The sequence below is a fragment of the Argiope bruennichi genome, chromosome 6, assembly GCF_947563725.1.
Source record: "Argiope bruennichi chromosome 6, qqArgBrue1.1, whole genome shotgun sequence".
In the NCBI taxonomy this organism is placed as follows: Eukaryota; Metazoa; Arthropoda; class Arachnida; order Araneae; family Araneidae; genus Argiope; species Argiope bruennichi.
This window is the reverse complement of record NC_079156.1, coordinates 98,621,719-98,765,897: the sequence shown is the minus strand read 5'-3', so window position 1 is coordinate 98,765,897 and position 144,179 is coordinate 98,621,719. Positions and strand designations below refer to the sequence as shown.

General features: G+C 28.7%; 1 protein-coding gene across 1 annotated transcript; it reads left to right on the top strand.

Annotated features, from left to right (window-relative positions):
- Window positions 1-48,119: 48,119 nt before the first annotated feature.
- On the top strand, window positions 48,120-126,232 carry LOC129972233 (T-box transcription factor TBX3-like). Its single transcript, XM_056086279.1, has 6 exons — window positions 48,120-48,524; window positions 96,601-96,868; window positions 105,139-105,285; window positions 110,910-110,986; window positions 119,564-119,736; window positions 125,118-126,232. Exons 1-6 carry the CDS (start codon window positions 48,187-48,189, stop codon window positions 125,780-125,782), a joined length of 1,668 nt encoding a protein of 555 aa, XP_055942254.1. The 5' UTR covers window positions 48,120-48,186; the 3' UTR covers window positions 125,783-126,232.
- The last annotated feature ends 17,947 nt before the right edge of the window (window positions 126,233-144,179 follow it).

Genomic DNA, 144,179 nt, shown 5'->3' with positions numbered 1-144,179 from the left:
TCTCCCGGTAAAAGGATTCAGATTCTAAAACTTGAAATAATTCATTTTTAATTTAACACAATTTTGTTCGTTATTTTCTCACTCGGGTTAGAAGACAGGAAGTATTTAAAAGTTCTTTTTCATTTATATGTTCATCCAGGGATTGAAATAATTTCTCAAGATTGAGAAAGAATTAAGGAGGCTATATTAATCAAAGGTATCAACATTGCAACAAATTGAAATTCATATTTTTTCTGCAAAGCGAAATAGTTTGGAAAATAAAAATTAAGTTAAATCACTTTTAATCAGATCAGTTCATTTTTTTTAACACCTGAATTGTGACACAGAGGTGCACAGACAATTGTGGTGGTTTTTGTTTACGCGTTTAAACAGTTATTTTCCGGTGTTGAGAAAAGTTACGTAAAAAGTTAGGGCCTTGCAGAATTATTACGTGATATTGCAGATAGAATAAAATTATTGAAAGCAGATATGCAAGAAAAGGAAGGGGGGGAGGGTATTGAAAAACCTTAGATATATTGAGATAAATCCGTTTTCGCAAAACAATATGAAAAATAATTCTGATGGAATTAAGTCTATCTAAAAAAAATATTATTACTGTCCTTTTATTGTGCAGCATTTAGGTTTTAAATAACAAAGAAACGCATGTTTAGATTCAGTTCACAAAAATAAATGGAAATTTGTTCTTCATTATTTTACTGAGTTCAATTGTGCATTAATTTTTAAAACTGATAATATAGCTATCTAAAAAAATATTTAATACCGGAAGAAAGTGAACACTTTCAAAGCAAAATGTCTTATTTAAGCTTGTTAAAATTCCCACCACCACCAAAAAAAAATCATATAAATACATTTATCCATTGAACTTGGCAGCTGCATGACAAGTAAGTACAAGATAGGGCAAAAATTCACAGCAAAATCTGTTTTCTCCTAGTTTTTTTCGGCAACAAAAAAAATCAAACATTAATTTAAAGTTATTTTTATAAGCAAAAAAAAAAAAAAAAAATCATTAATTCACATGTTAAAAATTTGCTTTTTTTAAATTAAAATTCGCACAACAAATTTGAAACAATTTTTTCTCTCTCTTTTCCACTATAAAACGCATATTTGGTTTCTTTCAACATTTAGTCATAAAATTAAAGAAATGGACTTCTTTTGCATTTAATTTTTGTGGGAATTCGTATTTAAAATTTAGCCTGAAGCATATTTTAAAAATCCTGAATAAGGACACAAAATTATTTCTAGGAAAAAAAAGAAGTCTTGCTACGTTTTTTAAAATTTTTAAATGACTTGCGTCTGCAATGTCTTTAATCGATACTTCAGAATGTGTTTGAGCCAGCGTGGTTTTTTTAAAAGGTTAACGTCAATCCACGTGCGATGAAAAAAGAGAGAGAGAGTGAGAGAGAGAGAGAAAATAATCATAAATATTTCATTAGATATGAGGAATTAATCAAGATAGTTCATTAATTCGATGTGGTTTCTGAGGGTATTTCATTCGGTTTCTTACTCACATTTTCACATTTTGACAGGTTCCAATATTTAGATACGACCGGTGAAAAAAAAAATTTTTTTTTCAGTGATATAGTTTCAAATTATTAAGATTAAAGCGAAAAAAATCATCTCAATATTTAATTCAAGTAAACAAAGTATTAAGTAAATTAACTGCAAAGTAAGTTTGAGCATGAATTTAAATGAATTCTTATGGCTGTATATATATTCTGGGAATAGGAGGGAGAGAATTAATTCAGTTTTGAAAAAACCACGCTTCATTCCATGTGGTTTTTCAGTTTTTAACTTCTTACTCACAAATTCAATTTTAACAAGTTTCAATGCTTAGATAAGATCAGAAAGAAAAAAAAATTCTTTTCATTCTGTACTTTATAGTTGAAGTCAAGGTAAAAAATCATCCTAATATTTAATTCAAATAAGTGAAATATAAAATAAATTAATTTCAATACGAAAATGAATGAAATCTTATTATATAGATTTTTTTTTTCATTCCAAAAAAGAGAAAATAAATCTTTTAGTTTTCTAAAAATCGCATTTTCATAGGAATGTTTATTTTCTTTTAGAGTTCATACGCTAAAACTAATTTGAGGATCTTTACTTTACGACAAAATTTTACAACTTTATACGACAAAATTTTTCTTCAAAAAGACATTTGAATAATTGGTTGCTTTCGTAAACAAAAATTTGCGTTTTTTTTTAATGAAAGATATTGAAATCAAAGTGAATTCAAAAATTTGTTAACTCATGTTACTCGGAAAGAAAAAAAAAATAAAAGTACAGTACAAATTTGCATGATTCAGGTACAATTAAAATTCCCTATGTCTGCGTAACCGAATTTTAAAACGTTACGACACACTTTTTGCAACGGTTAATTTAGGCTCTAGGCAGTCCACATTATGAAGCTCCCTTTTTCAACTAAGCTGGTTAGTTTACATTCTTATTGCAGCACATTTTTGACATATTGATGATTTATTTTAAATGATTTTTTTTTATTTTATTAGTTTTATAAATATACACTCGTTTTTGCTCATCTATTGTGGCTCCAGAATTTTCTGTATACACATTTATACACAATATTATTAAAATAAATGATTGATTATATAAATATTCTGATAACAAGTGAACGAAGCGGAAAAGGGGAACTTAGCAGCTATATTTGACAAAGTATTAATATTTTCCTACTATTTTATCATTCATAGAATCTGTATTTTCTTCACAAATTATTAACTCATTTATTTGAAAACTAGGAAAATGAACTTTTTAAATTAATCTGATTATTGCTTCTACGCAACCTGATGGCCCGAGGTAGCCTGATTGGAAATCCACCACTGATTTTTCGTAATCCGAAGCTTTAGCGAACCTTCATTTTGACTTATTGAATTCTGAACGAAAGGGAACTTAACAGCTATATTTGACAAAATATTAATATTTTCTTACTATTATATCATTTATAGAATCTGTATTTTCCTCACAAATTATTAACTAATTTATTTGGAAACTAGGAAAATGAACTTTTTAAATTAATCTGATTACTGCTTCTACGCAACCTAATGGTCCGAGGTTGTCTGATTGGAAATACACCACTGATTTTTCGAAATCCGAAATTTTAGCTGACCTTTATTTTGACTTATTGAATTTTTTCAGAAACAAACTGCACACAGTTTTTTCAGTAGAGGCTCCCTGGTCGGGAGCTTGCCTTTGAAATTTTGGAAACCGAAACCATAGGGACCCTTCATTTTTAGTGCATAGAATTTTTTCAGAAACAAATAACTCACAATTCTTTCGGTAGAGGTGTTATGGATTAAAAAGTAACTGTTGTGAAGAAAACAAATTTATTGCTAAATACATGTCTAGGGCCGCATCATATTTTTGCGAATTGTGGAGAGTTAAGTATATATTCAAGATATTTTAAAATTCACCAAAATTGAATGGCGACTAATAGTTTGGGAACTCCTGCTCTATGTCAAAACTTTCATTAAACCTTTATAGTTGAATTTTAGAAATTTAATGGAATTCCAATTTTAGTTCAAATAGAAAAGAATAGAGTAAAGTTTACTAGATTCATAAATTGGCTCTGTAGTAACGTAATAAACATTTTGAGAAGGGTTTCTTTTGTAATTTCTTACTCTAACTTTAATCAAAGTAATAAAATTATTTATCTTTTCCAAGAAAGGAATAGTCAATATAACATGTAAATTATTTACAAATTAAGTAATCAAACCATTGCTCAATTCAGTTAGAAAAGACGTCTGACTGATAAAAAAAATGTATTGATTTCCTAGAACTTTGAACAAATACAAATGTCAAAGTAATTTAATAATATCTGTGACAAGATTGCGTATGAAAAATAGTTGAATAACTGAAATGAAGACAAAAGGCGCCAAGCAGATCTTTAAAAAAGCATTTGAACATTTGATTCAAACAATACGAGAAATCTTTTATTTTCATTCTGATCCAAAAAAAAAAGTGAAATAGTAATGTAAATATGAGTAAAAAATGAAATAATAATGTAGAGATGATAAAAAAAATGAAATAGTAATGTAGAGATGAGAAAAAAAATGAAATAATAATGTAGAGACGAGAAAAAATTGAAATAATAATGTTGAGATAAGAAAAAAAATGAAATAGTAATGTAGATATGTAGTAACATCGAAGATTCATTTCACTGTTTTTCCCCCCTCTGTTTTAATATTTGTTTTCTTAAAACAATTTTTTTTTTTTTTTAATTTTACTATGACAACTTAATCATGAAAAAACGAGTATTATTTTAAAGTAAACAGGCCGTTAAAAAAGCTGGGCGATACTATAAAACAAATAAACCAAAACAACTTCCAAAACAGCCATAAACGAGTCACACGTGAACAATTGCCTACAACAGACACAACACTCTCTGAAAATGTCTTTCTCCTGCCTTCCCGGATATTGCCTACTCACCGAAATAAAAATCTCCCTCTGAGAAAGTAAAACCTCCAACAAAATAAAATGAAACGATAGCCACATGGCGATTCTCCCCCAAAAGGTAAGGAACAAAACCACTGTAATTTTCAGCCGTAATGAGTTGTGCCAGTTTTGAGAACGAGACCACACAAAAAGGGATTCCTATCTCATGGCACATCTCTCTCTCCGTGTTGAGTGCCTGAGTTACCCCAGTGATGGTGGTGAATTTGGGTGATAGCTGTGAGCGAGTAATCTGACATAAAAATTGAATAATTGGGATTTTTGAAGTAAACTTTGCCAATGAAAAGGAGTGGTATCGTGTTTTAATTAAAATAACTAGAAATTCAGAATATAAAGGATTTTCCTAAATTTTGAATATTGGGTACAAATTTATTCCTTTTTTTAAAAAACACTTTCTCTCAGTTATATTTTTCAAATTTTGTTTCTTCTAATTTTATCAGCCAAAATATTTAAAGTCAGATTTTTTTTTTTATGTGAACTTTGCCAATGAAGTGAAATGTAGTAGCATTTTGTCTAAAGTGGTTAGATATGTCGGTTTGTAAAGAACTGTTCCGAATTTTGAGTTAATTTCCAAATTTCTCCAGGGTTTTTTTAATTATTAAAAACACCGGATTATACTAGAATTAATTTTTTATCCCTGATTTATGACAAATTTTTGAAAAAAAAATCCTAATTTTTTATTGAATGTTCAGATATGACCATGCTTTATTAGATAATCTGGATTGTCCTAAATTCTTATCAAAAAATTCTATCCAAATTTGATCAGATTATTTTTGTTAAAAATTCTGGATTATAGTGAAATCTGACTTCTTATCCCTGATTTATCCTAAATTTTAGGAAAATAATCCCAAAAAATTCAAAAAATTTTTAAATAAATGTTAAAAAATGTCCACATTTTTTTTAATAAAATAATCCAAATTGTCCTAAATTTTTATTAAATGTTTAAACTTTTTTTTTCTTGCAGTTTTTCCGAAGTTTTCTTAATCGATTAAGTTAACTAGTCATTCTGGATTATAATGAACTGACCTGAGTTTTGATTGCCTGTTCCAAATTTGTCCCTTTCTTTAAATTAAAATTCCCAGATTATCCAGAAATTGGTTGTTTGATTTGTGGTGAAATATAGCCAGCTAACAGCGACGGGACACAAGTAATTACTTTTGTCTTGTGGTCTTGTTATTTGGCTGCGAACCACTAGGTCTCAGGTTCTATCCTTCCCAATGCAACTTCCACAGATTTATCTGAACTTTTAACTTTTTTGTTTTATTGTTTAACTCGAATGTGTTTTATTTAATAACCCGAATATCTTATTAATTTATTATTAAATATCCAACCGTCCTAAGCTAGATTTGTCACAAATTTTCTTTAGGTGACCTGGATTATTCTATATTTTTGTTTAATCTCCGGATTAGCTCTTATTTATTGTCTAAATTTGCTGTTACTGCCGTATTTAGCTTTCAACTATGATATTTAGATCTGAGATTTTTTCTTTAAATTAACGTTATAGTCTCAATTATGGATCATCTTCTTTCATTTTTGCCTTTCATTCTTTATGAGATGCATAATCCTTTTATATAGCGTTGACTGTACATATTGATAAAACGTTTCAACTTAATATTATAATAATTTGCAAATATTAATTTTAATAATACAGTTATTTATATTTAATTTTCACAAAGCAGACAGTACCGGTGACCAGACGTTAAATTTCTCGATAGAAATTGTAGTTCTGTGTCAATTATGTATGTTCTATTCAAATTCAATCCGTCGAAGAAAAAAGAGCCCAAAAGACATTTTCAGTTTACTTTACCATAATAAGCTCAAAACTCTCATGCGTGGAAATCTGAAAATGAAAATTGGAAAACTCATGGTGTTTCACAACATTGTTCAACATTCATGGCTTTATGTAAGGGAGAGGCGGTAACATCTTTATTAGAAAGTATGCTAGATTTTTTTTTTTGAGGGGGGGGGGGAACTGAAGCTCATTTTATTTTATCTCATTTATTTTTTGATGATTTTTTTCTAATATTTCACAGTATGTACAGTTCTATAGGTAGAATTTATCTAAAATCATTAAATCCGAAGACAAAACTATATTTTACAGATCATTTATTTATACTGATATTATTTATACTGATTCCAATATTATTAGAAAGTATGCAAAAAATTTGCTGGTTTTATTTTTATTATTTTATCTATATCAATTATTTTTGAATTATTTTTTTTCTATTATTTCACAGTATATACTATAGGTAGAATTCATCAAAAATCATTGAATCCGAAAACAAAAATTGATTTGATAGATCATCCATTCCGCAACATTATCGATACTGACTTCACTATTATTAGAAAATATGCTAGAAATTTTACGGAAACCACTCCAGCTACTTTTACATAATCTCATTTATTTGTTCGATGATTTTTTTTCTATTATTTCACAGTTTATACAGTTCTATAGGTAGAATTTTTCTAAAATCCGAAAACAAACAATTTATTTGACAAATCATTCATTTCGCAACATTATCGATACTGACTCCACTATTATTAGAAAGTATGATAGAAATTTTACGGAGATCACTTCAGCTACTTTTACAAAAACTCATTTATTTGTTCGATGATTTTTTTTTCTATTATTTCACAGTTTATACAGTTCTATAGGTAGAATTTTTCTAAAATCATTGAATTCGGAGACAAAAATGTATTTGATAGATTATCCATTCCGCAACATTATCGATACTGGCTTCACTATTATTAGCAAGTATGCTAGAAATTTTGCTGTTTTTATATAATCTCGGTTATTTTTGGATGGTTTTTTTCTATTATTTCACAGTATATACTATAGATAGAATTCCTCAAAAATCAGTGAATCTGAAAACAAAAATTCATTTGATAGATCATCCATTCCGCAACATTATCGATACTGATTCATTATTATTAATACTAGAACAACAAGGTGCAGACACGTTCTATTCATTTTTATTTTTAACCGCAAAATTCTCCGCCACAGCGTTCTAATTCAATCAGCGATTATAGTCTGGGTAAAATGCCTCATCGCCTCCAGTATTGCAAACAGGAACTAGTTAAGGGGGCAGGGAGGGTTACTGGCAAATGGAAAAGAAGGAGTTAACCTTCGCCATCAGGTGTCAAAACGTCAATCAAATCGAGTTTAAAATACAGATATAAATAAAAGATAACGTCTCCGAGCTCGATATAGCTATTAATCTATCGACGAGTTGTCTGGCCTTTCATTGCTGCTCTGCTGTTTGCTGTCAATCAGCATTTATGTCTAGGTAAATAAGGCAGATATAATTGTCTTCAGACCTGGACAGCATTTGGCTGGGTCAATCAAAAAGCCTCTGCTGTTTGCGGTCATGTGTAAAGCAACATTGAAAGACGGGGCCTTTATCTGTTGGGTAAAAAGATGGTGAATGCATAGCTTTAATGTGTGTTTCCAACACTTCAACACTTAGTAAAAAGTGGCGATGAAAAGAGAGAAAATTTGCATCTTTCTTTGCTGTCATCTATCTGTTTATTGTCATTGGCTGCTTCGCTGCACTTTATTATTAACCGCAATTTTGTTTGGATTTGGTGAATGGATATTTTTTGTCGCTTATTAAAAAATAAATATCTGAAAGCCTTTTGTAACGGTGGTATAATTATATATTCAATTGTTTATTTAAGATTTTTTCAGAAATATTACAATAGCGGTGATAGTTCATTAGCATTTTTTATGTGGCAATTGCGCGTGGATTTAATTACATACATCTTGCGTTTGTTAAAGAACGTGACATTAAAACACGTGTTATGGAATGTAAAAACATAACACAGATGACATAAAATAATGTGTCGTTAGATGTTAAAAGAAGTATGGAGTTTTTTTTTTAATTATTATTATGTGTTTGGGATAATATTAAGACAAATAATCAAATGATGATTTAAATAATTGAACTAATGTAGATTTTTTTATCACATATGTAATATATTTTTCCGTTTTAATAAAAATTTAAAATTTTTTTCTTCGATATTCATTGTACTTAATTTTATTTTTATATTTTTTTCGGCGTTTCATGGCTATAGGATTTAGATTTGATATATTTTCGGCAAGGAATTTTTTTTACTGCATCAATAAAATAATATATTGTTTTTATTCTTAAATTAATTTTAATTTTTTGTTGTTTGTTTTATACAATTTTTCATCCCCCCTCTTCTAATATGTTGCATAATTCATCATTATAGCAACTATGCAATCTTATCATCAATTTTCACTAAAATTCTTAATCAAAATGTCTCTTATTGGAAATCAAAATTAACCTAAAATGAATCGATTAACTGATAACTGAGTTCTGAAAATAGCAGCTCTCAAAAATATAATATTGCGCAAATTTCAGATATTTAGCTCACCAAGAAGTAAATGAAAAAAAATCAATAATAAAATTCTATTATTACAAACATGAAATGAATCAAGCTAAATAAAAGCATTAACAATGGATCATTTGTTCAATATATACATTGATAAATTTCATCAAGGATCTTAATTAACTCCATCCTTTTAATTATTTTTGCTTATCAAAATTATTTTCACCAGGAGCATATGTTATCGAAATAATGTTAACCCTTTCAGTCTTATTCAGTGATTTCAGCGCTCTGAAATTGAGTCCACTGATGCGTTTATTTTTTACTATTTCAGATTTGAATTGTAGCTCTTGTAGAGTTGCATCTAAATAACAGTTCTCTTCGTTTTAAGAACTTATTTGCAAACATTGCTCTTAAATAGATTTTTTTAAAAAAATCGGCATTCAAAAGATTAATAATGTTACCAAAATAATATTTGTTGATAAATTTGAGATAGAAACTCAAGTTTAAGAACATAAGAGTTTAAAAAAAACAGGAAGGACGTCGCATAAAATAAATAAATAAAGATCATAATTGAAAACATTGTCACTGTATAAAAAACATAAATTCCAACTAATATCAATCTGGGACTTGAATTATTAATGACAAAATATATCCAATGAGTACTAAGAATAAAATGGGAGTTTAAAATATTACTGTTGATAAAGTAAAGTATGAATTAAGTAACGTATTTTTTTACAATCAAAACCAGACGCACACCTTTTAAATATATACGCTTTACCCAGGTTATTTTGTAAACAGAATAACTAGAGTAATTTTTTTTTTTCGATTTTAATGAGAATGGACTATATTGTTAGAAATATAAAAATCTCGGATGAATTCATAAATGGGCCAAAGGGGGTGGAAATGCTGGAGAATTGAAATTTTCCTTTTGCTATAACTTTCTTAATATTGAGGATAGAAAAATAAATCCAATTGGACAAATTAACACCTCAATAAGACGAACAACTTTTGCATTTAAAGTTTTTCAATAATTGCAATATCTTAGAAGATAGGGCACTAAAAATTGATTTTTAAGCCCTAATTTTGTATTTTTCCCATGAGGTTTTCTCTAAGGATTGAAAGTAATTTGAAAATAGTAACGTAGATGTAAAGGAATCTATCTTTATCTTCCAGCTTGTCGGGAGGATTTTTTTTTGATTTAATAATAAATGACAATAACTTATAATAACTGATAATTTTTGAATAATAATAATATCGATTTATTTCAGATTAAGTAAGGTTTTTTTAACGAATGATACAGAGTTGAAAACGATTCATTTTTGATATGTTCCCGAGCTGAATCGAGAATTAAAACGTTTCCTGTTATTGAATTTTAATTCGTATTAGAATTATAAATCGAAAGAAAAAAAGTTAAAGCCCTTCAATAAATAAATGCTGCAATTTCTTGTATTCAAATACATTGGAAACAAAACAACTGACAATTTGAAAATTTCTTTTTTATTTTTTTAAATTCGAATAGTTTTTCGTACTCGTGCAGAAATAATAATTAAAAAAACAAAATAGAAAATCCATATTCCGAAGAGTAACGATATGATACCTCTTCGCGGAATGTTATCTCCCTTTCCCCCTTTTTCCTCCACCACTGCTGACAACGCGTAAATGGCATTAAAAAAAGTTACATTTCCGCTTTAGTGCGTTCTTAGAGACAAGAATTAATTCACCTTAACAAACAAATAGTTATCGGACAGAATCCATCCTGATTACAGTTTTTACATCATCTCGCATGTCAGGACCTTTTCACGTTTGGCATGAAGGATAAGACTGAAGTGAGGGGCCAATTATAGGGAGTTCCCCCCTCCCAAAAGGAAGAGATGCCCGGGCAGAGTAATGGCAGGGTGCGAAGAGGAAACTGCAATAAAAAAAACTGGCCTTCCGCGAGACTGACAGGTAGCAATTAGATTCCTCAATTGGTGTCTACAATGTGGAATGATTTCTGACAGGAAATTTTTGCACCTAGCTGCTTATTAGAATGTAGGTTTTAGGGTATGATATCTCGCGTTCCCGGTCATTAAAATTTTTAGTGTCGTACAGGCGAGTATTCTGTATCGATTAATCTTTTCAAGTAATATATCAGTCATGTAACTCGATGGTGGAGGGCATATTGAGTAATATATCCATTTTTTTTCTCGTTTGTATCTTTTAGCCTCTGCTTGGCATGCATATTATATGCCATTGTATAACAACCTCGTATTATAAAGACTATTGTTTTATATAGATATGCAGAGTATTGTATCACTCCATGTTTCCATATCGCAGTCCTGCAACGCGATGATAAAAGGTGAATTGTTTTGACTAGATATGCATAGCATTGTATCATTCCATGTTTCCATATAGCAGTCATGCAATGCGATGGTGGAAGGTGAATTGCTTTATCTAGATATGCATAGTATCGTATCATTCCATGTTTCCATATAGCACTCATGCAACGCGATGGTGGAAGGTGAATTTCTTTATCTAGATATGTATAGCATTATATCATTCCATGTTTCCATATCGCAGTCATGCAACGCGATGATAGAAGGTGAATTGTTTTAACTAGATATGCATATCATTGTATCATTCCATGTCTCCATATAGCAGTCATGCAATGCGATGGTGGAAGGTGAATTGCTTTATCTAGATATGTATAGTATTCTATCACTCCATATTTCCATATAGCAATCATGCAACACGATGGTGGAAGGTTGATTAAATAATACGACTTTTGTTTGTTACTTTCAATTTTTATTTGGCATGCGAGCTATACGACATCATATCATTAAACCGTATTATAAAGACCATTGTTTTATCTAGTTCTATATAATATGTATCATTTCACGCCTCAATGTCTCAGTCATAGAACGCGATGGTGTAAGGCAAATTGAATAATAGTTATTCCCTCCCCCCTCTTTTTTTGTTTATTTCTTCCTATTCGTATTAGGCATTTATGCTATGTGTCATCATATAACAAATCCGTGTAATAAAGATCATTGTTTTATCCAGATCATGTATCATTCCACGTCTCAATATATTTGTCATGTAATACGAATATTCGAAGACATATTCCGTGAAAGTAAAGAGGTTTTAGCTATTAGCGTTGTTAGTAAAACAAAACTGCTGTTGTCTGTTTCTTTCAATCTACATGAATCTATATGACTTTACAATAAATGTCTCTGTCAGTCCACTTGATATTACAATAAATTCACGTTATAAAAACTATTGTTTAATGTAAATCGATATAATATTTATATTGTTAAGCCACAATATATTAGTTATATAATGCGGTGGTGTAAAGTATATTCAGCATTATATCTTTTTTTTATTCTTTGTTTTTGATTTCGTTTGATTCTTTGAGTCCGTATTTGATATATATACAATATAGCATATAACCTTATAACGACCATTCTTTTATGTAGGTTTGTATTGTAGGTATTGTACATTTTCAATCAGTTCAAGATATGGTAGAAGACATTTTGGATATACGACTTTTGTTTATGTTTGGCATGTATGCTATGTGATATCGTATAACAAATTCACGTTATAAAGATCATTGTTTTATCTAGATTTTATGAGGAAAATGCATTTTAGAGTGAAGATGCTCTCATCTTAGTATGATATAGCCTTCTGACGAAAAGAATGGCGATTGAAACGTCAGAGGTCCATTCCCAAATAGCCGCCTTGTACTGGCGAAATAAAATGTCATTTGAAATCAGTTTTACCAAGCTGTCTAGAATCATTTCATGTCAAATGCATTATGTCGATTTCATTTTTGATCAATTCCCTATCTCACAGGTGAAAAAGTATATAAAATTCGCTTCTAAACGTATAAAGTAGCATTAAAATGTATTAAATACATCCATGTAACTTTTCAAAAAATGGACTTAGAAACAAAATTTAAAAGATTTTATAAAGAAAATTGTTCAAAAATTAAGAATAACAAATAAATAGGCTTATATTTTTTACTAAAAAAATCGACTTAGTCACCTACTAAAAATCATTGTGGTTATGAACATAAGTATATAAGTAAAAGTAAGTAAGCCCATATTTTCTTTTAAGCAACTAGGTCGAATTTTATCAACTTTTGCACTCCTATTATTAATGACAAGAGAATGAATACAGCTAGTTAAAGCACAAGAATTAAAGAAATATTAAATTAATTAAGTATTATAGAAAATTGTGTTTTTTTCCCGAAGTAATTTCGGTGCAAATCATTCCACAAAAAAATGTAATAATACCATCTTAAATTTGAAATTTTACCTTTTCAATGATTTTAGTTTGATTTCCTTTCAATTTTTATTAATTTTCGAAAATTTAAAGAATAATGGAATTAATACAAATGGTTTTGAAACAATGAACTTTAGAGATATTCCGTTGCTAGGCAACAGTAATACTTCGAATTATTTTACATTTATTTATTGATATTTTTGAAAAATATTTTTGAAATATTTTTATGTGTTTAAATAGAAGTTTACTGATTAAGAATAAAATTGTAGGTGGGAAATATTAATAATTTTAATAATTATTAATATTTTATAATAATTTTAATAAATTAAGTTTTTTATATTCAAAATAAGTTTATGGATATGTGCAGGGATCGATACTGATGTTAAATATATTCTTACTATTTTGCATACGACGCATAATTAAAATTCTGATGATAAATATCGAAATATAAGTCATAAAAGCTTTAGAGAAGTTTTTATGACAGAAAGATCTTCATCAGTAAAAATTATGAAAGTTTCAACCCGAAGACACTAAGTTTTCGGTTTATATTTTAATAAGGGCAATTAATTCTTAATTAATGTAATTCGTTTTATTTGAAACTATGCGCCTTCAGTGACCAGCTGGTTCGCCATGATTAATGAATGTTAAAATTTTCAATCAGCTGGTTTCCTTAACAAAATATTTTTAAACTTCAAATTTTAAGAGACAAATACTCCTACTGCATTAGAAAACCCTATCCTATGCCTCTTTTAAAGTTATAAGCGATATATAATTGGATTGCAAGCGCAGGGTCGAACATGCGAATCGGAAGCCCTAACCACTACACCATCTCTGATACACCTAGACACGTCCTGTATATGTCAATATTTAGTTATAAAAAAATGTTTTTTTTTCCCCTTTTGTGTAAAATTGTTTTGTTTCAAGAAAGACACCTATATAGGTAAAAAGAAACAAAACCCTATCTAAATATAAAATTTGGTCCAAATCGATAGAGTCGTTTCCGAGATACACAACATAATTTTATATATATACAAGAATTGCTCGTTTAAAGTTGTCCTTAATTTTCTACTCATATTGAATATTTCTGTCCATTATATCCAAACTGAAAAGAGCTGTAGTATTTAAAAAGGAATTAAATTTAAAAAAAAACAACCGTTGCTTAATTTTGAAGCTAAATCTTAATGTAAGAATAACGAAATTTCAAACTACCTACTCAGTGTGAAAAGATAAATTGAATCTTCAGGCCTTAATCCTCAACTATGGAAAAAAAATCCGTGAGGAAACTTTAATAGTAACAATAGTAACTTACTACTTAGTATAGTACTTACTTAGTAACAATAACTTAGTAACAATAATGAAAACAATTGGAGTTTCACTTCAGCAACGAACTATATTGTTATAAAATGTGCTTAAATTGATTTTTTTTTTAAATTGACTAGAGCAAATAAAATAATAAATTTAAATAACTGGAGCAAAAATCAAGGGTAAAAAATTCACATTATCGAAAAGATAATTTTTTGAATTTTAAGATGATGTAATAATTATTTTTGTTCTGTAGTATCTATTTGAAGTTATTCCGGAAGATGTCAAAATTTCGTATTTTTTAATATATTTATAAAAACAATTTAATAATAATTAATATTAATAATAATTCTAAAAAATGATTAAAAACTAGGATTTAAAAATTAATTAAAAAGAATTTAAAAATTGATTAAAACTAGAACAAAAATCAACGGTAAAAAATTAAGATTATCGAAAATATAATTTTTGAAATGTTACGATGATGTAATAAGTACTTTTGCAATGTAATACCTTTTCGAAGTTATTGCGAAAAAATGGCCAAATTTGGTATAATTTTTAATATACTTGTAAAAATGATTTAATAATTATTTATATTAATAACAATTATAAAAAATCACTCCCAGTAGCACATTGCGACAATTCAAAATATAGAAATATCCAGTTTGGTAGCTGTATGTCAAATGATCTGCCCTATAGAACGCCAGCACACAGACAAAGAAACAGACACACACGGACTTTCTTTTTCGTTATTAGTAGAAATTATCGATCTTACATGCCTTTCGACTGCAAAACAAGATCTGGCCCTATTTAGAAATTCCAAAGCTAACTTATCATTCCAGATTGCAATGATTTATAATTTAGCATTAAAGTTAAAGATAGCCTACGATGTGCTGAATAGCTTTGAAGGATAAAAAAAAGGGGGAAAATGTGCAAGGAAAAGTTCTTACTTATTATATAGCTACTGCCTAAGACGTGTGTAAATTGTAAACGAAGTATGTAATCTTCTAAATTACACAGGTGTACAAAACACCTTCTGATCAAATAACAACTTGTGCGATGCTTGTCATTAATTCAAAAACTAGGTTCATTTATAATCTTTTATATTTATCAGTTTTCAAAACCAAATTGACTTTTCACAATATAAACTGTTATGTGCCTTTAAACGGTAATCTACATATGTAAATTCGAAGGGAAATAAAAATATTATTAGCTTTCATAGTTAGCGTTGGCAGCATTTCATTTGCTTCGTAATTATATAATCTGACGCAGTTATCACCATAATAAGATACCAATAAATTTAGATACTTATCTTCTAACAATCGTTTTACATTAGAAAGGTATCATATATTATAAAAAGTTCATCTAAAATCAGTCATTTCAAAAAAATTAGGGTTAATTAGTCCTTCTTATCATTTATTATTGTCGAAAAATTTTATCATGGAAATATTTGAATTATATTTATGTAAAAACATTACTGTATTATAAGCATTTTCTGAAATCCGTTGATAAATATTCATTCTCATAAGGTTCCGTGCACGAGTTGGATTTAAATTGACTCGGCTTCGCATTGGCCATACTCGTCTCACACATAAACATCTTCTGTCTGGTGAGTGATGCCCAGTCTCCATTGCATGCCATGTTAATTTGACTGTCATTCATATTTTATCTGAATGTCCAATTTTTAATCCCCATCGATTACGTTTATTTGGTACATCATCTTCAAACATTCGTGATTTGGTGAGAGAACATCCCCATCCAAATATTTTTACTTTCTTGAAAGAAATTGGTGTTTTCCATTTTATTTAACTAGAAATAATTTTATCTCCACATTTCTAGGTATTGCGAATTTTGCTTTAACTTTTTAGAACTTTACTGTATATTTTTTATTTTCAACCATATGTTTGGCGCAGGATAGCCAGATATGGCTCTTGTGCCACGAAATCTAAAATAACTAACTAACTAACTAACTCATAAGGCACCGTGAAAATGTTTTGCTAACGTAATTTGTATATCATTTTCCCCTTTAGTTTTATAAGTACTAATTTATAATCATGAAAAAATTCAGTCAAATTTCTTGATCATGATTTCGTCAAAAAAAAAGTTTCTGCATCAAATGGGGACAGACACTAAATTTCCTATGCACAATTTCATGTTCATGATTTCGTCAAAAAAATATTTCTGCATCAAATGGGGACAAACATTAAATTTCTTATGCACAATTTCATGTTCATGATTTCGTCAAAAAAAAAAAAAAAATGTTTCAGCATCAAATGGGGACAGACATTAAATTTCTTATGCATAATTTCAAGTTCATAATTTCGTCAAAAAAAAAAAAAAATGTTTGAGCATCAAATGGGGACAGACATTAAATTTCTTATGCACAATTTCATGTTAACGATTTCGTACAGACATTAAATATTTTCTTGTAAACAAATATCATTTTTCATACTGGAGTTTATATCTTAATACCATGAAACTATACACCAGTGAACGCATCAGGTAAAAGACTAAAAGAAAAGAAAATACCGATTTATAAACATCTCAATACGAATGTACTCGACATTTCCACATCAAAGGCTGTCCAAACACAGAATTGCTAACTCTCGGATTCTCTTTCGATGCGGATGCTTTCAAAAGCGTCCCTTGGTACATAGCTAATGCGTTTGGTTATTCTGCCACCATACTCGTCAATTCTAGCGATTTTTTTTTGTTCCTTTCATTTCTTTTTTCTTCATATATTTCTCTCATGATATTCTAGTTTTTGCTGTATAAGCATGGGTAAAGAACGCTGCCGAATCTTTATGATAAACTAGCGCAGTTTCAAAAATTGTTGTTCCTTGTTTACTTATTTACAAGCAATTGAGACATTCAAAAATAATCGAAACTGTGAGTGATTTTTAGAAAATTTCAGTCTATTATCGGTAATTTTTACTTTATTGCATTCGAAGAAATTATCTAATCTTTTAGACTTAGATTTTTTTTAAATTATTTTCTAGCTTGTAATTTTTTTTTTTACATGTCCAACATTTTAAATTCTTTCTACATTTTCAACATTTTAAATTTTTTCTACATTTTCAACATTTTAAATTCTTTCTACATTTTCAACATTTTAAATTCTTTCTTCTATATTTTAAATTTCTACATTTACAAAAGCGTCTTTTTAAATTTTTTTTCAATATTTATTATTCTTTTTACTCATAAGTCGTGCAAAAGGTCATGCTGACATTTTGAAAACAATTAATATTATCTATTATGATAAATATTTAAATGATAAAAATTCCCTAGGAACTTTTTAATGAAATTTTAACCTTCTAGCTGACGCGCGTTTGAGAAAGATGCGCTTGAGAAGAATTTTGTTTTATATCTTTTTAACATAAAGTGCTACGAAAGCATGACTTTGGCTATTCTTGCAACTCATTTTGACGAAGTGCTTGTCAACGTTTGTAATTTGAGACGTTAATAGGTTTCTGCGAGTACAGGATTTCTGCGTTAATAGGATTCTGCAAGTACAATCAATAGCTACTTTATTCATTCAAAAAATAAAGAAATGCTACTCAGAAGGAAATATCTACGAAAGCTGACAAACATCCTCATGAAACAATACGGTAAGCGAACAGAACCACATTTTTTATAAAACGAGTTAAAACTAAAACCGTTGAAAAGGAAAGATAACGAGATTTTGAAGATTAGATTTCATGTGTCAGCAATAAAAATCACAGTTGCGTCAGATTTACCGAATTAATACCCAATTTTAGTATTAACCTTTTAAAAATTTATATTTTATGAAATGTATCCAAGAAATTCATGTGACCTTTCAAGGTAGGCTAGAAGGCGTGTCTGTTGAAAGATTGGTTAAATAGGCATATTAAAGTTTCATGAACTTAAAAGTCCATGAGAATGCGGGTTAACAACTTAATTCCAGAATTACAAATTTAGTTTGTTTTGCATAGAAAATTTCCATCCGTTATTATTCAAAAATGAAAGTTATCGACGCTTTTAGTAAGTAAAACATGAAGAATTATTGTACGTGAAAACTTTAAAAAATTGCAAAACATCATCGATACAATGGATATACTACCTAATTATAAAAATTGCAGACTTACTCCATTACAAAAATTACTGATTATGATATATTGGAAAAGTTAATCTATGTCTGTGAAAGTTGAAAAATTCTAACACGTGATGATTACCCAATGATTGGCATGCAGGCATGTTACGTGGGTTTAAAATGAGTTGGGCACGGTTCAGTTTAATACAGATAATTTGGAAAATTAATGCAATCTATCAGTGACTAGTTAAATATTATATGGGTAATGAAGGTATGTGAAATATTTTGCTTGAATGCTGACACCAGGTGTTCGACCATCCAAAGATCATGCGTTTATTTATTTGTTTTTTTTCCGTGCAGTATCGCATTCCAGCTCTTATAGTCATGAATGATATTTGTTGCTTGTTTGCTTGAGTTTTTACTTATTTTTTTACAGAAGCATTCACGAAAGAATAATATCATCTTCATTCTTGATATCATGATCATATTCGTTCTGTATTAGCATTTTTAATGATTATTTTCATATCTAGTTATTTTACAGGCTTTTATAATTTCTTATTCGTTTTAATTTTTAATTAAATATGGTAAATAAGGGAATTTCTTATTAAGATATTGTAACTCTCTTCATTCAGTTCCTTTGTGACAAAATCTTTGATTAGTTCATTCTCCTCATGATCAAAGGACAATCGTTCCCTTTGCGACAAAGTCTTTACTTAATTATTTCTCCTCATGACCAAAGGACAACAGTCCCCTTTCAATAAAGTCTTTGTTTAATTAATTCTCCTCGTGAACAAAGGACAATCGTTTCCTTCTGACAAAGTCTTTGCTTAGTTAATATTCCTCATGTCCAAAGGAAAGCCGTTCCTTTGTAACAAAGTCTTTGCTTAGTTAATTCTCCTCATAACCAAAGGACAACCGCGAACAAAGGACAATCGTTTCCTTCTGACAAAGTCTTTGCTTAGTTAATATTCCTCATGTCCAAAGGACAGCCGTTCCTTTGTAACAAAGTCTTTGCTTAGTTAATTCTCCTCATGACCAAAGAATAACCTTTCTCTTCCGATGAAGTCTTTGCTTAATTAATTCTCCCGGTGAACAAAGGACAACCGCTCCCTTGTGACGAAGTCTTTGCTTAGTTGATTCTCCTCATGTCCAAAAAACAATCGTTCCCTTGTGACAAAATCATTGTTTTACTAACCGCTTAACTGGTTTGCCCGAGTGCCATATGTGTATCGAATTTTGATAGTTGTAAGCAAAAAAATCGCTCATAAAGCAAAAAAATCATTCATAACGCTTATAATTCAATATTAAAATTACTTCGAATTCATAGATAAATCAAGTATTCAATGGATTTCCATTTGAATCAAAACAAGAAAATATTCCCAAAATAGAAGATGCCATCTTATTAGATAGTAAAGAAAATAAAACAGTTATGAGGTTAAATGCTTGTGTACCTGGTAACGTAGGAATTAAAGAATCACAGAATAGTGACAACAATGTTTTTAACATACAGTTTTGTTGTTCACAATATTAATTACTTATTTTTAAGACTAAATTATCTTCAGATATATCTATTTCTTTTATAAGCATTTTGTTTCAGCTAATATAATCTTGTGGTCTGAGTCCAGAACAGAAGGCCATCAGGTTAAGATACCATTCCACAAAAGATCCATCTAAGGTCAAACGCCAGCCTGGAAAGGAGAGAGTGCCGATTCTGGTGGCACTCACATCATCTGACCTCGGTTCAAAATTATGGCCCGAAATAGCCCTCATATAGCTTTAAAAAAAAATCAAAGGGAATGAATGGTCTCCCTGAAACTTTTCCTGCATACTCCCTAATAAAGATATTACCCTGTTTTCTCACACAGAAAGTTTGAACAGGCTTCACTTTAGAAGAGGCTGTAAATGTCACAAGCGCTCAGGTTTTTTTTTTTTTTAAGAATATTGGTTTATGAGTGTTTTGTGCTACATAATATTGCGAAAAGTGTTAAAAACAGAAATACATTTTGGGCATCTTTTTCTTAAGCGAATTAAAACCGAAATTTAACACTGAAGTGCAATTTGAATATTAAGATTATATAAATTATTTCATTTATCTAAGTTATTGCATTTTTGAGTTATAATATATACATTGATGCATGTGAACAGACTGGCATGACCTCGTAGCCTGTAATCAACTCGTAGATAGATTTGATTCAAAACTTAATTTGTATCGACTCTTTTAAATACTGATCTCACCATCTATTTAGCTTTTTTCGTTTTATAATTGTTCGGATGAAGCGAGAGGACTATTTTTCTCGCGTAGGAATATCTGTATCTGTGTGATTACGCTTCTGCTTCGTTCCGGCGCCATTCCTCCAGCAAACTGTTTAACATGATGCTGTGTGCGTAATTATTAATACCTGTGTTCTTTTCTTTCGTTTTCTATGTCTAATAAATGTGCTGTCTTCAAGAACCATGCTGAAATTTATTGAAAAGTAACAACAGTAATGATAGTAGCCCTTACTCAGACAGCCTCTTAGACAGAAAAGCAAACTTCCGGGGAATAGATTTTGTGTAGAATTTACTGCAAATCTACAAATTTAGAGAAAAGATTACATACCAAATTTCATTTATTTGACACAAAATGAAGATTTTTGACAATCGTCTTCATAAATAGGCACAGTGAAGCACGGGCATTCCAAAAAATGTGCTTTTTCGAACTCGTATTGCTTTAAAATATGGAGATTCGTCAAATTCGTGATCGACTTTTTTAACAATTGCAGTACCTTCTGTTTGGGTACTTCATATATGAAAAAGTAAAAGCCATTAAGTAACATTATTTAAATCCCTTTGAAATGTTAATGTTGAAATTCATTTAATTGAGAACAATGCGTATGAAACACGGCGATTCATCAAAATTTCAAGATTTTGATAATTGAAATACCTTCTCTTTGTGTTCTTTATATGCGAAAAAGTACAAACCGCTAAATAACCTTATTTAAAGAGCATTGAAATGTTAGAATTTATTTAATTGAGCACAATGATGTACCCAGAAACATTTTCCATTTTGTCAACTTGAAAGGATTTTGATATAAACATTTAAAGGGTCTTGCGACTTTTATGTTAATGACTGCGCTTGTTTTAATCTGTTACTAAGCAAATTTTACGCATTCTATTCATTTGATTTAACAACCACATTTTATAAAATTTTGATCTAAATTAATAAAAAAAAAGTAAGGAACAATGTTTTCCAACGTCTGCCTCTTTCTTTACCTGTTGAATATCATTAAAAAAATGCTTTCCCTGAAATAAACACAAAGCTTACTTTGAATAAAATAATTAACCTCTCACCACCAAGCCATGCAACCTCAAATGACCGCCCGTGTGTCATTTGGCCAGAGAGACTGCTGGACAGGGGTACGTCTGAATTCTGTCATCACACTTCCAACCCACAATTAGCGTCAATCGATTTTCAATATAATAAGACGTAATGTGGTGTCAAACCTTAACGACTCGGGGCGTTCCTTGCCTGGAGGTTATTTGAAGGACGTTGATGGATCAAAAGGGAGGGGGAATAGAGGAGATGAGAATCGATGAATAGATACAATTGACAAGTACAACTTTTTGTTGTTGATGGGTTTTTTTTGCGATGTCTAATTTTGGTATATATCTCTACAGAATGATATTCATTCATTCATTTACTTCGCAAAGGAAAAAAAAAAAAATTCTCGGTGCTTTTTTTAAAGGTGCAATTTTTTTTTAGACATACTATTTTAATTTAATTCTTAACTTCAGCAATATTTCTACATATTTCTTAGTAAAAAAAAGATGAGAAACTTTTCCATCATCTTCCTTCTCGCCCCTTTTTCAGTAAAATCACAACTAACCATCCACCAACCGGCTCCGCATGCCAAAGTATGGAGGGTTTCCATACTTTTACTAAAAACAAACACTACCCGTATCGTTACAATTCCCTCCGAATGATGGATTTTATTTGCACCAAGCCTTATTAACAGCATAAATTAATTTTTAATTTTGTTTTAAATTTTTATAATTTGTATTTCACAATTTTAATATTAATCCTTTCATATGTCACTTTGAAATAATTATCTTCGCAGTTTTGAAATAATATAAAAGCTATTTCTAACAATGCATCAGCTCGTTTTTCAACGAAAAATATCAAGATTCTGTTGAATACTTAATACTCAGTTCATTATATATTTAAAAAAAGCCAACATGGCATGACGCAAGCGGATTTTTAAACCATTTTGTATTTGTTTTATATGATATCAGCATCATTACTTATATCTTCTTACAGCTCACATTTATTGTTTCAAGTGGGAAGTGGCGAGTTTCATTTGATTTGATCGTTTAACTTGTTGGAGCCAAATGGCAGTTATTTTTTGACGATTCTCCTTTATTAGAGTCAAATTTTGTTTGTCAATGATGATAAGAAATTTGAGTCATCATTTCATTTTCTGAAGTTCCAAACTACAATATCGTGAAAATTTTAATAAACATTGATTGATTTAACGGCCCCAGGTCCTTTTACTGACGAATTTTAGACAGAATCGGGACTCGATGTTTTAAAACCTCTTGTGATACAGGATAAGATGTTTTTAACCGAGTGACAGAATATACACATGCTTTTTAAATCTCATAATCTAATTTTGTTTTTAATTAGAGACTTTAAAATGCGCCTTTAATTTAATATAACCGCTCGTCTCCAGGGTGACTTTGCAAATTTTTCCTTATTTTGTTCATAAATAAAGAACAAAATAATTTAATGTAATAAATTAACGCGACCGAATTTCCTGAATTATATCGTAACAAAATTGAAATTTAGCACTTTGTTCCTTATTTGTTCTGACTTTTGAAAATGTCGTGGATTTTCCCGACTCGCCTTTTACTTAATTACAAATATTTTATAAGCAGGTTAACTAAATTAAAATTTTGAAATACTAAATTTCTAAAGAATTCACATTTTAAAATGTTAAATGCCTCGAAATTAGCTGCAAGAAAATTTAGTAAAAGTAATAGGAAAATAGATTTATGCTTCTTTATCTTTTCCAGTTCGTTTCTTTTCCCACTGTTGCCAATTTTCTCCCTTCCTTTTTTTTTCCTTCTTTTCTACCTTCCTTTTTTTTTTTTTTTTTTAATTGTTCTATAATGAACACTGTATTTAAATATGACTTTTTTAAATTTATTTATTTTTGCTTATAGTTTTATATATATATTTTTTATTATTTTGGATATTTTCTAAATATTTTTTTATATATATTTATATTCTTCTCTCCTATTCCCAGCTACAATCAATTTTGATTCCAGAGGCAGCCAAAATTGGGAAGAAAAAAACAAGTAGAAATTTGGTTACTTTAATTTTATTTCATTATCCATAGATATTGAAATAAAATTTAAAATACAATATTAATATTATTATTTATTGACCCTTAGCTATTAGACAGGGAAAAGAGCCAAAAATATGTGGTTGAAGATAAATATGTTTTTAAAAAATGGGGATTGTTTTGTAGAAACATTAATAGCCTATGAATTAAAAAAGAATAAAAAATAATGAAACATTTTTTCTTTATATAATATCGAACACCATCCCTTTTTTTAGCCTGGTTCTTTTCAACTTGCTGAATTTCTCACCCATTCTTTTATAAGACATCACAGCTAGGGACAGAAGGGGGGGGGATACATATATGAAATACATGTATGTATACACTCACCCTCAAATATGGCACGCCCACCTAATTGATAGTTCGTTGCGATTGGCCGAGTTCATATCAACGTGGAAGGGTGATTTGATAATATGGAGTTGTCTACAAAATTACACATCCCGTCATGAGAGCAGAAAAATTGCGTTTTTGTAATCGTACTTACGTTTTTTTTTTTTTTTTCACTTATAGATGATGTTAAAAAAATAGGGAGACGGCTATAATTATTATTTTCTCTGATACCATAGGAGTAAATGTTTTTGTCCGTCCTTGCGTTTTGCAGACAGAAGGAGTTCTGTTAACATTCTACTTTTTTCTTTTTCAATTTCTGCTGTTTTTGTATTGTCTTTGAAAACGGGTTATTAATATCTTGGAAACAATATTTTTTGTTTATTTTTTTATTGGAAATTTCTTAAAGATTTTTTTTTTTTTTTCAACACGGAATTAGGTATTAAAAATCATTTTGATTACCGTACTTGGAACACCATAATCAAAATGAAATTTGTGAAATTTGACAAATAACGTCAGTAAAATTTCGGCATCAACAAAAATAAATTTTTTTTTTCTGTTTATTTAGGTTGCTGGTTCCAAAGTTTTTAAACATGACGACCCACTTTTTATAAAACCGAATCTATAGCGACTTTCTTCATCCTCGGAGCACTGAATTTTTCCAGAGACGAACAGTAGATGTATTTTCGAAAGAGGTTTTACGGGCCTAGAAGAAAGCTTTACACACACACACACAAAAAAAACAAACATTTAATTTTCAAATAATGTTACAAAAAATACTCCTAATATATGGCTTGGTGAAAACATTCCCTCACCACATTCAAGATCTTTTGGCGTCCTATTGTTTGGGAACAATTGATTTAAATTCTCTCTTGATTATGTAAAGATATTTAATTCAATTCGGTGTTTCTAAAACAAGGTTTTGAAATTTACTGGTAAAATTCCGACGTCGCTTCATTTTTGACTTAAATGACATGTTTTTCTGAACTTCAAACTCGCATATTGCTAAACTGGTAGCTAAACAAGAATTCCAGATCTTAAACAAATGAAATAAGGAATGTAATTAACTTATTTTTTAAAACAGAAAATAAGAAATAGAAACATAAATTGTATACTTTGCCATTATATATACTAATTATTTCTTTAGGTTAATTCATTCACATTGGTTACGTTAATATGACCCTATTTTATGCATAAGAAAAGTTCGATATGGAACTTTTGTGAAATATTATAATTTTTGACATTTAAACCTTGCTGATCTTTTTTTTTAATATGAAAATGATGTAACCAAATGTAAAGTGTTAAATTAAAGTCTTATTATCTAGGTTTAATTTTAGAATGCTATATCAATCTATATCAAAATTCAGGACAGTTCGTGCTATTCGAGATCGTTCTGATCGTTTCATTGTTACGCTTCTGAATTGTTGGAAATAAAAAATGTCAAAAATGTAATCTGTTTAAATATATTTCATTGAAATTTAATTTATCAGTATTTTAAATTGAAGCAAACAAAAATTAATGCTTTTTTACCTTTTATTTCAAAAGCGGGGTAAATGTGAAAAACCTTTTTCAAAGTTTGAAAAATTTGCTGTGTTTAAAATGAACGAGAAAGCAATATTTCCAGCTTGATTTGATCTTATGTAAAATTTGATTAGGGATAAAATTTGATTGACTAAATCGATTATTTTAATGAAATATGGCCACCAAATTTAGAGGTTGCAAAATATTTAAATCTGTGACTGATATTGATATTAAAAAGAAAATAAAAAATGAAAAATATCTTACCCCTTTCCCAATATGTATTGCTTTATTTGTTTTTCTTTTTGTTCTGATTCATTTTTCTCACCCTTATCTGCGTTCACGTAAAAAAAAAAAAAACTGCCTGTTATAAATACTGCAATTTTGTTTGTTTGATTAGAGGCTTTTATATAATACATCAAGCTTCATTTCATACCTAACTTAATCCTTTATTCAACTTATTAAATTTTTATTCCTGAAATATTTATACTTCCTCTCAAAAGATGGCGCCGTCATATAAATCCCGCGCTTCGCAAATGCATCGATAAATAACCAACTCGTTTTTTCTCATCTCTTCCTTCCCAAGCGATGAGCTGACAAACCGAGATGCCAATTTTCCGTGTGGTCCCAATTGGCCCTGAGGGCCTGCAACAACCTGGTGATTATAAAGCCTACCAAATAACAGTGTATGCAGAGGCTAGCGAGGGGAGAATGGGATAGTGGACGCAAGGAAAAAAAACGACCCATGTAATTTGGATTCTCCTCGAACGCGTGGGCTGAACCCTAATGGACGGGTTTGCTAGGAATGCCACACGTTTTGGTTTTAGGCTCTTCGTCCCGGTTGCGGGTAAATCACACTTCTTTGCGTTAGTTGGGACTTTTTTTTTAACGCAAGCTGGGTGGGTGAAAGCATGAATGGGGTAGTGTACAGCTCATCAATCTCGTAGGTAACTAGATGTCTCTGTTTACGGATCTTGACGTTAGGAACAGAAGAAAGGTAAACGTCTGAAATGGTCTGGAGAATGACGGACTTGTGAATGACTACATATATGGGAGATACTAACTGGGATGTGAAAGCATTTCATTCGGTATATTATGAAAACCGGAATTCAGATAGATTTCTTCGTTTTCTAAGTTTTTATTAATTTTATCAATTTTTATATTAAATTCCCGCTATCACAAATCACTGATTTGATAAGCGATAAATTTCTATGAAATGGCTAAATATCTTTAAAATAAACTAATAGAACGCGTATCGTCTAACTTCGCACGCAGGCTTTTCCCTTTTACAACCTCAAAGAGCAGATTACTTTTAGTAATTTATATATTTTCTTGTAATTCTATGAATAATATATTCGTATCATTTCAGAATTTTCATGTAATTTTTTTTAAAGGAGAAAAGTCGGTTAACTTACTTTTAATTTCATTTCTAAGAACTTATTGGATCTTGTTTATTAGTAACGAATCCACCCAATAAAATAAAATCCTAATTTATGCTTTGTGATTCACTACTTAATTGTTTAACAGAACAATTATAATAAGGAACCGATTTTAACATTTTTTTAGAATAATATTTAGACGGCCAATTTTGCTTAAAATTTAAGCATAAAAGTAACTTTATAAAATTTTTATAAGCAAACAAACTTAAATATATATAATTATAGTTTCAATGTGCTATTTGAATTCCAATTCAAAACAAAATTTTAAGGTAAGTAATTTTTAACAGAAAATTGAGGAATTACGTCTCGTGAATCATTACTTGATTATTTAACAGACGAAATATGATAAGAAAACGATTTTAGCATTTTTTTAGGATATTATTTAGACGGTCAGTGTGGCTTAAAATTTAAGCATAAAAAAGAATTTTAAAATTTTTATAAGTAAAAAAACCTAATATATAGAATTAGAATCTTAAGATGTGCTGTTTAAAATTTAAATCTCAATCCGAAACAGAATTTGAAAATATGTAATTTTAGCCAGAAAATTCAGGAACTGATTTTTCATTTTTTTTTTTAAATATAGGTTTAGTTTGAAAATATTTCTCACTAAGAAGATTATTTATTAAATTTTCGTTTCCATAGTTAATTCCTTTTATAGATTAAGACGCATATAAAAGATGGTGATTCTCCATTTATAACAGATGATGATTTAAAAATTATTTATATATTTCTTAAACTATAATTGAAATGTAAACAATTATAATGGATAATAATGGAGTTAATTTATATTATTGAAATATAGGAAATATTCAATTTAACTTCTGAAGTTGAAAAATGAGCAATAATTCAATTTAAGCTATTATGGAATAACTCAGAGTGGCGCAATAATTCAATTCATTAAATATAATTGAGATTATTCATATTTGAGGGCAGAGAGATCTGATAATAAATCAAGAATAACTTAGAATTCCTTGTTATCTCATTCTTATGCAGTGGTGAATTTAAACATTTTTCGAACCGATGCAGTGCTGAATATATGAAGCCTTTTTTTTCATAAGCTGATCATATGTAGTTTTATATTTCAACTCATTTTTTAAAAACTTTATCAGCTTGTTAATGATTTAGTTTGGATTAATTATTTTTATTTTAATAACTTCGTAAAAATATATGTTTTTACTTATTTATTTATTATGACTCACGATTGTGTAGCATCATTGTTTGCACAAAATTTTGTTTAAACTAATACTTGTTGTTTATTAGCTATAATTGAAACAATTAAGTGCATTGTTAATTTTGTTTTAACTAATACTTGTTGTTTATAACAAACAATTATGTGCATCATTGTTTGCACATAATTTTTATTTAAACTAATGCTCTTTGTTTATAATCAGTTTAATAACTAAGCAGGCATAATAAAACCGATAGAATCCTGCCAATGATACTTTGCAAAGTGTTATCCTAATCTTTTATATTTCATGAATTTGTATTTTCAAAATATTGATTTATTTGGCAATTGAGCTAAAAAAAAATTCTTAATCAATCTGCATATGATTCAGAAAACTTAAGCAATTCTCCTAGTCGAAAATCCTCCTATGTAAGCAACTACACCCCCACTCTCTTTTTAAAACTTTAATTTTCCTCCTGAAAACCTGCAATCGAAATTTTTCTGTATTTTGAATTTGGACACTTCCCATTGTTGTAATTGTTATTGTAAAAAAGATAAAAAAAAAAAATAATAACAACAACAGCTGAAACAAAGAGACTAACAGCAGCAGGTGTAGTTGAGGTTCGTAGGGTTGATCAGTGTCACCAACCAAAAATGCAAGAGGGCTGAGGGTTAGAACCATCTGCGGGGATCTTGTGACAGCTAAATAAGATGGAGTCGTGTATGTTTTCGTTTGTTGCTGTTACATTGTTATTACACTGTTGCAGGCAACCAGCTGCAACATTCCGCAATCTTTTATTGTTCTTTTCTGACTGTAAACTATCTCTCTCAAAAGAATAACAAAGTTAATTGGAATAAATGATTATTCAAAGTCTGTTCAGAGTTATCGGCGTATAAAATTTCAAAGGAAATGACGATTACTAGATTAGAAGAAGGAAAAAATGTTTCTGAAAATGTTTGTAAAATGAAAATAGTTCTCCATCCACAAGAGGTCACTCGTTTGATAAGCTTCAATATCGCCGCAGCTATAAAAATAAAAAAATAAAATAAATGATATAGAATAATGGTATTTTCTTAAACTTTTATTTAACATAATTTGCATTTTGCTTACAAAGATAAGATTTTGTAACCATTTTTTATTTTTTTATGTTTTGGTGCGCTAGAAATTTGAAATTCTGTATCCTTCTGATAATACGCTTTTAAAAATATTTTTAGAACTTAATCATGAGTTTATCGGTTGCTAAAATTAAATTTTGATTTTGCATACTTGGTGCCATCTGGTAGTAAATTTGAAAAAAAAAAAAAATCATCATTCCATATCATTTATTCATATGAAGCATTATAAATTAAAGGTTAGAATTCAAATTTTTTAATGCATTAATGCAAGTACTTTTTTAAGCTGTTTTTATGAAATTTATTTATTAAAGAAATAAGGTATAAAAATTTCCTCTAAATTGCGTGACTTTTTTTATAAAATCGTTGGAGAATTCATTTTCATGAGCAAACATGACTACGTAATGTAACTAATTTAATTATGGGAGATATGACAACATGCAGCTAAATATTAACTGAAATGCATAGTTATATTGGTTTACAACTGCTTTATCGCATGAATTTAGTAATTATAATTGACCATCTTTTACATAAAAGCAAATCTAATTTTTAAAAAAAGAAAGAAAAAAAGTGAAGGGGGAAATATGTTCTGGAAATTGTATCAAAAGGAAATTTTAAATCTCCTCTTTAAAACCTCATATAAAGGTCAATAACCTAAGCAAATATGTATAACGATTATTATCGTCAAATGTATGTATAAAACAAAATGGCAAAATAGGAAACGTCTTTGCGTAAAAAAATCAATGAAGTGTAATTCAAATGTCATTCAAACTTCCAAACTTGCAAAAAATAGATTAAATTTAATTTCTTATTTACATATACTTTGTTTCCCTTAAATAAAAAACATATATATATTTTTTTTTGTATAGCTCATCTTCCACCTTATGTTTGTTGGCTAAAAGTTTTTATAATGACACTCTATCGTTATTTTTTTTTTAAATAACATTTGTATTTTTTTTCAGAAATTCCCAACTTTTAAATAAAGTCAAATCTCGCTTACCTTCTTTACTTGCCTAATTTTTACATACTTTGCTTTAAAATGTCCGGCATAGTATAAAATATCTAAATATTCAATAGAATACCAGCATTTCATAATTCCAATTTCATATAAAAATCAAAAATGTAACTTTTTGAATTAATTTGATAGTTGCGCAAGACTGACATTTTTTTTTTCTTTTGTAAAAAGCATTTTGTATTTTTTCAAAATGATTGTGCTTTCTACACATCCTTGCTAATATCTATAACAAAAAAAAAAAAAAAAAAAAAAAAAAACCATAGAATTATGTAACACGCTTTTAGCCTTCCAAACTTTTAATAAATCCCAGCCATAAGAGATTTCACAATTTCATAACAATATTAATAACATGAATTACTACAGATAAAACCTAAAAAGACAAAACTACTTTTTTTTTACCAGGCAATCATGCAAAACCAATTAAAAAAATATTGAATGAAAAACATTATGCATTTATTTCAAAATGCTTGCGTTTTAGCTATATCCTTGAACATGACAGTGATACAGTTGAAAAAAAAAACAAAAAACAAACAAAAAAAAATCTTTCATAAAATTACCCAACCACCCTTTTTGTCCTTCTCCCACGGTTAATATTTTAGACCACCACGAAAGTTTAAAAGCTGACGCTTCACAATTACCATTGTTTTATGACCTTAATCAACTTCGGCATCTTTCAACATGATTACCAACAACTAAATGAATATGTTCCCCTTTATTCTAATTGTTGCGGCTCTGTGTGTTTGATTAAGTACAAACGTAGAGCGGCAATCATTAACTGGTACCGAAAATTAGACATAATTTTCTTCAGAAATACCGAAAGTGGCGTTTACCAATTCGTGTTCTCCAAAAGTCTTGTGTCGCTATAAATTCGTCGAAGAACACTTAGAAGGATATTTAGGTCCCTCGTGTGGCAACCGCGACCGTCGAAGTGGCGCCCTCGTCCAATTTATTCTGTTACATATATTAGGCTCAAATCAAGGCTTAGGAAAAGTCGTCCAATTACAAGTTCTAATCAATTACGATTGGCAAAGGAAAACCTGTTGGGCAGGTCAGGGTTAAGCTGACTCGCAAGGATTGAGGTGTTAATGGGATTCCTGTTCTTTTAGTTTAAGTTTCTCTTTCTTCGGATGGGTAGTTCATGTGATTGTTAGGTTTGTGAATTTTCACTCAAGGGTTACATTTTCATTTGCCTTTTTTGTTCCAGATATAGTATCTCATTGATGTAAGATCATTTCTTTTCCGAATGAAATAACATAAGTCAGATTTATATTTTTCCAATTCCTTTTAACTGATTATAAAAAAATATTAATTCAAACTCTGCACGAATAATTATTACACATAATGTGAAAAGAGTATAATATTCTTCTATAGTATCTACTACAAACGAAAATTCCTCTCGGCAAGCTTGAAGGCAAAGGTAGATTCCTTTACATTTAAGTTACTATCTGGCAACATAAATTGTTGATGTTAGGAACACTCAAAATTAGGGCGAAAATCACTTTTCATGCCCGAAATTGTAAAATATTGCAGTTGTCGAAAAATTTTATATATAAAAGTTGTTCGTCTTAATAAAGAGCTAATTTGACTAATTGAATTTATTTTTCTACCTTCAATATTAAGAAAGTTACATCGAAATGAAAATTTTAAACCTCCACTATTCCTATCCTCTTTAAATTAGATTTACCATTTACGAACTCGACCGAGATTTTTACATTTGTAACAACATAGTCCATTCTAGTTAAAATCCTAACAAACTAACTCGAGTTATCTTTTTCACAAAATAACATGGGAAAAACGTTATATATATGTAAGCTTATTTTGGTTGAAGCAGAATGCAGGTTCGAAAACACTGAAGAGACAATTTACATTTTTAAATTAATTTTAATATCCATTCCGGGAAAGCATAATTATTTACAAGCAAAGACGTGGACAAGGCACGTCCGCCACAGCGCGGCACAAAAGCAGAAGTAAGGAAAGGGACGAAACAATGATCACTAGTCTTATCTGGCATGGGATTTCCGGCCACGTGTCGATTGAATATACGTGTTGATCTTTGACAAGGGCAACGGAGGTATCATTTTTACTTGATACGTCGAACTGATTGTGCAGTATTTTTTTACACAGCTTCAGTTGAATAATTAAACAGAAAGTGGAATTAGAGCAGGAAATAAGAGAATGAAATTACTATGGGCTAAATTAAGATAAAGCTTTAGAAATTAATTTGGTTTAAATTAGATATTAAAATATCATTACATATATATATCTATAAACTTTTGAACGAAGATTGGTTTGGATCTCTAGGGGCCATGATCGGTGAAGAACTGAAGAAATTTTCCTGGTCTTGTCATTAAAACAAACGGCAATTGTAGTCTTCCTATAGGAATACCTCTAAATGCTTTGGATATTCAAGTTGTAATGCGAAATTAAGGGTAATAATAATATTTTAGGCTTGATTTATACTTTTATTAGTCTCAATATTATCTTTAAATTTTTCTTATATGGCATAGCAAAAATGTATTGAAAATCTTGGTTCGAGATTCTCGTGTTTAAATGCAGTAGCTTAAAGAATGAAAAGTATTACTGCAAAATGCACATAAAATATTTTTGAAATTTTGAAAAAAATTGCTATTTGGATTATAATTGTATCATTAGAAAGCTTATTTTTTAAAAATTTGGTGCAGGAGTGATGTAAAAATGTTTTTTATGATTATACTTCGAACTTAATGAAGAAGAAATATTACTTAAATTAATGAAAGCTGTTTAATGTAATTCCGAAATTATATTAAGAAGTGCAAGTTTGAATTAATTATGGATTAGAATTAACTATCCCCCCCATCTAATATTAGAATATTGCTTAAAAGTCAGGTTTTATAAAATACCATAGTCAACTAATCATTAATACACATAATTCTCATTATCAATTTGTAAACACTTCTTATTTAAAAATTTAATTTAAAAGTAAAATAAAACAGTTTTAGAGAAGACAAACCGAATAAAAAATATAAAAATAAACCGAAATGTTTATTTGAGTTGGAAGAATCTGGAATGAAATGATTTCAATTGAAGCAAATACCCTTCCCAAATGCTATTCAAATTAACGGAAGCGGTTCAATCCAGTTTCGAATTTGCACTCAGAATGGCAAGTTAGGTTCTGGGCAGAGTCAAACTCGCCCTCCTTAATGGAAATTGCAATTGCCGTCGTTTGGGTAGGGAAGTTGCCTCTGAATTTGCATACCCGGATGAAGTTAAATGAGAGAACGGAAGGAAGAAAAAGGAAATTTCGGCCCTTTTCCGCTCCCACAAATTAGGGAATATTGGATTTAAATTTGACTGTAGGGAGACTCTGCGTTTTTTTTTTTTTTTTTCTTTTCTTTTGGTTTTTTTTTATGAGACGAGGGAAAGCAGGACTTTTCCTTTAAAAGTACGTTATAGTAAATATTTTTTTTTTTTTTTGTTGTTGTTGTTTTTGCTTAAAGCGGAGGAATTTTTCCGAAATCTGTCAATATTTGTACTTCCACTTGCGTTTTAACTAAACTGCAGGGAAACGGAATCAAGGGGGAAAAAAAGCCCAAACAAAATTAAATTATATGAATTATGTATTTTTTGAAAGATGAAAAAAAGAGAGAGAAAGAGAAAATATAATAGTAAATTATCTGAAATTTATGAGAAATTATTACTAAATACTTTTCGGGTAGTTAATGAGTTTTTAATTTCCTTCAAAAAATCATAAAACATAGGTTCGAGTTGGGTGAAAAAAATCAGCATCTTTTATAAAAATTTCGCAACTTTTTTAGATTATTAATATTTAAAACTACTTAGTTAAAAAAATAAGCAATTCTCAAATGGGTGAGTATATTATTTCTACTTAAAATTTTAAATTCTTTTATTTGTAATAAATTGATTAAGGTTAAAAAAATGGATCATTTTTTTCATTGTCCCACCTAAGTTATGTCGATTCCATACGTATATATGAATATAAACATTCTGAAATATATACAATGCGCTGCGGTGCAAAAGTTTGGATATTGATGTCTTTATGCTTTAAAATTTAAAATTGTGACAGTAGAGTAAAAAAAGCCTTTCAACTTTTTCAAAAGCTCTTTTTATAATGCTGTGATCAAAACACGGCTGTTTAATTAACTATAAAACTAAATTTCGGATAAAAATCAAATCCGCTTGTTGCAAAAGTTTAAACACGTATACGAGTTTCTGAGAATTTTTGTTAGCATATACAAATTTGAAATTTGGTGACGTTACCAAGTACTTAAGTTTTGCAAACGATAATACTCTGGACTATCGTTTACAGAAACGATCGTTATCTTTAATTATTGTTTAATTCTATTTATTATCGTTTATCGTTTAAAATGATAAATAATAAGTTGAAACGCCATGAGAGGAAGAAATTTAAGTGCATGAGATTATGAAATTTAGGCAGTTGAAAATTGAAGATATGTTCATTTCAGAAATTTCAGCTATTATTAACAAATAAAAGAATTATATTTATCAAGTTTTATCTAATGAACGCATATATAAAGTAAAGCATAATTCCAGAAGGCCGCAAACGATAAATATAAATAGGATAATCTTCAAATTCAAAGATTCACAAATAACTAACAAATAACTATTCTTGAAATTCAAAGATCGTCGGAACAAAGACACAATTTGGAAAAGGAACGATGCTTCATTTTTTTTATTGCAGTATGTAACTTATTATTGTCTTAATTTGATTTCAGAAATTTCAACTATTATTAACAAATAAAAGAATTATATTTATCAAGTTTTATCTAATGAATGCATATATAAAACAAAATATTGTTCCAGTAGGCCGCATATGATAAAATATCTTTGAATCACATATATATCTTCAAATTAAAATATATATATATATATATATATTTCTGGTAATCTATATCTATACTTATAATAAAGCTCAATGTGTGTGTGTGTGTGTGTGTGTGTTGGCGCTCTACAGGCCAGACCGTTTGACATACAGCTACCAAATTTGGTACATGTATACCTTGGAGGTTGGGAATGTGCACCTGGGGTTCCTTTTTTCGAATTTTTAATTAGAATTTTAATTATTAATTAAAAACTAACTTTCCCGCCAAAAAAATCTTTCATTTTCCCCATCGCCAAACGAGAAAGGCTTCAGTTTTTTTTCTCCCAACAGTAATGAGGCTAGGGTTAAAATTATTTCAATCGATTCTGTTTATTTTCTTAATGTTTGATGCATTTAAAATGAAACATTGTTAATTAATCCATGTTTCAGATTCATTCTGAAATACTTTTGAATTAAAATAAAACAGAATAAAGGAAATTAAAAATTTCCACTCCGCATAGCGTTACCCCAACTGGCGTAGAAAAAATCACGTATTTGCGTTACGTAACCGGCGAAGAAAATTCACGCATGCGCATTCTGTTCTGATTGTTGCCATGACAACCGTTATCAATGGATGATTTAAATTATTTTTGGGTTAGTTGCATGCTTTTGTAAGTAAATTGTATTTATGTTAGTTATATATTTTTTGTATATGCTTATAGTTTTAAGTACATCGTTTTTTAAGTAGTTTTTTTAAAACCTGTTTTCAACCGTTTATTTTAAACGATTCGTTTTATTTTCTTAGTGTTTGATGCATTTAAATTTAAACATTGTTAATGAATCGATCTGCTCATAATGAATCTAAGAAAATTTGTTGACCAACTCTTGAGATATTACATAAATTAAAAAAGATATTCTTTAGTGCGCATAAAATTTAAACGCTGAGTGACTCGATTTTCAGTAATCAGATTATAAAAAAAATGCTTTGTTTCAGTAAAAAATATTATTATATTAATTGAAGATTAATTCTTTCCACTTTAATTTAAAGCAAAAATTCTACGGGTGCTAACAGAAAATGAAAGAGATACATATTACGTTATGACTGAAGGCCTTTATAATATTATGAATGAATTATATGATAATCAAAATTTGAAGTTTTAAAATATTTTGATGAAGAAGCTATTAAAGTAGGAATTGCATAAAATATTTAATTATTAAAATTTTAACGAACATTAAGATTGGCGAACCGGCTGGTCGCCAAAGGCGACTAGTTTCTTATAAAAGTGATTTAACTGCTACATCAAATATGAATTATTTGCTTACATTTAACTCGATGAAAAACAATTATTCGCGTATTTGTCGTACCGTTTCTTTAAAAACAATGTATCTCAAAGACTATTTCGAAAGATTCGTTTCCCAGCACAATGCTAATAAAGTGGGAAAAAAATCTCAATTTTTCTTTCTTGATTAATCTTATTTATAACGCAATTTCGAAATTTCGTATAATTCGTATTTATAACGAAATAAATTCATCCCAACTTGGAAAGTAGAAAAAATATCCAATTAATAACTCTTTTCTCTGTTCACTATTCTTCCATCACGTAAAAATTTATATCTTGTAGTTTCTATACATTGTTTTTTTTTATTATTAATGAAATTTATTACCGGTTCATCTCATTCGGCCGAATTTATAGAAATTCTGAGCAATCTATAAGGCGTTTCAAAACACTAATCGCATTTTTGATGATTGATGAAAATGTTTGGTGAACAGAAATATAACCTTTGCAGCTTATTTATAGTCAGACTTTATATTGAGCCTAGTTTATCAAATACTGCTTCCATCAAGCACTTACAGTATAGAGATATATTTGCTTCTATAAGTGAAATAGTTCAAACGTTCATAATTCATTCGTATCAGAAATAATGTTTGCCTATGGAGATTAAATTGTTGTTTGCGACTGAGAATTAATCTAGATAACTGAACAATTAAAAATAAAAAAAATTAAGATCGTTTATAATAAGAATTATTTTAGTTCTGAGGAATAAGAATATAAAAAATACTTTTTATTGCATTCAAATAATTTATTCGGCAATTTTTCGTCCACTCATAATGGCGCCCAGAGCATTTGCCCTGTCTGGCCCATCGTTGTTATGCCATTCTAAGTCTGATGAAGGATAATTAGCAGAAACCCATTTTGTGAAATACTTCTCTAACAGAAAATGCAGAATCAGGTGAAAGAAATATTCTTGAATATTTCTGATGTTGGTTCATGAACGATAAATAGCAGAAATAAATTTTGTGATAAGTTCTCAACAGAAAATATTGTATCAGGCAAAATAATAATAATAATAATAATAATTTGTGATATTTGTGATATTTTTGATGCTGTCTGATGAGTGATAGCTAACAGAAAAATTTTGCAATACTACTCAATCAGAATATTTAAAATCAGGCAAAAGAAGTATTCTTGACTATTCTATATCATCTGATGAATGCTAACTGCCAGAATCAGTTCAATTTTTTCTCCTCTCAACCATGGGTTTTACTTTCATGGTGAATTTTTAAAATTACGGAGTGAATGTGAGCAACATTGTAATTCATTTAATATCCAAATTAGCATATTGACTTCCTATCTGAATTTTTTAACCTTAATAGTTTATATGGGTCCGCCGGTCATAGGTCAAGGTGTAACTGTAACGAAATAATTAACATATAATAATTTCGAATCCGCACCAGCTAAATGCAATTTTTGGTTGATTCCTTAGGAAGATTGTCTACTGCAACGGTTTTCATGACACGATTTTGTGAAAATTTCCACGAAATTTTTCCAATCAAGGACCTCAGATATAAGTTATAGCCATTCAGTTCAAAGAGGACGGAAATGATGCGATTCCAAATTTCGATTCCATAGTCTCATTCAATGATGGATTTCATTTTTATATTGGTTTCTTAAAATTAACAAATGAATGTGTTTAACATGGTAATGTACCTCATATACAAATCTATTTTTGGAAATTTCATGCTTTCGTAAAATAATCTGAGTTTGTATGTTAAACTGGATGTAGTTTTAGGTAGATTATTTTAGGCAGAAAACTGCATTTTGTAATGGCTCTCATGATATATCTTTCATCAATCCTTCAATGATCCTACGATCATGATTACTTACGAATTATTATTAAGAATTACGAATTATTACGAATATTTTATTTCACCACCTTTCCCTTTAGTCTCTCCGCTTAAAAAAAGAGCTTTACAGGGATTCTTAAAGGATCCTAAATGGATGTCAAATCCCGATGACTCCGGTTGTGCGAACGAATTTGGCAATTTTTGGAGATAAAACTGAAGGTTTTGTAAATGACCCAATCTCGGTTAGTAACCGAGATCCGAAAATCTTTCTAGAGAATTCCATATGAGTTATGTTATATATCCATACGAGTTATGTTGTTGTATATTCAGTAGCAGTTCGGATAGGTTCTTTATTTTAATCTGACATTTGTGTATGGTCAGTACTTTTCCTTCACTCATATACAACAATTTTTCTATAAATCTTTTGTACCAACTATAAACCATATTTATGATAAAGCTGCTCTTAGATGAAATTGCTATGACATGTACAATGCAATGCAATAATAGATTCAATCTGTGGATATTGCAGCATACAAAGCGATTCTTACTAAGGCATTTAGCCATTTTCTGGCAAAAAATAACAGCACCGCTTTCACCTGTATTATCCAAATTAAAAAAAAAAAAAAGAAAAAGATTTTGAACTTTTATTTATCTACAGACATACTGTATATGTGTCTATCCATTGTCGTTCATAGTGAATAAGTTTCTAATAAACTGCTTCTTTTTTAATGACCTTGTATATTTATTTGGTATGAGTCAAGACTGAATTCTAAAATTTCATTTTCATTTAATAAACAAGGGATGGTTTTTATAACTATTTATGCTTGTAAATTACTATTGTAATTTCTTTCATGATATATAAGTCATAGTCTGACTCTCTGTGTGCCCGAAGGCATACTGATAAACCTGAATGACCGGACCGCCACTACAAGTAATACTGGTGGGAACTATGGTAGAGTCCTAAAGGCTATCACCGGCTCCAGTACAACCCTTCCCTAAGGAAATACACCCCGTTATCGATGGGAGGAGGCAGACCCCACCTTTTCGTATATCCATAGTGGTGGCGAGGACCAATCATCATGCCGGAAGCTTCTTATCCTCAATTACGAGGTGCCCCCCTTGGGGATTCGTGTATATATAAGAATTTTCTACATGTCTCTTTTAGCAACTACAAACCCTTTTTATGATAAGGCATCTCTTTGATGAAATTACAATGGCATGTATGATGTGATGCAGCAATGGATTCAATTTTTGTATACTACAGTATACAAAATGATTCTTAATGAGGCATCCCCATTTTCTTGGGAAGAAATAACAGCGGCTTTATCAGTATTATCGGAATGCTTCAAAAAATTAACTTTTGTTTATTTGGAGACATATTATATAGGTCTCTATACATTGTTGTTAAACAGAAATAAGTATTTTCAATAAACTCCTTCTTTTTGAGTGATCCTGTATATTTAATTTACTATTAGTCAAATCTAAATTCAAACTTTTGTTTTCCTTTAATATACAAGGGATGGCTTTTATAGTTATTTATGCTTGTAAATTACTATTATAATTTCCTTCATGTTTTTTCGTGCCATTACAAGAATTTTCTACAAATCTCTTACACCAACTTTAAACCATATTTATGATAAAGCGGCTTTTTGTTGAAATCACAATGACATGTACAATACAATGCAAGAATGGATTCAATCTTTGTATACGAAACACTTTTTACTGAAGCATCGGCATTTTCGTAAAGCAATTAACAACGCAAATTTTATAGGCCTTATCTGAATGTAAAATAGTAAAGAAAGAAAGAAAAGAAAAGAAATAAATGAACGAATGAATAAATATAAATAAATGAATGAATATAAATAAATAAAAATAAATAAATAAAACAAATGAATGAATGAATAAAAATATATGTCATAAAAATGAATGATTATAAATAAATAAATAAATGTATATAAATAAATATCAATAAATGAATGAATATAAATAAATAAAAATAAATGAATGAATATAAATAAATAAAAATAAATGAATGAATATAAATAAATAAAAATAAATGAATGAATATAAATAAATAAAAGTAAATGAATGAATATAAACATCAAAAAATGAATGAATATAAATAAATAAAAATAAATGAATGAATATAAATAAATAAAAATAAATAAATGAATGAAAAATATAAAGTAAAATAATCTTTGAACTTCCATCTATCTAGAGACATATGTTGTATATCTCTATCCATTGTTGTTCATTAGATAAATATTTCTAACAAATTCCTTCTTTTTGAATGATCCTGTATATTTATTTACTATGAGTCAAGTATTAATTCTAAAATTTTATTTTTATTTAATAAACAAGAGATGGCTCTTATAGTATTTATGCTTAATTTATTATTTCTCATTGCCGTTAACGGAATGAAAAATAACCTTAAACAAATATTTATAAACCTACTACTTCATCACAAATGCAGATACAGGTTTCTTAAAACAGTTCTCTACAATGTCAGTACCAAAGCATTGCTCCCGCATACAAAATAGCTGCCATTATAAATTTAGCATTCTAATGTCAACACCGCATCCACTTAAAATGTGTATCAGGATCAAATGTTTCTACTGTGTTAATGTGACATTGTAAAGGAATACGACATGAATTATTTTAAACTGTTGAATATATGAATATGCATGTGTAAGTAATAAAATATTTAGCACCAAATAGTATTTAATTTAGCGTTCCACACCTTTTCTAAATATATAAAATCATCTAAAAATGGGTGATTTCTCAAAATAGTGCTTTTTTTAATTTCTTAAATTTATGAATATTTAAAGGACTTGCTTTTAAAAACAGTTGATTAATTATTAATTCAGCAACATTTTGATAATTTTGAAGATAAATTATTAAAGATAATTAATTAAAATGAATTGTTTTCCTAAGGTTCCGTCCCCATTAGTTTCCATATTTTAAAAATTTTATATGTGAGCTGAATGTTATTTAAATTTTAGAGAAAAATTAATAACATATTATGGTCACATTCTTTGCTTTTTTTTTTTAAGTATATTCGCGTTTTCTGTTTATCAGTATTCGTCTTTTAAATATGGCAGTGTATGAAATCCATTTACATGATGTCATAGTCATATGACAAACATAAGTGAATATGTCACCCAACTTCAAGCTGTTTATTTTCTTTCAGTCTGGTGTGATCTTGTGATAGCATCCTATCCCGCTTTTGTTATGTCTGGAGGTTAAGAACCTTGAGTTCAAGAACTCCGTGACACTCCCCTCAAATCGGTAAAGTCCTATCAATAAAGTGCAATAAAACTAGGGCGGATTTTTACTTTTCCGTATGAGAAGTATACAAAGAAAGTATTGAAATAATTAACAAAATATCCAACATAGAAGTTAAAAATGGTGTAGACCCGATCGTTGAAACTTTACATACAGAGTTTCAACTATAGCTTGAGAATCCTATTAAATTTTGGACGAAATTTGTTTAGTTTAGTGCTATAGCCAGTTAGAAAGCTATTTTGTTGCGAACCTCATAATTTTATAGCATTAACCAGATGACGAGGATGACATCTGAGACGACACTCCTCTCTCTCTTCTAACTTCCACTCCACGCAAAAGGGAATGCTTTTGGTCTCAACAAATTTAACACACATCAAACCTACTTGCATGGCAGTTCTTCAGTGGAATTGCGTTTTCACCAGCCACAAAGCTGAGACTTACATCACTAGATCAACGCTACTGATAAAATCTGTTCAATTCTTTTGAACACGATTATTCAAAGAACTAGAGGAGAGAAATTTAGCATACAAATTTATCATTAACAGTGGAGATCTGCTTCAAATTTTGGATCTAATCCATTAAAGTATGGGCCGTTTTCAGGTCCACATTATTATGGATTTATAATATTGCTTTCCTCGTGGTTTATAAATCTCGAGGTTTAGAAGGATCTCCTCGATGATAGTTTTACAGACACAATAACGGTTGTTGAATGGTTTTCAAATCAATGACCCTAGTCTTTGCAACAAAATTATTTGATGACGTGTATTCGATAATTTGACTATAGATTTTTCGTAGAAAATGAAGGATCTCGAACATTCCAGAATCATGGCAATAGCTTCATTAGTATTCTTAAAGCTAGAATCTTAATCTTAAGAGATGTTAATATTCAATAGTCGGAAACGTTTCACTAGGTCGGCGACCTGGCATAGGAGTAGCAATTCTTCCCCGTGATCTGGGCATCTAGGGTTCGAGTCCGGATATGGTTGTTCTTCTGTGTTCTATCTGTGAGGTGTTTGAATGTACCTCCCCTCTTGTAAAAAGGGGTTGTGCAAGCGAATGTGACGTATGAAATAGCTAAGTCGTACTCTTGGCCCTTGTTGGCGCTACTGAAAAAACAAGAGATGCTCATTCAGCTTAAATCGCTGACAGGTAACCGTCAGAGGGCTTGTAAAGTGCCATAAGTCACAACAACAGTATTCTTAGAAGGTGAGCAATAGATATGAAGATTAAATTGGAGAAGTGAATCTGAAATTTAAGTAAAAATAAGACGAGACTCTTACCTTCTACAAAGCTTGGAAAAAAATAAATAATAAAATAAAAATTCAAATTTCCAGTTTTTTATTTTTCTTGTATAAGTAGTATAGCAAAAGTTAAAATCGTTAAAAAATTTGAGCTCGAGATTTTGTCGTATCTCCATGTCTCTGAGTTCGAAAAATTCATTTTTGGAAAATGTCTGTCTGTCTATATGTATGTTTGTCGGTAACAAAAGATAATACAAATACGATCTGAGATAGACGGACGGAATTTGATATATGGTTTTTATTATCTCTACGAAAGCAAATTTTACATCAAATTTCTAGATTTCTATCGAATTTTGAGCAAAATCAGTGGGAACAAATTCAGGAGAGGTCTGTCTATCCTGCTGTTTGAATATAAGGTATTACAATAACTAAGAAATGACAAGAGCTAAACAGATAAATTTTTATACACATATTTAATATCAGTAGTGCAGACATCAATCAAATTTCGGAACAAATTCAACAAGGGATTGACCGTCTGTAGATCCGTATTTTCAGAAGCATGTAAACGCTATAACTCAAAAACACAATGTTTTAAATATATCAAATTCGATATGAGATTTTGTGATTAGTTTGAGTGATTAGTAAGAGTATCTTGTGCCAAATTTTGATTTTAATAAATTGGAGGGAAACGCGTTTAAAACACTAATTCGATTTTCAAATACTTTTAATTGCATACCAGGAATTAATCGCCAAAAACACTCGCCAAGAATCTCACAATAGATTTAATAAAAATACTAAATTCCAAAAAAGATTAATATTTCGTAACTATTGTACGCCAAAGCCATGCACGACGTTCTCTTGAATAACACTTTTTATTAGAGAGTATGAGAGAAAGTTTTGGGTAGACTACTTCCACTGGTTTGCTTTAATTCACAATGCTTTGAGTTTTGCACTACATAGGATACGGAACCAAATATTTTAATTCCACCGAATGCTTCATTTTAAATGAATATAATCTTTGAAATCTTATACGATAATATCATAAATATCATTCGCTCTGATATCCGTTACTCTAGTCTCTCATTTCTTCTATAGAGGGAGGACTAAAATATCTGTATATTGATTTTTGAGACCAGCGAGAGATTTTTAACCACTTATTTATAGATATAGAAGCTCTGAGATCATTTATTAATAACAACAAGTATTTTCCGATCTTTAATTTCTATTCTCCAGTTCAAGAAAGATTCAAAGACAGCGCATTGTTATAAGTAAGGAATTCATACTCGAGATTTTGACGAATCTTTCAGTTTTAAACCTCCTTGCAATCAAAAATCATATTTTTGCAATTATGTGTCCTTGTATGAACGCAATAACTCAACAACCGACTGAGACAGCTAGATGAATGAAATTTGGTAGTGGCCTTTGCATCTATTTCTCTTAATCTATTTTCAGTAAATCTACTCACCTGACTGTCCGAGTACTAGTGAACATGATATTTATAAAATATAAGGAGCTGAGGGATCAAATTTGGCACAACATTTAACATGTGAAGTGTAAATGCATGTCAAATTTTGAACGAAATCTTCCAAGGTTTACTCGCCTATCAATCTATATTTACGCATATTTGTAATCGCATTATGAAATTTGGAACAAACTATTAGTCTGTAAAGTGCTATTCTTTTTCAAATTTTGAACCAGATCCGTTAAAGTGTAACTGCTATTGGTCTGTGCTTTCACATGTATGTGAATCTGATAATTTAAAAAGAATGACTTAAATTAATAAAATTTGATATCCATTCTTGTTACTAAATACTACTAAGCACGAAAATCTGATGCATGGAGCACTGAAAATAAAAATCTGAGTATTTGTGGGATTCATCGCCTTGTCCATATTGTACAATTTTATACGAAAGAAGAGAGAAGTTAATTATCTATCTTAGAGACCATGTCAGAAATTTTTTGTGGTTGGCACTCCTTCTAGAACTTTCTTTTAACATTTAATTTTGGAAAGGTTATAGTACAGATTTAATGTGATGGCAATTCACAAAAGAGCAAGAACAAATATCAGAATAACAATATTACATGCCGTACTGGTCATGGAAGATACAATAGTAAATACAAAGCCATATCAAAAATTAATCTTGAGTGCTGAAAGTAAATATTCAAGAACTTCCATTCGTAATTATACATGCATTATGTGTTGGTATTTATGTAATTGTATTATTCTATAATTGTAAATTTACATTTTAATAATCCCATGTTTTTAATTGGCTGTGCCCTTTGCTTTTATATAATCAAGGTCAAAAAGAACCCTATAGGCGACCTCTTGCACTTGCAACCACATGTTCGTTATAAAGATAATAGTTCCTGCATACCTGATCAATCAAATTTTGTCTGAAGACTTCTGAATCACCCTATATCTAGGATGATACAAAAGGATGGTTGAGCAGATCTAAATGCCAATTGATTTGCAAGGTCACAAGTTAAATACACTTTGAATGCGAAATTGTTATGTTTTAACAGTATAGTGTCTGTATTAAGCCATATACTGAAGAATATATTCTACTATATGACTTAATTCTGTTAAAAATTATATGGCATCTGTATCTAAGAAAGTAAGGAACAAAACAGACAACGAGCGTACATGGTTATGTCTATGTGTAGCACAAACGAGGTTTGGTGTCCATCGAAAATTTCTATATCAATCAATCTTTTGTTTTCATATTAAAAGTAATGATTCCTTAGGTGCTATCATTTCTGATTGTACAGTGTTAAGAACTGTGTAGCGAAGGGATGAATGAAGAAAGAAAAAGTGGGTCCAATTTTCTCTTTCTTCTTAATACTATAAAATTAATAAAGAAACTGCTTTTTTTTTAAAAAATATATAATAAAATAATATTTAGCATGTTGAAATTACATGATTACATTTGTAACACTTTAATGAAATTAATTATCTTTAACAGTGTGACTGATCTTTTTTTAAAGCCTTCTGTATCAAATCACTGCAAAAACAATTACTCACAATATTCCAGTTTTACTTTAAATTAAATGAGAAAAACTGAAAAAAAAATTGTGCTTCACAAAATAGGAAAAACTTGTAATTACATAATTAAATTGCTGTATTATTTTTAATTAAATTGCTGTATTATTATTAGTACCAAAAAATATTTATGAAAGATAAAACTGATTTTTTTAAAAAAAATTTCAGCATAAAATTTAAAATTAATTAATTTTTTTAAATTCATAAATAACTCTTCACAGTAATGTAAGTTTATTCTGAATAAAATCCACTGAAAAAAAAAAAAAAAAAAAAAAAAAAAAACAGGGAAAAAAATTTAAAAGGAGAGCCTCTGAAATAAAAAAAACTTCAAAGTGATTAAAATATTCTGCAGGCTTGATTTGACTTTTTTTTTTCCTTCTTAATGCTAAAATATTTTTCTTTATTTTAGTAAGGTTAACGAGGCCGCAAATAATGCAATTTATTCCGCCGCTGTATACGAGACAACACTGTAAAATATTATAAAAAAAATACTTCATTACGTTTGTCTCTCTTTGTTTATGAGCATGAAAGCACGAAAACGTTTTAAGTAGATTGTTGAAATTTGGTACATAGACTTACAACAAAATTTGCAGATTTTTATCACATTTTGAACGAAATCCATCAGCTGATTTTATCTGTCAGATTTCTTGTGAATACGATCATTACAAAGTGTAAAGTGTCATTTGCATTAAATTTCATTTACAAATTTAGCATTTAAAATAAAGATGCGTTCCAAATTTTTAACCACATCCGGCAAGAGGCTCACCGTCTGTTCTATCTGTACTTTTTCATACATATAAAAGCAGTATCTCAAAAACAAATGGCTTATAAGTAAAAGAAATATGATATGTGATCTCATGATTATAGGCATAGATTTGTGTGAAATTTTGGTTCTGTCATTTTAAACCAGTTACATAAAAAAAAGAAAAAAAAATCACCTCCCCCCCCAAAAAAAAACACTAAATACATAAGTGTTTTTTTTTGGGGGGGGTATTGTCTTTGGTTTATTAACAGCATACCAGCAACTAATCGCCTCCCAAAATAAATAATCACAGACCGTTCCCAACAGATTCTTTCGTAACTCTCTCATGCACCTTTTGACATAATACAAAAGTATTAAACTTGTATTGATTTTCTTTATAATATTATATATTATACAACTATCATGTCTGGTACTCTGAAAATAAAAATCTGAACCTAGTGGCAATCAGGGCTTTGCCCAAGTTCCACCATTTTAAGCGGGAGTTGAGGGAGGAGAAGTGATAACGTTATTAATATAGGGTATGCGAGACAATTTCTGGAAGACGTACTCCTTCCTTTTATGTGAACTCGCGCGACAAAAGAATAAACAAATAAATTAGTCGAGTTTATGTAAGGACTTTTTAATTCAACATTTTTGATATCCATTAATTTATCATATTGACTTTCGGTTTATTACTTAAAAAATATTCTATTGATTAACCGCCTCCATTAAACCTATTCATAGTTTAGTTCTTAAATAATAATAATAATAATTAAGTCCTTTGAGCAAAAACCGAATTGATTTACATAAAATCAAAATAAAACCGTAATCCTTACACTGTTCGCCTTTTAAGAAAATCAACCCCATAAAACTACCGAGAGATATTATTTCAAGGTTTATAGCTCCCTTTTCTTTAATAACAAAATAAAAGACAAAAAAAAAAGCGGGTGAAAGCTTAAGAGAGGAGAAAAAAAGCAAAACAAAACGACTCCGAAACGCGCAACAATAAAACATAAGAATTCGCGTCCGTCTTCTTGAACGATACGCTTTCGTTTGTCCCCCCTCCTTTCCCGTCTCACTGCTTCATCGGCTTCCATCCCCCCCTTTCCAGTACCTTTCAAGTCTTTTATCATCACGATTCGCGCTTATGAGGGAGGGTAAGAGCACTGACACCCTATAGGTGGCGCTGTGGCTGGATCCCTAGTGCGAATCGTGTGCGAAAGCTGGTTGACCAATCAGAAGGCCCCGCGGTTCTCAGACGAGACCACCCCGTCCTCTTACCCTGGCCCAAAGGAAAAAAGTGATAAACATAGGTTTCGCGCGGTCGAAATAATAATAAAACAAATAAAATTTTAAAAGTTAAGAGGGGTTGGATTTTTTTTCTCCTGAATCTTTTTTTCAGTTCATTGGTTTGTTTACTTTTTGTTGTTCCATCCGACAGGTTCTGTCAGACGGACGTTAGGCCCTCACACATTTTGTGAGTGTTGCGTGCACACGTTGTGTGGTGTGTCGTTTGGGTTCGATATATTCACACGTGCAACCCGATGAGATTCGAACCTTCAGACTTGGGGATGGCATACCACCCCTTCTTGCTGCCGCCCCGGCCTAGTGATTTCAGCGTGAACTCTATTCTGACGCCGCCGCCCCATCACTACCTGCCGGCCGCAGCGTTCCATGCCTTGCCGCCTCCGCCTTTGTTTCCGAAGCCTCCTCTCACGCCCGAAGATGTCCTACCGCCCCATCTGCGCCCCACCATGAGGGGTCTGGAGCCCCCAGAGGATGATGGGGTGAAAGACGACCCTAAAGTGACTCTGGAATCCAAAGATCTGTGGGACCAATTTCACAAGTTGGGGACAGAGATGGTGATTACTAAATCTGGGAGGTAAGGTTTGTTTTGTTTACATCTTTTTTCTTCAATGCAGAATAAATCGATTTTTAATTTGGGTCAAACAATAGAGAGTAAGGGGGGGGGGGGTTGCAGATTTGTTGATATCTATTGAACCAGAATAAATATATGTTGAACTAAATTGAATGTCATGATTGATATGAAGCATAAATTCTCATAGAACAACTGACCAATATAATCGACAACAAACTTTTAAATATTGTGAAGGCTTAACCATGTACTTACCAGTAAATATTTATACATATTATATTGTAAGTGAGAAGTGATGAATGTCTTGGAGAATAATGCAATTGTTTCTAATGAAATTTATATATGAAATTTGCATGGCTTTGTAGTTAAAATTCTTATATATTTTTTCCTTCATTAGTATAAATTTTTGTTTTTCATTAGTGTCATTTCATTTTCATTTGTTTCACATTTTTGTTTTTCATTTCATTAGTATTTTGTTTCCATTATTTCTATTAAATCATAAATTACATTAAAAAAAGTTGACATAATTCTAAAGAAAATAAAATCAAGCGAATTATAGCAACAAATCTTAAATTTTGAATTCTGGTGTTATACTTCCAAATAATCCAGATGATAGGCAACCTGAGCTTGAAGATTTTTTTCTGCTGATTTTTGCTTAATTGATATTGATAGCTTGCGATGAACCTTTTTAATAGTTTATAATTTGAAATATGTTTGTATTTCTTCTTAAGATATTTTGACAAGCATTATTAACAGTCTGTTTATGAGCCTCTTATTATGTTGTTTATTGCATCGATTTTGTTGAAAAAAGTATGAGCTACATTTAATACAGCATTTTAAGCATTGAACGATGAATGATTGAGAAAGTAAATTTGGAAAATTACACATTCGATGCTTTTTTAACATTGATCGACATCCAAGAAACTGTTTGTAAACTTGATTTTCTCTTTTGCAAATCTGATTCTTAAATTATATCTAATGCAGATGTGCTTTAAATATATATTACACTAAGGAGAGTTTAGATGGTGCAAAATATTAAAAGGATATTCTATATTTGTCATTCATTAGAAACTACTTATTTAAAATATCTAAGTCATGATTATACAAATACTACCATTTTTGAATATTTGATTTCATTTACAAAAACAAATGTTTATTAAAATAGCTTTCAACTGAAAATTATTTCATCTGTAATGAAAATTAAGAAAAACACAAGTTTGTATATTAATATAATGTTGATATGCATAGCAGAGATACATAAAATTTCGTTTTGCAATTTTTCATTTGTTAATAGGATAGTTTTTATGGATCTAATACAGCTGTTTATTTACTGGTTTAAAGAGCATTTTACTTAGGTTTTGACACAGGAAATTCAAATATTATTACTAATGTAGGAGATACTTTACATGGCTTATTATAGACAAAAACAGGTTGAATTAACCTTAAATAATGAAAACATATGGCTTACCTTTTTATTTGTTCGAGTTTGTAGTGCAAGGTAGATGACAGATACTTATTAGTTCAATAAAAATTCCATGCATAACTATTTTGGAAAAAAAAAATCCCCTTCTGCCATAAATTGCAAATCTTCAGTGTTATCTAGTAAAAATGCATGGTTGTGTTTTATGATAAACTCATTTTGTCTATTCAAGAAAGTCTATAATTGATAAAATATCTTCCTTGAAATTGTTCATAACGTTTGTATTTATTATGAAATTACAATAAATACAAACAAAGTATAGGTTGGCATTTGTTACGAAATGTCATCTGAGTTCAAAGTGAATGAATATTGGGAAATTTCAGATTTCCAATATCATTCTTGCTGCCATTCCGTTTGTATTTGATTTAACAATATTTAAAAAAAATTCACGATTCGGGGCTTTCGTTCATTTTCTCCCTAAGTGATAAAGAATTTTGTTATTTAATTTAAGAAAGAGAGTAGAAATTACATAGATTTTTCTTGAAATTTAACTATTTACTGTTTGAAGATTTCGTAAAATATATTTCCTTTATATTCCCTTTTCTAGGAATTTTAGATTTAAATGTAGAAAATTCATATGGCTATTGAACGCACTTAATAAATGCATGTAATGTAATATAGCAAATCGATAGATAACTAATGTTGAATAAAGGGACTCATCATATAATGAATGAATCTGAACTATGTGAAATGGACAACTATACAAGGAATGAATTATGTATGCAATGAATGAACTGAATGTTAGTATTTGAACATTTATGTTAGTCGGATTTTAATATTTAAATAAATAAAACTATAATTGATTTGTTTGCTATAGTGAAATATAACGATCCATTTTACTACAAAACAAAAACAAATTTTGCACATTGATTTTTAGTAAACGAATCTCGTAATCACATATTCTGCTTATAATACATGTTGCTTATTTTATTTGCATTACAAGAAAAAAAAAGTATTAAACTAAAGAATTTTTAAAAATAAATAATATTTTTGCTTTGAATACTTTGAGAAAAATTTTAAAAAAGAAAAAAATGAGGAAGAAAGAAGTCAGAGCTGTTATATTAAAAAAAGGGTGGGGTGGGGATTCCTGAATCCTTGAATTAAATATAAATCAAGAATTATACTAAGAAGAATTTGAAATAAATCATTCTAAATGAAAAAAAAAAAGAACGTTTCATTTTATGATTCCTATGGCTGTTTTATGATTTTCCGAAGTGGCAAAAGATAAGGAAGAATTGCCAAGTAAAATTTTAAGGTTTTCTGTTTTCTTTAAACGGATATTTTGGAATACTCTTGGTCTCTTTTTTGAAAATTAAGAATGTGTTATTTCACTAAAATTATAACTAAATACTATTACGTATTAAAAATTCACAATTCATTTGATGATCGTTATAATTTTTTTATAATTGTCTCAGTGGTTCTGGCAGGGAAATACAAAAATAAATCAAGTTAAATTTTAGGTCCCTACCCCTATTTATATGTGTTGGGACAATCTTAGTCTCATTTTGTGAATTCGGAAAGTCCTAATTTTATTTCAAGCAAAACTTAAAATAAACTCGTAGATATAAATTACATATTTCATGCCAGTATATTAAGATAATAAAAACCACTATATACAAAATACATTCAGCATTATTACTGGAAACAGTATTCTAAAGCAATTTTAAAGATAGTTTCATATTCCATTGGGATTTAAAAGATCTACCATGAGAGTGGAACCGCCATCTAAATTAAAAACGATGAATTATGCTATAATGTGAATAGCAACATTGAAAGCTACAACAGGATTATGACATGTAAAGAGAAAAAGCCTTAATTCTTTTGATCAGTTTATAGGGACTAATTATATTGAATACATGCTTTACCTACATTTCTTACATTTCTTAGGGCATAAATTTAATGGATTTGTTTGTACATACAACAATATAACATTTGTAAGGAGTTTTCAAACTGAAAATGTATAGCTGATAAAAGTATTTATTTTATTGTCTTTCCCTATTTATAAGAATTTTTTATAATAAACTTCTTACAAAGTTTATAATAAAAAAATATTTCTTTATATTAAACCTTCTTGTGAACTTAGTTGTAAAGAATATTTCTTTACAACAAACATCCTGTAAAATAAAATTAAGAATCTATTGAAACATTTTTTCTAACATTAGCGTTTCATGATCTAAGCGCATCTATAAAGTATGAAAATAAAGTCTGTATAGTTTAACCACAGTAATAATATAATTAATCACAATAAAAACATCACTGTTTAATCCAAAATTTTCCGTTTCTTTTAAAAAATGATATTGCGCTAGTCAATACCATGCTTATACGATATTATTTTTACGCAGTTATTAAGTATCTAGACAGGAAAGTTAAAAATTAGAACTTGTAAGAATTATATTCAATTTTCTTTCATTGAATAAATGCACGTAACTACTTTTGAAGCAACTAATTGGAAGGTGCTTGTTCCTCGAAGTTTTTGAGAAAAAAACTTTGGAACATTTTAAGGTTAGATTTTTTTTTATGCTGCAGGAAAAGTGGATGACATTAGAATTTTTAACAAATGCGTATTGTGTTGACTCTTTTAGTTAATTTATTAAGGTTTTCAAGAAGACAAAAAACAATTCCAGTGATTGTATTTAAATTTTGATAATTTTGATGCTGCATCACTCAAAATTTTAATTGAACGTTACGAATTCTACTAATTTATTCTCTATTAAATGTGAAAAAAAATGTTTAAGTTGTTCCTTGTTTAACTTCTTCATGCTTGATGGTTTATTTCCTGAACCAGATATATCAAAAAATGCATGGCGATTCATTTTTAAACCACTTAATATAGTATTTATTTAAAACTTAAAAATGCGGAGCAATGCATTAAATACTTTGATATATGTGATTCGAAAAATAAACTATGTTAAAAAATATTTGAATTCGGAATTTTATGGAACATTTAATCTAAAAAAATACTAAACGGTAAAAAATTATTTTCTTTTCTGAAAGTCATAAAGTTTGTTTATTTATTTATTTAAATGATAATATAAAATAAGGAAAATATAAAATTTTGTAAGATAACATCAGTATTAAAATACATAAATAATTCTAGCTAACAGTAAGTTCATACATTTTTTGAAATAATTGAATTTATTTATTATTAAATTTATATCATTAATTATGTTTCATTTATAAGCAACTTCTTCCTATATTTTTACTTGGAGCCACAAAAGTTTTTGTTCCAATGTAGAATCTATTATAAAATATTGTTGAGAATTAATAACAGTTGCAAACGCTCCAAGTTCAAAAACTTTATTTTCAATGGAACTAATTAAGAGTTAATGAAGAGTATATAAATGTGCTTTTATATGTACTGTGATTGGATAAGCTCACGCTTTTTTGTAATCCCATAATTGAATTAAGAGATTATATTTAGAATTTATTTGATTTCGACATTTTATCGATGAAAGCGAATCATCAAAAGTGCATAGAATCTCTTATAAATTTCCAGATATGTAGGAATTGGAAATATTTTTATTCTTTTCCTTCACTAAAATTACACTTTCAAAAAGTTTAAAAAAAATCGTTCCAATTTTTTAAAATTTTTCTTTTATATTTAGTAAATATTTGCATTCTTTTTCATTCCAATTCTGGCTCCTAAAATTAATCTGTTACCAAGCTTTACCTAATATCTTAATTTTTTTTATGATCATGTACGATTCAAATAAAGCGCTTTGAAGCAAAAATTGTAAAATTACCAGTTTCTTTCTATATTTTTGACTGATATTTATGCATTATTTGAAGGGGTAATTATCACTCCTTATCTTTGTATTTTGCATAGCTTATAGAATGTAACAGTAAATTTTAGATAAAATGAAAATTAAAAGTTCTTTAAATTACATATACAATAATTATTTAGATGAATACTTTGGAAATGTCATTTTTTCTTTTTAAAAATGTATTTGTTAGGATTCTTTTTTACAAAATTCCTTACTGTTCAAGTTTCTGCATTGGAATGGTGTGCAGAGATTGATTATCCTCAAGAATTGGCATTACATCAAATTATTAATGCAGTGAAAGATTACTTTTATTAAAATTATCAATTCTGACTTTGATAAAAATAACCAAAATTTTGCCTATAAGTAATTTATTTATATTAATAATCCTTTTATATCTAGATTTAATTTTGATGAGTTTCTATCCTGGGAATTTCTGTTCTTAAATCTTAATAAATCCTGTTACAAAACTATTTTCTTGTGAAAATTTTTCTAAAGTATATCCACGCTTTTTCTCTGTGTAATCACAGTTTGTTAACTGACTTGCTTAGAATGTTGCAAGTGTATACTATCGTACTATCATTAATTCTTATAATATAATAAGGCATCATGAATTATCTCAATCTTATTCTTGTCATATAGCGATAGCTACTTATCTCGAATTTTAAACTTTTTGTGTGAAGTTTGGAGAAATATGTTTTTATTTCTTCTGTTTTAGAATATCTGTTCTATCTGCACTGTTCTTCTACGAAATAATAATAATAATAAACCGTACTTAAAAGAAATTACTTTCACTTACCCTCATTTTGTGTTATTTCTATTTCCTTTCTGCTCCTAAAAGATAGTTTGTAATATCATGTGAATAGGGAACAAATAAATGCATCAGTAATTCATTTAAAACAATTGTTCTTTTTAAAGGCTCGTGCCAGATTAATGTTAAGAAACTTTTGAAACTTATATTTTAACATGATAAAGTTCTTAAGCAAGCAAACTCTTTATAAAATGCTTCTTGAAAAATTCTTACTGGGTTGAAGCTCAATAAAATGGAACCACTAGAGAAAAATTTGGAATGTTTTTTTAAATAGTAGGTATTTATTAATTTTTTCGAAACTTTGTTATGTTTTTATTAAATGAAATTAATTGTTATTTTCATAATTCCTTCAATTAATTGGGAGTCTATTTTCCCATTAAATACATATTTATACTTGGAATTATAACTGTGTTGTAAATATTACCAAAAGAGCCTTATGGTAAAAATGAAGAAAAATTTGTAGGGAATATTTTTCTTTATGAAGACTTTGTTGCTTAAATGTTTCTATAATTTGTTCAAAATTAAAATTTCTGTTAATATTTCCTTTGCTTTTGTAACCATAAAAATAATTTTATTTTGTTAAATGCTGTTAAAAAGTTTCAGTTTCTAGTAACTATTAATCACGAATTTCTGTTACAAATAAAGAAGCGAACACGTGAAAAATTCGAGAACTAGATTGTACAAGAAGCTTTAAAAACTCTACTAATACCAGTTACGGTTCTAATTTTTTTTCCAGCTCTAGTAATTTTATTGTTAGTACTCAGAACTAGTACTAGTACCACAAAAAATATTGTTAGCGAGGAGAAATTAATATTACCGAGAACATTACAGACGTTACCCCGCAGTACAATTGTAATTTGCAATTAGTGTTTGATGCAATTTGCAATTAAAAACAGTACCAATGCAATTAATACTGCCGTAGTAACAGACAGTAATTATAGTTAATTCCTTTAAGTCAGTACTAAAACTTGCTACTAAGAAGTTATAATAAACTAAAAATTTTCTTCAAAATTAAAATTTTTGTTAATATAGCTTTACACTACCCTCCCACGCCCCCAAATAATAAAAAGTAAAAATTTTAACTAAATTGTGACTTTATTAAAAAAAAAAAAAAAAAAAAAAAGATGAAAGAAAGCGCATAATTTTTAAAAACTTAATTTTGTGAGAAATATATGAAGAATTCAAAAATAACTTATTAAGAATTACCTGCTATAAATTTTCTCCTTTTTAATAATTTTTTAATAATAATATTAAGATAAAGTAAATGCTTTACTTTTATAACTCGTAAAACATAATTTTTTAGGTGACATTTGTGTTTTCCTGCTCAGAGCAATTCTGGAACTCCATCCTTAAGCTTCACCCCGCATTGACAGACAAAATCCTTGCAACCGGTTTCATCTTAGTTAGTAACCAGAATACACATTAAAACTTTGTCACAGTTTGATTCAAAGCGCAAATGAATCAGAAATAAAGCATGGAAATTTATTTGTGACAGCTTTTCAGTATTAAATAACCCGTTTCACATTTCAAAAGTTGAAACCGTTCGTTTGATTAGCGGGCAACGAGAGAGGAAAGGAGATGTTAAACTGGGTGTGAAGAAACTTATTTATGACTTTTTCAAAATCAGATCTGCCATTTCACTCTGACCCTTACGTATGATTCTCACGTTCTCCGTAAAAGCCTTTTTATGATAATGAACTGAAACCTACAATTAAAGACGTTGAAAATTCACTTTCGCAAATAACGTACACGATTCGTCCATGCATACCTGAATGTATTTTTTGTTGTGTTTTTATTGAAACTAGACTAACTTTCACGTCTTGCTGTAGATATTTAATGGGGACAATTTTAAGTATAATATTTTTGCTCTCATTTGTTCTGTCATGATGAGAGCTATATCATTCTGGGGAAAGGAGAAAAAAAATCAGTAACTAAAAGCTTGCCACTATTTTCTCATTATTTTAATTTTATGGCGGAAAAATCTCTGCTGATTTTAAACAAAGGCTTTATCGAATTTTTAATGTGTCATTTTTTGGTAGTATTATGGTTGTTCAATCAATTGGAAGACTTGAATTTTTAAAAAAAAATATTTTAAAACTCTTTGTATGTTCAGTCTTTTTATTGTGTGGTATACTCATGAGTTGATTCGTTGTTCTATGTTGTATAGAAATTCAACTCTAGGCTATATGTCAAAATATTATATTGTTGAAAGATAATTTTTACTTTTGCGCTTTGTTATGTGGACACTGAGTTTTAGGAATTAAGTCAAAATTCTTGAACCATTTTATTTGGAAACCATGTTATCAAAATTTTATTATTCTTTTAAATACTTAATCTTATCAATGATCTGAATTTTATTTTTTAATTGCATTATATGGAAAAATATTTTAGAAATTCTATGTTGTAATAGCTGTTATTTTCCATTTAACTTAAAACGAAAATTTTTTAATTGGTTATATTGGTTTACTGATTAAGTAATAGAAGTAAATATAATCAGTACTTAGTGAATCAGGCAAACCAGATGATATTTGTCGAATGCTATTTTTGCCACGTATGATATAAAAATATCGTTTTATAAAATTTATTATAAATTTTGTTTTTGCATATAATGCAAGATCTTATTAATATTATTTCAATAATTAAAAGCTAGAAAAATAATCAATAATAAATTATTCATATAGAACTGGACAATACTTCACCAAAAAACCCCCATATAAACTGTTCTTTCAATTTTGGGAGCCTGCTGTTCCGTTTATAGTAAAACTTTATCAATCATTTAAAAAATAATAATTTTTTGGACCAGAGAGAGAAAGAAGGCATTTTCCAGATTTAAACTTGATAAATATATAAGTTATTTGAAATATGAGACCCTTTATAAGTAGTACATTTAATATACACGAAATTTGACTATTTCTTTGTTGGGGGGGGCAATAATGAAGCTGCAGCTTCTGCAGTTTATACGCAAATCCATCACTGAGAAAACGAGTTATTTAAAATTAATTTTGGATTTTGATTATTTTGTAATTTTAATTTATGACTTAAATGTATAAATAACATTGATGAAGACTTTTCTAAAATAAATTCCTATAATATTAAGAAGACATGTGTTTTTTAACTGTCCTTTTTGCTCTTAAAGAAGCTTATTCTCCCCTCAAAACCTCAATATCAATTGTTCTCTTTCCTTTACTTAAAATAAAAATATATATAATTGTAATCTCAAAAGTTATAAACTGCATTGTAAACATGAAATACAAATCTTTTACAGTAAATCGTGGTCAAATTAATGCAAAATAAATGAATATATAAATAGAAACTAAAAAGATCAAAATTAACAAAGTAGCCTCAGTTTGTGTGTTTGATGCAAATCTGTTACCAAAATACGAATGAATAAATGCATTTATGCAAACATAGCAGTCTTTATGCAAGATCAAGTCATAAACAACAACACTTAAGGCATGACATACAGAAACGAGAGTTCAAACTCTTTTACCAAATAACTGTTATTAAGATAAAATCTACTCGAAATTCTATTTTTAGAATGTTTGTATTTATTTATTGGTATCTTTTTTCAGTTTTTAGAAGATAAGCTTCAGTCACGTGAATGTACTAAAGTATCTATAATTTGCCGAAAATGTTGACAGATATTAAAATAATGTTAGATCGTATTTGGTAATGAATAAAAGCTTTTCCCATTTGCAAAATGCATTACTCAGTTATGCCATTACATACTGAGACAAAGTAAAGTTGGAATAGTATATCTGGCAGTTCCCTCTCATTTAGAATATCATATTATTTACATATTATTTTCATAGTAACTTTTTAATATATGTTTTAAGTATTTTCTTTTGCTTGCATATAAATATATGTAATTTAATGGTTCAATAGTCGCAATTATTTATATGAATCAACATGCAACTAAAATGATAATTTGCTCAAAAGCAAAGATTCCTGCATATTTTCTATATGCTAAAGTTTGTGTGCAAATAAATGTATGAAAATAAATAAAATAAAAACAATGCGATGCTTTCACTAATTCATTTGACCACTTTTGGGAACAATATTATTCTCGCTTTTTAATAACATTAGTTCTACATCTAATAATGTTCATTCATAATAATGCTTTTGCATTGATCGCTATTGATAATAAATGAGAAGGGGTGTGTGTCGGTACGCGAATTGGTGCTCTGCTGGGTAAACCATCTGACCTAGAGCTATCAAATTTACCATACATGTATTTTAGAGGATGAAAATTTGCTCCACAGAGCTATTTTCAAAACTTTTAATTTGAGCTTTAACTAGTTGATAGTTAAATGAGATGTTTGCGTTATTTTATGGTTATTTCTAAAAATATTTCTGTCAAAAATGATTTTTACATTGTTTTAAAACTCAAAATAATAATTATTTTTATTGATGACAGTTTAATTGTTGTAAAGTTTTGTAGTTTAGATTTAATTAATTTTTAAAGTTTTTTTTAAAGATATTTTACAACAATATTTTAATTATTGTGGCCGAAATCCAAAGGATTTTAATTGTTTCATCAAACATTTAATCTCATGAATTTTTCCATTGTTAAAAAATAGGGAAGATAAATTTCGTTTAGTATCTGTATTATTTACATCTCTATTATTAGTATGCCAAAAAAATTATTTTTAGGTAAGCCTTTAGATCAGTCCGCTTAGTTTTTAAACCATCCGTTTCCAAAATAGTTTCTTTTTTTCATGTGTAACTGATTTGATGCAGTTTAATAGAATGAAAACCTGTTTAGATTACGATGCACCAAAAATGGCGTAGTATAAAATTTTATTTTGAAATTCCTAAACTTTCTTTAAGATCCGCATTACCTCTTTTTTATTTTTATGTATATAAATTGCCTTAAAAATAAAAACAGATTAATTTGAATTAAATTTTATATACTTTTTTTAATCTCGCTATTGTTATGTTTACAGATATGCAGTTTTGTATTCTTATATTTTCTCGATGACAATGCATTACTTTATTATTTTCAAGACTTGAATATCAATTCATCAATAAATTTAATTTAATTTTTATTTAATAAAAGTTGCCTCCTAGATAGCAAATTTGGAAAAATGATATTTTCTTAATTCCAATACATTTGTAATAATGAATAACAAAGTCGTAAAAGCAGTATGTGATTGAAAAAGTCTACATTTTAGTAGTTAATTCTTTAATAGTATTATTAACATCAAAATTATTCAAAAATAATATTAATATTTTTATTCATGATTAAATAAATCGCGATAAGAACTTTTTTCTAATTTTTACTTTGTAAAGAATATGCTCACCGTCTTTTAATGTATAATTCCAGCTCTTTATTTTAAATCCTTCTAACATTATAAATTTTGTTTCAGTAAATTCGGACTGTTATTGTAGTTTGGGTCAAATGACCAGGGGTCCTGGATTAATGAGGATTGTTATGGCCATACTTCCATCTCTCAATATATAGAAATACTAATATTTAAATTTCAAAAACTGGTCATTCTAGTCTTAAACAGTTTTAAAAACTTAAGAAAAACCTGTTCTTTTCTGGAATTTTTTCTTTAAATTTATGAGAGCAAAGCATATCATTGTACCATACTCATTGCATATATATATATATATATATATATATATATATATATATATATATATATATATATATATATATATATATATATATATATTTCATTGGTAATTTGCAATACAATGTACGGATTTCGATCTGTGTTTTTCTTTTTTGTAATGAATAACTGTTTCTTATTCATATTTCCGTTGCAATCTGATTTGAATTTCAACCACCTGTATGGATTTTGATTTGTAAGTCTTGCTTTTCTTTAATGAATAAATGTCTATAATGTATCTGATATGGATTACAAGTTCAAATTTTGATTTTCCATATAATGAATAAACGTTATTGGACATACATCTTTATTAATCTGGTTTGAATTTATCCTGTATGGATTTCGATTCATTCTTACTTTTTTTTAAATGGGGATATTCGCTTAGTAATCTGTTTTGAATTCTATTCTGTATGAATCTCAATTTATTTCCCTTGTAATCTGTTTTGAATTGAATTCTAGATGGATTTCTATTTATTCCCTTTGTAATCTGTTTTGAATCATATTTTGTATGGATTTCGAATTATTCTCTTAGTAATCTGCTTTGAATTGTATTCTGTTTGAATTTCGCTTTATTCTCTTTGTAATCTGTTTTGAATTGTATTCTGTTTGGATTTCGATTTATTCTCTTTGTATTCTGTTTTGAAATCCTGTATGGATTTCGATTTGTAGTTCTTATTTTTTTTAGGTATAAATATTTGTAATCGAATATTCTGTAAATAATGGGCATTAAATTATATGCAGTTCAAATCTCTAATTATAGCTGCAGTTGTTTTTGAATGAACAAAAAGTCATTTATTATTTGCTACAATATGCTTTTATAAGTTTTTACTTATCTGCCAATCTTTGTAAAAGATACACGAGCAAAAATCTCGGGCATATAAAAGGTGAGTTAAAAACTTGATCTTCGAATCTAGTGAACTTTTCACAAACATGGTATGAATTTTAACTTGCTGATTACTTTAAAAGTTTTCCAAAATTAGAAAAATTTTAGTTTTCTAAAAAAAGTTAATCCCTTCACTATCCATATCAGTATGTTTCTAGAATACCCTCACATTTAAATTCCGCATCTTGTTTTAAGATCATATGAATCTTCCCTATCTAACTTTTTCATTCGCATATCACAGAATGATCTTGACGCGAAGCTTGATTTTAAAAACGATATTTTAAGTGAAGAAATTATGTAAAGCATGTTAAGAGTTATCAAGAATCACAGAGTTGTTGAAGTGCATATGAAGTAACGTATCAGTGAGATGTGTATGACTATATATAACAGAATGAATTACGAATTTTTTAAAATGACATTCTTTGAAAGAAAAAAAGTAGATATGCTATATCATATGGTATGGCAATAACAATTGCATTAACGGCTCAATTGCTTCTCTCTCCTTATTTATTAAAAAAAATACGTTAAAAAAAAATCGAAATTCAAAAAAAAAAAAAGAATACAAAAAATAGAGAATGAATAAATGAATTATTAAGAATATATTTTCTTTTTTCTTTTTCTCATTTACTTTTGCATGTTAAATTTTCCTTTAACGAAAAAAAAAAAAAAAAGATATGGTACGAAATTTAATTGTTTTAGAAAAAAAAACTGAAAATAAAAGTGCTTACTTAACAAACTCAAGTGTTTTTTTTAAATTATCTTCTTAAGGAAAATAATCATTTTTATAAAGATAAATAGAATTCTAGATACAAATTATATAGTAAATATCTATCAAAATTCTTGGATGCGAATTTTTGTCAGGAACACTATCTTTAAGTTCTCTCTCTCTCTCTCTTTTTTTTTTTTTGAAATTAAGTTTATTGCCAACAATAATCATGATGGCATTAATTTTTTTTAATACAGAACTTTTACCTAAAATCAGGTACTGCTGAGTGTTTTGATTTTTTTTTCTCTACAGTTTTTTTTTTTTTTTTTTAAGAATTGGTGCCTTAAGTTGATGTATGAATCAGAAAGCTAGAAAAAATGTAACTATAATGTAATTATTTATTTTATGTGTATTAAAATTTTTTTTATGTTTTAGAGTCTTTCAGATTAATCTATTATTGATGATTTTATTATATAAGAATTAATAAATGTACTATTGTAAATTAATAAAAAAATACTTTCTATTTATCCATGTTAAATTTTTAATTGATAAATATTTCATTACTTTTGATCTTGAAGATTAAACATGCTTCATCAACAGAATGAAAATATTATGAAGAACTTTTTTATTTTTATAACTTAATTAAATTTAAAATATCTAATAGTCCCGAAAATCAAAAATTTTCTCACAAAAATGCATTTTTATTTATTTATTATTATTATTTTTTATCATTCAAAAAGTATTTTCTTTGAATTCAGGGTTTAGTAAAGACTTTTATACCAAATTTAAGAATAAAATAAAATTCTTGCGAATATTTTTTTAAAGATTTGATGTACCTTTTCTTGGAATACAATTGCATACATCATTAAATATTTGTGCCTAAAAAAATGAATACCAGCATAAAATGTATCTCCATAATTATGCAATTTGTAATTTAAATTAAAGCATAAATTAATTGAATTATTACACTGATTTATTTTGTAGTGAGCAATAAGACACATGGGTTTTATCATTTTTATCTATTTTTTAGTAAATCATGAATTTATTCAGAATTTTTAAAATTTGTTATTACAGAATAATTTAGAATTTAAATTTTTAATGAACATTTCAATGAACTAAATGTCAAATTTTATAGTTCTGCATCCATAGTACCCAATGATACTTCCAAATAATTTTTTTATCGAACATGGTAGATACCTCATTTATGTGGTATCTACCATGTATATATTTTGCCGCAAACAATAAACTAAAATATAGAGTGTAGAGCATTCATCACATTTTTAATTTCTTAATTATTCAAAATATTATGAAGAGTCCTTTTTTAAGTTGTCAATGGATCAAACATTTCAACCTTTTAGTGAGTATTCAGGGCCGGATTTAGACATGTAAAGGTGCCCCCAATATTAGGGAACCCTCTTTCCTCTTCCTAACTCTGAAAACGGATTATTTTTTATTGATTTTTATTTCATATTCCATTAAGTTGTCAAAATTGAACGTATTATTTATATTTGTTATATTAATTATTGTAATGTATTATGCTAATTGTTTATCATATATAACAAGTTAAAAGACAATATTGTGACAAAGTGAGATAAAAAAAGTCGGAGTTAAAATTTAAAAATAGTTTTATCAAAAAATGGTAAAAATACCAAAATGAATTTTTAACACGATCTAGAGACATCAAATTTTATTTGTGAGTCAATTAATCAACATTCAAAATTTGCTCTGCGCTAATCTGGAAGCGACTTTGACAACATGAAAAAAAAATCCTGAGAATAATATTTTGAAATATAAATGATATGTGATTTTTTTTATTTGAATAAATTCGAGTAAATTGGCCTTTTAAATCAAATGAAAGCATGAAAGTAATTTTCTTCGAAAATATTGCCCTTCCAAAAAAAAAAAAAAAAAAAAAAAACCCAAGTCAAGTGGCTCTATCACTTTTCAGGACCTCTGAGCAATTGCTTACTTTGTTTATTTGATAATTTGACCCAGCATTCCAATCAATTAAAATTCAATTTTATTATCATTTCTGTTACATTTGCATTGTTTTTGCCGAACTTGATAGACAGTGCTGGAGATAATTTTTTTAACTCATAGATACCTAATGCAAGTAATTAATAACACAATAATTTACAATTTATTGCAATTGAATCTTTTAGTGGAAGGGACATCTTAGAAACTAGCTCTCCAATTCCAAACAGGGTTCTTTGTTCTGCAGCCATATTAGGCACCTCTCTCTAAAAGAGACTTGTTTAAAAACGAATAATCTTTGGCATCGAACCATTCCACGAAGACGCCAAATGCAATTGATGCTCCAACACCATGTATCAAAAGCATGTGGTATTCCAAATTATATCTCAGATTCACTCCAATGACATTTCAGTTATGAAAACATGACTAATTTCTTATTTATATGGAGAGCCCATGTGTTTGATTCGTGACAAATACAAACTAAAGTTCAAAAATATTTTGAAACTTAAGTCAAGAATATGAGAAGATTTCTGAAAGAGACATTTCAAAAACCGATATTCTTTGGCATTAAACGTTTAGATATTAAATCAAAATGACTACTTGAATGTAAACTTCTTACATTTAAGTCGCGAATGTAAGAAGAGTTTTGAAAGAGATGTTTAAAAAACCGATATTCTTTGGCATTAAACGTTTAGATATTAGATCAAAATGACAACTTGAATGTAAACTTCTTACATTTAAGTCGCGAATGTAAGAAGATTTTTGAAAGAGATGTTTAAAAAAACCGATATTCTAATGGCATCAAACACTTAGCCATTTCATTAGACGCCAAATGCAGTTGATGCGCCACCACCTTGAATCAAAAAGCATGGAATACTCCAATGACACAAATATCATTTCAGTTATGAAAAGATGGCTGGTTTCTTATTTATATAATGAGCCCAAGTGTTCAAATCGTGACAAATACAAACTAAGGTTCAAAAGTATTTTGAAATTTAAGTCACGAATATGAGAAGATCTCTAAAAGAGACATTCACAGGAAAAAAAACCTATCTGTCTTCAAATCATCTCCCAAACAGGGTGGTTAAACATCCAAAATATAGCTATCATTACACTCGGAGTTGCCCTAGATTTACAGTTTAGCCTTCTTCGGTTATCTCAATTATAGCCAAAAACACATATAACGGAAGAAAATGGTAACAATAAAAAAAGAAAAACTGAAAATCTAATTAAGGTTTGCATCCAACCCACCAAGCATACCATCTGCCATTTGGGAACACCAAGTTTTTGTTGCGAAATCGCGATTTAGTCTTCATTTTTTCCCCCTGTTTTTTTACTTGTTGAAACAAATGTAATGGCAAGCTACCTTCAAAGAAGGTACTTTAACCAACATTTCTCTTTGAATTGACGTTTAATTTTCAGCTGCTAGTTGTCTAGTTACAGAATGAATGCATTGTTAGCAAGTTTTCAAAGAAGCAATTACGAAGAAACAACTTTAAACTAGGAAAAATGCGATGATCGATCGTTTATCTATCTATTTGCATATCCGTATCTTTTGTATCTGTTTGTCATGTTGTTTTATTGAATGCTTCCTCATTGCAATAGATTGCATTATGATTCATTGATGTATTCAATTGATTTTTCGATATAGTCAATTTACAGACATTTCTTTCATACAATCTCCTTTCTTGTGTCAATTTAAGATAATATAGTCTCGTAATAAGATGGTGAAAACGTGACACTTTCGCTAATTCAGGTGCGATATTTCCTGTTTCCTATTAAATATGATGTCAGAAACATATCTTTGTATATTTGTCTATTTCGCACTTTCATTGAACGCTTCCTCGTAGTAATAATTTGTATTGATGATTCACTGGAATATTTTATTAATTTTCCGTACAATTGATAGATAAGCATTTCTTTCATTAATTCTTTTCTTTTTTTTGTTGTGTAGTAATTATAACAGAATACAGTCTAGCAACGACACGATAAATGCAAACGATATAAGTACGATATACATCAATATTAATTAATTATCAATCATTTGTATTGATGATTCACAGGAATATTTTATTAATTTTCCGTACAATTGATAGATAAGCATTTCTTTCATTAAATATTTTCTTTTGTTTGTTGTGTAGTACTTATAACCGAATACAGTCTAGCAACGACACGATAAATGCAAACGATATAAGTACGATATACATCTATATTAATTGATTATCAATAATTTTTATTGATGATTCACAGAAATATTTTATTAACTTCCCGTACAATTAATAGATAAGCATTTCTTTCATTAAATATTTTCTTTTGTTTGTTGTGTAGTAATTATAACAGAATACAGTCTAGCAACGACACGATAAATGCAAACAAATTATAACAGAATACAGTCTAGCAACGACACGATAAATGCAAACAATATAAGTACGATATACATCAATATTAATTAATTATCAATAATTTGTATTAATGATTCACAGGAATATTTTACTGATTTTTCCATATAGTTGATAGATAAACATTTCTTTCATGAAGCATTTTATTGGGTAGAAATTCTGAGATATTATATTTTCTGGTACTTAGATTACAAAAATGTCGTATTTTTATTAATTCAGGTGCTGTAATTCTTATATTTAAGCTTTTAGATATACGGCCATAGATATATCTTTTAGATACACACTACCATAAGTATATATTTCTTGCTCTTTCATTAACTTTTCCTTGTTATAATAATTAATATTGATGATTTCTAATTGTATTTCATTAATTATTAGAAATAAGTAATAAATTAGTATTTCTTTCATATAAAAACTTTTTTGTGCTTGTTTTGTAATAATTATATGTTATAGTATACCAACAAGATGATGTAAACACGATACAGATAAATATTAACTATTATAACAAGGAAGCATTAGTGAAAAGAGCAAAACACTAATATACAAAGGCTTATGTCACTATGTTTAATTAAAGTGCCACAGTTTTTATATTTAAACTATAGCATACTTTCATATCCATGCCTCTGTATATTTCAGTACACAAAGCATGCCGTAACATAATAATGTTCACTGAATGCTCCCTCTTTTTACACGCTTTTTATTTAAATGTGGAAAATAATATTGAAATATTGTGTCTTATTTTTCCCTCTCTTCCTCATTGTACAAGAATTTTAAAACTATGTACTTATATATACTCATTGGTAATATTAAATAACAAATATCAACTTAAATATCAAATAATCGATTAATTTAATTAAATTTTTACTTCATACTAATGGTGCCTACTCTGTGTATTTGGAAAAAAAATATTTTAAGATTATATAATATAAACAATAATGAGCATAAGTTAAGAGTCTAAAAAGCAGAAAATTGTAAAAAAAAAAAAAAATATTAATAAAAGTAATTTAAAGTACTGTTTTATTAAATTCATTTGTTATGGATGATATATAATTTCTTTCGCAAAACCTTATTTCTTATATGTTGTTGTTTTGGAATTATGAGGTAATATAAAATGGAGGAAATATATTTTCACTTATTCAAGTGTTGTAATTCTTATATTTATCAGATACTTGCTCATCTTTATATATTTTTGAGCCTTGCTCTTTTCCTATCTGCTTTATTATTGTAATAATCTACATTGTTGCTTTATGGGCTTGTTTTTAAATTTTAAACTGTAAAACTTAACTGTCAAAGATTAAATTGCATTTAATGTTTGCAAAGATTAAATTTCATTTAATATTTGATAATAAACAAATATTATGTTTCATAAAATAAAATAAAATTATATTAAATAATCTAAAAATCATATGACGATACAATACATGATTATTTCACTAACTATGTTTCAATATTTAATCTGTTTCGCAGATTAACTTTTGATAAGCTCATACATTTCAGCGACATCTGAATTAAGAAAATATTTTGTAGGATTCTCAAATAACTAACAGTTAGCTGAGAAGATTAATTTTTTGAGTCTAATGAAACTAAAAGAATTTTTTAAAAAAGAACATACAAATTAAAAAAGAAAACAAAATTCCAAGTTCTAGAAGCATAATAATGTTCTTGATTTGATTTTTCTATCTTTATTTTATTTTAAAAATATATTCTTAATTGTATGATTTTAAGTATTAAAATTTTACAATGCATAAAAACTTGTAATTAATATCAAAATGTATATTGAATATGCCGCAATATCGAGTATTTCATGCCGCCTATAAATTCACTAAAGCAATGAAAAGTAAGTATTGTAAATATACTGATATCGTTGAAAAGCCCCATAAAATATTAAATGATTTTTAACTAAAAAATTGAAAATTAAACTTTTGAAAGTTTTTTTTTTTTTGTTAGCACTTTCTATCTAAAAAGTAACTATGTTTTAAAGTTGCTAGTTTTAGGTCCAACCATCTACTTATAGAGCATTTTGAACGATTTATCCATTATACATTGTCACATGACATTGTTTATATAAATATTCGATTCCAACTTATAAATATTTCCAGGTTAAAAATATGTTATTAAATCTAACAATAAACGTATATTTTACGAATTTAAAAATATTTAACAAGCAATTTGGTTTTCAAAAACTTATTGGAGATCAAAAAAGGATTTTATTTTAAGTTATTTCATTTACGAATTCTTTTCATATACTTAGAGTTCATTAAACTCCAAGATCTTTATTTACAACTAAAAACTCCCAAACTTTTAGTGCCTTTTTTTCGGAAGTGTAAATCATAAAATTAAACTATGTTTAATTAAAAACACATTTGTTTTATTGTAAAGTAGTCATTTTAGCAGATGTTTCCCATAATAATCGTTAGAAGTGCATAATGCATTGCATTTAAAAGCGTTATAATACGCGATTGTTTAAAACTCATCCATAAACTTGAATAAAAGGTTAATAATTAATCAGATATAATTATTTATGAAGTAGCTTATTTTGAGGGTAGGAACTTTTTCTTAATTTACTTGGAAAAAAAAGTGATTTTTTTTTCAATTAATTTAACTGTGGTGAAAATATTTTTAATTGTAATATTCTTTTTATTTTATTTAAATATAACTTTTTATTCTGCATTTTATAAGAACGGTTTATTTTTTTCCTTTTACACTTCAAATAAATGTTTTTCTTTTTATGCATTATAATCATGTAAATAACTTTTTAATGTCTTACTGCAAATTGAATGTTTTTTTCATTCAAATATTTTCTATATCATAACGTCTTTTATAATTCAAAATACCAAGATTAAAAATTGTTCATCTGAATATTTATCAATTTAATTATACACGCAATACTTCAAAATCTATAAAATTATTTTAAAAATATTATTTCCTACTTATTTACTATATTTGATAGTTTAAACTATAAGATTAAATAAAAAAAAATAATGCATGAAAAACGCTTTGTGGGATTTTAAAATGTTTCGATTTTTCACCTTATATGGCAGAATGGATAGAATTCATCTTAATATGGCATGATTAATAAATGATATTATAATTAACAGTTTTATTATTGTTATAGAAATAAAAATAAGCATCACCTGGAAAGTGAAAAAGAAATTCAAAATACATCATCAAATGGATCAAAAGTTATTTTTTTTTATATTATGTTATTTAAGATAACGTAAACTTATTTGCCGAAGACTTAATGAAGTTTTCCATACATTTTCTAGTTTGAAAGAAAACATTGTTCAAAATCGGTTTTTGTTTCGTTGTAGGATGTGGAAGACTGTTTTATTGGATTTAATTACAATGCAATTTGAGATTTAAAGCATGTTTAACCATATGGGAAAATGTGGGATGATTTTTCATTTATCATCTATATCCTTTTATTTAAGCAATTGAAAAATACCGATCAAAGTCATTGAATTTTATGAGCTTTTACTTTGAACACTGCAGATATTCATAAAAGGGATCAAATTACAAGTATCGGAAACAGAGATTGGTCCGATTTATTTATTATGGGCGACCGTATTATCATAGATACAAATTAAATAATTAGGATATTAAACTATATTCTGTGAATAGAAAAATTTTGCGAGGAGAATTTTGTTCACAATAAATTTTGCTTTCTTGACGGATTTTTTTTTCAATTTATTAAGTTTTGATTAATTTTAGGGCTTCCGAAAATATCTTATAAATTTTATGTCAGATTGGTCAGTAAATTTACTTTTGTTTTAATTTTTTTTCACTGCCTGAAATCGTATAAACACCACATGCAGTTTTACAATTGTAATGAAATCAAACAAATAAATACCAAAATGTACATATAGATTTTAGAATGTATAGAAAGTTTTTATAGAACCAGAAAAAAAAAAAGAAAGAAAAAAAGGAAGGAAGTAAAATGTGGTTACTTTATAATATTTTTAAGTACGTGCTTTTAATTTATAATATATTAAAGTTATAACACATGCTTGTAAAATTTTACTAACATAAAATGAAAAATATATTAATAAATTAATCTGGCTTTATAAGCTTACTCTTAAAAAGACATTTTTAAAAACAAGAAATTTGAAGACTTTCAGTTGGAAAATACATCTAAAAAAATCTTTAAATTGATCAATTTTCAATTTCTTACCAGAATGCGAACCAAAGTTAATTTGAAGTATTATTATTTTAAGCCATTAAATTGTTATAATTTAAATCTGACATTGACCAAATTTTCAAATCCTATTATTTAATGCTACTTTTACTTCATCACAATAAAACCATTTAGCAATTTAGAGTACTAATTTCAAAAATAAAAAAAGAAACTTACAACAAAGACATTCGAAAAATAATGAATACAGTCAAAACTGCATTTATAAATCCTACAAATAATAACAACAAATAAAAACTACACTTTGTTAATTATTAGAACAAAATTTTGCGGAGAAAAAAATTATTAATGAAAATCATTGAAAATAATTAAATATTTTTCATATTTAGAATGTGAATCATTAAAGAATGCTATAATGACTGAAAACAATAATGAATATTTATATAAAACATTAATTTTTAAAGGGAACAAATTTTTGATCTTGCTGTGCTTTTGAGATTCTACTCAATTAATGAATTGTGGATTAATTATGAGTTAACTCGATTAAATTGGAGGCTGAGCTCTGATTATTTCATGATCCCATCATAAGAGACTGCTCTAGATACGAATATATGAATCTGTCCAAAATGCTTTATACTGTACACTACCGGTGTACGGCCTAATATGGCGGAAAGGCAGGTCGAATAACAAAAATGTCGGATAGGCCTGGGTTCTATGAACTCATTTTTTTGCCCACCAGTACCAGAAGACAAAGATTTTATATAAAAACTCACTGTTATAAAAGCGTATTTTTTCACTTATTGAGAATTCATGGTTTTTCTTACTTTTATTCCACTTCCAATAGCTTGTGCAGCACACCACTTGTCAATTTTTGCTCAATTATTTTTTCTATTCTCCCACGTATTTTTCCCAATTCTCAATTCTAAAGCTATATTTTTTGCTGTTAGGCTATAGTCTAATCGCTGTATAGCACGTAATTTCTTCTGAACAGTAACAACTTTTTTTTCGTTTATCACCTATTTTGAAATCTTCACTGTGGTACACTTAAGAAAGCATTGAGCATGCCCCAAGAACATTTTAGGGGTACTGTACGTACTGTTCAGTTACAATCACGAACAGCGGCAACAACTGAGGTCCGTTGTACATTGACGAAACAATGAACAAGGAGAAGAATGCTGCTTTATACCTAGCCCAACTTCTATTTTGTACACGATACATAAGAGGATCGTAGCAGATGCCTTGGCAATATTGTCAATGCACGCCTTGCCTTTCTCATTTAATTACGATAAAAGAAAACTAAACCGGATAGTACTGAAACCGGATAGTCACGAACCGGATACCAGAAAATGTACAGTACTGTATTCCGAATTCTTATGCGTCCGTCTTAAAAATACAAATTTGTATATTTCTTGTTTTTTTTTTTGTTTTTTTTTGAGGTGGCATTCATTTTTGGTTCGAACTGCCTGGATAAATTTATGTTGGTCATTAGCATAATCAGCTCAAAGCAAAGTTTTTTAAAATAACCCTACAGGTTATCTTAAATAAAAAAAAATTAAAAAAATCCATTACATTGCGATGAATTGCGCTCTTGCTTGAACATTGCATTTCTCAAGCATATTCCCCCCCCCCCTCTCCTCTTTTTTTATCGTCTGATCCATAACAGATCCGATACTGAAAGATCACTCGGCCATACCTCTGACCGTTAGTCATCAATTAAATAAATTAACTCAATCACTTAACGCGTTCGGATAAGAAATAGCAAAAGGAATAGCTTTTTGTTGACTGGTGGAGGATTTACAACTCTCTTTTCAATCATCACGATCGTAATAAAATGTTTATAGCTCTGATTACCAAACGGCACCATATCGTTGCGCGCGATGTAAAGGGAAAAAAGAGCTTAGCTCTTCAATCATCTTTTAATTTAAAGCAGATATTTTCATCCTGGCTTTTTTTTTTTTTTTCAATATAAAAAACACGCGAAGACTAAAAAATCCACTAATTTATGCATCCTTCGCTGTTCGGTTTTTTTTAACGATTATTTTATGCACATTATTGGTTACGATTATGAAGCAAATAGAATAAATTTTAAGGGGGGTTTTTTTCATTCCTTTTTTTTAAAAATTTCAGCACTTCTTTTCATTTTTTTCCATTGGGATATGAAGTTCTGAAACTTGAAAGTTAAGTCTGCATCATCAAAATTATCTTTCACCTGGTTTGGAAGTTTTGATATAAATGATTTCTTGTCATTAAATGCAACACATATAGAATAGATTCAATTCGAAATTTAAATCAAAATTTGAAATCACGGAAATGCAGCGGAGGTAGCGTTCAGGTAATTAGCATTTCTTTAAAAATCACTTTATTTTAAAATATGTATTTTTTTTTTTTTTTACTGAAAATAATCAGATTTCCTGAACTAAATTTAGATAAAGTAATTCTTTATATAGGTAATTCATTTTCATCAAATACAATAAATTTAGAATTGATTCAGCTGAAGAAGTAAATAAAATTTCGAAATTATGAGAAAGTATTTAAAGAAACGTTCAGACAATTGACATTTCTTTTTTGAAAAACTCAATTTGCAGATAAACATTTTTTTTTATTTAACTATAATAAAATCTTCATTTTAAGATTTAAAAAAAAATGGAATTCGTGTTCAAATAAAAAAAAATATTTAATATGGATGGTCAAAATTTGACTGTTAAAAATCTGAAAGAATCGGTAAACTTTCGTTTAAAGAAATTATTTATTTAAAAATTCTTTTGAATATTGAATGATATAATTGTGATAACTTATTATTTCTTATTTGTTAATTATTTATTTCCACATATTAAAAATATTTCTTAAAAATCATCTTAATCAGTGATCTTAAGATTAAATTTTCATATATTTCCACAACATTAATAAAATATTCAATGGCTGTCAGATTTTCTAAGTATTTCGAAAAAGGGTTAATACTGCTTAAAGTGATTATTTTTCCGATAATAATTTCTGATACTTTATTTCAAAGGAAAATAGATTTAAAAAGGCAAAAAAATTCTATTCTGTACAAATTTAATATTTTTTTCACAGATTTACTCGTTTTTTAAAAATACTTTTAAATATAAAATAAATAATAAATTTACTTTCGATATATATATATATATATATATATATATATATATATATATATATATATATATATATATATATATATATATATATATATATATGTATGTATAGAGAGAGAGAGAGAGTGAGAGAGACCTATGTATATATTCACGAATTAGATAGCCAAAGCAATAACTAAAGAAGAATATAATATTTTCATTCTTTATTCATGAGAGTGCTTTAAATAATCTCCCTAACCCACTAATTGTTAAAATAAAATTCGGTGGCACAATAGAAAAAAATATATGTTCGAAAAAGTACCTTTTTTTGCTGTCGGGATTTATTAAAAATTTGATGGATGTAAGCAGTTTGAAAGTAAAAATAACACACTAAATTTCCTCCATTTATTTATTTTATTGCATTACCGAATTTTTGAAATATGGTATTTTCACATAAACGGTACAATAACATTTTTTTTTTCGAATTCAATGAAATCTCATAAGTTGAAATTTATTGAAACCATGTTGCTGAGTTTCTTTAACGATTTCTGTACTTTTCACATTATTGCATATGAGAAATTAAAGGTACTGAATCAAATGTCAGAAAATAATGACAATTTCTTTTTTTATGTTTCAAACATTTCAAAGATCGAAATTTATCAAAATCTTGAAGTCAAATTCTTTTAACAATTGTGTTATTTTCTCTTTTGTAATTCGCATGTGTGAAAGATAAATAATAATATAAGTAAAATAAAGTTAAATAAATGTGAGAAAGGAAAGTCAAAAATCCATTTCTTTGGATTCAGGAAAATTCCCAAAAATTCCAAATTCATCAAAAATCTTGAGGTCAAATTTTTTAACGATTTTATTACTTTCTTTCTTAAAATATACGAGAACGTAAAGTAATAAATAAATAAATTGAGATTATATAAATGTGAGAAAGGAAAGTAAAAAATTCGCTTCTTTAAATTTAGAAAAAAATTAAAATTAAAAGGAAATCTACGATCTCAAATTTCAAGTTATCATGTGAGAACATTATTATTTTTAAGTCATTATTTATCTTAATTAATTTAAGTCATTAACCAGTTTAAACTGGTTTGAAACAACCACGAGACTTTTATCCCTATATATAAACATATATAAATTTTTAAAACTTTCATTTTCAATTTTTCTAGCTGGCAAACAGTTTTGGAGCTCGACCGATTTTGAGATGAAATAACAGCTATGATATCATAGCTCTATGTCAACCTTTTGAAAACGCATCTGCTGTCAAAGAAGAATACGTAATAATAAAGCCATACTGATAAAAACAGGTCAACCTTTTAAAAACGCATCTGATTTCAAAGAAGTATACAAAAATAATAATGCAATACTGGTAAAAGCAGGTAAAATATACGCGATTAAAAGATGATAGTGAAAATTGCCATTTTGTTTTATTTATTGCCTATACGATTTTGAGCTTCAATATTCATTGCCTACGCGATTTCGAGTTTCAAAACCTCCTAACCAAAATAACATCATGTTCTCAGATGATAAAAATACTAAATTTAATCAAGATTTTAATGTCGAAATTTTGATTGCAATACTTTGTTTTTATATACTTCTTACAAGAAAATGAAAATACTAGAATAAAATATCAAAAAAAAAAAAAAAAAAAAAAAAAAAAATGCCGAAATTTTTTTTTTTTTGATTAAAAAAAATCGAAATTTGTCAAAATCTTGATTTCGATATTTTATCGACAACAGTACTTTCTCTTTATGGACTTGGCATACGAGAAAGTAAAGACGCCTAAATCAAATGTCAGCAAATTAGCGATAAATTCAAAAAAGAGAAGCCGACACAAAGTTGCCACTGGTATAAAACGAATAAAAAGCAAAACAGGCCTTTTCAATCATCCACTTCATTAACGGCAAGTTTTCGATTTAAAATTCAATTTGTTCTCCTTTGATTCGGGCCGAATAACCTTTAATCAGCGGGAAGTGCAAAAAGGAGAGAGGAGGCACGAGTCGGCCGCCTCGTCGCCTCGATACCACAAGCATCCCGCGGGGTTTCCCGCTAAGGTCGCCGTACAGCTTCTTCAGACCTTCTTCTCGGGGATATTGCTCAACACGTGCTGAGCTCGTTCCGAGTGCATTTCCGTAAATAGTATGGCACATATCTGAATTTTTGATTTATTACGGCAATATATTATGTTTGTGGATAATAACTTTGCTGATATTTCAAAGAGGAAATTTTTAAAAAGTTTAAAATAAAGTACAGAGATCTGAACTTTAGTCTTGAATGCTTTGAATGGAAGAATGGATAGAATATTGAAAATAACAAAGTTAAATAATAAATAAAATTTGTCAGAAATTTTAATGTTCTGTCTCTTTCCCATTCAATTCCCAATTAAATATGTAAAAAAAAATTATCTTGTGAAAAAAAAATTATGGTTAATTATGATACTTATTGAACGGCTAATTAATTTTGTCCTATATTTATGATGCCAAACATAGATGCCAAAAAGGCTTTTGAGGCTTTTTAAGACAAGAAGGTCATTATTACCTCTTCAAAGTCCAAAAATTATTTAAAATTTTTTTAATTAAAAATTATTTAAATTTTTAGTGTTTTTCAGCTTGGTTATAATATGCAACTCCAAAATTGTATGTCCTCTTGATAAACTATTTACATTTCTGTAAGATTCTTGAGAATTAGGCAACTTTATATGCACTATCAAAATCTAAATTTTTAAAATGGCAATAAATATGAAATCCATTAATATATTATTTATGATTCCTTGCCTTGATAAAGTTATTAACCGTAATTAAAAAAAAACTTGAAAAATAGATAATAATTTATGCAGTTCAGAAATACAAGATAAATGGAATCTATAACTTTGTCTCTGATTTCTCGCCTTTTGTTGGTTGTAAGATGAACAATTCTTCAATTTTCAATATCTTTAAATAAATAAATAACTTTTTTTCTTAGAAAAATGATTGCTTTTTTTCTATAATTCATGCTATTATAGCAACTTCTTATTTGCTGTCGAAATATTGATTTCTTGCCTATAAGGTTATTTTCAAATGAAGCACCTGTTTTATTTTTCACTTTTGAACTATTATTTGATACAAGTTAAATATAATACTAATTAATGGCAATTATATTTTTCCTTGATAAAATATTTGCATAGATATAAAAGCCTTTAAAAACAGGTAACTTTTTATATAGGGACAACGCATATTTCACAATGTTAACTGGGAAGAAATCAATTATTTAACAATTGATGATTTCTCATTCTTAACAGTACTTTTTCTCTCTTCTAAAATAATTATCTCTCTCTAAAATCTTTGAAATATGGATACATTCTTTCTTTATTCTTGGGAATCAATTTATTAAAAATTGAAGAAACTAATCTGTCAAGAAATACTGGATTCTTTTTCTAATGTCACAATAATCTTTTTTTTTTTTTTTTTTTTTTTTGATGAAACATTTACGTTTCTTTATCTTTAGTATAAGGGTTAATAACCTTTTCTGTAATTCAAAATTAAAAGTATTTCAAAATGATAACCTGAATGAAATCAATCATTTAACAATCACTGATTCCTTTGCCATCAACAGTGCTTTCTTTTTTGATAAAATCATTAAATCTCTCTAAAGACCATGAGAAATTGATACAGATATTTCCCCCAAATATTGCCTTTCTTAAATTTTTAACCTAAAGACAGCTTTTTATGTAGTTCAAAATTAAAAGTATTTCAAAAAGTAAGCAACAAGTCATTTAACTATCACTGTTCTCTTTTCCATCATCAGTGCCTTCTTTCTTGATATAGTCATTAAATCTCTCTATAATCCTTGAGAAATGGATATAGATCTTCTCCCCATCTCTGCAATCAAATTATCAGAAACGGTAAGAAGTTTTCCTCTCTTCGCGTGTGGATTTTGACAAACTTCCCAAATTTATTGCTCAATTTGCAAGGGGCCCTCTTCCTACAAGAAACACCGAAAGCATTTACTGCTCTATCATTTTCTGCCAAGAAATTATCTGATTCATTATATTCACAATGTGAGCTGCAAGGGGAGGAGGAAGACCTTTAGATTTTTTCATGAATGAATGCAGTATATATTCAGCGAAGAAATTTCAGCAATTATAAACCTGCGTGGAAGTCGATTCTCTCCGAGTACAATGCGCTGATTAAAATCTTCCAACAACTGTGCGGTTTTTCATGATGTGCTTGATTTTGCCTTTCCTGTACTTAACGTCACAAAACGCATAGACGCCCATATCTCATTATAAGAATGAAAATTGTCTTTTGTGTAGGAGTGGGTCGTTTCTTTCTTTTTTTCCTTTCTTCTGGAGTATGATAGTCGAACTGTTCGTTTTAACTAAGAAACGAATGAAATTAAGAAATACATAAGGAATCAGGGAATGAAAGATATCAGTTTGTGGAAATTCAGTTTGAAAACATTATAATCACACCCAAAAGAGATGAAAAAATCACTTGAGGTTAATATTTGGAAGGATTCCGGTTGAAGTTCTATTATTCTGTTTAAGATATTGAATTAATCCATTGAGCCTAGATATTCTCAAATTTTGATTTGCTTAGCTTCCCAAATCTTAAATATTTTGACTTCGTTTCTTCTGGTTGATTTGTTGAAGATTTCAATTGAAATTCTGTTTATCTATGGTGAATATATGATATTCATTTCTATTAATCAATGGAATCTAGATATTCCCAAATTTTGATTTGCCTACTTCCCAAATTTTGAATAATTTGATTTCTTTATAGTTATTTAAGGTTAATTTGTAGAAGATTTCAATTGAAATTCTGTTTATCTATGGTGAATCTATGATACTGAGCTTTGTTAATCAATGAAGCCTAGATAATCCCAAATTTTGCCAATTTGAGCAATCTAATGCATTGGCTAGATATTGAGTTTTATTTTTAAATAAATGGCTTATTTTACTGAATATAGGGGAGATTTAATTTTTACGTCAGATAAAAAAATTAATTTTAAATTTCAGTTTTTTGTATTAAATTATTAAATGTCCTATATTAATTGCTATAGACTGATTTTTAAACTTTTTAACTGGGAAATATAATTTTATTTATAAGTAAACAATTCTTTTGGTGCAAAATAATTAATTAGAATTTATTTTTCTAAAAATTTGTATTTAAAAATAAAAAAATGAATTTCTGATCTTTTTTTTCATCTGATATTACTGTTTTCGCTAATAGAAACATTTTAACAAATGAGAAATTCGGTTTGTTGTGAGCCAAAATAAATAAACAAACATTTTTTTTTTTTGATTGATTTAACTTTCATATTGTGTAAATTTTATTTTCACATTCGAAATTTTTTCATTTGTTTATTTTTAAATTATTGATTATGTTTCTAATTATGTCAGTTATTCATTAACATATAAAATAAAAAAGGCCCTGACGTTAAATATGCAGTTAACGCTAAGTAAAATGCCGTTGTTGGCCAATTTTTTTTATAAAGAAATTTGCTGTTTCCAATAAAAATATGTGAACTTTGTTTTTTATCAATAATATTGAAAAGTATATGATTATTTTTTCCTGTTAAAATAACAAAAGAATGTTTTATTTCCTTCGAAAAATATCCTTAACATATCTTTTTCAAGAAAAATTACCGAAAAATATCGTTTCGCTATAATTAAAAGGTTAATTGATGAACTTAAATAAGTTTGATACTTAAGATGATTCAGGAGTTTCCAGATAAAAATTGCCCGCTGTTTCATTTAGTAGTTATTACTAGTTATTTAGAGTTATAATTTTTTAGAAGTTATAATTATTTAAATTCCTTTTGCAAATATTATATTTTTTTCCTTTAGCCTATATATTAAATTTATACAATTTTGTTATTAAATTTTTTCTGTAACTGATAATTATCTATTTTCATCGTAGACGCTCATTAGCTTAATATATAGGATCTTTTTAAAAAATATCTTTTATTTCATACAGCAAAAATTTTTCGAATTTACTTATAAGGTATTCTTGAAATAGAGGAGTATTTGGGCAATTCCAATGAATTTCACTAGTAAAACTAATCGTATGCATAAATTTAAAATTAGCAGCGATTCTTTCTTTGTCGTGTTGTATCTGATTTCAAATTAATTTTTTGAATATTTCAATACGAAAATTTGTATGGAATTTCTTCTGGCACTTATCTCCTTTATTTAATCATAATCTTAATACAATTTTTAAAGTGATGTGTCTTTTTCTGATGAATGGATTATCCTGAAGAATTCATAATTTAAAGTTTTCGAAACTATAATTATTTTATTAGCTTAATTATAATTCATATAATCTCAAAGATAAATGAGATCTTTTGCTTTTTCTTAAAGATCTTGACCTGAAATTAGTCAGATAAACCAATGATTCAAAGAGATTTTATTGAAAAGAAATGAGTGATTTCGTTCATGGATTTTAACTTTATTTTAAAAAAAAATCATTTGTCATATCTCAATGGCCATTGAAGTTCTTGACTTTCTCAGAACTTATTTATAAGAAAGTTGTAAATAAATAAGGAGAAGTTGGTATTCTGGTTTGCATCTTCCATTTAAATTTGATTTGATATTATTCAGTACATTCTTCCCCATAAACTACGATCCGTCTGGATCATGTTTTTTCCAATTGCACGTTATTTTTCATGGTACTGTACCTTCAATCTTTTTTCTCTCCTCATATGGAATAGGCAAGTAATAATCTGAAAGTTTCTTAGCTTTCAGCTGAAAAAAAAATCACGCGATTAAATATTTGATGAAAGAATGTAAATAATTTTAATTTCGCCATATCATTGTAAAATTAGTTGAAAATGATGCAAATGTTTTAAAAGAAACTGTTAAAATTCAGAAAAAAAATCATTGATAACCTAATTTGAATCGTTAAAAAAGCTTTCTTTTTATTAAAAATAAATGTTGAAACGATTATTTTTATACTATAATATTTCCGCACGTTATTCTTGAAAAATATCTGCATTTCTAGTAATTCGCAGTTTATTAAAATTTCAAAAAATAAATTGTTTATTAGAACACATTTCCACCTCCCAAAATACGTATGCAACGATTTCTGCCGCTTTGAGTCCAGCTGTCTTCCTTGTTGAACGCTATCAGAGACATATGCGCTCCTTTATAATTAGTATAAACAGTATCAGCTTACCAGGACCACGGCAGCAACTTGATTTTTATTTATTTAATTCTTATGATAAGTATATTTGGATAAGTATATCTCTATCTCTATTTCTACATTTTTGATTTAATGAAAGTAACCATTTCTAAAAAAAATTATCAAAAATTAACTTTAACAAAATATGTCAACATTTTTTTTTCTTTTCTTTTTACATCATCAAATTGGGAACCGACGGATTTTTAATTTTTATTTTCATCAAGAATATAACATTTTGAATTAAATAAGTTGCATGAAATAAATACAATAGTCAATACAAACACGAAATAAATATGACTCATAATCAATAATAAATATTAGAAAGTTAACAAAAAATTTATTCAGAAATATCACAATATTCAGGTGTGATATTTATAAAAATACTTTTTTTTAGCAGTTAACGAATATTCAGAAAAGTGTTCCTTTCAGAAATAGTTTCATGCAAAATCGTTCTTAGATTAATTAATCTAATTAATTAATATTAAATATTTGAAAGTTAAAAAAAATTATTCAGAAATATCACAGTGTTCAAGTGTGATACTTATAAAAATCCTTTGGAATTTTTGTATTTTTTTTTTTTTTTTTGCAGTTAACGAATATTCAGAAAAGTGTTACTTTCAGAAATAATTGCATACAAAATCTTTTTTTAGATTAATTCTTAATAGAAATTCTTCCTATTACAATGGTTCATAAAACTCAGTATCGTCACTACTGGCCAGTTTTTCTGATCATAACCTTTAGATCACAAAAACATTCTTCATTTGAAACTTTAAATATAATATTTTTCCCTTTATAGTGCGAATTTTATAATTCGCACTATAAAGTGATATAATAAATAAATAATATTGTATTTTTTCTAGTAATAATACTGGTAGTAACGCTAGAATGAATAATATTATATTTATTCTAGTTTTATTTAGATTACATTTGATTTGATTTAGACTCTAGATTATTTAGAATATTTGGATTTGAATCTGCGATTGCTGTGTTTTTAAGGGAGTGAAAATCCCGTCCTATTCTGTAGATAGACATCCAAAACGAAGAGATTTGAAATTATGAAGGATTAAAATTTCATATCTCCATAATCACCTTACGAATAAATATAAAAAGAGCATTTTAATTATGTGAAACCAATTGAAATTTCTCTTCCTCATAACGAACATTTTTTTGCTTTGAATTTTTTTTTTTTTTTAAATCGCTGCGTTTTTTTAGAGATTTAAAGGTAAAGGACATAAAGCTTAATCTCCTAAACTCTACCTGTAACTACAAGCTTGCGACACTCCATTAGAGAGTTGTTATGAGATATATTCCTTTCTACTTCTTTACTCTCTCGTATATGCAATATGCAAAGATAAAATATTACAATGGACAAAATAAGAGAAAGAAAGAGAGAGAGAGAGAGAAATTCGAATTCGAAATTTTGATGAATTTTGAATTTCCAAATTTCAAACTCCCCGATTTCAAAAAACACAATTTTGAAATTCTCTCTGTTTGTGAATAAGATAACTCAAAAATGCTTTGAGCTAGACGGATGAAATTTGGTATTGGTTTTATAACAAATTTGTAGATTTCTATCAAATTTTTAACAAATCCCAGGTGCAGGAAATTTGTTTGTCCGGCTATCTTAGGACAGGTTGACACAATAAATGCATAACGTTGAGAGCTAAAGAAATAAAATTTACTGCGCAGGCTTAATATCTATAGATCCAATTTTGAATTAAAAAGTTGACTGTACGGCAGTCTGTACTTTTGCTGTTTTGTAAATGCGAAAACTCAAAACACATGAACTTAAGTAAAGGAAATTTGAGGTATGATCTTTTAATTTCTGTTGTAGGTCTACGTCAAATTTTGGTGAAAATCTGTCTGAAAAAGGCATGGTAAACACATAATCAGGTTTTTTTTTGGGGGGGGGGTATTTGTACATTAATTGCATGCCCACAATTAATCTTCAAATATATTTATTACCAGAAACTTCAGCACTTTCGTCATTATTGTTCGACAATGACATGAGTTAATACCCACAAGTACTTTTTTTCCTCCCCATAAACTACGAACATAATTTTCATATCTGGTAATCTGAATACTCGCGATGTGTTTATGGTTTTGTCCAAGATTCGCAGAATTATGCGTGTGGAGGAGGATAACGGCTATGTTGGACAGTAAGCGAAGCACCGGAAAGACCATACCCGCTGGGTTTCCCTTGTAAGCCTTACCCGCTGTTTCCTTTATGAAATTAGCCAAAGAAATGTTGGGATTAGGACGAAATTTTCTTTTCTTCATACCTCCTGCATAAAAGAATTGATCTACTAGCAATGTGTCTACTAGCAACAGAAAATTTTCAACATTCATAATCGCAGAAGGCATTTTTATCATTACGTGCAGTAAAATTTCAAAACTTTTTCACGTTTTTGAATATTTTAAGCTTTTGGTCATAGAATTTCTTTCACAAATTATGGCTTCCGAATGGTCACCATTACTGATAATTTTGTGTCACTGTGGTTGAAAAATGAATCTCGAAACGCCCATTTATTTGGAAAGTTTAATGGCACTTGAAGCTAATTGCAACTCACGAAGCCATTCCTGTCATGAAACCCTCCAGCTTTCTTGTTTTTGGCCTCCTGTTTCAATCTTATCATAAGTGCTTCCGGTGTGTTAGGAAAAGCTTCGATTCTAACTCTTCCTAATCCTAGCATTAATCAGGCAGAAAATACTCTATGAATTCCTAATAAATTACTCATCTGAAATCTAGTAACCACGTCCAGACGCTTTGGGGATGGAAAGACGATAAATGTGCAACTTTTGGGAGTTTTAATATCACGCATCGAATAATGCGTGTGATAAGTCCAGCCCACAGTATAATCACGTTGTTAGCATAATCTGATTTTGCAATTTGCCTCGCCTCTGTATTATTTCCTGCGATTTTCTTCTCGCTTTTGTTTTATTGTGAGTTCTGACCTTAGGCAGGTGCTGGGGGAAGGCCTTATCTTTGTGGATTTTTCTCCCAGAGTTAGTGGCCTGATGGGGTTAACTTTTCCCACTCACTTGTAAAACTGGGTTATTTCGTGAGTTATGAATAATTGAGGTGATAGTTAGAAAGCTGACTTATCACGTATATTTTCCATTGCTAATGGTGGTGTCTTATAAGTTTGACAACAACATTAATTAGAGGAGGTGGCTACGGTGATTTTCTTGTGATTTATCTCTGAAATTAAATTTTATTCTGGGAATATCTTAATGATATAAAATGCACGCTCTGAGCGCTTTAGATAAACTGTTTACCTATAAGTCTGTTTTTATTCCCTTTTTTTATTTCGTATTTCTTTAGAAATAAATCTACTAGTACTTTCCTTTTTTTTTTTTTTTTTGATAGATTCTCTATTAACGTAATGGGTAAATAATAATAATAAAAAACGAGATATTATCATTTTGTTAACCTTATTATAAATACTATTGTTTTATTTCATTTTTTAAAATTTCCCATGATATAATTCAATAAATGAAAGAAAGAAGGGAAAATATATTTAAGATAAATGAATCTGGAAAAAAATGTTTCCCTTTGCCAGTATTTCTGAAAATACCGTACGTGTACCACTAATGGAGCATTGCATTATTTTTGCTGGTGCAATGATTATACAAAAGATATAAATAAATATTTAAAGATGAATCTACTTATTTAGTCTGATTTAATTATATACGAAATTAAGCCCGACTTATGAAACTGACTATAATGAAATCGATTCATTAGTGGATTAAGTTTCATCCATGAAAAATCTAAATACTTAATATTATTAATTATTTCCAATTATTCACTACTGTATGTAACATATTTATATTTTATTAAAATGTAACAACTTCAGTTATATTTATAATTCAATAATATTAAATTAAAAAAGTAAGAATTAAAGCAAGCGAAGGAAAATACGTTTAAAATAGAAGAATAAGAAAACATACTTTAAAATAAATTTTAAAAATATGTTTAAAATAAAAGAACAAGAAATAATTATTCTTTAAAGCAGTATTTCTTCAAATTTTGGTATATGTACTACCATTGGTACATTACATTATTTTTGGTGGTACCATACTGATACAAAAGATTTAAATAAATTTAAAATAAGATTTTTCTTACTTTGCCTGACTTGTTAATTGTTGAAGATAAAGCCCAATATATTGCATTTGATTACTATGAAATAGACTTATTCCTTTCATTATTGATGATTTTATTGTCTTTTAACCCGTTATATGACAGCATTTGAATTATTTTTTTTTTATTGCCATGATGCTGATGTCATGAAAATAACCAATTCAAGCTTCAAAACTGTAGTATCCGAAATTAAAATTTGTTTAATTCTAAGCTAGGCTGTTGACGAAATCAACTTTTTAAATGTTCTTTTTGTTTTTAATTTTTAATTTTTTTGTGATTCATTTTTAATGAAGTCTAAATGATGTTTTGAAACCATGTTACTTATTTCACGCGAACAACAAATTCAAACGTTAAGACTGTTTTGAAATATAAAATTCTTCAAAATGCTAAACTCAAAAAGTGGTATTACTTTTGGTGGGATTTTTGATATACGCGAAACCATATTTCTAAACTTAAGTACGTGCATTTTGTTATAATATTTGAAATCGGATTTCCAGATTTAAACATTAATTTTTTGAGCTTCAGAATTAGTTCAATGAGGAAAAATGAATGATTTTCTGTGACCATAATATCCATTTTTTGAGAATAACATATTCAAATATTAGAACTGTAGAGCTCGTGGAAAGCAAAATATGTTTATTACTAAGCCCAAAGAATAATACTTTACCTCACTTGATTTTTTTCGCATTTCCAAATAAAACCAAGCTCATTTTGTTGTTATATTTGATGCCTTATTTCTAGATTTTAACATCAACTTTTTGACCTTCAGATTTACCTTGTTAATCCCTTCGCTTGGATAAAGGAAACGGATAAATTTCAAGCCTGTGTCTGTTCATGTTGTTTTTAATCCAAGGTAACTGTAAACATCTGGGGCAAGTACAACAAGTGAGATTCTTTGTTCAAACCTCTTGCTTTCTAGTACACGAAACTTGACCTCGACAGAGTCGAATAACAGTTTCCCACCACTGGACAAAGCGGGTACACCGTGTCCGAAAACTTGTCACCGACATGTCGCTTGTCCAAAAGGCACAAACATGTGACCTTCGGCCGAAAGACTAAGGTCGATTTAAGCATGTTGGGATTTCCCTTTTAATGTGTTCATCTTCATTGACTTCCGCCAACAAAAACATGCTTCATCGTTGCATATGCGAGGTTACCAAAGATTAGAATTTGTCTTCATGGATTTGTAAAAAAACTATCATCGATGTTGGCGAGCGAACAAAGGATTTAATATTCATTGGCGAAGGTCTTTGATGAGTGGATTTTGTAATGTAGTTTGATTTGTAAAAGAAAGAAAACAAAAGAGTGATAGGAAGAACTTTGAATAATGGGTTGATATTGATTAGAGCATACCTTCTTTTAAGGACGCGCATTGAAATGATTTTGGTCCTTTGTTCTTGCGCAATTAGGAGTGTGCCCCTCAACGACAACTGTCATTGAAGAAATTGCAATGTCAAACAAGGGAGGAGTTGACAATAACCTTCAGAAACGGACAGCAGATTTTGCAAGTAGATGTTTCAAGATTTTAGATTTCTGATAAAAGAAGTTGAACGTGGTAAATTAGTATTTCGAGCTTTTTCTGTCTTCAAAAATCTGATATAAGATTTTTATTTGTTGATAAGTGCAATAAAAAATGATGATAAAGTTTAAAGAGCTTTTAAGCCTGGCCTTAGGATTAGGTCTAATTTCATTTTTATTTATGATTATGAGCATTCTAGACATCAAAATAAATCAATAAAAGCATGGATCGAATTCTTTCCTTAATTTTTTTCTTGGTAATGAAAATACTTAATTAATGTATTAAAAATGACTCTATTACGTTAAATGTTATATATATATATATATATATATATATATATTTAAAAAATCTATCGGACTTGGATTAATTGTATTTTGGATAATATTACTTTTTTCACTAACATATGATGATATATTTTACATACATTTGCCCTTTACTATATCATTTAATACCATTTTTACTAAAAAAATTGGCTAAGTTAGTTTAATTTATGCTGTTGTTTATAATGGCACTTGCAATGGACAAGTTCGCTGACGAAGTCAGCGATTTTAAGACAAGGGAGCGTCTTTTGTTTTAGTAGCGCCAATAAGGGCCAAGAGTAAGTCTTAGCTACTCACGCATTACATTCGCTTGCACAACCCCTTTTTACAGGGTGGCACATTCACACATCTCACAGATAGAACAGATGAAAAACAACCATGCCCAAACCGGGACGCGAACCCATTACGCCCAGATCACGGGGAAGACGCGCTACCCCTATGCCAGGACGCCGGCAGTTTAATTTAATTTATAAAACTTTCAAATAAAATAACTTTTTTCTTTTCTTTTCGTAGTCTGTTTAAAGTTCTTTAAGGATTAAAGTGACCCCCCCCCTTTGAACTGTTAAATAAAATTACTGAACAATGAATATAAATTTATCCTGTAACTTTAAATAAATTTCTTAAATCCCTCAATTGTTTTAAAAGGGAATAAGTAGAATAGGCTTTTACTGCTTGTTAGTAATGTATTCGTTTTCAAAAAAAAAAAAAAAAAAAAAAAAAGATAATCGCTTTGATTGCTTGATAATAGAAAAGAAAATGACTACAGTTTTCTCAAGAATGATAGGCAAGTATTTATCTTTTGTAATCTCTCTTTACTATCAAATCGCAATTCATAAAAAAATCTTTGTTATTGAATTAATATGATTATCATTTATCCCATTTAAAGATTAAAAAGCGCATCAGAATTAAAAAGGAAATATGCATTTAGAATTTATTATTGTCATTTCACTTTTGTTAATGATATTTAAACTCTTATATCTTTTTTGCGTTAAACACAAGAAACGTACTTTATGTGATCAAGAGAATGACTATGAAGAAAATTTGACCCCTCCCCCCTTTTTTTATTCAGAGTTTTCTTTCCAAACAATAAAATTTCATTTACTAAAACAACATGAATCGCAAACCTAAATTTAAATCCAAGAATATCCAATGTGATTTAAATGGTACGAAATTCTAGGAAAGTGCGCATTCCTTGAATGCATATCATTGTTCAAATAGCATATTCAAGAAATGCCCGCCTTTGGAGAAATTATCTTTATTTTGATGTCTAAACCTTAACGGAAAAATGAATTTTAGACTACAGAAAACACTACTTTTCTCAAAAATTATTCCTATGTTGTACAGAATGTCAGAAAACATTCTTTAGTTTCTTAGGATATCCTCTAACTATTAAGCATTTCAGTTCCTTCATTTATAGAGTACCAGACAATCAACTTTTCATCAATTGTCTCTATCTTTTCTATCTCAGATGGGTTTGTTGCTGACGGCCCTCCGTGTCTCTTTTGTCGGTCCTTCTTGATCACTCTGTCCTTTTGAAGCTTTTGCCATTTCCCATCAATGAAGACAGATGCGTTGTTCGGCGCGCCGCATAACTCACTGTCTGGCGCAAAAGGGTTCTCACCCTCTATCCTGACGAAACCTCATTGGCGAGGACTCGCTAGCCTTTCGTGTTCGCATCATTAGTAAAACGGACGCCACTTTGATAAGTGTCATTTGTCCCCGCCAGATGGCAGTGACACTTAAATTGCGTACCTGAATCTCGTCCCGAAGTTTCCCAACAAATGGCACGGAATAGGGCAGTGAAGCCAACATTTAAATAGCCCTTGTAGCAGAATAGGACAGTGGCTCTTTCAAAGCGGGGTAATGAAGGGGTTGGCTATGGACGTTTGACCGATGCGTTGGGCGCGAATTTCAGGGGAAATGACGTGTAGGCAGGCACAAGAATGAAGGAATTTGAATGGAGATGTTATCGGAAAGTTCTAGCCAGCGTTTTCAGTCAAACTTTTGTTGTTCCTTTTGGGATAATGGAGTCTCCAACTGTTTGTCCTCTTATGAAACTATATTCAAAGCGATTATCCAAATAAGTTATACGAAAATCCACCATCATTAATTATTTTAAAAAATGGATCGATAGAAGTTGGTTGGAAGAGGTTGCCTTTAGGAACTATATTTATTACATTCGTAATTTTTCAATATATCATCAGATAAATTAAAGCACATATAATGGAAAATTAATGATACTTTGCATTAATTTTTTTAAAAAATTGTTTCTGAATTTTTGAGTATAAGAGGATTTCCTTTAAACATTAAATTCAGTTTTTAAAAATATATTTTTAAATTTGAAGAAATAATGAAATAACTGGTGGATATATAGCTTGCTTGTAGCTCTCACAAAATTTCATCTATATACTTGCAACTTATCTCCCTTCTGTGTACTTGCAGGATGTTTAAAATCGCCATACAAATTACAGCAGGAAAGGGAGGAGGTGAAAGATGGGTAGTTTTCAAATTTCAAAAATATTACCAAGTAAAAAAAAAAAAAAAAAAAAAAAAAAAAAAAAAAAAAAAAGAAATTTAAGAAACTAAGTAAGATTAGAAAATCCACATTTTCTTTTTCTTTTATCTTTTTTTTTTTCTTTTGTAGCATAATAGACTATCGTTAAAATCGATACACTAATATATTTTCCTAATATAAAGCTCGTTATTTTAATGAATATTGCTATTTTTACAATGGTACAACGATTTTCTCTGCATCTGTATAACTAATCACTATTATAAATTCTTGAAATAACAAGTACAATGTTTTTACTAGTCATTTTAAGTAAAAATAAATAAAATGTACTTGAATTTGATTTGATAGCGTATTAATGTATTCTTTTATTTTAAAATTAGTTCCTTAAAATCTACAATGCTATCTTTTGTATTGTATATTGTACTTTTATACCCTATATTGAGTTACCATATAACTATCAAAGAATAACAATTTTTTTTAATGTTGTTTAAACACCTCTTTTTTTTTTTTTTTTTTTTTTTTGCAATTACAATTCTGAATATTAAGTTGACTCATAGAAATAGAAGGGAAAGATATTCCTTTTTAATTTCATATTATATTTTTTACTAAAAAAAGATATACAACAGTATTACCCTATATTTGTTAAAAAAAATGAGTAAAAATAATTTTAAAAATGCACCCTTGCTTACATAGTTAGTTATTATGCGATGAATTGTCAAATGAAGAATTAATTATCAGATTAATTGTTTGGCATTGGATAGTCTTAGTTAATAACATAGCAGACAATGCTGTCATAATTGATCTCCAAATGTTAAGAGCAATTAATATAGTTAACATCTAGTGACTTTCTTCTTCTTTTCTGTCGATGCATTAGCTACCTAATGTTACTCATAAGCATCCAGCTCAATGAAAGAGGACAATTTCTCACATTACATCAGATAATAACTTCTCCCAATAGCAATAAGCCAATTGCAACTTCCTCTGAAGCTAATTGTAACTGCATTAGCTACCCGATGTGCGAAATCAACCACCTGTGTTTCTGCTTAGCACATAATAGTGGGAACTTGTTGCAATATTGTAAGTACCTTCCCCGATCCCCTATTACATAATGGTACAAGTGAGGGGGTACACTTTCCCACACTAAACTACACCAGCATTAATTACATTACTATACAGGGGAACAGCCCTGTGTGAGAAAGCCCTCTCTTTGTTAAAGGAGGGTCCACAAGGGGATAATGACGTTAAAAAAAAGGAAGCAGGGAGGAGGGGAAACGACGGATGTTTTCGATGTTCCTTGTACAAATCGTAGCTAAGTACAACCTCCCAGCCCCCTCCCATGTGGGATGACTTATATCCATCTATTGTGTTGCTACTCCTGCTAACTGCTCGCCCAGTAGATATTCCTGTTGCTAATGATACTCTACTGCAAATGGCAGACTGTCTGATCTATCTTAGGGTTATGTTGTATGGGTGGGGGAGGGAATCGTATAGTCGGGGGGGGCACTGGAGAGATTGTTTAGGATGGTTGTTATTGGTGGTCTGGACGTTCGAGGCTTTGTTTCGATTGGATGTAGTCTATGATTAGTGTGGCCACCTGAGGGCTCAGGAAATTTAAGGGACAAGCCTTGTCGAGCATGGAAGACGGACTAATAATCTTGGTAGAATAACATATCCTGGACTTGGTTATGGATTGGGAGGGCCAAATCTGAAAGAAACGGACAGATGTAATTGGGAATGCCCATATTACTTCTACCTTGATATTTGGTTCAATAAAAAAACTTAGATAAATCTAATATTTTTTATTCATTAATTAGATCATATTATAAGATAAATTTGCCTTGTTTTTTTATAACTATGAGAGAATATTAGATTTGTTTCATATGTATATGATGATATTTATTGAATGAATACTTAATTCTCATTCAGAAATTCATATATTTTGGTTTATATTTATATAATTTTGATCTCTGTTCTTAATTAGTTCGATGAAACAATTAGATGGAATTGTTTATGTTCGTAAGGGTAGTTTAATTGAAATAATGTATAAAATGATAATAAATGAATACTCATACACATTTGAAGCTTAAATTTTGTTTGCTTTATTTTAAAAATTTAATACAATGATGTACGATAAATAATTAACACTTACATGATTATAATTCATTGATAAAATTGCTTATTATAACAGAGAGTTAAAAAAAAACTAATTCGCATTTACAAGGATTTATATCTGGCATGCTTTACTTATATCATTAGTTAAATATTTTCTTTATTGTTATTACATTTATTCATGACAACTGGAAAATTAAATAGTCACGAAATAACAATAACGACAAAATAGTAAATTCAACTAGTTGTGTTTATATTTGATTAATTGAAATAAAATGCTAATCAATAGTTGAATGAGTAATTTAAAGTTGTATTATAAATACAATTATTTAGAATAGATATTTTATTCTTATTTTGAAATTGCGTTTAACTGGCATGTTAATAAACATTTATATCTAAAGAAGTTTTGAATTTATTCATTAAATCAGCTAGTTAAAGCAATAAAAAAGGTCGGGAAAAGTGTTCTAAATTGTTAAGACAGTTGTATGAAAGCTAGATAAATCTTGTTGAATTAGTATTAGTTAGAGGTAGCTAAGGCTTCAATAATATAATTTACATTCCGAAATGCATTAAAATAAAGTATGATCTAGTTTCATATTTATTAGAAGGTATCAGAATTTTTTTAATTTGGAATTATTTTCCTTTGATAATTTGTGCTTGATTTATTTTGTTTGTGGTCTCGATTACGTAACATTCTCTCTCTCTCTCTCTTTTTTGTATTCGTTACAGTCTTATTTATTCATTTATTTTATTTTTTGAACAATTTTAATATCAGTCGAATATATATGATATAGAATATTAATATCAGCATGTTAAAAGCATCAATTTACATGAAACATATAGATTTCTCTTTATATTTTATATTCTATTTGCTCTTTTCTTTTCATGTTTTTCAGTTCTCTTTTTGTATTCTATACCATTTTATTTTATTTTTCAAATTTTTCACAGTTTGATTTAACAGAAGAATTTTAATTCCAGTACCTTAAACGCATTAGCTATACATCAAGCATTTGCCTTTCTTACAAAACTAGCTGATATATCTACCGTTGCTCAGATTTGAAATCCTTTCATATTCAATGTTTTAACACAAAAAACGACTTTTGTATAGAATATTATAATATATGAATCCACTTTTAAATCGTAAGTATTGAAATAAAAGAGAAATTTAAAAAAATAATAATAGTTCACGATATAGTTCAATCTTAATATTTTATTTCTGGTTTCAATTAATTAAAGGTTTTTAGTTCTTTTTGGTATTCTATGCTGCTTTTTTTTAAAATTATTTTTATTATTTTTATTTTTTACTCTCTGATTTAACAGAAGAATTTTAAAATCAGCATCTTAAATGCGTTTAATTTACATCAAACACGCGCGTTTTATACAAAATTAGCTGATATACCAACATTACTGAGAAACAAAATCCTTTCATATTCAAAGTTTTTAAAAAGAATATTCATTTTGTATAAAATATTATAATTCATAAATTCATTTTTAAGATGCATGTATTGAAATAAAAAAAGAAATAAAAAAAATAATGGTAGTGATATGGTTCAAAGTCTTAATATGGTCCAGCAAGAGAGTACCTTTCGAAAAAATTTCTTCATTTCAAAATAAATTGTGCTAAATTTTTAAAGAAATTAATAAAAATTAAAAGAAAAATTGCTAAAAAATGAAAATGATATTGTTGAAAAAGTAAAACAATTTATATTATTTCTAACATTTCTTTCTTCGTTTCTGCGACTGATTTACACTAAATGTTAAGAAATGTTAAACCAACACGATTGAAAATCTGGAAAAAGATTAAAAGCGAAAGTAACACATACGATTATTATTTTAATAATATAGCCAATATTTAGTTTGGATTTAATAATAGAGGTTGAAAATGTTCTTCGTAATGCTTTATACTAATTTATTTTTAATATTTTTCATCAGGAATTTTCAAAAAAATATTGGTAATTAACAATTGTACTGAAGTAATAGAAATTTGATATTTCTCTTCAATATTACAGAAAGCAATTTCCGAAAAAAAAAAAAAAATAGCAGCTATATATTTACTTTTAATTTTCTAAACTTCTTTGCAATGCATTTTGTAAAAACTTTTTTTTATATAGATTTTAATTTTACAGTTAACAGATCCATGTTATGTTTTTGACGGAGATTTTTTGAAGGGTTTATTATTATTATTATTCAGATAAAATTTTAATGGATAAAAATCCTTAATAATAATCATTCCGAATTAAATATCCTGAATTGACGTAAATTATACTTATAAAATTCAATTCAAATTCAAAAATATTAGCAAGTTTAAATTTAAAAAAAACGTAAACATTGATTTTTAACTTTTATCCCATTCATGAAATCAGACATTCCAACTTAAATCGAGCAACTCCTATTTTCGACTCATTGTTCCATATTTAATAAATATTTTGAATTTGAATTAAATATCACTAATTGTCCCATTTCGTATTTATCAATAAGTACTTCACAGTAAAAAAAAAAAAAAAAAAAATGAAAACTTTATCTTGTATTGCTAAAAGTTAGCTTCTGAAATTTTTTTATTTTCAAAGAATGAACTAAGAACGAATTTAATATCCCTTTAGTGCATGAATCAACCTGAAGAAAAAACTGTGAAAGAAAATTTTTTATCTGATCTTTTTAGATGTCTTTCAAGTTCAATTTAGAAAAAAAATATTGCTGCATTGCTTCTGAATTTTTATTCTATTTTATTAATTTATTTACAATTTTTTTTCTTTATTTTTCCAATACTCGCAAAATTTCTCCCTAACTATCATCTTTAATTGAAGTTCAGAAAATCAGGTCAATGCAGTGGAAAACGACATATATTAGAAAAAAAAATTACATCCAGTTTTCTGGATGTCCGTTATTTCTCTTTAAAAAAATGTAAAAGTTGCTGGTGAATCTATTTATCTCTCACCCCCTCCCATTTCAACAAATATATAATTTCACTTCGTTCAAGTTAAGGAATAAAATTACTTATATGTATATATATTTTTTTATTCAGTAAGTAATTCATCTTCAATCTCAGTTTAACATGTTATGATCGAATTCTTTTTAATTTTTAATTTCGTGCAATAAATTTTTATTTCATTAAGGAAAGAAAAATAAAAAAAAAAAGACTTGAAATTGGCTTTTAAATCAGATTATTATATTGCTTTGAATACCTGACCTTAGTTAGTATGGGGTAAATTTATTTAAATTCTTTGCTTATTTTTATGCAATAAATGATTCATTTCCAAACCTTCGCATAAAATCAAATTCATTTAAATTTTTTTCATCCCAAAACTGTCACTTTACATTAACAAAAAAAAAAAAAAAAAAAAACACCTATAGAATTTACTGTCAAATTAGATGCATGTATTCATTTTGTGTTCTCGAATTCAGCTAGTTTAATATATGGAATAAATCTGTGTTATTTGCTTATTTTTATGAAGTAAGTGATTCATCACCAAATCTCAGCATGAAATGAAATGACCTAATCCATTTCCCCTCTATATAAAACACACTTTTACGACATCGGCGCCTCTAATTAAATTTGAAGTAACACATCCTGCGCGCCTCATAAGATTCAGAAACAGCTACTTATAATCACTAATTTTATATTTCACGAACTTGCTCACTGTATAGTAATGAGCGGCTATAAAACAAAACAAAAACCCATTCCTATGCGCCCAATACAAACAAGCCATAAAACTGTTAAAGTTTAAACCTAGTTATGGGTCGATTTTATCGTCATAAATGACACCTGATACGTTTCATGTGAACAGGAAACTTGATAGGCGTATTTACGAGTGCAAAGTTGATTTTTCCCTCACTTGTTTTTATGCTTTATGAATATTTATTACGAATTGGTTAAGCAGCTGTCTTGAAAAGTGGATCTGAACATTTATGTATTACGAATTGTGGTGCAGAACATCTGCTTAGTTGGGTTCTTGTTAAGAAGCTACCACTACTATGCTGGATTGTGTTGATGATAATCGTCGTGGTTGTCTTTTCCGCTGTTTAAAGTCATAAAGAAGATTTATTACTCTGTTTTGATGCATGGCTAAAATATCCTAATTGATGCTCAATACACATGATGTAGTATTATTAGGGTGGAGATAGGCAATAAGGAGCGAGCAGTTTTGTGAAGTTATTTGTTTGTTTATCTCAAGATTTTGGATAGAACTGCAATTTTCTCAGAAATGGTTAGAAAAAAAATGTGATAATTTGGTGCTATTTTCAAGATTTTTCACCTATGAAAATGTCTTTTTCCATCATTTGAGGAAATGGATTTTTTTTAAATGAAAGTTCTTATCTATATTTGTTTTTGCACAGTTTTGGGAAATTGCTGGTTAGTTTATGTAAGAAATAACAAAAAAAAGTCATTCTATATTTGTTTAGATTTTGTTTTCATTGCTTTCATTTTTTAAAATAAAATAATTTGTAAAATGTGTCGCTTAAATTTTGTCTTATTCTTTAATATTAATAGAGTAAATAATTTTAAAATAAAGTATAAAATGTTCCAAAGATTTTCTCTAAATAATTGCATTTATCTTTGAACTAGTAGGAATGGTGTTTTTCTTTTTATATACTCAGTATAAAAGTTAATTGATGTTTTTTTACATACTTTCATAAAATTCCATAAGTAAAATACTCTTCGAGATTTCAATATATTCTCGAGATTCTTAACGTATAAAAATATAAAGTATATATACCACTGAAATTCAGTCCTAAAAGTTTCAGATATTTTATGAAAGTTGTAGATCATTGGAGGATTAAATATATATTTTTTTATTTGGGTTATATTTGAATCCTTTTTATTTTTCTTTGTAAACGTGCTCTTGAAAGGATTTTTATCATTAAAAAAGGGGGGCATACATGTGGGGGGGGGAATCAAAAATTTCTGACTTGAAGAGAAATTATTTCTATCTTTCCGAATTCAATATAGATAACATACATCATTTGCAATCAGATTATAGTTTTGAAAATGTTCCTTTTACAGTTATCTTTCTTTCAGTTTAGTTTAGTTATATTAACGTCCCGTTGTAACGCAACACTAGGGTTATTTTGGGACAGTCCTCGTAATTTTGAACCTCGGTCAGATGACGAGGACGACATCTGAGCTGGCACTCCCCTCTCCACGTCACACCACACCACACCAGCGGAAGGACGTTTGGCACAACGGATTTAACGTGCAACAGACCTCCTTACACGACGGTTCTTCGGTGGAATCGGGTCTCGAACCTGAAACCCTACGTCTCACAAGCCGAGACCTTACCACCAGACCACCGCGGTTTCGTTATTTTTTTTTCAGAACACTAATGATATATATATATATATATATATTAAAATCACAGTATTAAAAATATATCTTTTATCTGTATCAGATTTTCTTTGCATAATTGTCAAATATTTCTAAAACTAATGATAATGTTTTAATTAATTTAATTTTTGATTGACAGGCGCATGTTCCCTGCTTACAAAGTCCGAGTCAGCGGTCTGGACAAGAAAGCTAAGTACATCTTGTTGATGGATATTGTGGCTGCAGATGACTGTCGCTATAAGTTCCATAACAGCAGGTGGGTGGTGGCCGGCAAGGCAGATCCAGAGATGCCCAAGAGGATGTACATACATCCGGATTCTCCATCCACTGGAGAACAGTGGATGCAAAAGGTGGTCTCCTTCCACAAGCTCAAGATCACTAATAACATCTCTGACAAGCATGGCTTTGTAAGTGAAATTCATTTCTAGTTTTAAATTCTAGTTGATCTTCCTATAATAATAAATACTTATTGTATTATGAACTTATCAGATAAGTCTATTAGAAGTAACAGTCATTTTATTTTGCGCTTTTTCATTGAATTTGGAAAGCTACAAATATTATTGGAATTTGACATCTAATGTTCTATCTCGTATCAGGAATTAAAAGTCCATAATATAATCTCAGAAAATTTTGAAATGATCGTGTAATGGCAATATCTCTGTGCTTATGAAATTGTAGCATTTCGGATCAGCCCTATAAGACCGTGTGTCTTTAAAATTTTGGAAATTCTTCAGTCCTAGAGTTTGTCACTGCTAATATATTTAAATTATGGTATAACTTGGATTCTTTCTTATTAAAAACTAACATAATCACTAACTATTTAATAAGAATGGGAAATATCGGAATCAATTTTCATTGATTTCATAGCGTATTTCAGTGAAATATTTCGAATACTCTTTGACGTAAAATCTTAGCGAAGCTTCTAACAAGTATGTCATGGTTTTTTGACCTTTTCATACATTAAATTTCCTTCGCTTCTTATCAAAATAATACCTATGTTGTATTATATCTCGTACTTTTTAGAATTTCTGCAACATTTTAGTGTAATTTTTTGATAAATTAACAAAGATCTCGTCAAAAAGAAACATAAAAATAAAAGTTTCGGAAACTGCGGCGAATCTGAAATTGCAGTCCTTTTTTTTTTGTATTTTGTATTTTTGTTTTCATTAACTAAATAAAATTCGCTATAAAAATGTTTCCTTTAACTAAATAGAAACCCTTCAAACTTATATGTTTTATTTTATTTATTTATTTTTATTTTTTATATTTATAAAGACGATTAAGAGATATCTTCAAACAAGTTTAAAGATAAAACATTTCAAAGAAAAACGTTACTTTATGCATTCGTTTTGTTTTTAACATTGACTTGTATAAGCCTGGGTCGCATGAAGTTGTTAACAGGGAGGGTTTCACCAATCAGTAGTCAGCCTAGGTGTTCTAAGCAATTAAACTTTTGTCTATTAAATCATTTTATTCATCTGTCAGATTTCTAATGTTATAATTTATGAACAATTTTTTAAAAAAAAGACCAGTTTCAAATTAAATCAAACAAACGTAAAGCTGTGTTTAACGCTTGCTGTCAAAATAACAGATTTAAAACTGTTACATTCACTCTAATTAGAACAGTGATACACAAAATCTACAAGTAATTTAAATTTATATGATGTACGAGCATGATCTACTTTATTTTAAATGGTCGACAAGCAAAAAATTATTTAACTTTTGAAAGTATTTTTTTTCCATCCATCAAGTACTTAACAAATTTAGTACTTTTATAATGGTTGCTCTGTAGAACGTATTGAATAATTTTTTTAAATACATAAAACAATTTCAGATAATATATCAGTTTTGAAGCATAATTATGTTTTAAAAAAAATACGAATTTGCATGAAATTTTAAAGTATGTTTTTAATGACTAATTTTTATTAAGTTTAGTTTGCTGTATAAGCTAATGGCTATTTTAAAAAAATCGTTTTAAAAATAGGGACATGTACAGAATAATATTTATTGTATTTAAGGTAAATAATGCAACACTGATATTATTTGTAAGCAGTTCGACTGAAGGAATAACGAATTTTATTGAATAATGAGAAAAATTTGCTGAATAATGAAAGTTCGTTTACAGCGAAAGAGCAATTCTAGAAATTAAAGACTTATTTTTAAAAATTTGAAAGCTTTTGCTCCAACTTTAATTTTATAAAGTTATATAAGTATATTTTGCGATACGAAAACTATTGAAATTACGCAGTTTATAAACGTTTTGCATGAAAATTGTATTCTGTAATTCTGCAAAAGTCAGTGCAATAACTTATTCATTAAACTTGAATAAGATCCTATAAATTTAACTTAATTTTACATAATAAAATATTTCTTTCATTAAATAAAGATAAAATTGAAATAAATTAAAATACAAGGTACGACATACATTGAAAGTTTTTTTTTTCTGATTTTGAAGTACGCATAGTTCGTATATTTCTGAAAAATTAATATTAAAATATTAATGTTTGCTTTTAATTATTCATATTCTAGAACCGAATTATCGGTTGTACTTTATTTTTTGAAACAATAATTTAAAAAAATAAAATGAGTAAATGGTAAATTGTTGGGCTGCATATTTTGTCTAATAGAATATTTTATTTGGACAAACTTTTAATTTGAATATCTAAAAGATTCATTAAATTAATCAGAATAACTTTTCTTCAATTCTATATCTCAAAGCTGATTTAATGCTGCTGATGGAAAGGGAGAAAGATTTTAAAGGGAGTAGAGAATTAAAATTTTCACCGAGAATTTTGCATTTGATTTGCAAATTTGCAAGCCATTACATATATTTACGAATTACAATTCCTCATTAAGAAACAATTATTTCTAGAAATACACTAATGCAGACTATTTTTTGCAATACAAATAAAAGCAATTACTTAAAGAGTTAAAACCAATTCTTTTAAAATTTAAAGTTCGAATTTATTTCTCCGAAATTACATGTTGAATAATGGATTAATGCTTGAATTACATTTAGGCATAATCGCAATTTTTCCTTCTTGGTATTTTATTCTCTTTTTTTTTAATGTTAAGCGAAAATACAATAAAAAAACTTCTTATAGAAATTTCAGAAATAAAAACATATAGGTATTAGAAATGATATCTAAATTGCTTGTAAGTTCATTAAATATAGATTTTCATTATGTAAAACATAGAATTACATGTTCGTGTAACAAAATAAAGCAGTATGTATTTTTTTTTTTTCATTTCAATTAAAAAACGATGTTTCTTTTAATAAATAAATATTATGATATAAATTCAGAAAATGCTAATGCTATGAATAAATTATTCCATTCTATAATGATCGGACATATGTATACTGGATTGCCACAGAAAATATTGAAGTGACTATGAATTTCTGGAAATAGATGCCCATTGCTGAAGCTATGATACTTGTATGTTAAGGCACATCTTATCATCAATAATAAGATTTATTCAGCCATAATTATCTTTAACCTGCAGGCAAAGGGAACTCAAAGCATGCTTACATTTCATCTTCATACTTGAGGAAGCAAATTCAAATTTGTTCACATTTGTTTTTCTATCTTTCATATAATCCAATCGGCTAAAATGAATTCACCTACAACTATTTTTGTTTTTTTAACTATTGTCAAAATGCATTATTTAACGCTTTCAGTGACTAGCTTTTCACTAACATATTAATAGTATTATATAGTCATGACAACCAACTTTGATTAACTATATCTTATCATAACAGAAGAAAGTATCATTTTAAATTAGACTTGAAACATTGACCATTTTGATTGGTTAGCAAAGTTTGCAAAATAATGAAGTCGTTCCATCGAAGTTTCATTTTCAGATATATTTTGAAACTCTAAAAAGGAGGTGGCAGATGACTACTGTTGAGGTTTCATATGAAATAAGCTTCTCATAAAAGACGGTTTTATACTGAGTAAAAAATTTCGAATTTGGCACAGTGATTGGAACTTGGGATTTGTCAAGATTTTTCACTATAAAGAATATATAGTGATGTCATGTTTTTAATCTACTGTGGAAAATGGTGATTGATTATTAACAGGCAGGTGATTATTGGCAACATATCTAGGGGTTATAAGCTTTTATATGAAGCAAAAAAAAAAAAAAAAAATGGCTAAAACAGGCTAATGGTGGAGGTTAGGATAGTTTCTTGTTTTTATTTATTATTTTAACTTTACAGATAATTTTATGTGTTAAGTCAATCCATTTATCTCTATTTCTAACAGCCCTGTAAATTTTACTTAGTTCTTAAACAATCAGATACTTATTCAAAATTCGAAACGATGGCCTAAAGATTGATTATATCTTCGTCATTCAAAATTAAAATTATTCCAAATTTGTTATTTTTTGTTCAGTCGTTTAGCTGATCGACGACAAATACAATTTTTCTTTGCTAGAAATAACATAATACCAAAGAATTTCCGTGGCAAAGGAAATCTTTCAAAAAGACATTCCATTTTTTCAATTTTGTTGATTGTAAATGATTCCTAACGGATTGCAATTCAATTGTTACCAACAGGAAGTTATTAGAATAAGAACAGTCCATTTATCCTTACATTTCAATGCTCTATAGATTTTATTTGGTTGTTTAATTAATAAGAAAACTGGTTATAATTTCGAACAGATGGCCTAAGGATTGATTATATCTTCGCCCTTCAAAATTAAAGTTACTTTAAATTGATTATCTTTAGTTCAGTCGTCGGCTTCCTAGAAGTAGTGCGAGATTAGCAAAGAAATTTGGCTGAAAGGAAAATTTTTCAAAAAGACAAAACATTCAGTTTTCTTGACCAATGTCATTTTGATTTAATCGATCGCAGTCAAGCTGTTTGTGGCAAGAAATAACTACAATAAGTGCAGTTCATTTATTCTTCTTTTCGTATCTTCTGTAAATTTTAATTTTTAATCAATCATTAAACTTATTCAAATTTTGAAAAAAAAAATGACTTCAGGATGATTATATCTTCACCATATTATCTACTCCAAAACTTCTTCATTATCTTTAGTTCAATCGTCTGCCGACAGAGCGCTGACAAATACTTTTTTTTTTTTTTTGCTTTCCCGGAGATAACATGATACCAAAGAATTTCTGTGGTAAGAGAAATCCTTCAAAACGACAAGACATTCAATTTGCTCAATCCAGTAGGTACTCTGGTCTAGTGGGTCGCAATTAAACTATTACTGGCAGGAAATTACTACGCTAAGGGCAGTCAAGTATTACGCCCTGAACACAAGAAAAGTGAGTCTTTATACACTACATGAAATGCCGACAGCAAACTGTCACACGTTTCTCTGTGTCAAAGCAGAACCTTCTGCGTTGGACAGATGCGAATGGTAACCAATTGGATATTCTTGCGTGGTCTCGCGTCACCAGACGCACAAAGGAGTTTGGATGACAGCTTCTATTTTTTCATGTCAGCTTCTATTTTACCGTTGAGCTGAGTCCTGACAGTTTGTAACAAACAATGTTTTCTTAGTTTTTCATTTGTGATCCCTGCTTCTAATGCAGTTACTTGTCGTTGCCATCCGGAAAAGATAATTTCCTTGTCAGTTGTGCTGGAACTAGCTGCCGAGTGAGAAAAAGATGGAATAGGAATTGGTTTTATTCGAAGTTTTACCGTGTGTGATGAGAGAAGCTGTTTTGATTGTTTCTTTTTAAAAGTTTTAGTTTTCTGTTTACTTTAAAGTGATTTTTGTAACTTTAAAACAAATCGCAATATATCTCTGAAAATTATTCTGCTATGTGAAAATGAATGCTTAACATTGGAAAAATTTACACAAACTATCTTCGAAAATAATCCGAGTTCTCAGAATTTCAAATTCGTTTGCACATAAATTAATTTGAGTTGAATCGAGTGGAAAATTGATTGTATATCTTATCTATGACAATTCATTTCGTACTAAAAATTGAATAGAAAATTCGATTGTAGAGTAAATGTTTTGCATATTTTCAAGGAAAAAAATTAACTAAATCATGAATTTGAATATAAATTCGATAGGAACACTTAGGTAAATGAATAAATAGTATTTTCTCAACAATCCTATTTTTATCATTTGTAGATGTTAATATTCTTTTTCATAATGAATTAGTCATTTTTATATTGCAAGCAATTCTTTATGTAATGACGTCTCGTATATCCAGGGAAGTAATGTGTATCTATAGTAAAGTGATTATGCTGAATTTAAACAGCTTATAGTATTTCCAACGGCGGAAAAAGTTACAAAATACTGTTCAAAGAATAAAGGAGTACGTTCAGAAAGTCCAGATAGAAAAATGTGTACTGTACCATAATAAAAACACAGGCAAAAGTTTCATGGAGTTATTTGTAAATTGTGATTAATTTGTGATTAAAATTATGAAATTTTCCGTGATTTGAAAAAGGGTTCATCTAAAACTGAAAAATATGTCCTCAGATCATCCTACAATCGAGTGCGTTTTTCAGATTTTTTTATATTATTTTTTGTTTACTTTCTTCCTTGCTTAAATTTGAATTTGCCTTTACTTAATTCGGAATAGTTGTAGATATCAGATAATACATTTTTTTTTCAAATTTAGACGAATGTATACTTTAAAAGTGTCCACTTTATTAATTTCATTTAAAATTTCCAATAATTTTTCAATTGGCAGTTCGAGTTTGCCGATTTTTTTCTTCTTTATTTTAATAAGCATGTTGATGTATGATTCATATTGCCCCGCTTTAATTAAAATAGTTATTAATATAAAATTTGCCAGTACAAATTGATTTTTTTTTCTTAAATCAAAACCCAGTTATGAATCAGACATAATTCAGACACCAGAACAATTTCTGTTGTTAAAAACATGCGATGTTATTTATCGATTTTTCAGACTCGTTACTTGAGCTTTTGCCACACGACGACGCGACGGTGAAAATAAATGTGTGTTTCAAAAACCAAGTAATAGAAGATTCCAAAACACCCACCCATCTTTCATTTTTTGTGGCTATTTAAGACGCTTCATACTTATTCCTTTCTTTTCTTTAAATTTCTTTCTTTCTATTGTTATTTCTTATCCCACCGATAAAATCAATTTTCGATGACTTATAATGGTTTGATTTTGATTGCTGAAACTTCTTTTTTGAAAATATTGCAAGTCGAATTGCACTAAGCTTTTTTAAAGAATAATTTCTCCGATGACTTTAGATATCTTAAGGATTCAAAATTATTAAAAAGGGTGATTCGTAAATTGTATTACTACCAGCTTCGCTAGACAGTGCTTTTTTTTTTTTTTTTTTTTTTTTGTGAAATTAGGTTTTTTTAGGAGAAAATATTTTGATATAAATCATATATTGATTACATATGAATATTTTTTTTATCTTACCTACATATAATTACTACTACTACTACTACTAGTAATTTAAGTAAAAAAAAAAAAAAAACCATGAATGCACTTCGTTTAACATGTTATTCGAATTGGTTAACACAAAAATGCATTGTTACTATTGGATGTGAGCCGAATGTATTCGTATTCGGATAATGTCATATAGCGCCGCCTCACAAAATTTTGAGGAACTAGTAGGTTATCATCTTAAAGGAAGAATGTAAATACCACAAAAATTTATGCGATGGCGCTATATGATATTGTCAGCATTAGAGCAAAGAGAAAAAAAGTTAATAGTTATAAAAAATTGTTTTTTTTGTGTGTTAAATCGCATTTTTTAAAGGAAGACACGTATATAGATAAATCTAAAAAGCAAAACCTTATCTAAACATAAAATTTGATCGAAATCGTTTGAACCATTTCCGAGATATAGGAAACAAATTTAAATTTATACAAGAATTGCTCGTTTAAAGTTATAAGATATAATATATAATATATTATATCTTATAAGATATAATAAACGCTCAATCTTTCTAATTATTTCATTGAAATTCCTATAGAAAAATTATACTATCAGTAGCTTAATTCCTTTATATTTATAAAGTATACACCGCATCTACCGCCCATCTACTATTTTCTTGATGCTGATAATAAATTTGTATTGTCGTATATGGACCGAATTTCTGCTTGAATGCTGTAATTTTTCTGGCTTTTAAGCATTTTAAATTTAATATATTGATGTTTTAAAATTCGACGCAGAAATTACGACAATACAAATATACAACATATATGACAATACATACGAATATACGACAATACATACGAATATACGACAATACAAATTTATTGACAGCATCAAGAAAGTACAGCAAAAGAAATTTGTCAAATCAGTATAGCAGGTTTACAGTGTTATGGGTTTGGACTAAAGTGAACGATTTGCAACAATTTTGGTGCTTGCGATTTGAATATTATCCTCATGAATATCGGATTCTTCACTCTTACAGTAAACCTAATTAAGAATGGAATTATAAATTTATTTGTCACTAAAACTGTATAACGACTTTTGACTCTTATTGCATTAATAAGGGAATTAAAGTCACAATAAAAGATCTGAACATTGTAAAATTTAAATTTTGCAGATCCTTGAACCATTATTTTCATAGAAATCAATTATATATAATTATTCGCTAACAATCAAAAGTTGTTCAAAATGATTATTTGATATATTTTTGTTGCTTGTTTTGAATGAATAAGCTGCCTATTATCACAACGTTTTCGTGTTGTTCTTTTCTGGCAACGCAGACGATTCTGAACTCGATGCACAAATACCAGCCGAGGTTCCACCTGGTGCGGGCAAATGACATCCTCAAGCTCCCCTATTCCACCTTCAGGACGTACGTCTTCAAGGAGACGGAGTTCATCGCTGTCACCGCCTACCAGAACGAAAAGGTAAGTTTCTGAAAATTTTGTTATATAATAAATATTTAAAGTGTATTTATTCACAGAAAAGAAGAGCTCTACGCTTTATGTTCTCATACAGTTAACTTTAAACCTAGATATCTAATTCAACTAGATGAGCAAAATTAGCTTTATTCTGAAATTGATAATCCGGCTCATAGTTTAAAAATTAAAAATAAGTTTATTCTTTTAAGCGTTTTTTATTTATTTCAAACATAATAGTGGAACTTAAGATAAATATTATAATATTTCAATAAAAAAATAAAAAAGAGGTAAAATATTATCGTTTGCACTCATGGCAGATGTTAAAGTGTGCTCACTGTAAATGATCTTACTGCTGCAGCTGTATATCTCTTTTATCATTCTGTATTTCTTAGATGTATAGAAGGCTCAAATTCTGTGTTTATATATTCTTTTTTTTTTTTTTTTTTTTCAAATCGATCTTTCCATTAAAAAATATCTAGGATTGTAGTAAAATACAGGGAAAATGCAAACATAGTCACAATGGCCGATTATAATATTAACTCAAATTTCATTGGATCGTCGACTGTTCGATGACAATTACAGCTTACCTCGAAAAGTAATAATTATACAGTTTTCACTTCGGATTTAACAGTTATGAAGATATTGTAAACGTGATGGTGTGAACGAGAGAGGAGCATATGGAATTAACAGAATTTCTAGTTGATAAGGGTTGAAGATGGCATCTGAAGTAAAATTATAATTTTCCTGAATATTTTTCAAAATATAATTTTTTTATCTCATTCTTTCGGAAAAAGAAAACCATATACAAAAATCTGACCTTACAAAATAAATCCAGACAGTAAAATAATTGGCTTTTATTTGTTCAAAGATTAGATTTAGTAGGTATGATGTAATTTATTGGCACAAAGTCCAATTTGGGACAAGCTGCACAATTAACAGGGGTTTTTAAACAGCTCCAGTATAAAAAGTTATAAATAAATTAAGAATTCATTGTAAAACGTCGAAAGTTAAAATCAATGACTTATCACGATTTGGCACAAGGTTTAAAATAAAATCAAATTTTAAATACTATTGCTTTTAAAAAGTCAAAAAGTTTTGAGTGAGGTTTCACACCCACCAGCTCCTGTAGATTTAAAATAGGCGAATGAAAATGAGCAAAATTGGGACATTCAGTAAGAATATGAGCAATAGAACTGATCAATCCACAGTTCGTAAAATGAGGGGCCCGTTCACCAAACAACAAATGTCTATGTGTGTACCTAACGTGTCAATGCGAAGACGAGTTAATTTTACATTTGCGCATCGGTTCGGTAAATTAAAGGTTAGGTATGGTTGTATAAGAGTACAAAATGAAGACCACATGTTTTTCTCAATAATGAATAAGACAAAAGCAAATTTTTTTTCTTTGTAAGTGAAAAAAAAAAAAAACCTTTTTCTATGAGTCATCCAATTTTCCGGACAATCGAATATCCAATACGGTTCTGGTAGCAATTGATTCGACGTTCTACTTACTATATTTCATGTGATCGAAAACATTAGAGAAATGTATTATGCAACTAAACGATTTCGACTGACATGGAAAAACACTCTAAAATATTCGAAAATTCATTTTTTTATTGATGTTTTATTATTTTTATTTCTCAATCTCCCATTTTCAAGTATTTTATCAGTTCTAACTTAAGAAGATATTATCCAAAAAGACCATCGCACCTTAAGGTAAAGAATTTTTTATTCAATTATATATCAGTTTCATTAACCAATTATTAGTTCTTTAATTTCTCCCAATTTTTTAAAAATTATTTTCGAATATATTCATGGTAACTTGAACAAATTTAAATTTTGTTATATTCATTTCATTTCCCTATTCATTTATTCATTTCAGTTTTATAGTTTTATTTTTCACCCAAATATTTAGATAAAACAGAGTTGAATCAGAGTTAATATCCATACAAAGTAAAAGGTAAATTTAGAAGACTGCTTTCTTTTATTCTCAATACAATGCATTTATCCCACCCTCATAGTTTGTTCCAGCTGTTGTGTCTTTTCCAGTGACATTAATAACTGTGCATTTAAAGGTTAATTGTTTAGGTTTGTAGCACACGGTATTTAAAGCCCTCTTAATGTCTGTAATCAGAGTAGCTTAAAATCACCACACCCTCGCCGGTTTTGCCATCTTATAACATTCGACACAATTTAACATAGTTTTAATATTGTTGAATTCAAATTTTATACTTGAGTTGAGGTCCTTCTTAAACTGATTTTTCATAGGAAGAACTATTAAAAAAAAGAATACCAATAATTGAAATTCAACTTTTCTTTTTAATTATAAAATGTTAAGATTTAAATTGAAGTTTAAGTCAGATATATGTCGCCTTATGTATGGGTTTAAAATGAGATTTACTCATATCTTTTTAACAGTTTTAAACCAATTGTAATATTTGAAGCATTATCCAAGCATTTGTAGAATTTTGTGTATACGTTATAGTGAAGCAGGGAAATTAGTGAATGTCGTGCCAGTGAATCCAGTGAATGTCGGCAAACACAAATTGGTCGATGAAAGTTCGACTATTTGGTTATATTCTTATAAATTCGGACCATCGCCGGTGTATATTTCCAAGCGCAAGTACTAGTTTTTTTTTTCTTTTGTTAGAGGTGAAACTAGAACAAACTAAAGGCAGAAAAGCGAATATAACAAATTAAGTTGCTGCAGTAAAAAAGATGGTTACCATTAATCAAGTTGTTTATATTTAATATGAGTATTATTTCCCTTTTTATCTTATAGAATGTACTATTCATTTTAGGTTCGGTAATTTTACATGTGCTATTGCACTAACTTTCTCCTCTATTTTGATATGTACCATGATATATTTTAATAATAAAGTGTAATTTTAAAAATTGAATTTTTGTCTTAGCGTGACAAAAACATTTTTATTCGACATTCACCATTAACGCATGCTGAATGTCGACATTTGTAATGTCGACATCGAGCCAGTGTAAGTGAGAAAGAATTATATTTAATAAATATTTTGGGCTATAAAAGCGTCGACATTCGCTGGAGAATGTCGATCTTTTGTAGTAATATAAGGTGTCGATCTTTTGCAGTAATATATACATCATATTATTTTAGGCAGACAAATTATGATGTCCATTTAGTTATTCGGTATGAGTTGCATTGCTAAATTACTTCCTATTTTAAAACTATACTAAATCTTGTTTTATGGAAGATTTCTTAAATTTGAACATAAGTCAGATTGTGAGCTTTTTTCTTAAATCCCAAACATTCCCTTCTAAATCCGTGTCATTCCAAAATCAGTCGGAATATCTACCTTTTAAGATTCTTAAAACCTTTACACCATTTGAATCTAATTCCGAAACTGTTATCTACTAATAATGAAATCCAAACCCCAATCAAGACTTAATCATGTTAACTACAACAAAATTTTCGCACATTGAACTGCCCGAACCAGAATCAAATTTTTCATACTCTTCTAATTATTCGGGATTATTTGTCAAAATTATATTCCTTTTTAAAACTGAATTAGAACTATCTTGTAAAAGATCTCCCACTCTGAACCAAAATAAGATTGCGAACACTGTCCTTGATTCCGAAACCCATTCTTCTAAATCCATGTTGTTTCAAGATCTTCAATGGAATATTTATCATGTACTACCCCAAATATCAATAGATCTCTGAAGGAATCGAATCCCAAAACAGCGATTCACTAAGCCTGAAACCTAAAAAACTAATGCAGCCTAGTTAGGCAACTGCAGCAAGACTTTTGTATATTGACTTGTCCAAAACAGGCTGAAGTCCTGAAACGACAACAATCATATATGTCGAATTCAGATATAGTCGGCAATCGATAGCATCGTATTCCTGTAGTATAAGCAACGTAATTGAATGTTATAAAATAGACTGCCTTCTTAGAAACTTGTTATTTATTAAGCAATAATCTGTGAACTTTTCAATAACCTTAAAAATTATTTTTTTTTTAACTTTTACACAACAGCAAAAATTTTTTTAATGATTTTAAAATCAAACAGTGGAATTCCAGATATATTACGAGAAATAATCCTCAATTTGTTAAAAATTTAGTTTGTAGGCATTAATTTCTTTTCTACTAAGTCTGAATTAAAAAAAAAAAAAGATTTTAGAAAGGATTTTTTTTTTAAAATCAAGGCAGGACGTTTGATGAAAAAAGTCGAGGGAAAAAACTGAGAAGAATGAAAAAAAATTTGCCTTTTGGTGGATGGCAATTAAGATGGCAATCTAATAAAACTGTCGATTAGATTTGAGTTGGCGGACATTAATTTTTCCTCAAACATCATTTGAATTCGTTAATGACAAACTGTTCGGAGCGTAATTGAATTGTAAAACTTATGACTAGCGTTTTGAGTGAGCTTTTTAATTCCCTCCATCCTTTTTATATAAAAAGTTATAAATCCGGGAAATGGGGGTGGGAAGCTCTTTAAAATAAATTTCTCCTTTCAGTAAATTTTTATTCGTCTTCCAAAAATCTTTAAAAAGAGAATAGTTAAATGGTTTTTCATTAATGGTTTCTAAAATCTTTAAGGAAAACAAATATTATTTGAAAATATTTTGGATTATTGTGTTATTTCTTTTTATATTGCAGTTCATTCAAAATTTATTTACATACAGTTTCCTTCTTGTCCTCAACTACTAAACTATTGAAAATAAACAATAACTTCTGATTTGGAATATTTCAGATACTCTTTCTTCAAAGCATATTCTTTTTTAAGACCTCAGATATGAAACTCAGTAGTAATGAACATGATAAAACATTTTAATGTGGATTATGCCATTTGCAAATTGGTGTAGTTTGGAAGTATGGAGTAAGTTTATTAAAAAAAAAAAAAAAAAAAAAAAAAACCCCTTAACAGAAAAGGAGATATAACGACTATGTTTACGAATTTTAAAAGGGGGGGGAGGCTCATATAACCGAACATTTACGTCGTTTTAGCATTTTACATTGATTATGAATGAATGAAATTATGATAAAGCAATGGATAAATTCAAAGCGTGTGTGCGTATGTATAGTAAAAAAAGCCAAGTTAATAGGAAAATAAATTTCAAAATTAAATAAAATAAAATAAAAATTCGGCCGGATTCTTATTTTATTTGGCTTAATTTTGATGGTTTTTATTACTATTGTTTTGATTCATCTATGTTTTAGTAGTAGCTGCATTTGCGCTCTCTAAATACAATGGTGCTTTTTCTGTTCTTTCTTAATTTTTAGTTTGAATCAGAAATAATTTTTTAGTCTCGATTCCGAAATAATTTAGTTTCGTTTCCAAAATATTTTTAATTTTAGATTGTTTCAATTATAAGTTTTAATTACCTAATAATAATATTTTTGGTTACTTATATAATATGTATTAATATGTGTTGAACGACATTTTTTTTTTTTTTAATTGCAGTTGCCACATTTATTTAACTCATTCTAAACGGACATAGAAAAACTATTTTTAAAGAATGTTTGCCATATAGAAAAATAAGTGATGAAAATATTGCTATGCATTATAGTATTAGGAATTTCTCAAATTTTCGTGTCTGATTTTATTTTATTAATGAATTAATTAATTTTTATTATTATTCTCTTGTTCCATAGATCACACAGCTAAAAATCGACAACAATCCATTCGCAAAAGGTTTTAGGGATACAGGAGCTGGCAAAAGGGAAAAAAAGTAAGTAAAATGCATAATTTCTTATTTTTTTATTATTTGTTTTCATTGTTGTTGTCTTCTCAATTTGATGATTACTAATTGTTTTAAAAATTGTATAATAGTCGGTTTGAACAGTAAATAACGATCTAATATAAAGGCACATTTGTTTATTAAAAACATTTATTTTTAACATTTATCATGATCGTTTTTGTTAGTTTGAGAATTTTCTAGCAATTTCTTTAAAATTTGTCTAATAAAATTAGTCAAAATAAATTATTATTCCTAACAAATGTGTATTATACACAATTATTTCTGTTTTCGACTAATTTTATTGATTTAATTTTCGGTAGTATTGGTAGTTTGGTAGATAATTTTTGGTAGTATTGGTAGTTTGGTAGATAATTTTTGGTAGTATTGGTAGTTTGGTAGATAATTTTTGGTGGTATTTTTATCACTCTTTTCTTATCACATTAAATTTTTTTAATGAATAAATTCATAATGAAAATGTTTCTATATATCAGATTATTTTTATTAGATTTAAATATTTAATTTCTATGTTTGACGTTTTTAACTCTACTACTTGTTTTTACCCCCTCACTCACTCTTTGTTGAAACATCCAATCTTTGTTGAAACATTTGAAGAATCCAATAAAATCCGAGAAATTAGATTTGAACACTTTGGCACCAAGTACAATCTAAATATATTGCGAATTCTCTGTTTTATTTTAATTCTGAGCACTTCTAAAGCATCACACTTTTCTTTTCTGTTCTTTCCCCCCGCCTTCCCCATCGCATATAAAGATCCTATCTGAACGAGTCCGGTGACGAATTCAGCGTTGCGACCAGGTGTTAACTCCTGCAGTCGTCCACCAAAGGGAGACTAGATAATTATCATAAAAATAAAAAAATAAAAACTGAGCAGTATATAAACAATTTCTGCTAGACAGCCCCACCTATTTTCCTTGTCCACGGCTATTATTATAAACACTATTATTAATCCTCAGAGTCAATTTTCTGGGGAAGCGTGTGTAGGGGGGGGGGGGAGTCTCCCTCCCGCTCAACCCTTGTCGAACCTATTTAAAAGGGTTCCATTTGCTGAACTGATGAATTCTTTGCGAAGATACTGTGTCAACTTAAGGCTAGTCGTTTGATTTATTTTGTAGAAGAATAACATCAGATTGTTAACAATGTCATTTAGTTGCTGATAAAGGAATGCTGCAACATTGTTTGTGATTGACTCGTAATAAAGCCATTATTTGCCTTTGGAATACTTGAGCGTTTTCTAATCTCCTGAGTTCCTAGAAAAGATTTTGTGATATGTTGATTTATTTTGATACATTATGTTGAGGAATGATGCTTGGCTATTAACATTGTAATTTAAGTTCTGATAAAAGAATGCTGTAACATTGTTTGTGGTTGATTCCTAATAAAGCAACGTGCCTGTATTTAGAATGTTTGGCGGTTTTCTGATCTCCTGAACTCTCGGCTGAGATTTCGTCTCATTATGTTTTTCGTTATTTTGTCGAGGATAATGCAAGATTGTTAACAGTGTAATTAAGTTGCTAATGAGAAAAGGATGCAACATGGTCTAAGGTTGATATATTTTTTTTAATGTGACGATATTTCTTTATAATCTTTGATAATGTAATAGACCATTTTAATATTTTCGTTTAAAAGAAATATATTTGGATATGCTTATTGAATGAAGCAGAATTTATTTTAAATGGATTTGGGATTTTAACGTGATCGATTCATCTTTAATTTTTAACAAAAGTTATAAATTTAGAAAAATTTAATTATAAAAAGTGACAGGCAAATAATTTGGATTGTTAATTTAGACGTTTTTTTTATTTAAAACTATTTTAATTTAATATATATTTAAAATTCCATTCCTAAAATCTTCTTTCAATTAAATGTAGTAATAAACAATTAATTATTTAATTATTCAAAATAGGCAGAAAAAAAGAAGAAAATGGAAATGTTGTGATTAGGAATTGTTTCACATTTTGCGGTAAATTATTATAATTATTAATTAAAAATTGGGTACGTCATAAAAATGTATAATGTATTTTTCGTGAAATATCAGCTACTTTAATAAATAAATAGTTTGATAGGTATTTTTAAAAACATTGCAAGTAGTTTATAAGAAAAATCAAAGAAGAGACAAATAAATAGAAGCTGCCCTAACCATTTTAATTTTTGTTTATAAAAATAATGTCTATAAATATTTATGATTCGCTCATATAAGTCTGCATAATAACTGGTTAAAAAAAAAAAGGAAAACAGTTTTCAAATTAACATTAGGTCCGTAATTAGCAAACATAAAAAGCTGACAGTGTTTTTTATTGTTTTAAACAATTTATAAATTTTATTTTTCATATCATCGATGCCATCATAGTCTTTATTTACTTGAAATTACTTAAAACAGAAATTGCTGCCATTCTTTCAACTAAAAATCTATAAATTTGGGATTAAAAGGAATTTCAGATCTATTTTGTGATTATTTATCGATAGATGAATAATTGTATAAAAACAAAACAATAATTCATTCATTTTGAGTTTGATTTGTTGAATTAAATCCAAGTCTTTCTTTAAATCCTGGTGTTTTAAATAAACGAAATGATTTTTTTAAAATTTATTAAAGAATTTGATACATAAGCTAAATTGGATTAAACTGTTTGTTCTTATTAGATTGGACAGCTCTGGAATCAATGCTTTTCGATATACTTTTTTAGTTAAAAATTTTTTTAATCGATTTTGTCAACACTTTATTGAATATATACACCTAAAAATATTATTCAATAATTATATAACAACAATCGCAAACGGAGAATTAAAAAAAAAAAAAGTTCTGTCTAGCATATTTACGATTACCCGAATTGCTAGGAAATAAAATAACCTGATCCATAAATATTAAACAGCCAAATCCCAAGGCGTCAAATTGTCTTATAAATAACCTGATTAAACCCTAAACAAAATTCCATCACGCAAGAAAGATGAAAACATTTTAAAATCAATCGCCAACTTCAACCCACCAACGAACATTTAAATATCTTTATTAACGCCGAAACTGCAAACGAAGCCGTCACAAGCTTCCATCTAATCCTATTTCACGCATATCATATGCATATAACAGGCTTAGCGAGGTTTAAGCCTTTCTCAAAAGCGTTATATTAGCTGACCTATCCTGTAGGTAATCCCCGCATTTTATGACCTACGCATTTACACAAAGAGCGTAATTTTTTTGTTTGTTTGTTACCTAACAAAATGAAGTCATTTCACTCTGAACTCTTTACAAAAAGAAAATATGTCTTAAAAGCTATGCAGCTAATAAAATAAAACCAGTCTTTCTTTCTTTCTTTTTTTTTTTTCTTCCTATGGTGTGAAATAAAACTTGGCCTTTCCCTGTTGTCCAGATGTCATCTGGACTGTGTGCGATGTTTCAAATAAATAATTTATAATGTGAATTTTCTAATTTTTGGTTAAATGCAGATATAAAATGATTAACATTTCAGTACTTATTCGGCAGTAATGATGGCCATTATTTACAGATGAAATTTTAACTAAATTATAGTACTTTATGTTTTATTGCTTACAAAAAATTTCAACCTTAAGGCTATTAGTACAGCGTCTAAAGCTCTGTTTAAAAAAGGATATTCTTAGATAGCACGCAATCTTCGCATTAGAACGATATAACAAATTACACCAGGAAAAAAAAAAGAAAACTTTTTTTTTTTTTTGAAACGCTAACGGTTGAATAACTCCAAGTTATTGCTGTCATTACTATTTATTTATAAATAAGCAGTTTCTCTAAGTTATCACATAAGGAAATCGTGTTCATCAATGTATCTTTTCTTATAATTGCATGATGTGTGTTTAATTCTTGATAACATTTCATTTTTATTTTGAAACTTCTCTCTTGAAAATAAAATGAATTAAAAATAAGAAAATTTAATAAAATTAACTATGCAAATAATCTGTGACCTAAAATAATTTTGCCTCGCATACATAAGCTGTGAATGAAATAGTTTTGAATAGTTAAGAAACCCAGTATTCTTAATTGGTACTTCTGGGAAAAAAACAAAACAAAAAAAACCCAAGATCGAAAAATAATCTTTACGCTAACAAATCATTTTTTAGACTGATCTAAACCTCTTAAATTATCGTACTTTTGTTATCAATATGAAGATATGATTCAAGATATGATTTCCGGAAATGTTATATGAAAAAGAAATTTTTAATTATAAACTGCGAAAATAATAATAATAAAATTTCAAAAAAAATGTATATAATCAGTAATGCAAGGTTAATCGTCCAGCTGTTTATCATCTGATACTCAAAATACTTTTAAAATCTCAATTTAATGTAGGGCCGCGGTGGTCTGATGGTAAGGTCTCGGCTTGGGAGCCGTAGGGTTTCTGGTTCGAGACCCGATTCCACTGAAGAACCATCGTGTAAGGGGGTCTGTTGCACGTTAAATCCGTCATGCCAAACGTCCTCCCACTGGTGTGGCGTGGAGAGGGGGGTGCCAGCTCAGGTGTCGTCCTTGTCATCTGACCGTGGTTCAAAATTTCGAGGTCCATCCCAAAATAGCCCTAGTGTTGCTTTACAACGGGACATTAATATAACTAAACTAAACTCATTTTAAAGTATAGCCTCGATAATATATTGCAAAGATAAATGCATTAAATTCTTTCCAAGTGTATATTTTTAAAGGAAACGAAACAAAAAAAATATTGCAATATTTTAAACTTATCTGATTTAATTTCATCAATTTAACTAAAGAAATACTTATAAATTTGCAACTAGATCGTTTAAATTTCATTGAGACATTTGCATTCTAATGTTATTTAAAAGGTTTAATATTTCCGTGAAATGCGTTGCCGTAGTAACGTACGAGTAATTAAATAAATGTAAGTAAATGAAATAACATATCCATAATATTTCTTCCGAAAACAGTGGCAACCAATACTGCCTAAAAATTAAAGGAAATTCGAACCTATAATCCTGAATATCAAAGTAGATAATGTTTCTTAAGCTTGATTCGTCTGCCATTGTATTATTTTTAAAATCTTATAATTTTAAACGAGCAATTCTTGTGTGTGTGTGTGTGTGTGTGTGTGTGTGTGTGTGTGTGTGTGTGTGTGTGTGTGTGTGTATACATATATATAATATATCTCAGAAACAGCTCTAACCATTTGGATCAAGTTTTATATTTAGATAAGACTTTGCTTTTTTAAGTTTATCTACATAGGTTTATCTATATAGGTTATCTATATAGTTTATCTATATATTTTCTTGAAAAAAAAAAACATGATTTTAGACACACACACACACACACATTTTTTACAATGTGCATGCATACAGATCCAGTTGAGAAAAATAAAAATTATTGTTGCCTAAATAAGCTTTAAATTATTTTTTAAATGTTTCAAAATTAGAGGAAAACCAAAATTAATGCAACCGAATGGCATCTATTTTTGAATTTTAAAGTGATGCAAGAATGAATTTTATGCAATTATATGCTCCGAAAAAATTGATAAAAATATTAAAATTTCAATTAGTTTTTATTAAAAAAATTAAAAACTTTCTTAAAGAACGCTTACTTCTAATGTAAACAATTACACGCTAAATTTGTAAGCTCTAAAACCAAACATCTACTTCGTAGAACGCTTTCAACTTTTTTTCATCAAACATAACACAAATTACAAAGAATATGCTAGCCTATTAACTGTATTATAGTAATATCTTTACAAATATGACAAGAAAAAAACCTGAAGACATGAAATTAACCAAATAGGATTACTTTTTGATTAATTTCATTGCAGAGCAAAATGAATGTTAGTTCTTACTACAAAAATAGATCCACTAGATCTTTATATTAGGATTACAAATCGAGGCAAATAAATTGAAACAAAATAAACGAAATCCTTTTTAACCTTAATGATGCTTCCACGAGTTGCATCTCCAGAGATTTCCGGGTTTGGCAGCACATTTTTTTTTGTTTGTTTGTTTTAATTCTAGAATGACATCCGCATTCTGGATAGGAAAACATCCACCTTGTTGGAAAAAAAAGATATATTTCATTAAAGCAAAGATATATATAGATAGATAGATGATGGAAAAAAATGCATCCATTTTTTCTCTTGTATAATAAAAATCTCTGTAACTGTGAACTGCGTTGTCTACCAATCATCCACGGCCACACGCCCCCATTCTTGCATCAAAAAAGTGGGCACGGGGGGGGATAGAATGAGTTGCGCAAACCCTTCACCACATTGGGGAGAAATGGTATCCCCCCTCCCAAGTTTTTCTTTTGCCACTAATGGGTAGTCGCTGTTCGTGACCGTACCACCCACTCACGACACCGCCCCATCTCTGATGACATCACACTGTTGGGTTGAGTTGTTGAGTTCCCTCTTGTTCGAGACAAGCGTGGAATGTGGCGCTTGCTGTATTAAGCGTTCCGGAAATTTCATTCATTTGTAGTGGTCTGGGTGGTAAAAAAAAAAAAAAAAAGTTTGGGACAGGAAGATGATTGGAAAAGAAGATGTCATGAGCAAAATGGCAGTTTGGAGCATTCTTTTAGTCCATTAAGATATGAAGTAACTAGGAAGCGAATGAACCCTCAATGTCAAGAATTGTTGTTTAATAATGAACAGTTTTATTGTGGCTGTAAACACATTGAATTTGAATTTTGGTTTTAAAAAACCCTATGTAGAATACTTTTTTTTTCCCCTTAAAGAAAGAAGTGATTTTGACATATTATCTAAATCCATGCATAATGCAAGTACCATTCTCAATTTTGAAGAATATATTTATATTCGATGCTTTTTTTGAGCTAGACAGCTAAGACAAGCTTATTTAAAGGGTTCCTATGTGCAAACAATTTTTGTATGTATTGAACGCTTCCCATTCTACTGCTCTTTGTTTAACAACTTTCTATCTGGAACTCGGATATCTTGTTTATTGAGAAACTGGATAATGCTTAGTCTATAGTTTCTCAAGAATAACTATGAACTGAACTATGTTTTTCTTACGTATGCTTTTTCCTTATACAGGTGTCGTCCTCGTCATCTGACCGCGGTTGAAAATTACAAGGACCGTCCTAAATTAGCCCTAGTGTTTACTTTAAACGGAACGTTAATATAACTAAACTAAACTAAACCTTTTTTCTTACGTTTACTTTCTTTTCCTTTTTTTTTTTTTTGGTCTATTTGAGTATTTATTTGGTTCTACCGTTTGACATTCCAAAGGAGCTTAGTATGAATGATTTCACTACTGGTCCTAGATTTTGTTTTTTGTTGGCGTATATTTTTCTTTGGAACTTTCCTGCCAGAAGGGTTACTCCAATGCGATCCATTTTTTTTTTTTTTTTTATCGAATTTCTTTGATGGGATTTGGATCTTGTATCCAAAATTCCTAATTCTTAAAAAACCTTTTTGACAAATTTCAGCCTTTTACAGCAAGGTATTATAATTCATTTGTAATGCCATTTGTTAAGAAAAAGTTATTAACTCCCGCCACAAATATATTTTATTGAATTTAAAATTAACATTTAAACTTTCGATTGATATGATTTTTTTAATATTCTATTTCGGCATTTTATATTACGGACTTTTTTTAAATTTTATTTTCATTAGAATTAACTTATTTTATAATATTTAAAAAATGACCCCTAATATTCTTTTTTTGAATCAGATTGTGAACTTTAAAATTCTGCATTTGATAATTTGTTATTAAGTATTAAAATGATTCAAATAGAAACTCAAACTAAGTTACCTACAGTTGCTAAAGATGTACAATTTTTGTATTAGAACTGTATGCAAAATTCCTTTAACTCCTTCTTGTTTTAGTTATCGTTCTCAAGATAATATAATTCCAGAAATGGATTGATGGGTAGATGGTAGAGTTTCATTAAAATATTGAAATAAATTTTCTTGACGTTTGTGATTATTCTCTAGATACGAAGAAATAAAAATAAAAAAAATAATAACAAGGTGTATCTAGATTATTAGTATCTATACCTAATTTCTAACGTTTAATATGTAATAATCATAATCAAATAGACATTTCAATATATTTTAATAAATTTTTATATGCAGATTAAAAAAATTTCGTAAATAGACAAAATTTTTTATATTAATAGCCGATACTAAATATTCTTGTGAAATCAATTATAGCACTTCCCTTTAAAATTAATTAAGACAAAATTGACTCTGTGTAGTAAAATTAAATAAAAGATTTGTTTATGGAACAATCATTGTAATAAAAGTAAATGAATTGAAATGTTTTTTTTTTGTTTTTTTTTTTATACTCATGTACGTAATCTATTTTTATAAGTATTTACTCATGTAATCTATTTTTGTATTTACTACTGTACGTAATCTTTTTTTGTAAGTATTTACTCATGCAATCTATTTTTGTATTTACTCATGTAAGTAATCTTTTTCTGTAAGTATTTACTCATGTAATCTTCTATTTTTTGTAAGTATTTACTCATGTAATTTTCTATTTTTGTAAATATTTACTCGTGTACGTAATCTGTATTTTTGTATTTCTTTTTCCTTGACCAAATGTATTACTTATTTGTTTCAGAAGACAAACCATGATTATGTCTCAAGACGGCAGTTCTCGTGATCGGTCAAGCATGGGATTGTCGAATGATCACAAAATGGATGAGGACAGCAGCGAAGAAGACGATGAAAAGGTAGACGTTGGAGGGGTTGCAGATCTTCGGCCCAATTTCAGTTTCTCCGGTGATCAAGAAGGTAATCTTTTTCTTAAAATATAACTACAACTGGTTACAAAAGTCGATAAACTTAAGATATTTGAATGATTTCAAAAATCGATAAACTTCAGTTTGTCAACTGATATCAAAAGTTGATAAACTTCAGTTAGTCAACTGATTTCAAAATTCGATAAACTTAAGTTAGTCAACTGATTTCTAAAGTCGATAAACTTCAGATATTCAAATTATTTCAAAAGTCGATAAACTGCAGACAGTCGACTGATTTCAATAGTTGATAATTTTGGGGCAATAACAAGCGCGATTGCTATCCCCTTCACTATCTCATATATTTACCAAATACAGTGCGTTTTGCGTTATATTTTTAATATAGTAAACAAAATAGAATGCATGTATCTTTTCCGTTTCACCAATTGCGCTGAAATTCTATACATCCTTGCAATACGGATATAATGACAACATATCAAATTTCAGTTATACAGCTTCTGTCGTTTTTAAATTATTACCTTCATCATACACATGAGTAGACAGTTAGACAAATTTTTTGCAGATTTGATGCAAAATTTGTACTGGATCAATAATTTTAGTGTCAAGAGTTCCAAATTTCATTTGAGGGATTTGTTGCATTTTAAAATTATTGAGTCAACTAACATGAATAATTTGAAGAAAAAAAGTGTTTAATCTGGATTTATATGACTTATCTATCATCTGACTTTTCTGAATTATTCCAGAATTCGAAGATCGGCAGAATCTCGAAATTTAATTTTTTGACGATTATTAACCTTATATATATATATATAACATTATTTTATGTGAAGCAGAATGCAGTTTGAAGACAGTGAAGATACTTTTAATTTCGTGACGTCGTTTTATTTCATTTTGAAGAAGCAGGCATATGTACAAGCGATGAGCACACAGAACGACACAGAAAAGGAATGAGGAAAAAGCTCTTGGACATTTTATCCCTGTTCTTATATAACCTCAGATTTTGATATGGAAAATATTCCTTTACAGTGCTAATATATAATGAGATTTTGAGAGGGATTTTCGTTACACGCGTTGGAGAGGCAGGGGAAACACAGGGAGATTTTAAAAAGAACTTGTAACGTCAGCGGTATTTTGTCTCTTCACACGGAGAGTGGGAAGTTAGACTTTTAGCTGATTCAGCAATTTAACAAAGCTTCTCTTGAATTAATTAAGTAGAGACAGTGGAATTGGATCACAAAATAAGAGAATATTTTAGAATGAAGTTACTATGGGCTAAATTAAGATAAAATCTTGAAAATTAATTAAATTGAAATTAGAGTTAAAATATCATCACACACACACACACACACACACACACATTGTTAACAGGAAGAAAAAGGATGAGATTTTCAAAAGCAACGAGAAATAATCAACTAAAATTTGCTTTGAAAATCAGTACAATTTGAATAATAAATGCTTTCAGTTTGCCAAAGTTGAGTGTTTTATTTAATGCTTCATTGGATTAAATTATTAGAAAAGAAACTGCTGCTTTCCAATAGATATTATTTCCCCTCTCCTTTCAATAAGAAAGATGGCCCTTTTAAAAGTATCAAATTGTTATAAAATTGTTTGGTGCAATGTCTTAACTCGTTTAATCTTCTTCTTTAATCTTCCTATCTTCATCAGTTTCGAAGTTGAAGAGCAAACTCGCTCAAATTCTATTGTTTGAATATATATGCAGTGTCTGCTCATTAATTTTCTTGTCTGCTGAAACATTTGTGGGATTTTATTATGTCTGATCAGACCGTTTGTTATGGTTTTAGTTTTAAAGATTTAATACTATGTTTGAAGATCCGATGTGTTTTTGTGCTTTCTTTAGTCTGTATGCAAGATTCAGACGTATTCGCTATATTGTGGCATCAATATTTGAAGAATGGAATGATGACCCATATGTATTTATGAATTGACTGAAATTCAAAATTACTAGATCCTGACCAGAATCGTCCTTTCAGTGGAAAAACTTTTGATAATGATAAAATGTTTTGGTTCTTCCATATGAACTATATTTTTAAATAAGTAATAAACTAATAACATGACAGAGAAAAATTGATTTTCCGACAAAGTTTATAGCTAATTTAGTACTAAATGAAACACAAATTTCAAATCATAAGTAGTTTAACTTTTTATAGTCCAGAGATTGTAATAGTTTTTCTGCCAATATTTGATTTCATGTGCAAGTAATACGACTGAAATATTCTTCCTAAACTATAACTCATAATTTCTGATAGGAGTGTTCTCCATTTCGTAAGTTAACATCTGATCAAAAAATAAACTATAACACATTTTCTATAGAAGTGTTCTCCATTTCGTAAATTAACATCCGATCAAAAAATAAACTACAACACATTTTTGATTGGAGTGTTCTCCATTTCGTAAATTAACATCCGATCAAAAAATAAACTATAACACATTTTTGATAGGAGTGTTCTCCATTTCGTAAATTAACATCCGATCAAAAAATAAACTACAACACATTTTTGATTGGAGTGTTCTCCATTTCGTAAATTAACATCCGATCAAAAAATAAACTATAACAATTTTTTGATAGGAGTGTTCTCCATTTCGTAAATTAACATCCGATCAAAAAATAAACTACAACACATTTTTGATAGGAGTGTTCTCCATTTCGTAAATTAACAACCGATCAAAAAATAAACTACAACACATTTTTGATAGGAGTGTTTTCATTTTCGTAAATTAACTACTGATAAAAAAAATAAACACGGATGGCTAATGAAATTGCATTTATATATTATATAAAATATCTTGAATTGGTTGATTTGTAAAATGTCAAGTTAAATTGAGTTAGTTGCAGTATTACAAGCCGGAAATTCATTACTGAAACAAAAATAAGTAAATTAAAAGACTATGTATACAGCAACAGCATGAAACTTTGAAGATCTGTAGCAAACCAATTATCTCCAAATAATGAAGACATCGCAATTTAGCTAAAACGTTCATGTGACGGAAGTAACTGTAACCTTATTTGTTTGCAAAAAAATTGACCATCTCATCCATGACGTCGTTGTCCATGTAATTGATTCAAATCTTGGTCAAATGAGGATAAACATCATTAAAGTACAAAAATAAGGTTCTGCTTGTTAGAGGAGAGCTGCCAGACAGCTATTTAAACAATCCTACCTTGGAATTTTCCTCGATGTAAATGCAATATCCGCTAAAGAATGAAGAATCTCTGTTTTGCTTGAGTCTGATGCTTCTTGTTTTGTGTTTGAAATAACATTCCTTTCCGTTTCTGTTATTAACTAAGATCTGTCTTGGCTCTATCTGATACACCTGACTAACTTTAAATATGAAGTCAGTTGATATTGCAAGATAGAAGTGATTAAATCTCGCCGTTTCTTGTCGGTTTATTACTATCCTCTATTACATCATAAAAAAGAAAGAGAACATGTGGAATCAAAGTATAAGTAATTGAAGCCGTATACAAGCTGTGTTAAGGACAACATGAAAAATGTTGATTGAGTGTTTTGATTTCCTTATTTGCAATTTCTAAATGTTGCTTATTAACATGAAGTAAAAATGGAATGTGGTTTTGTTTATTTTTTCCAACGCATTTAATTTGGAAACTTCTTATTATAACGATTCTGTTTTTCCAAAATGACCTAATTTTCCGAACATCAAAAGATAAATTTTGGAACATCGGGTAATTAGTTTCAAATTGGAATATTGTGGTAGAATGAAGATCATTATGATCCTTGCAGTGGAAGCAAGAGGACGTATATTTTTGGGAACATTTCTTTAATGTTCACATTTCACACAAGCAAACATAAAACACGAAAGACAAGACAAGATATAAAAGCGCGCGTACCTTAACAGAACAACATCCATATCATTATAATTACAATCGGAGTGCACCATGGGATGCGTACCTAATCTGGCATCACCATCTATCATCCACAAGATAGAGTGGATGATAGATGAGTCATGCAACTGCTACAACATGAGTTAAAAACCGAGATTAACCCGTGACTTATTGTGACTATTTATCATGTGTTTTCTCAATTCAAAATTTATTATAGATACATTAGAGGCAGAATAAAAAAAATATTGGATTGCTGTTTCAGTTTTCTTATTTCCGACTTGCAATTAGTATCTATGAAAATATTGCCATTGCTATATCTCTCGTGATTCGTCTCATGTGATCTTGTTTATTTTTCTTATGTTTTTGATTTAGAAAAGTATAATTGACTTTCATGTTGTTGTATTAAAAGATCTTCATTCATTTGAACTTCAAAGAGTGAAGCTCAAGATATCTATGTATGATAGAGAAGGAATGGTAACATTTAAGTAGGGACATGAAGTCAAAACCGGAATTCTCGAAATGAAATGAAACTGTGGTGCCGCACAGTAGTTGTTTTATTGTTTCAATGCATTTGTTAAACTTGTGGCAACACCACCTTTTTCTATTATAAAAACTCGCACCAACATTTTCACGGCACTCCGCAGCGCCAGGCTTCTTGAGAGTTCTTGTTTTTTATTAAGGTGGATTTTTAAGGTTTTATTATTAGACTTATTGTTGTTAAAACTTTTTGCTTTTTCATCAATTAATTGAACATGCTGTAGCCACTTTGCTCTAATGATCACATCATAATAAAACTATAAGCCATTGACAAACATTATAATGAATTTCCTTTCTGCAATTGAGAGACTATATTTATGTATTGCTGGAAATGAAAGTTAAAATTCTACTGATACTAATATACCAATGTTTAATTAATTCAGTTAATCCTCTACTTTGAATTTTTTTAACATGTTCTATTTAATTATGTAGAAGAATTGGGACAATCCTTCATATTTTTTAGGTAAAACATTGATTCAAAGATTGTAAAAGTGCAAGTATTTCGAGGCATCTGGTCCTTTTAGTAATGTTTTCTGTACATAGTAAATTCGCTCTTTTTTATAATAAAATCATTTCATTTAATAAATAAATAAGGATATCAATTGAAGATTCACAACCCATTCGTCTAATTGAGTAGTTTTCGATAGTTATTATCACGCTGTTATAAATTTTAACAGTTTCCATGAGAAAATATTTTACCGACAACTAGAATTTTTCAACCTAACTGCGGAAGATTATTGGAATGATTTCACAAACCAGCTCAATACATTTAAAATATGGCCAAAAAAAAAAAAAAACCCACCGTGAACCTATTTATTTACAGCAATTTAGTACTTGATGTGGTTCTCTAGCTGGAAAGTATTTTAGTAAATTGTGTATTTTTTGAGCAGATCCTTTTTTACCCTTCTTCAAAACTATTAAATTCCTTTGACTTTTGTTTTAAATAACTAGTTAATTAAATTCATTTTTGTATTAAAAAGGCAGTATTTAATACTAAATAAATATTTTTGTTTTAGTGCCTAGCAATGGATTGAACGCGAAAGAAAACAACGATAGCGCAGCAAAGAAAGATTCTCCTTTCAGTGCCGACAATTTAATCCGAAATCGCTTGTCTCCCAACGAGCCCCCAGTCATCATCAGCGAAGGTGGACCAAGTGTCAGTGTTTCGTCATCGTTCCCTCCATCCCACATGTTACCGTATATGTATTCTTCAGGACTCTATCTGCCACCCCCTCCTGGTGTCTTCTTGCCAGGGAGCAATACTGGACATTTTCCAATGCCAGGACCTTTTGGACCTACTCCATCCACCTCTTCGCTGCATCCCAGCCTTTTATTTAACGCCCATCTAGCGATGTCACAGTCACTTTTTAACCAAAGTTATACCTCTACCTCTGAAGCTATGAAATACCATCAACATCGGTTTTGGCCCTACCCTGTAGTTTCAACACCTGTATCTGTTCCTTGTCCTCAGCCTAGTATGTCAGAACTTCGATCTCCTATGTCCACTGGTTCTTCATATGATGGAAGTCATTTCAAATGTTCGTCATCTCCCGGGTCAGATGGTGGAGCAAGTTCTGTAGGGTCTTCGTCCAGTGATCTGAAGAACATGGAGAACATGGTAAATGGACTGGAACGACAACAAGGGATGCCAGTAACATTATCTACCCTCAGAGACAAATAGTCAAGAGGGTTGATGGTTTTGTATAACGATTTCAGAAATTTTTCAATAAGTTTCTGTTTTATTGGATGAAACTTTCCGTCTTACTTTCAATGGAATTGCTTTTAAATTTAGTCAACTTGTTATGGAGAAAGAAGGAATCTGCTTCTAAAGCATAATGGACAGATCATCTTGTAAATAGCGTGAATCATTGACTCTCGCTTTTCTCCTGTCCTGTGTACATAATTAGATACGCAAGCAAATCTTCACGAGGAGAAAGCTGTATTCAGGAAAAGAATTCATGATAACCATCATACAAAAATACATCGAGCAAGCAGCTTTTTCTGAATTAAAAATAATAAATATGAAAAAAAAACATATGAAATATACTATCTTTGCGGATTAATTGTACATTCATTTAATGTCTGATTTTTCAGTTTCCATTTATAAGGTCTAATTTTCGTTAAGACATTGTATAAGACAATTTATCTTTGCTGGGAAATAATTTATTGCCAGCTTAGATGTTAGAAAAAGAAGTGCAATAAGTTTATTGAAGAAAAAGTTAAGATATTATTGTAGATTCAATATTTTTGATTGCTGCTATTTTTATGTGAGAATTTATTATGGCAATTCTATTAAAAGTATTAATCATTTATTTTAGAAAATGCCAATTAATAATGCGTTTTAAATAACTGTGTGTTCATAACAAAAATACGTTTAATTATTTTGCATTAAAAATGAATTTTAATTGTCCAACACTGTAAATCTATTTGTTTGTATAGATATTAAAATTATTATAATTTCCGCCGATCAGTGCTGGTATTAAAAATGGTGTGGAACTGAAAGCCTGCCTGTTTATCATTGTAATACAAGTTCATAATTATAATGTAATCCAATATAAGTCAATCCAATATAAATGTGAGGTGTGCAATGTTTATTCTACAAAAACTTTTCATTGATGCTTTTAAAAAATTTGAAACCTTTTTGTGTGTGTGTGTGTGTATGAGTGTTTTAAACTATCCCTTTTCATATATATAATGAGCAACGATGCAAGATTTTCGAAGTATTTTAAAGAATATTGAGAATTTAAACTTGCAATAGAAAATTACTATTTATTAATTAAAGAAAGTATCAGCGAAGGTGGAAAATAAAAATACTCCAAGCGGATTTATCTTATTTTTAAAATATTTTTTATTCTTAATTAATAAGTTAAATAAATAATTGTGACCTTTTAATAAAGTGTTTTTCTTTTGTCTTTTAAAGGTGACTTAAAAAAACGCTTGGTTTGAAAATTCCTTTAGTACAAATCTTAAGTAGTGATAGGCTTATATAATATTTGTAAAGAAAAATAAGAAAAAGTGGAGTAGGAATGGAAAAAAAAAAAAAAAGCCGTCATTTAGACTATTAATTAAAAATGATTGAAAGTTTAAAAAAAATTCTTTAAGAATAGCAGATAAATCTGAAGTTTTTTTAAAATTGAATTTTGTTTCAGTTAGTTTCTTAGTAGTTCATTTAACAATTTTTTTCTTTGGTCAAAGCATAACTGTTTAAAAAATTTTAAGGACTTGCATTTTTCTAATAAATAAATTTGTTTTGAATACCCCCCCCCCCCCCACACACACACCACTTTTTTTCTTAGAAAGTATAGATAAAGAATCGATTGATCAATATTACTGATATGTGTAAACTAAGTAAAAGTCAGGATACATGTGACGCCCCGTTTCTTTTTTTCTTTTGCATTTCACAATCGTAATAAACCTGTGGCATTTATTATTAACGATTGCTTGAGTTAACTCTACGTTGAAAGTTATGCGCAACAACTTTTCCAGCGTATAATATATGTTTTTATAAGTATAAAGACTCCGAAAACTTTTTAGCGAATCTAACACATTAGCTGCCATGGCCTTTGATTTGGACTGTCTGTCTAATTAGACAGACTCTCTTTTCTTTTAAAAATGTAGTAGAGAATGAGTAATCCAATTACAAAGTAGGTATGAATCACATGCGATTCACATGGCAGCCGACGTGTTAAAGAATTTATTTCTAATATCGAATTCCATTCTTTATCGATTTATTAGCATTTAAAATTAAATTCTAGCATAATATAGGTATACTTCAAATATATCCAGAATTGGATTGACTGTCTGGGGTATTATTTTTTTGTATTGTCAACATTCTGTTAATAGTTGGCAATAATTATGCAAATTTAATAGTATTAAAGCTCACGTATTAAACTTCTTTCTTACAGCAACGGCCGAAAAAAAAAAGCTTTCCTTTTTATATAGTTAATTACTTTCCGGATTCATTGATCAACTTTTAATTTGCAACACAGTATATCCGCTAGAAAGATACAAACCTAAATGACGTAATTATTATAGATATTCAAACTAAATAAAATAAAATAATATCCTGATTTTCAAAAACTCTACTTTTCATTTCCTTGAACTTTCTCAATATCTCATCTAAACTCAAGACGCTGTGTCGTGAATTCTTAATAAGTTCAAAGAGTTTGGGATGTCTCGTGCACCAGAGTTGACTTTCGGCTCTCAGATCTATTTATTATCCTGAAAAGGCTTTGTTCGAAGAAGCTTCGTGTCATTTGCATTATCCTATTTTAGTATTTAGCATATCAAAAGTCAAACACTAGAATTTTGTCAGAACTTTTTGAAAAAGTTTTTTTTTTTTTTTATTCTTTTTTTTATTTTTTTTTTTTTCTTCATGCCTTTTCTTAAAATGAAAGTGCTGTATTTTATGGGGAACTGAGAACTGAGTGGCCTAAATCTCCTGTTGTTTAAATTGAGATTTCATATATGAAAGTCAAGGCCCGAAAGGAGAATTATTAAAAAAAATGTTAGCTATTAAAGATTTCATAGGCATTTTCTTTTTATTCCAGATTTTTAAGTATGTAAAAACAGTAACTTCAAATGAAGCCTTTAAGAAAGAAATTAAAAGACCGTTTAATTTCTTTTGAACAATTAAATATAAATAATTTTCTTTGTAATTGTTATTAATGTCTAAGTTAGGCATTTATTTTTTTCAATTTCAGAGTCTTGGAAAACTTTCTGATTTCTTTCTTTTTTTTTTTTTTTTTTCATTTGATAAAATTTTGTGGTATGAAAAGCCAAAGAAATATAGTATGGTTTGCAAATTATATAATAATAAATAAATTAGAATTCACAAAAATATTTTTGAAAAACCTGGCCAAACTATTATTAATATTTTTGTATCAAAATTATAGCTTCAAATTTATCTCGTTTTAAAATTGAACGTGGAAATGAATATAATATGGGAATAACTAGTTATGTTTTATTAACAAATAAGTACAATTTTTTTTTTTTTTTTGTAAAATATATTGAATTATTTTTTATTTTTAAGGTATAGAACAACGCTTACATGTTCGCTTAAAGTAACTTTAAGAGAATTAGTAACTTACTTAACTTTAAACCTAAATTCCTTTAATATGAAATGAAATTTATAAACTTTTCTTTACCTGCAATTAATGTAGTAAAAAAAATTTGTCCCCAGAAATGCAGTTGTTGCCATTTAGGTTTTAATAATTATTTCATTAAATTGTAGACAATTCTGTAAAACAATGGTTTAGATTAAAATAAATTAGAAAAAAAATCTCTGCTTCAGTTGGGGAGTAAACTAATTAATATCTTTAATTAATTTCATTAATTGCTGTATTTTTTAAAATTTATGTAATTATGTATTCATGTTCTTTTTCAGTGTGCACTTCAAAGCAGACATGTCTTATTAAATAATTAAACGTGGTATGTTACAAAATATCACTAAATGAGTTATAATAATGATGATGTATGTCTGCATTTGCTAAATGAATGGCTTAATGAATGAATTTAATTAATGAAGGTATATACAAATGTAATTTGACAGGCAATAATAGTGGAAATTGTTTCATAGCAATTAAACGGATTTTTAAAAATAATTTTGGAGGATATTTGAATAATGAAATGATATGCACACGCATTAATTTTTCCATAACGAAGTCTTTCTTGTATCATTGGATTTTAAAGTTAAGAAAAAAATATTTTGTTTTATTGTTTTATATAAGCATAACAAAATGTAATATTGAGGTATTCGTTCATTAATTTTGCAGGAAAAGTAATTATTCTGTGAGAATGCATATTTTGTCACATTTCAAGTTATGTCCATTTATTTTACCACAGTGATGATTATCTTGGATTTCAAAGTCTAGATAGCAGATATTTTATACTTTACTGTTTTATGTAAACTTAAAAAAATTGTTATATTAAAGTATTCATCTTTGAATATTTTATATTAAAGTATTCATCTTTGAATATTTTATAGGAAAAATAATTTTCCTTTCAGTATTTACATTTTATCAGATTTCCGATATGTTCATTAGTTACACCGGAAGGATGATTATATTTTTTTCATGTGTATTTTAAATTAAGATAGAAAATCTTTTATATTTAACTGTCTTATATAAACTTAGAAAAAAATGCAATAATTAGAGATTTTTTCCCAGAAAATATAATTGGTAAAAATAATTATCATTTCTGTATTCATACTTTTTTTTTCCCCTATTCTTTTTTTTTTTGCCCAAATTTTTTTTAACCAAAAAAGTAATTTATATTAAATTTTAGTTAATTTATACCTTTATTTACTGAATAGTTGAGTGAAGATACAAAATCCAAAAATGTTTTCGATAATTGTTTTATGATAACATTATTACATTTTATATATTTATTTTCTTTCTTTTCTCTTTTTTTTTTAATCGAAAAAGTTATTTAAATTAAATTCCTAAGGTTTAGTGTTTGCACTTCTTTTATTGAATAATTGATTACAAATACTAAATTTGAAAGTGCTTCCCGAAATTTTATTTATGCTATGAATATTTTCGCTTATGCATTTCATATAAAAATAATCGAATCGATTTACGTTAAATTACTATTCTGTAATTCTGCATTGTATCTAATACATGTTTGTTATATTTTATCGTGCTCTAATCCACAAGATTTTTTTATTATTCAAAATAGTAAATGTTTCCAAATTTGTATTAGTAAGGCACATTTGAATATTAATAAATTCCATGATGGAATCACAATTTTTTACAAAATTACTGAATAAAAAATTTAAAAAAAGAAATGTTAATGAAATTATGTATGCAACAATTCATGTAAATAATAAAAGTATTGTAAATAAATTGCGAAATTTCTGTTTTGTATGTATATATGCAGAAGCGTGAAATATATCTGTGATATTTTTGTTGAAAACTAATATTACTTTTAAGATACCAAAAATTGAAACATGTGTACATTTATTTGAATGTTTAGCTGCTAGTTACTATTAGTTCTTTTTGTGTTTTATGGTGCTCTATTGTCTCTTTGAGATTTGTAGTAAAACTCTGTGCAGAAAATGTATATTTCAATAATGAGAGAAATATGTTATGTTGCTGCTAGTACTTTGCAACCCGTTTGAAATGTTAACAAATGATACACCATTAAATTATATCCAAAGTAATTGAAAGAGCTGTGGAGTGCTGGCAGTAGCATATATTCTATACGAATTGTTTATGTTAAATGCACGATATTTTATGTTGAAATCAGTGATATGCAAATAGAAATAAATAAATAAATATGTTTAGTTCTATTTTTGTGTGGATTTTTATTGACTGAAATATCCGTGCCAAAAATTAGTATCTCTGATAATTGAAACTGATAGTACTTTAAAACTACAATGTGACTTATTTGTGTGATATAATAATATATTTTTACTCATCTCAATCATATACAGAATGTTTTGTGGGATTAAACACTTTCGTTTAAAATGCAAATTTAAATTATGTAGCATGTAACCTTCTACTATTTAAATATATTTTTTAAAATATTCCATTAATCAAAAATATCAGGAATACTTCATTTAAAATAGATATTTTCAAGAAATTATTTTGCGGATGTTCATTAGACATTTTCGCTAAGTATAAAACATTTGTAATTCTTTTTTTTCCTCTCTTTTTTTTTACTATCACTTGATTTTTTTTATAAAGATAAAAAAAATTTTGAACTTTGTTTATAATCCAACCTTGAATGCAATTGAGCAAAAGATGTGCAATGAAATAGGCATTGTTCTATTCAGCAGATGCTGTTCAGTAGCATTTCATAGCAGATATTGCATTTGTTTCTGCAGTACAACATCTGCTATGAAAATATTAAAAATGTTACAAAAAGTTTTTAAAGACAACTATTTATTAAAAACAAAAAAGTTTGAAAAATATGAAGTACTTAAATAAAATTAGAGACACCTTATAGATGAAAACACACACTAGTACACAGTAGAGTCATCAACATGTCTATCTGACCAGAGAAGCGGTGTTTAGAAACTGTCATTTAACAATTACTGACACTGTTGAATCAGTTCTAATATGGAAACAACTTGAATTGTGGGGAAATAAATTGTATTATTTTTTTACCATCGTAAGGCGCTGTCACATGATGTTGTTGTTTCTTACGGCACTTGCGATAGACAAGCCCGCTGTTCAAAGACAGCCGATTTAAGCCTAACGGGGAGCGCTTCTTGTTTTTATCGTAGAGCCAACTTGGGCCAAGAGAACGACTCAAGCATCACTCATTCGCTTTCACAATCCCTTTTTACAGGAGGGCACATTCACACATAGAACAGGAAGAACAACCATGCCCAACCCGGGACGCCCAGATCACGAGGAAGATGCGCTACCTCTATGCCAGGACGCCGGCCTGTCACATGATACAATTATTGTTTGTGGGATTTTTTTTTATATAAAATTCATTAAAAAAATCAAAATGCATCATTATTTATATCCATTATATCTATATTCACCAGATATGGTACCATTAAACTTTACCATACTTGAAACTACGTGTTAGTTATTACCTGTTATTATTACCTTTAAGCCTATTGATGAAGAAATTAAAATTATCTATAAACTATGAAGACGTTTCAAGAAAGTGACTTTAAAACATGCTTTGGCGATTGCAGAAATGTCAGCAGAAGAAATCTACAGTCAGATGAGAGTATTTTGAAAAAAAAAAAAAAATGTAATAAATATTCCCTCTAATTTGATAGTTCTTATCTTATGACAATTTTTTATCATATTTTTAATATTTTTTTTGAGTATTTTAAAGACGATATACGAGATAATTGTCAATAAAAATTTGAAAAATGCAGATACGTATTTTTACTCAAAATAAGAATCCGTTAAATGGAACTATTTCATTTTAAATATAAACTTTTATGTTGGGGAATGCATACTATTTATATTCAAAACTAACTTTTTAATCTATCATTTTTTTAATACATGAAATTCCTATTCAAAACAAATACGCTGGATGTGATGCCGTTTTAGTACTATGAATTCTTATTATCACTTACCGTAATGAAAATTATATTTGAAATTTTGAATTAGTTAAGTATTTATTCACACTTATCATTAAGCTCAGATCACTATTATCATTAAGAAGATGAAGAATTCATTTCTGTTTATTAAATGACTTGTCGTTATTAAATTAAGAAATTTTGATATTTAGTATTTTGATTTCAATTTTAGTATTCATTTTCAAAAACAAATCAGTTTATTTTGAATGTTTATATTAAGTTTTAAAAATTATAATTCAGTATTGATAACAATTGGAAATAATTTTTTTAAGATGCATTTTGAGTTCGCATTAAAATTGTTCCTGAATTCCATATAATTCTTACAGAAAAATATGAAATATTTCTTAGAATATTGCCTTAGAATATCCTTTCCCATTGTACCTACTAGATACATTTCAGTAAAATCAATAATATTGAACATAATTATTTAAAATGTAAATTTTGATTTGTTTTCTTTGGATTAATCGGTAATTTAATTTATTGAGAAAACATGACCCTTGCACTATAAAAATTAAAATTCCACTTTTTAAAAACATTTAAGAGAGATAAAACGTAATAAATTATATCTTCTTGAACAAAATTTGATCAATTTTATCTCTTTACTGTTTCCTTACTGCTAAATTTTAAGACCACAAGTAAATTCATTATTTTATTTTTTAAAGAAATAGTCTTAGTTTACTTTTACATATCTGAGAAAGCATTAACTGACATTCCTGATGACGGGATAAAATTTTAATTTATTCAATCCAAACAGGTTGCCATAGACGAATTAATCAACACGAAGCGCTAACATTTACGCCAACAACGCGTTGATTTGAAAATTTCCAAATCACGAACCCCTTTTCAGCACCGACGCCTGAAAACCATTTCCAAGCCCCGGGAATGGTATTTAATAATACACACATTCAACACATGCCCTCCCCAAATTGAGCTCAGCCGAGAATTTTCGCAAGAACAAATCCAATTCTCGAAAGCGAGAGAAGTTTATTAAATAACTCGGGGGTTCTCCAAAGATACCGAGATCCAACCCTTTCATCCACAGTTGCTGGATCCTCACTATCCATTATGGTGACTACCTTCTGGGATACCACAGAGGCGAAAAGACGGGCGAAAAGCTCATTCAATATTCAAGTCGGAATGTTGCGACTTGCTTCAATCGAGGCAATTGTTATTCATTTACCAGATCGCAGGAAAGTTGGTGTCGCCTTAGGTTGCGCCGGCTTAACCCTTGGTCTGGAAGCAGCGACTCTAATTGAATGAAGAACACGTTTTCCGTTGAATGAATTCGGTAACATTGAAGGTGAAGGGAAGCTGTTATTTGCCATTTTTTTCTAACGTGGCTTTCCGCTAAATTGTGCTGGCTGGTTTCAGAGGAGTGAATTATGCGAAGACAGGTGCTGTGTAGAATTAATAATGAATTCTATCTCTTAGAACGCCAGATTTTTGAAGGCACATGTATGCGTGAGGTTCTGTATGGATTTTTAATAAACAGATGCTGGTTCAACTTGAGTTCAATGAGCGATTGTTTAGAGTGTGGTTGTAAGTTAATAGGCAATTGGGTGGGTTTTTTTTCTTGTGTATTATACTACGATAAACTGTCACAGATTACGATAAATTGCTACAAAAAGGATAACGATTTATTACAATTTATTTAAAATTTTTAATTGACCGAGAGTTTTAGGAATCGGTATTAAAAGATATGTGACAGTCTAGCATGTTTGAGCATATTTAGTCGATTTGCTCCCACTTTTAATGATCTAATCCATCAAGTTAATTCTATGCCCTGACAACTGAGAGCCTGTAAGTTGACATTTGATAGAATTTGACAACATTTAATAAGTCCGCTATTTCTTTATGCTCACAATTCATCTTACAGAAGTCGATATCGATTTTGCGACTAGGTCTAGTTATTACATCATATTATATGTCACAGTTCAATGAAATCTAAATGGAAATTAACGATATTCAACAAATTTTCTACCATGCTAAGTTTGAAATGTACTTAACAGAAATCGTTTTAAAATTTTTGTGATCAGGTCCTTCAGTCACAGCAGCTTAGCGAATAATCAGCTATTAGCTGAGTACTTTGTTAGAGCTGAGTTCTTTGTGGCATAATACAGATAAAAAATTCTGAAATAAAGCATATATATATATATGTGTGTGTGTGTGTGTGTGTGTGTGTGTGTGTGTGTGTAATACTTTTCGAATCCTGTCGACTTTTTAATTTGTAATATTATTTTTGTAAAGTAGAATGCAGTTTGAAGACAATGAAGATACTTTTAATTTCGTGACGTCGTTTTATTTCATTTTGAAGAAGCAAGCATATGTACAAGCGACGAGCACACAGAACGACACAGAAAGGAATGAGGGAAGAGCTCTTGGACATTTTATCCCTGGTCTTATATAACCTATGATTTTGATAGGGAAAATATTTCTTTACAGTGCTAATGTATTATGAGATTTCGATAGGGATTTTCATTACAGGCGCGGAGAAGGTAGGGGAATCACAGGGAGATTTTAAAAAAGAATTTGTTTGATCAGCGGTATGTTATCTCTTCACGCGTAGTGTGGGAAAGTTAGATTTTAGCTGATTCAACAATTTAACAAAGCTTCTCTTGAATTAATTAAGTAGAGACAGTGGAATTGGATCACGAAATAAGAGAATATTTTTAGAATGAAGTTACTATGGGCTAAATTAAGATAAAATCTTGAAAATTAATTAAATTGAAATTAGAGTTAAAATATCATTATATATATATATATATATATATATATATATATAAAAATTTAAACTCATATATTTTTGAGCAGTTCCGTGGCCGAAGACAGAGAAGACAGTTTGAATTTTTAAACTTCGCTTTATTCCATCCAGGGAGGCATTATGTATAACAAGCGCGGACGAACGATATAAGAGCAAAGGAGCATAAAAGAGCAACAGAAATATTTTCCCGATGATTATACACCACGAGATTCTGATAAGGATTTCTTTACACGTGTCGATTTAGGTAAAGGGAAATAGGCATCTTTTAAAAGAATTGGTTTAGGTCGACAATTTTTTCCCCTTTACTCAGAGTGTGGGAACTTGCCGATTTCATGAAATTTTACAGAGCTGTGTAGCATTAATTAAAAAAAGAAGAAGGAGGAATTGAATCAGGAAATAAGAGAACATTTTAGAATGAAATTGATATGGGTTGAATTAAGGTAAAAATTAGGAAATTAACTAAGCTTAAATTAGATTTTAAAATATCATTACACACACACATATATATATCTATATCTATCCATCTTTATACATATATATAATCAGATAATGTAATTTTTCCCTTAAAAAATGCATTTAAATTCCGTTTATAAATTTACAAACGAAATTTGAATGCGTTTTTTAGGGGAACCAGATTTTTTCAATTCATATTTTCAAAAAATTCCTTTGAAATCTAAGATTAATCTACTGAAATTCCTTCCAAATTATAATATTAATTTCTAGCAGAAAAAATGAAATTTTCTATTACTTAGGAGAAATTTTTTTCTGAGATGGAATTGAAGCACGAATTTTTTTGCTTAGCTTCATTACAAAATTTCTTTTTGTGAATGATCCCATTCTGTTTCAAACCGCAAATAGAGTCTGAATTTTAAGTGCTTTTTTTTTAAATCTAGTTCCTCTCTCGTAGAATAAATATGTCAGAATATCGATTGTTTCCTAGAATTTAACTATTACTCGATTACTTTCTAATATTTGTTATCAGATCTCTTTTTATCACAATAATTTTCACTTATGAACACAAAATATTTTTATTTCACAAGTTTATTCCATTAATTATAACGTCAATACAACAACTATTTCAAAAACTGGCAACCAGTACCACCTAATTTCTAGAGAAAAATTAGCCAATACACGTTAAAAGGCCATGAAATGATTTATTACGTCTAGTCATCGTAAATTTCTGAAGTGTTGCGTTAGAAAGCTCACGTATTTTCTTTAAAAACACGAATGTGTAAATATTTTTGAAGATAACTAGACATAACAGTTGAATTTGCAGATTATTTATATACCTGGTAGACATTCTTTAGCTTCAAAAATATTTTCTAAATTGAAGAAATTCTGTATAAATAATGTTGCAGTGCCAATCAATTCACAACTCGGACAAAGATAACCAAAAAAGTTTTATTATATGATCATAATCTGTTTTCATTTTAAAACCTCACATTTTTGCTATAAAAACAATTTTTTCTTCAAAAATACAAATCGCAATTGCTGTCGTTTATTTTCATTTCCAAATCTCAAATTTTTGCTATAAAAACACTTTAAACTCTTTTTTTCTTAAAAGATACAAATTGAAATTGTTATCGTTTATTTTCATTTTCGAACCTCAAATTTTTGCTATAAAAACACTTTTTTTTTCTATGATACAAAATGAAATTGCTGTCGTTTATTTTCATTTCCAAACCTCAATTTTTTGCAATAAAAACACTTTTTTCTGAAAATATACAAAATGAAATTGCTGTTGTTTATTTTAAATAGTTATTACAATGTAATTAAATAATAAAGTAGAAATCATTTGATTTAATATTCAATCTAAAATTATAAAAAAGATTTTTTTTTTTACTCTATGATAGTGAAAAAGATCCTCCTTTACGTATACCATAATTTTGATGGGAGAATTTTTTTTTTCTCCTCTAATATTTGAAATTTAAATGCATTATATGATTTATGATCAAAAGAAAACTTTTCGTCCTTTCCATAAGAAAATCGAAGAATTTTCAAGAATAAATTTTGTACCAAGTAACTATTCTGCTTCTTTTTAAAAAAATATTACTATTCCTTTTCTTCTTTTGTGTGTCTGAGTGCATAAATCTCACTAATCTCCATTCTATTCTAACACCGGAACAAAATTAGAATTCTTCCGTGTTCTGTTAGCTGTCCTGAATGATAATTACGAAATTCTCCAGTTTGACTGGAAAAGAGAATTTGAAATTTATCCTTTGCTATTTCAATATACGAAAGTTAAAGACTAGGTTAGTTCTTTTTTTTTTTTTCCAGTCGAAAGCTGAATTGAAATAACTTACGAGACGAAGACTTCGTCTGCTTACGAATCTTTCTCATTCACTATTCCTCATCGAAATTTTTTTTGGAGTACAGATTCAGTGGCGTTAACAATAGAGCAAGGGCAATAAATAAAAGAGTAGGCTTTCAGACATGCAATGGTAAATCATTTATATGGAACACACTTATTTAAAATTTCCACTTTTAATTGATACAAATTTTAAAAAAAAATGATTTAGTAGAATCACCGTGACAAATCATTGTTCGCAAAATTCGAAAAGGGTACTAAGAAATGAAGGTGGAAGTGAAAGTCATATTTAAAAGTTTAAATATCGTTTTCAGGTAATTCTTATAAACCAAAATGGCGTCAATTCACGTGACAGACGCTTGTCACCTTTGTCATTTGGTACATCTAACCACACTGCCATGACACTCCTTTGTTTGTGTAAAATTTCGATTGACTCCAAAATAGCCTTCTTGTTATTGCAAGGCGAGATGTTAGTATAATTTAATAACTAAACCCTGCTCTACGTCCCCCCCCAATGCAAATACGCAATGGATTTAAGACGGTGCATTTGATACATAGCATGAATTTATATCATTTTAAATTTAAACTGCTCACAAAATTTAGAAGATATTTTGATCAGGAATATGAAGCATCAAAAAGAAATGTTATTTATTTTTATTAAACGACAACATCTAAAAGGATATGATAAGTTAAAGAAACTAGTTCGATTACACAAATAAGATGCAAAACGTAGATGGATTAAATATAATCCAATTGATTGATTGACCAATCAAAATTGATGATTGTTTGGTAGATGTATATAGGAGGCATTTATTAGATAAAACGCAAATTGGATAGAAGCATCCAATAATAGTTGTTCAATAGAATATCCATATGCCAAAACACAATGACAGTAATTGGGACAAGGACAGGAACAGATTGTCTCGAAGTTTCTGTGGGATATTTTGCCAGTCTTGCTCTGTGGCAGCTACCACTACAAGAAATATTGAGGAAGCTAATAGACAGTTTACCAGATGTTTTCTCAGTGAGTAACTGAAAACCTTGACTTGCTATTTTCTTTTCTGATGCCGCTGAAATAATAATAAAATTGTTTTGCCTTTTATCGCTTTATAATTTTTAGTTGTTTTATTTTGAAATAGTACATAATTCTTGCAAATAGTCTGTTTATTAAATTAAAACACACAAACACACAATACATCTCTGTCCAATCATACCTAAACAAAAAACATAACGGCTCATTCATAAATAGGCCACATCGAGTACACCCTGATAAACCCCCCCACTCCCCAACCAATTTGTAATACCATCACAAACCGGAACACAGGTACGCGGTGGCAATTACCGAATTCCATTTCGTAGTGACGCAGGGAGTTGACAGCTTTTGTACCTCGTTAAAAAGTGAGATGGTAAAGAATGAAAAAAAAAAAAAAAAAAATGGCAGACAAAACGAGTCATCTCGAGGTTGAGCACAGAAGAAGCGATTACCTTCTTCGAGATCACTGGGGCTGACAACAATCCAGGCGCCCGGGTGTCTAGCGCCTTGAGGCATCACATACTGCACGCGCTCTGAGCTCCGCCCCCGTTGTTAGGGCCCTTTTCTTCGCAGAGTGGATCTTCTTTTTGCTTCTTGGATCGTATTTTTCTTCCTTCCAGTCGACCACCCCAGCCGGAGTCGTGGTGGTGGAAAAGTGGGGTGCATCCGCGTACGCAAAATGAATGGACCTAGGTTTTTGTTCATTAGTAGTAAAAATCGGCGGGTTTCAGGAGCTTGGCGCCGAACTTGTTCAATGAAATCTTAGGACTGGAGGCTTGTTTCGTGAGAATAATTGTTTAATTGATTAAGACAGGGCTACATGGACTTTTTTTTTTCCTTTCCCGATAATTTTCAGTCGGAAAAAATTGTTTCACAGTCCTTTTGTCATTAAAATGATATTTAAAAAAGTGTGGCTTAGTTTCAAGGGAATAACTGTTTAATTGATTAAGATAAAGCATCTTGAACTTTTTTTTTTCTTTCTTGATAATTTTCAATCGAATTTTTTTTCGCAGTCTTATTACCGTTAGGGTGATATTTTTTTTAAAAAATGAAGTGTAGTGTTGAGGGAATAACTGTTTAATTGATTAAGATAAAGCATTTTAAACTTTTTTTCCCTTGACAATTTTCAGTTGCAAAATTTCTTTCATAGTCCTTTTGACACTAGAGTGATATTTTAAAAATGAAGCATAGTTTCGAGAGGAAATTGTTTAATTGATTAAAACAGGGCTTCTTGAGCTTTTTTTTTCTTTCCTGATAATTTTCAGTCAGAAATTTGAATAAAAGTAATGACAACATAAAAAAAGTGGAAAATGAGCAGAGCTGTGAAATATTTATAAATGTCAAATAAAAAAGAAAGAAAAAAGCGGCACTTTTTGATTTTTTTCATTTATTTTTTAAACTTCATTTGTGTAAACGAAAATAGTTGAATTCACGGATTCTAAGAAAAAAAATTAGCAATTAAATTTGTAATTTAGTTTTTTATTAAAATGCATTAATTGAAAATCATACTTGGTAGTTATAATTTCTCCATTAATTTTTTTAAAAATCTTACTAAAATTAAATTTTGTAGTTAGAAATTAGGAATATAACGATTCCAAAAATTGAAGCTTAGGGTTAATAAATAAGTGATGTAAACAAATTTAATCTTAAGATTCGTGATTTCTTTATTTTTCAACAGCAGTTTGAAAGTCTATAAATAAATCTAGAGAATGTATTTAAATGAGAATTGGGAATAATGTTTTTCTAACTCAAGCAAAAACTATAAAAAAAATATTATTAATCAATATATTAGAAATAAGGTAATACAAATACGTATTAAATCAGGGGCAGAAGGCTCCTAATAGTCATTTGAACATGAGTTGTCCTTTAAATTTCCATCACATTATGGACACACGGAAATGGATACTTCTGAAATGTAAAAATATGTTATATTTTAGTAATTTTTAAGAATTGATGAATTGCTTATTTTCAGCTTTATAAACCGCAGTTGCTAAAATAAAACTGGAAAAATTACCATAATTCACAGCTTTTTAATCTTATTTTGATCTCGACACTTTTATCTAGATTTTAAAAAAAAAAAAAATTCATGGCCCTCTTTTTAGGCGGGCTTTTTATGGGTCTAAAGTTTGAGAAAAAACTAATAGTAATTAAAAAGAAATTCACTTAATAATTATTTAGCTAATTTCAAAGAAATCTGATCATTGAAATCAAATTTTTATAACATTTTGACTTTAAAGTATTACAAACTCCAAGAAAAGAAATCTATTATATATAAATTTTTTCGCAAATGCAATGTTTTCTATACAATTCCATTAGGAGTCGCAACACGCAATTTTGAAAGCTCTTCCGTAGACTAAAGTGTCTGACTAATGGAAAAAGAATGAAAAAGAAGAAGCCGAATGATCACCAGCCAGTGGAATAAATTACGACCAAATATAGCTTGCAAAACATGACTAGAGACTGTCGTACAGGTCAAACTGTAAAATATTCTACGAACGTGTGCTATAAGGAGAATTTCAGTTGACAGATTTTTCTTTTTGAAATTTATTGTAACACCGATTGTTTTGATCTTAGTTTTTAAATTTTTATTGTCAAATTCGGATTCATTATAATTAACACAAATATTTTTAATCTAAGAGTCGAAACAAACGACATTGTTCCTCGACATAAGGTTGGTTGTTTTAAATAACTTTATTCGACGTCAATTAATTAATGTAAAAACTTTTCTTTTAAGCTTTTTTTTTTCTACATTTAAAAACAAAAGTAAATCTGAAAATCATTCGAACTTGAAATTTTTCGTTAGGAATTATTTATATTTAAATCAACAAATAAACAAACAAAGATTGCGGGTTTTTTTATGTCCCATAAAGAAAATATCCAAGTTTTTTTGCAATGTTTTATAGCACGATTTCAATGTGCACACCATGAGTCACGCGTAACACATCTAGTGCATACGAGATTTCTAATTACGTTCAATGGGGCATTACAGGATCATCAATATCAGAATGATCGCTGTAATTCGAATTTTCTCTAATCCGACTTTAAATTCATCAATGTCATGAACTGGAGATGGAAAGATAACGTTTTTTCTCATAACGCTGTATGAAGAAGTCAAAAAGTGTTAAGGCTCAAGATCTAGGTGGCCAAAGCATTAGACCTCCTTTTTCCATCCATCACCCAGTGAACTTTACATTAAAAACCTTTCGTACTTCCAAATTCCAGTAAGGTGGTGCCTCTCCCTGCTGGGACTTTCTGCTTAACATTAATTCTGTGAAGCTTTCAGTTTATGTTCCAAATTATGAGTATTTTATATTGCAATGACAAGGGGGGGGGAAGGCACTCAGTCCTCAATCGCTAAAAGAATCTTTTCTGTTAACATTCCGAGTTCTTTTATATGCATAGAAAATATACGGAGATTTTTCGATTGAAAATAAGTACGAGAGATTTTACGCTGCTTTACAATATGCGCAATTACAATATACACACAGAATAAAAATTACAACACGCACAGAAAATAAATCCCTTAGTATTTCATTACTGTTAGATAAAAAAAAAATTGCACTTACGGATATGAATGACGTACGATAAGAAAATTACGAAAGTAATCCCTTAATAAATCAACAATAAGATTTCTTGGTCCATAGAGAATGTTTACGTTATGTAATAAATATATCCTATCCAAAAACATGTCCCCCTCCCCCCCTTTTTTTTCGAAATTTGGTTCATTCCGTTCACTAATATTTGTAACAGAGATCTTCAAATGGAGAAGCTATTTCATGGCCACCGTGTACTTTTAAAATTTAGATAAAAAGCAAGATGTTTGATTATTACAATATAATAAAGCCACATTTCAGGCTCAAAAATAAGATTATTGATGCTCTTTCTAAGAATACATTCGGTTTCGAAAGAAAAATTAATCATTTGAAGAGGAATAAAAAGAATTTAACTCTCGAAATATGAGCAATAAAATCTCTACTGCGCATTTCTGTGAGCTAGCATCCATGTTTCAAAATTAAATTTCATTACATCGCAATTCGGGTCATTTTTATGGGTAAACGCATTTGCAATAAACAATTTTTACTGGTTAGATCGTGCGAAATAGCGATCTGTAAAAATGCTCAATAACAAGAAGCATCATTTTTATTCTTGAAAACCGTGCTTGCTGTGATATTCTTTAATTAGAATTGTGCTAAAATTATGGTTATAAAAACTTTTTTTATTTAGTATTTGTTTTCATTTTTACTTAAAAATTCGAATTCGAATTTTTCATGAATCTCAACGTTTTAGATCTTCCTGAATTCGATAAACATATTTCTAGAAAATATCCATCTGTCTGCCTGGTACAAGCATAATCCAAGAGCGCTTTAACCTACACACCAAATTTTTAGATTTCTTTACACCAAATTTTTAGATTTCTATCAGATTTTATGTAAAATCTATTCAGAGAAAGCTCGTCTGCTAACACGATAAACACAAAACGAAGAGAGCTAAATCGATAAGATTTGGTACACATCTTTAACATCAATTGTTTAAATACTTGTCAAATTTTGAGCGAAATCCAACAAGGGGTTGACTGTTTGTGCGTCTACTCTTTCAGAAGCATGTAAACACGATAATTTAAAAACGCAATGACTTAAATACAGGGCGCTTATAATTAAACTTACCTAATAAACAGCATCCTACAACGCAAACGGGTGAACGGATTGGAGCGAAATTTGGTATACAGACTATACATGATGCGCTCACAAAATTTCAAAAGAAAAAAAATTAGTTCCCAAATGCCCACCAGAGGGCGCAATTTCCCGAAAAACATTAGATTTAAAACAATAAGCGATCAAAATGGAGTACAGAAACAATATTAACTATCCAGAACAAGAATTATGAGTAATAAAATGTAAAACCGGGAAAAGCTGTCAGTTATAGG

Coding starts and splice junctions, on each gene's coding strand:
- LOC129972233 (XM_056086279.1), top strand. CDS start 48,187: ATGAGATTCGAACCTTCAGACTTGGGGATGGCATACCACCCCTTCTTG. Junction 96,869..105,138: donor TCTCTGACAAGCATGGCTTT/GTAAGTGAAATT, acceptor CTGGCAACGCAG/ACGATTCTGAACTCGATGCA. Junction 105,286..110,909: donor CCGCCTACCAGAACGAAAAG/GTAAGTTTCTGA, acceptor CTTGTTCCATAG/ATCACACAGCTAAAAATCGA.